The sequence below is a fragment of the Strix aluco genome, chromosome 1 (assembly GCF_031877795.1).
Source record: "Strix aluco isolate bStrAlu1 chromosome 1, bStrAlu1.hap1, whole genome shotgun sequence".
Classification (NCBI taxonomy): Eukaryota; Metazoa; Chordata; class Aves; order Strigiformes; family Strigidae; genus Strix; species Strix aluco.
Window position 1 is genome coordinate 154,943,916 of NC_133931.1, and position 144,179 is coordinate 155,088,094.

The window sequence follows — 144,179 nt, forward strand, 5'->3', positions numbered from 1 at the left end:
GTGTGTTTGCATGCATGTGTGTATAAAAAGTATCTATAAAATGCTAAAAATCAAACAGTGCTGCTGGGCATGGAAGGCGTATTTCAAACATAGCAGATGTACTTGTCTTTATCTAGCCATTTTTTCCATGCAACTGCCACATCATAACGTCACAGATAATTTCACTGATAGCGAGTAGAGCTAAGGCTCCAGAATGAGCCCCAGGGCTGCACTGCAAGGAAACTGTGGCCCACTTGTAATCCTGGGTTTCTCTGAAGGAATACTTCACAGGAAGGATGCTTTTAAAATTTACCACTTAATGAAAAGAGAAAAGGATGTCAAAGAGCGGGGAGTATGCTGTGTAGGGTGAATACTTAGGGCTGGTTTTGGGTGCAAGAACACACTGTTGGGATCATGCAGGGGAGCAGAGAAATGCAGAATGACTACCAGGAAAAGGCGATAAAGTTTTAAAAGATGTTTTCTCTTTAGAAGAGTTTCCCTTTTCGCATGTGCTGGGGCAATACTTGGAAAAATTCTACCCACTTTTCAAACAGAAGGAGCTTCATTGCCCACTAACAACTCACAGACTACCTGTACAGGTTTAAAGTAACTTCATGTTTACATGACGTATGCATATGCAGAAGTACATTTTGCAAGCAGCGTGAAACCTCTGCATTTCAGCTGTCACTATAAACCTTATTGCCAGCACTTTTAGAAAAAATGCAGAGGAAAGAATGCAAAATAAATGATGACAGTCTTAACTTTATGGTAAATTGATAAAAAAATCTCTTACATTATAGTGAAATCAGTCAACAGTGTTGTACAGCTGTGGAAAAACAAAATGTTACACTGGAGTATGTGAAAAGGAGTTTCATATCTCACTCATGAAGTCATCTATTGACTCCAGTTAGTACTGGTGAGATCTCAGTTAAAGGAATGTGTCCGATAGTGAGCACTGCACTTCAGGAAAGATGTGGACCCACTGAAGGATGAGGATTTTTCCTAATCTCCTTTATCCCTTACTGTCATTCTTATTTTACATCAGCCATGGTAGTTGCAAAGTAGATTTCCCCCCACCAAACACATACCACAGCAGAAAACCCCCTTGAAGTCTACACAAGGAGGATGTGAAAAATAACGTGGAAAAGAGTAATCAGAGTCAATGTAATATCAGTTTTCAAATAGGCAAAAGGTTGCTACAAGAAGAGACAGAAGCACTGGATAAGGAGTGAAGGGCTAAAATTACAGTCCGGGTCAGGTTAGACATTAGGGCCAATTTCTAAGGAAAGAATAGTTAAGCATCGGACTCTTTAAAGGACCTGTGGAATCTCCATTGTTGGAGGCTCTTAAAAGCAAGTAAGATAAACATCTTTCAGAGGTGGTTTAATTATAAACTGATCTTGGCTTGAGCCGAAGAGATGATCTCTGAAGATCCCTTCCTGCCCTACTTTTTATTATTATATACCAGCTAATCCCTCACTGAGTCTTTATGAAAAAATTTCATCCCAACTATCCCCTGGCCCAGCTGTGAGCTAGAGACCACCCAGCTCCTAATATACCGAGGAAAATGCTACTTTTACCCTGAGCTGCCATTCCATGGTTGTTTGTCATGAAGGTTCCATGTAATGCAGAGATTATCAGTCTTCTACAATGAAAAATATGGCAGCGCCTTCAGATTTTGCCCGCACCTGAAAGACAAACAACAGAAGAAAAAGGACTCTGGAAGCAGAAGAGTAGGACCAAACCTGTACTATTTTCTTGGGCTTTTGTTTTCAGGTGAGGGAGCAGAAGAAAGAGGAAACACTGAGTTTGCAGTTGAAAACTAGCTTGGGTCTTAAAGAGACACCTGAGTTTCACTAATGAGTCTGCCACAGATCTACTTTGTAAGTACAGTGTATGATCTAAAATGAGGCAATAACAAGGAAGGAAGGGCGTTGTGACAAGAATTGATTAGTAGCATTGAGAACAGGGACTGTGGAACAAAAATAGTATGTGGAACAAGACTGAAGAGGAGCAGGCAATAAATGAGGATGAAAATGAAAAGTCAGAGGACAAAGAAGGGAAGAGGGAGGAAATGTCATATTGGAAAATAACCTTAAATGTGCAAGTGCAACAGAGGCCTAACTCCAACAAAGTTTATGCTATTTTCAGCGTTTCGTGGGTTTTTTTAAGGAGTGCTATGGGTAGAAAGGAAATGCCTAAATGCTGGAGAGGATCTTGGTCCTAGAACCTGGATCCCCTGACCTGCTGCTTATAGTAGGCTAGAGGCCCTGAGGTCTCACATTTCTGAAACAGTACATAAAAACTTAGTCATAATTAAATTTTTCGTGTAATTTGAGATTGAGAAGACGTCCTTATATGTACATTCTCTATGCCAGGATACAATAAATGTTGCTTTCCCATGGAATGATACTCACTCTATTGCCCACATTCAAGAATGGGTCGGTCTGTCTCTCATGAGATGGATTTTTGCTGCCTTTCTGTCTTGAGCTGACTCTGGAGGTCTCTTCCTCCTCAGGGCCTTATTCCACAAATAAGTCCCAAAGGTCTCGTGGAGAAGATGTTTCTGGTCCTTTCCCATTTCACTAGGGAATCCAGGTGAAACATTCTGATCCTCCAGCAGAGACTGTATTTGTGCCTTTCAGGGGATGACTCCATTTCTCTGATTGTGTCTACTTGAATATAGAATCCAAAATCATGAAGATTAAATATGAAAATAAGTCCTTAAGCTCATGATTTTTACTCAGTTTTCTACAGAAATAAGTGTCTATACTAGTATGTGCATATACAAGTTTGTCTAATTATACCAAAATCACTTCACTATTTAGCTAATTTCAACTTAATTCAGTGGTCACACTTTACAATTGTAGGGTGTGGTTTTAAATTTGCATGGTTTCTGTACTAATAACAGTTTAGATCTATGCAGACAGTGGAAGGAAGAGAGGACAAAATGTTGACCACTGCAAGAGAATAAATCACAAGGTCTCTTTATAGCTTGCTGTCAGCATGCTGTCTGAGACTCAAAGTGAAGGTCTGCAAACATATGAAAATTATTGCCACAAAAGAAAATACATGCATCTTTATGCAAACATGCAATCTACACAGTTTTGCCCTGAGTAAGGTGTTAGGTGTGGCACACTTACCCGGTTCAGCAACAGCAAGTCCTGAACAACTACTCAGTTACACAACTCTGGTGCGGAAAGAAAGCTTTAAGTGGGTGCAGACATCTGCTTTAAGCCTTGTGAGGCTTCCTGAGCATTATAAATTGGCTTTTGTGTAAATGAAAATCAGGCTGTGTTTTTTTCTGCCTGGTATGGTGTTGAGTACATGTTCCAAAAGTATTCAAAGATAACCTCTTTGTTAAGATATGTACCGGTAAACTTGTTTTGTGTACCGGGAAGAAATTAGTAGCGTATGTGGATACGAGCTAATTATTTTCTCTTGTTCACATAGCATTTATTACAGACAACACTAATATTTGCTGAAAATAAGAGAGTAAAAAAAAAAATTATATCTTACCATCCATAATCCAAAAAGACATTACAGTTTACAACTGCCTGGATGCCATCCAACCAGTAAGTAGAAAACAAACAAAACTACTGAGATAAAAACAAACCAGAGAAAAGCCTAATCAACTTAGGAAACAGAAATAGATGGCTGATGCAGGCCAGCACCCTTTCACTCACCATGTGGAATTTTACACCTGAGGACCTGGCAGAAAATCCAAGAAGATCTACTCAAGGCAGACAGTAGGTTGCATATTGTGTAGGAAAAAAAGTGGATAATGCTGCCTGAGAAACAGTTGAGGCAGTACAACGCAATTTTGCCACAGTGACAGTAGTAGGTTACTGGGAAAAGAACTGAAACAACGCTGTTGCTGCGCGGGGCTTGAGGTCAGAGGACGGAGGCCAGCGGGAACAAGGGAATTTGGGGAATACCAGTAACAGCATCTGGGGCACATGGGCAGTTTTGGATACACCGTATCTTTTTTTTTCCTCCTTCTCATTTTTCCTGTTCCCTGTTTACTCTCCCACCTTCCCGTGCCTCCCCGAAGAGACCCCACGCGGAGCCGCTGGGCCACCCTGTGCCAGGGCAGGGGCTGCTGCTGGGGGACTGGGGGGGGCGGGGGGGTGCGAGGGGGCTTGGGGATTTGGGGGGGTGCGGGGGGGGACTGCAGTGTCCCGGCGGAGGGGCGCTGCGCCGCCGGCAGAGGGCACAGGGCGCCTGCGAAATACAGCGGCTGCAATCCCCTACTTGAGAGCTTTTTCCCTTCCAGGTGGCATTTTTCTTACAGCTGTATCCAAGTACAGGAGGGGAAGGATCGGATGGTATCCCAGAGACCATTAGCTTCTGTTTAGAAACAAAGATGGGAATTGTTCCTGTGTCTAAGTAGCTTCAGGCTAGGATGAGTGTTAGGGCACACGTTAGGAAAAAGAGAAGCTCACTGATGCCTGACAAGAAATTATGAAGGTGACGGCCCTCCGTTTAGCGCAGCACACTCCATCCTCCCCTGCAGTGGCTGCCTCGGTGAGTCACCCCCTGTGAAAAAGTTCCCCGATGGTGGTACCTGAGCTGGAAGCATTTCCCTGAGCTTTGAAGTTTCACGTCCAGGTTGCGCTCTGCCAGGAATCGTGTGCGTGCACACATGGACGTCAGCACGGACATCAGGTGGGCTCGGTACAACGCAGAGCTCCCAAGCCCTGCAGCATGGCAGAGAAACAGGCTCGGGGCACGGAGCGGTGTGAGCTGTTGACCCCAAGTAGAGCACGCAAGAGGGAACCGAGTCCCTACCTGTAAAGGGAGGTTGGTGGAAAAGGGCAGGGCTGCAGCAGCCCGGCCATGTAGGGCCCCTCCATCCTCCAGAGTCAGCGCTCCACAATGCTAGACCCTGCGGCATGCGGGGTGGTGGGGAAGGAGCAGCAGCCCTCAAAGCACTGACCTGGTGTGTGCAAATAAGGGTCTAAAGCTATTGCAGCACCCCAAGCTGCAGAAGGGGGTGTGAAATGACATCCCGTCTCAGCCTTTACAGTAGTCAGGCTGCAATTTTATGTTAGAGTGCAGGGGTTTTTTGTTGGGATTTTTTTTGGCATCTAACAATAAAAAAGTATAATGGCATGGCAGTGTATAATAATGTAAAGATTAGATATTTAAATGAAGGAGTGTGACTTAGGACTCCACATGGTCAACAAGTTCAGTGATGAGTGAATTTGTCAAAAGAAAGACCTGCTTCCTTGAAACTGAAATGAGTTTCTAATTCATACCAAATGATTTTCAGCTGGAAATAAAAAGACAGAACTATATTACAAGTTAAAAAAAAGTTCTTTTGATAGGTGATACAATGTTTTAATATTTCATTTTGAAATCGATGTAAATAAATAAGGATAAGTGGTAACTAACCTGAGGACAGTCAGATATTTTCAGCGAACACAACATTGTGCATTTACTCAAAATGCATGGCTCCTCTTGTTCTTCTTTTAAATCAGCCCTTTATACTCCTCCAAATTCAATTTTTGCATTTTCAATTCATTCTGAATTAATTTTCCCCTATTTTTCCACTTCATCAGCCAACCAGAAAACATTCACAAGCCCATTATTTTAGATTCCTAAGTAGAGCTGCGTAAAAAGTGACAGTGAAAGGTCACTTTGCCATTGTTGTTTATTTTGGTTATGAAACTGGAATAAATTATGTTAGAAGTAAACGTATTTGCTGGCATAGCAACAACAGCAAAAGGTATTCTGCTGTTTCCAGACTCAAATATTTAAAAAAAAAAAAAAAAAAAAAAGTAATGACCTAACAAGGATCATTAGGTATTTTAGATATTATTAACCTGAATTTTGGAGCAGATTTAAATTTTCAAAAGAAAAATCAGAGGGTCTCTTGTGGGAAAAAAAGGGTGCCCTAGTGCTGAAGTATTTTAGTCTTAAAATTAATTTATGGGGATTGCAGCCATCCCACATTCAAATTTAAAATTAGTCTTGTACCTTACAGCTCTACATCTGGATATCTGATACATGTGAGGTTGGGTGGAGCAAAGTAAAACAACTAGTTTATAATGTCTTGTAGGTATAAATAAGGAAATCCAGTAAAAATAGCTGAAACCACATTTGTGTTTCATGAACAAGCTCCCTGCTACGGTCCCTTCCATCACAGAGATACATAGCACTTACAGAATCAGATTTATGCCTGAACTTTATCATGTTTAAGAATCATTGCTTTCTTTACTATCAAAAGTGCAGACCATCACATAACATTTCTGCAAAGGCTTGCATTTTTTTAAAACTTGTGATTTCCTCACTAGCTTAAAACACTTCTTGCAAGCGCTACTTTCCAAAGCGACTTCACATGGAGAAATCTATTTTAAGGCATTTGTTAATTCAACATCAGTGAAGTGTGGAGCGAAACAAAAATGAAGTCATTGTTCGTTTTAAGATTATTTATGTCATATTCAATGGTGGGGGAAATTTTGCAGAGCTCTGTTTCTTTTCCCAAATTTATTCCAACAGCTTGGTGCAGTTATTAATTCTTATGGATTTCATTATTTAAATGAAGATGATATACAGTTCTCTGTTTCCTTTTCTGGGGTCTTTTTCGTCTTCTCTGAATAATTTCTCCATCTGGATGCACACTCAGCCCTTGTCATGAATCACAGATAAAGCAGAAATCCATTATTGTTGTCCCATTTGTTGTCTTTTTGTGTTTGAATAACTGGTTTAGCCCCAGCCATGCAACTAATTTTATGTGGACATACTCCAGAACCAAAGTAGTAAACAGGGAATTAGCAGTGAATTCTAACACAAAAATTAGGATAAGCATTCATTTTTCCTGTGCTTAGGCATGCTTATACAGATGATTTTTAACATTTTCGTCAATCAGGATCTGGTATAGTTGAAACTTGGATGTATGATCTGGTTTTCCTTCAGGTTACATGATTATAGAGACCTCCTTCCTAAGCTAGAGTTGTCTTTAACCATACTGCAGTTTTGTTTATGATCATATCGCACATGTAACTTTCAATATTCTTTTTTTGTGGTTTGCAATTTCTCATGCAATTTTAGGTTTTAAAATGTCTCCCCTAGTCTCCTGTTATCATACAGTGCCTAGTCAGTGCAAAGTTTTATGCTTGGCACATAGAGCAATTCATCTCAAAATTACATGTTATTTGCTTAATTTGGTATTTCTATTTACACTAACTCTAAATACCCACTTGGATCTTATGATCAGCTTCCAATTTATTTCTACTGTAGCATCCGGACAGTTGCTATTTATGTCTTTCTAGTTTTTCCAGTGTGTTCATTCTGGTGAAAGTGTCCATCTCATCACAGCTGCATTGCAGATTCACATTTCCAGAATAATACAAGTGTTAAAAATATTTTAAGTCATAAGATTTTGTACATGTGAGAGAGACTTGAACATTGCAGATCTTGGTTTCTAGTCTCCTAGATCACTAGGGGAATCCATAGCCTTGAGGGGCTCTAGGCACAAGCTGACAAGGCACTTCCTCAACATCAGATAGTCTGTGTGTCTTTATGTTTGTGGACAAGGTGGGGACAGACCGGTCCCAAACCTGCTGCCTGCTCTTCTGCCTGTACCAAAGCCCTGAAGAGCAAAATGTATTGCTTTTGCTGTGGGGGGAACTTGAACACGCTGGGCAGCAGCAGCAGCTGCTCAGGAGCAGGGCTGGAGGCATTGCTTGCTGGCTGCGGTAAAAGCGTGCTGATTCTACGCTTCTCCATGTAATTTTACATTCTGACATCTCCCAGTTTCTTTTGTGGCAAGGCAGCTCTAGCCCATCCCCCATATTCTGGACATTAAAATTCAGTTTTGCCTATGTTGCCTAGATGACTGCTCTGCCTTTGAGACAGGTATATAGACTATTCTTCTGCAAAGCGTAAGGAGAACTAAGCTTCCAAGAAGAGGATCCACAAAAGCACATGTGTCCCAAACCCCACAAATTTAAAAAAAAAAAAGATAAATTAACCTCTGCAACTTAGATGAGTGCTCTTATCATTGAGGTAGCAAGTAAAAAGGAAGCATCCATGTGTTCTGTAACAGTTTGGCCAAGGTTGAAAGAATAGGAGAACAAAGGCATGATATTATGGCATGGAGCAAAAGAAGCTTTAAAATACTGTTTCAGGAAGGGATGATAAAACGTTTAGGCTGGTCTCTCAAAAAAACGTAAACTTTCCAAAATAGCAAACACTATAGTGAAGACATCCAAACCAGGACTTGGAAGCATGATTCTTCCTAGAATTAGTGGTATCTGTGCATCTACATCCGTAATGGCTTTGAAATCTCAGCCTATAATATTCCTTGTTAGTCTTTTCCCTCATCAGGTATGTAAGAAGGAAAATATTTTCTGTGACTGAAAACACAAGTAGTTGTCAGTCCAGAACTACTGGAAACCATGCCAAGTTGTCTTAAGTGTTAGGCAGGCTATACAGTACCTACTAATTCATTTTAAAACAACTGGAAAATGTTTAAATCCTTGTAAAAGAAATTAGGGAGCACAAGTATTAGACTTTTATATGTTCATACAAAAATGCACGTGGTTCCTAGTGCATTGTAAAATGAAGGACCAAAGAAGGCCAAAGTCTTTAACCATCTGAAACAATCTAATCATCCTCTGGAAATGCACTGTTTGGGGTGACTATGTTGACTGAAAATGGAGTGATTAAATAAAGTCAGGCTGATAAATCTCCTGAGTACTACTAACTTATTTGTAATATCATTGAAGATGAGTAGTATGACTGGTGTCTCAAGTCTAAAAGCTATGACATTCAGAGGAAAGTAATTGAAGCCTGCCATTCCAAAGCCCTGGGTACATGTTCAGATACTATCAATGCAAATTTTACAGCCAACGATTTGCATCAAGATAAAAATTAATTCTTCTTTTGGCTGCCTTGGGATCAGTCCATGAGAGAGCACAGGAAGGAATAATAATAGATTTGTAAGTGACTATGTATCAGCGTGACTTTAAGACAGGGAGTAAGATAAACAGAAGAAAAACCTGCTCTCTCCCACACTCAGCTTCCACACCAGAGAACACTAGTGAAGACCAACAGACTTTTTGTCTCATAAAAGCATACAAAAATGCAGGTGCAGACAGAACAGGAGGGGTGATTTTCAATAGAAAGACCCCTGATTGAAGGCAGTCCAATTCCAGCAGCCCCTATTAAGCACAGACTACCAGTTTAAGAATCACAACTTATTCCAGCTCTGTGAGAACTCAAAGAGCGTGGACTCTGATGACACCAAATACCCAAATGATTTACTATTTTATAGTTAAAATTATGGTATGCGTTGCCCCTAGATGCTGATTGGAAGACAGCGCAGACTATAAGTAAAGACATCATGAACTTCTCCGATGCCATATTATTGCTTTCAGGACATTTTAAGATGCCTTAAGACAAAGACCCAGGTAAAAAGCACACTAATAATTCTGGTTTGAGGCAACAAAGACACATGAATGCATTGCCTCAGAAAGAGTAGATAACAGACTTCTGACACATGTAAAAGACACGGATTTTTTGCTATGTACTTCACCCCTTCTATAAGCCTCTCAGAACAACTGACCAGAAGTCAAGCATCTAAACAGAGAAAAGCTGCGGCTCTTCAAGGAACTATATCACCTCTATCTTTTGGGGGCTTATTTATTCTAAATATTATCAATTACAGATTCAGTTGCAAGCGTTTACCCTTCTTTAGTTCATCTTACTGTTTGAGCTATTCCCCTGCAATGGTTGGCTGAATTAAAACAAAGAGCTATCTGAGTGCCCCTTGCATACCTGAAGGATGATAATTAATCTCATCACCATTTCCGCTAACCACCCTTCTCCAAACACAGGAGAGCGCAGAACTTTGAAACAGTCAATGAAAACATAACTCAAAACCAGGAGATTCTCTAGGTCACAGAAACCTGAAGCAAATCAAAAATTATTGCATATATTCCTGGTAGGCTTCACAATAAGAATAAAAACAAATCAAAGTCAACTATTAGACAAAAATAATTCAGCCTTGTTGTTTGATTTTAACTCAACAAATTAGTTAGTCAATGCAGTCCCTGTATTAAGCCTGTTTTCCAATTGAAAAAAGCCTTAAAAATATTAGATTTTGCTGGATTTGCTTGTAAAACTGTATTTTATATTAACAGAGGTAAAAGTGCTGCAGTGGTGAATTATCTAATACTGTCTCCATTGGGAGACATTATCATCTTACTCTTAAAAAAAATCCCTCTCTGGCAAAGTTTTCTGGTAGGCATCCCCATAGGTTTTTCTTACTCCCCCTGGGTATTACTCTGGAGAACAAGGACCAGCTTCTGTAGTTCCACAAAGGACTCTGAAGCCTCACTGACCACCCTGATGTCAATGACTAATAAGGATCTTGAGCATTAGACCACTGACAGTTTAATTCTTTATACTTAGCATTATCATTTCTGATTATTGTTAGTTTATATATAGTTTGAACTGATGGTGTATAATTTAAATATTTTATGTGTATTTGAAATGGACTTTTTACTCATGATTGAAAATATCATTTGTTGCTCTGTATTTCTAGCATACCAGTAAATCAGTGCATTCATCGTGCTTCTGCACAGGAAGTTTGGAAAGTATCACTCGCCAAATAATTTGTTTTCTGCACTGCTTATCTCTAAGATAGATAATTTGGATACAAATCTGTTTTCTAAATGTGAAACACAAGGCAGCCTACAGTCATCATGACTATTCAGCAGTCTCTTCAGAGTAACCCTACCGAGAGGCAGCTCAGAATCTTCACTTTATTTAAACCCCTGGTTTCTCTTTGGACAATAGCAAATAAAAACTTCAATTATGCAGGTGTTTGTTACAACTTGTCCCAAATGTCTTGATTCTACAAAGCAAAAGGAGCTTTACAGTTGCAGAACCACTGAAATACTTAAGCACTGATTTACTTTAAGCAAGCAAGCCTACTTATTTCAGTGAGACCATTGGCATAACTGTATCTTGAACCAGCATACAGCCAATATTTCTGATTCAGGAAAGTGCCAATGCACACTCTTAGTTTTACATTTAATCAAGAAAGCCCCCTAGCCCGATGTTAAGCAAAAGACTTTGACAGCACTGAATATCCATGAGAGAATACACGCTTTTTGCTACCAAGATGACATAAAAATATAATAGACAACTCAGTAAACTGTCCTCATTTTCATGTATTCCAAATGTAAAAGAGATATATTAACACACGGTTGCAACTCAGCATAGTTAAAAGTGGATTTGAATTACCTCAGGCTGTTCTCTTCTTGCTTACATTCACAGACAAAACCAAATTAGAGCAATGCTACTACTGTTCATTAGGACTTTGCAGCTCTCCTATCACATAGAGTTTCTTTGTAAGCCAGGGACTCTTGTGAACTAGCTGCAAAAGACCCAGCAGCTGATCTCAATTTGAGGACAAGCTGGGCTGCAAGTGTGTAGGTTTTTGTCAGAAGCTGCTTTAAGGGATGGCTCTCACAGAAAGCTTGGAAGCACCTCAAGAGATCATCTGGTTGTCCCAAGGCAAGATTAGCTCAAATCACATCATTCTTGACTAATGCGTGTTCAACCTGTTCTTAAAGACTTCCAGTGATAGAGATTGCTCCTTATCTTCTCCAGGCGATCCAGTGCTGTGCTTCACTATCCCTCTTCTTTGAATATCTTAGATGTCTCGGGTAAATCTCCCTTGCTTTAATATATGCTATTAAAATAGAAATAAAATCCTATTAAATAAAAGCCCACAGCAGATACTGAGAGGAATTTATTCCTTGCTTCTTTACATTCTTCATACATTTGAAAGCTTTATTGTAACTTTCCACAATCTTCAGTTCTCCAGACTAAACAGACCTAATTCCTTTCCACTTTCTTCTTAAGCTGTTTCCTAGGTGTCTGTTTACTAACTTGGGGACCCTGGAACCCCGTATTTTAGCCACTTTATTTGGACTCTGGTGGCAAAACCAGCAATTTTTCTGAATATGATTGCAAGGCACTTTGAAAAAAATCATTTGTGTAACTATATGCAAACTACAATTGTATTTAACTATAGTACAACTATCACTCCATACAGATCCAACATATAGACTTTTTTTTGCAGATGAGCAGCCCTACTGGATTCTGTGAGCTCTCAGAAAAATCCGTCTCTGGTTCCACTGCACTCAGTGACTTGCTTAGAGGATAAACAACAGAAGCAGAAAGATTTGGCTAAATAAGAATGATATATCAAAACACCCAATATTTTAATGAAAGAAACTGAATATCCACACATTTGCACTTCTGTACAATTTTTGTGATATATATATATAATTTTAAGCTGTTTACAAATAACATTTAATGCTTCAAATATTACATAATGTTGATATTATATTTCTAGCAGAAATAAATATATTGCACTTAAAAAGAAACTTTTCATTAGATGTTGCTTCATAGTTTATGTTCATAACTTCTTTTTCCATAAAAAGATTTCCCCCTACCCCCACCCCATACACACAAACACACACTGCAGTACATGGTGAATGTGCTCACGCAATGCATTATAAACAACAAAGTCAACACAGCAAACAGCAGAACTGTGGTACATTCTGTTAAAGAGGTTACATCCAGTTTTCTACCTTCCTTATTTTGAAACCAAAACTTTCCTCATGTTTCTGAAGGTACATTTAAAAAAAAAAAAAAAAAAAAAAGAAAGAAAGAAAAGATTGTTTAAATGTGCTAAAGGTAAAATACAGCAAACTGTATTTTTTGTCCTTAAACTATCATAAAAAGTTACTTCAGAGTTTACTTAAATCACTGCTTAGTTTTCTTTTAAAAAGATAAAATAAAGAAAAAGAAGTTGTCATTTGATATACTAGAGACTATATGCAAGGACAGTTTATTACAGAATAATACATAAATCCTCTGGCCGGCAAGTAAGTGGTTAGTAAAGAAACCACATCTCCTGCAGCAAAAAATGCTCTGTAAGGAATAGTGAGAATAAGATCTCACTAAAACCAAAATTAATCTTGCCTTGAGTGAATGTCATCCCTCTGCAGATGATGAGTGTGAGCACTGTGGCCATAGCTCTCTCCCAGATAAGGATCCCTAAGTGTTACATTGATCTCACTGTTGATTTTATCCCTTATCTAGGGGTAAATTACCACAATTTGTATTAACTTACAGTTTTGGAAAGCTCCCCAGGTTTTTGCAATAATTTTCATTGATATTTCTGTTTCCCTATAGTACACGCACATAAAGAGGCTGTAGTGCATAATCAAGTTGCCAGCCCAAATGTTTTCAGTTTAAAAGAGGCTCATTTTCAAATGCTGGTTGGTGCTTGCTGGATGTTGGAAGCAGCAACATCTTCTTATGCGTACACACTCATGCAGTGTCCTGGCCTCCATGGATAAAGCCTTCTGGGAAAAAATTTGCAATTGCATTTTGTAGGTTGTACTACCAAGTATGTTAGCTATCCTACAACTTACCATCTCTGAACTCATGAAGAAGCATTTCCATTAGAAACTCTGTACCTTTATCCACTTGGTGTATGCTTGTTTGTCAGTTTATATCTAGAAGAGTACCACTGAAACCCAGTGGCATTGAATTTCTGTCTTTGACAGTGCTTCAGGCTGTATAAAGCAACACTGCAAACCAAACAGCCAAATTCAAAATGTTTTTCATGTCTAGTTTCTCAGAGCTCCAAAAGTAGTACTAAAAAAAAATAATCAGACAAATGCATCTAAATCAGCTTTGTTAGTCTTTGGGATGCCTTTGTTGGATAAAAGACCTGAGGCTGTTGTCTATCTATGGATAAAATGGTAATCCAGAAAACACCTAAAAGTACTTGTAACACTTTAGAGGATAATCTTATTCTCTTTGAAAAGCATATTCAGGCACGTTCTCTCCACCTTTCTTTTAAAAAACCCAACAACATAAACCAGTACCAGTTTGCTCAGCCAAGAGAGCTCATAAAGGTGAAGAGTACTTCTCATGGGATATAAAAATGTGAATTATACTGGAAAATAAACTCTAGATTATATTTGGCATTCCTAGACCATCTACCAGCAACAGATGTTCTGTCCTGAAAGTGATATAGCTTTGACAGCAGTACAGCAACTCCTTAAATAAATTATATTGAGTTATTCTCAGAGTAGTACAGATAATTTTTTTTAAGGAAAAGCAATTTTACTCTTTAACTGATTAATTATGAATTTACATTAATTTTCTTCCAATTGTGAAATCAGTGCTAAAGCTGATTTGTAGTGGGGTTTTAGTCTTTTCTGTAGAGTTCCTATATTGTTGCTGTTGCTACAGTCACTGTTCTTACAGTTAGACTTTATTTTTAGGTGAGAATGTTGAATGAAATCCTGTCTCCACTGCAGTCAAGAAATTCGCATCTGACTTCAGTAGGGCAGGAATTTTATCCCTGGAATCACTTCCATGCTGCCCCTGCCCACAGGAAGGTGAGAGAGACATGGAGAAGAAACCTTGTGAGGTGGAAAGACCTCTTTGCTGGGTGGCCTGCAGTCTCTGTGAACTTAATCCCCTCAACCTCAACTCTACACAACAGGTTTTGGAGGTAGGATTTTGAGGGCAAAGAAGAGGAGGTGACAACTGGATATACCTATTGACCTTATTCCTGGGGAAGGCTCTCACAAGCTGCCTTTGTTCCCTTGCTTGGAATCTGCCCATGATTCTGCATTAGTGGGGAACCCAGTGGGTTTCTGATGCAAAGGAATTAAACAGTTGAAGAGCAGCATATGCCAGAGAGAAGTGCCGGCAGGTATGAGCACACTGAGACTTGATCTGACTGGAAAAATCTAGCTGTGGATTTTGACAGATAGTTCTGCATCATCTACAGTATGAGGCTTCTCACAAAGAATTTGGATAAGGAATTGGCCTTATCACATTTTTATACAGGGACAGTCTCCTGCCATAGTTTTTCAGATATGAATCACATTTTATTTGTAGTGAAAAACACGTATCTGTCATTTAATATTTTTTGTCAACGATGTTGTCGAAATCCAGTTTCATTCTTCAAGAAGGCCCTGGAGAATTTTTTCTGAAACAGTATCAGGGGCATTTCTGCATGCCAAATAATGGTGTTTTCAGAACAGGGACTGGGACTGGACTAAAGAGATTGTACAGTTTATTTCTCTGAATTTGGTTCATGAAGGAAGGACAGGTCAATGTACGATCAGGCTTTATGTGACTTGAAAGCATGCCTAAATCAGCCTACCTGTTCCGAACTTATTTGTGCAGTCGTGTAAAAGCTGCCTACTTACTTGACCATTTCCCAATGGAAATATCAACATTAAAGCCACTGGCTTGAATTCTGAACCTAACCATATCCCCTGCAACTCTAGATAAGTTAACGAAGCTGCAGAGGGAAATAGATAAAAGAATTTCCCCACACGCTTTAGTGCATGTCATCATAGGGCTTTCATACAACTCTAAGAGAAGTCAAGCAACTGAAGGAGAGGGATTAAAATTTTCTTCCAAATCTGCCCTGAAATTCTCATTTCTGTGGAATCATATATGTACTTGAAGAGTTATGATGTTGTGAGGCCAGAATCATTTAATTTCCTGAAAAATAGAGCATTTATATCAAAACAAGTCATAAGTAGACACAACCTTACAACATGCACTTGTCAGGTGAATCTAATAACCTGGAGCAAAATCTAATATTTGGGTACATCAAGCCAACTTCAGTGTCTGATTCTAAGCCATTTAAATACTGCAGAGCTTGGCCTATTATATTCATTTATGGAACTCCTTGTAGTAGCTCTGAACTCAGAAACTGTAAATAAAAGTTCATTTTCATTCAGCACAGAAGTTGCAAAATGCCTCAGGTCATTTTTTTATCAGCAGGTCCAACAGTGAATAAAGGGAAATTAGAATGATACTGCAGATAGCTGAGGTGATTTAAATGGCCAATTTGACAAGATTTTAAATTCAGCTACTGGGAAATACATAAAGATGGCCCTTATCTGTGGAATGCAAGTACTGGCCTACAGTAGAAACTGGGAAAAGCCTGGGAGGTTGTCACTGCTCTGTGTGATGGGGCATGTAAGATGAGGCAATGAGACAAAAAAAGGCAGGTCACTTGCCTTGCACTTCACAGAGATGGGAAGTATGTGACTCAGTGTACTGCACTCTACTTCTTACCATACGATACCAACACACACTGGTCAAAAGTAGAGGAGAATAGTGCCAAAGAAGTCTGTATTCCACTCTGTGTTCCAGCTCCACACAAATCTTTAATATATGAGATTGGATTGCTAGTTCCTTTTTATCAGTAAATGTGTTATCATCTATAACTTGGATGCAACTCTACACAGAAACTCTGTGTTGACTTCTTATTTACAGTGAAATCCCAGCTCCTGCCACACAGAAAACCAGCATCACACTGGTAGTCTTTTCAGCAGTGCAAAGGACTCATGCTAGCTCTCTGCAGAGAGGTCATTTTTTCTTATACCTCTTCAGTTCCTCTGTTGCATCAGACATATCATACTAGAAAAAGTGGACAGTACTTTGAATAAAATCCCTAATTAATAACTGAAAAAAGGCAGATATGAACTAAAAAAAGTCATATGTGAAGTTTTTCACTGGCATTTTCCCAAGGAAACTCCACCATTCTACAGGGACATGGAAAAACAGACAGTACAACCCTCATTTTCCTGGCAAAAGAGCTTGTATAACAACAGCCATGACCAAACCCGAGAAAATCAGACGAACACTCCAATGCCACTCATCTTATACCAGTCCATTGATTATAGTTTGATCTGGAGAGTCTATAGACTGATCTAGCCTGAAATTCAGTTAACTCGATACACATTTGCAGCTAGAAGCAGGTCTTCAGTGTCAAGTGCAGCAGCAAAGAAGAATTGATTTAAAGATTTGATATCTTGGGTTTCTAAGTTTAAGTAACAGATTTTCCCAAATCAACATTTTCCTTCATCATACCTTAATAGACAGTTAAATTGCTCCTCCTAGGATATAGGACAAACTCATTTTCACACTGAAGGACAGAATACATCATTACTGCTACAGTCCTGTAACACAGTTCTTTTTTGGAACTGATAAGTGTTTTGTGAAAGAAACAAAGAAAGAAAGATTTGTTAATAATTTTCTCTTTGGAATTATAGTAGCAACTAAGAAATACTGCTTTTGGTGAATATAAGCCAGTCTTTTAAAAAGGACAGTGGTCTTCTCCACTTTGTCCCATTCCCAGCAAATGTGTGCTGAGATAGCCTAAAACATGCTCAGAGTTATAGCAATACATTTTTTCTGTTTAGATGCTCATCGGTCACAAGAAGAGATGAAGATGAGTAAGAGTATTGCCTTTTTCAGAATTTTTCTAGCATATGAAAAAAGACCTATACACAATTAATTTGTACACTGCTGCATAAACGTAATCTCTTTCCCCTAGGTATAATGCACCTTTGGAACAAGCCATACGTGACCAAAAATCCTGGGAACTTTGGGATCCATTTCAGCTGTGTTACAGATAGATCTGTGAGCAGCTCCAAGCTGCATGCTCTCTTCTTGTGATCCCTCAACAGAGGAATCTATATCCATAATGCATTTTCTTAGCTGGTTTGTTATGAGTTCAGAACTCCTGCCACAGGCCTTTTGGGAAGGTCCCTTGTTTTTTTCATACCAAACTTGCACATTTAAAATCTCGTGTTTCTCTTGTCTTACGTCACTCATACAAACGGTGTCATCACTGCGGAGGAGTGACGCAGTCCCTGGATAGCTGCATAAGGACCCTGCTGAAAATAATGGTGGTACCTAGGCATGTGGAAGGAAGGGAAAGTGGGGCCACTACCTTGCATGGAGCTGGCTATAGCAGAGGGTGTAAGAGGCATTCCCAGGCGGCTGTACGGAGGCAGAGATCCTTGGATTGGATGAGGAATGGGTGTAGCTATGGATGCAGTGCTGGTACCCAGGGCACTCAAAGACTGTGGATGCTGAAATCCAGGAAAACTGGTTGAGGAGGATACCCAGGAACTGAGGGACAGGTTATCAGATGTTGTAAAGGCTGATCCTGCAAGCAAAGAGAAAGAACGCCTGATGTTTGCACTGCAACACACAAAGCTGGTAAAATAGCAAAAAGGAAGAAATAGTGTCTTTCACAGCAAGACAGATTTTAATGACAAGTTGTCATTGGAAATACTTCCCAAATACTTCTCTCTCATCTTTCTTCATATTATTATTTGCCAGTTGCTGTCCTTTATCACTACATCTTAGACAAATTTCCATTTTAAGAAGCTGGTTGTAGTAGCTTGAACAGTAAAATCAGCTTTGCACGTTGGATATTTTTGGTATTAAACACCGAAGAACCTTGTAATGCTGCCACTAAACACTGAAGCATCTACTCTGACGTGGAATCTAACTGCATTACACCCCTCTTTTGAAGGCATGTTTGTAGATTTTTACATCAGATCCTCAGTAGAACTGGTTATTTTTTGCTAAAATTTCAGTCTGGCTAAAATGCAGGAAAAAGTAATTTGCACTACAAGTTCCCTCCCCCCCCCTTTTTTTTTTTACCCCAGTAAAAGTTGTCAACACTGCATCTATTCACTCAATCTCACTTTTTCAAAAATATAGAACAAAATTCTAAAATGTCAAAACATTTGTTATTTTTCCAACTGTGTACAGTGCTCTAAGAAAAAACACTAAAGTTAAATCATAGTAAGAGATGCAGGGTTTTAAGTGAAATGCACAAAAATATTAAAAACTTTCTCTCAGGGCAATTATCTACCTTTGATCAAATGGAAGTGTTTTCTTTGGTGTTTTTTTAATCTGAAAAGTTCAAAAAATTATTTTCACAAACCTTCCACCTCTAAAACACTTTTTCTCTGACAACTGCAGAATCATAAAAAAAAAGGAAAAATGACTTCTTAAATTTGAACTACTTATTTTATTTTGACAGTAAAATTTTGGGGAAACATTGAATAATTTGTTTGTATAATTATACATGGTCATTTTCAAATAATCTGGTGACAATGTTGCCCTTCACCTCTGCAGTTCCTCTATGCATCTGGTCATCATCAGGTGTCTGATTTCTAGAAATGGGAAATCCAATAAAATCCTATAAATAAACTCTTAATTTTTATTCCTATTCAAACAATAATGCAGCTCATGTTCCTTCTGTATTTTCTTTCTTGTTCAACTTCATCCATTGAGAAAATGTCTCTTACTTTAAGAAATAAATCTACAGGCAAGAATATTTGACAAAATACAATTTCAAGCCAATATTGCAAAACATTCTGAAACAACAAATTTTACAACAGGTATTAGTTTTGTAAATCTGATTCTAGAAGATATGTTCATCCAAACTGTGAAAAGAAAAAATATAAAGACATCTATCTGTCAAGGTAAACTTATTGTATACTAACCAATCATAGCCACATATTCAAAACAAAGCTATAAGCAAACAATTCAAAACAAAGCTATAAGCAAACAACAATAGAAAGAAAAAACACAAACTATTATTTTTTAAAAATCATAAATCTCTCTAGGGATATATTCTCAAAACAGAGCTACTCATGATTAATTCCTCCTCTGCTTAATGAAACAAGGAAAATGGCCTAGTAACAGGAAAGAGAAATTGTGTCAATTCAGCACTAGAAACAGACTTGAACCCAATTCTGGCCCTACCATTGAACCAAATCCTAACTGCTGGGAAGTTAGGATCCAGAGCCAAACTATAAGGATAACACTATACTGACAGACCAGAGCAAAACCCATTACGAAGCAGGGGATATCTGAGCATTATTGCACTACAGGGAAAGCGGGATGCAAATCTGGATTTGCCTAGAAGGTTTACATTTGGCTCCATTCCAGGTGTCTACTATGAATCCTGTGTGTGGATACTGGAGCAGAGGCACCCAGACATTATGCATTAAAGAGTTTTAATTGGATTTATATATTTCATATCTGTTAATTCCTTTGAAAATAGACTGCTTGTGATAAATATACTACTGAAGGCTAGCCACTTCCATCTTTAGATGGCTGAAATTGCCTGAGCTGAGAATGCTCTGGGTGGGTGCTGAAGTAATTAGAGATAAATAGCAGTGATAGACTTTCTTTGTTCTAAACAGAATAAAGTATATGATTCCTTCTCATGATCAGAGGTATGGAACACCTCTCCTATGAAGAAAGGCTGAGAGAGTTGGGATTGTTCAGCCTGGAGAAGAGAAAGATTCGGGGAGACCTGATAGCAGCCTTCCAGTACCTAAAGGGGGCCTATAAGAAAGATGGGGACAAACTTTTTAGCAGGACCTGTTGCAACAGGACAAGGGGCAATGGTTTTAAACTAAAAGAGGGTAGATTTAGACTAGCTATAAGGAAGAAATTTTTTACAATGAGGGTGGTGAAACACTGGAACAGGTTTCCCAGAGAGGTGGTAGATGCCCCATCCCTGGACACATTCAAGGTCAGGTTGGATGGGGCTCTGAGCAACCTGATCTAGTTGAAGATGTCCCTGTCATTGCAGGGGGGTTGGACTAGATGACCTTTAAAGATCCCTTCCAACACAAACTATTCTATGATTCTGTAATTCTCATGAGGAACATCCATAAGCAGCCTTTCCTCCAACTGCAGTGGTCTCTAATTGCAACTTAGTACTCCGAAAAGTCTCACATACCACATTTGCCAGCACCAAAGAAATGTGCCATAGCAATTCTGAGGCAGCCAAGGCCTCAGAGAGCCTGCAACACACACCACCCAGCAACATGTATGTATTTGGCTGTCAGCTCTCATACGTATGGAAGGGCATCCCTCAATTTTTCATGCAAGGTAGTTTTAAAATGCATCAGAAGAAATTAAAACATCTGAGAGTTTCAGTAAGATCATTATTTCTCTCCTCATATCTTGGAGGACTTTTCCTTATTTAAGGACACCAGACCTAAACAGAGAGTGAAGGCAGTACCAGTTATTCATCTGCAAGAGCAGTGTGTTTTACCCTCTGTGCATGCCTCTGGTTGCCCAGAACAATCACATCCTATGCTAGCATATGGCTCCCAGATCAGAAAAAAGTTGGTTGCCACAACTCATCATCTTCTTCACTTACTCATTTGCCATATTGTGAGCAAATGCAGAACTGTACATGAAGAACTGTATATATTTTACATAAAATTAATTGTAATAAACTATTCTTTCCTCCTATGACACCTTCCTAGGGATTCTCTTCAAAAGAGAAAGACTTTAATGGCCATCTCTCATACTGAGGTTCACCTCATTCACTTTGTCACTCCCAAAGGAGGACATCATACCAGGGAGAAATTTAGTTCTTGGAGAGAGAGAGTGCCTTGCTCCAAGCACTTCTGACAAGGTAAAATTTAACACTGTCTTCAACAATAACTGGCCTAGGATCTAAACTGACATGAAGCAAGGTAATCCCTCAGAAGTCTGTGAAAAGATGCCATCGTACCAGCTGAGGAGCTGCTTTAGAAACTCCACAATCTAAGGAACTGGTCTTAGAATAGAGATGTATGAACAAGCTCACCTAATCACATTTTGTTGAAGAGCAACTTGTGGTTAAAAATAAGTGTGTTTTCCCTGCACAAGTCCAAAGAGCTTATGACCAGAAATAATGCTCTTATCTTAGCAACACTGTATGAAGTTAGAGGACAAGACAAGGGCACTGCCAGTCGGAAGGCAGATAGAACTGCTTTACCTCAAGTGGCTGTTGCATATCAGGCAGGTCACAAAGTCAACATGCAAAGTATAATGCAACACAAGTTTATGCTAGTCAACGATCCCACAGGATGGATTTGAGATCTATTTCCAGTGGCAAATTATGACAGATGCAATTTGTCCAGCAAGTATACCCACAAAGAACAACTCTGTCTTGCTACTACTTTTGAGACTGCTAAAGTAGACAAATTTGAGGTGAATTGCCTCAGCAGGAAAAGCACCTTTTAGAGACCAAGAGATAGCAATTAAACATCAGTTTTCCAGGGAGCCATGGACTTTTCTTCCTGTAGAGGCAAAGCAGGTTAACCACAGCATGGTTGAAGATGGTCAGAACAAAGTCCTCTGTTCACAGAAGGCTGGAGGGGCAGCAAATGGCACATCTACACAGTACTTTACAAATGGTGCTGAGGCCCAGCTAATAAGTCCTGCCCAGGGTTGAGGAGTGTTAGCTTGTTCTCAGCACCACATTAATGAAGTTGCCTGGTTTTCAGCCATCTTGAAAAGGAAGCAGAGATAGTTCTGTTCTGATGGCAAAGGCTGTATAGGCATCTCTAGAGCTCCCTCCTGAACTCTCCACCCACATCAGTGCCATGGGCATATCAGATATCCAGAAGAGCCGTAAGGTAACAAGTATTCTTCTTCATGATAGGACTTCATGGCAGAGAGGCACAGCAGAGAAATGCTTCAGAGTACCACAGTACTGACTGTGGTCCTCCTTTTCTCAAGCATAATTAGGTCACCGCAATTTATCTCATGAGCAAATTTTCCTACCTCTACTTTGTGTTGCCTGGCTGTCTTCTCCAAGATCATCTTCTCCTCCATAGGTTCGAATGGGGGATCGGGCATAGGAATGCTTTTGGATAAGGCTCTCCACGCTTTCTCTGTGAAAGGAAACAACCTACTGTATCAATAACATTCAAAAGAGCCTCCTAATTCATTAGGTTAAATACAATGAACATGCTGCCTTTTCCCTGTTCAGACCACAGCTTTCTCACACAGAATCTCCCAAATTACTTAACAAAATGGTTACCTCATAGCATGTCACTGGAAATGCCGAACTTGGCCTGTGGTGTTTTAACATTGCTGATCACCTCTTACCTGCGTGGTACTGCTTCTTCAGCAAAATAGCGTGAACTTCCCACTGCATTTCCTGGTCTCAGGATAGTGAATATAAGACCAGCACTCTTCATAAATTTGAAAACATAAGCTCTGGGGTTATTTGTGCTTAGTGATCAGTCTGGGTTCAAAGAGGCACCTGTGGTCCACCTCCTTTCAAACAAACTTTCACACCACACATGACCACCTCATTTAGCCCTCTCCAATTTTTTTGAAATCAGGGGCAAGAGATAGATGTGTCCAGAAACAGCTCAGCTCTAACCATGCTCTCTCAGCATCAGAGTTGAGGCCAGTTCATAGCAGGAAGTCTACAGATACTACCAATCTCGTGCCACGTCTATTCTGGGAGGTTAGACGTGTCTGCCAGGACCCCGCCTTGCTGGTGGCACAAAGCACTGAAGTCACCCAAACAATTTTTAAATAGAAGGAAGGCATATCTGCATGATAAGCCATAGCAGTTTGTAAGGAAGATCCAACCTTACACATTCCCAGCGTGTTTCCATGTAAGTAGGTGGCATTATACCAAAGATGAATACGACCGAGGCACATTTCCAAAATGGCTTTGACCTTCTGTTCTCGTTTAAGAAATCTAGGCATTGAGAGCTGTTTAAATCTGCTGCTTGGTGAAGGTTTGGTCTGAATTTACCATTTTGCCATTCATACTTGCTAATGCCCTTTGCTCAGAGAGCGTGGCTGTTGCAGAAATTCCAAGGAAAAATATTTTCCAAGTAACACAATAAATCACAATGGCACATGTTTTCCTTTCCTACAGAAAGCCCATTATGGTCATTTTGTCCTTGGTCTATCACTGGCATCATTACTTATGCTAGTCTCCTCAGAAAAAAATAAATAAAAAGGGGATCTTATCAAAGTGATTTACTTGTGTCAGGCTTGGAAGTGGACTGAAAGCAATGGCAGTTCCTACATAGAGGATGATATAATTGAATTACTGCCTTTTAAGTGATTGAAAACAGTAGGCATATCGGGACTATCTCGAAGAAGATTTTACAAAGAAAAAGACAGATGGCATTGTTTACATTATGTGCTGAATGCCTCTTGAAACTTTTTTTTCTGAAGCAGAATGTGAAATGCAAAGAATTTTACTTAGCCAGAAAGATTATCTCAGATGCGTACAGAATAACAGAATAATGAATTAGACCAGTGTTGTCTGAGTGATTTAGATACCAGTTTATAAACATATTCATAACCAAAGAATTAATAATCTTTAGAGGTCTGAAACATAAATATGATTCAGGTGATTGTCTGTATTGTCTCTATTGACTTTATTTCTAGTAAAGGTTTGCTTATAACAATGGACATTACAGCATGTAATAAGATCCTGATGCAACAGAAACAATGCAGGCTCTAGTTTTAGTGCAGTGGGCCAAATTCATCTCTAAAACATTGGATCCAATGGTGGTTTGGGGATAAACTCACCCCAATAAATTTACATTTGAATTACCTAGAGGGATTTAAAGCTAAATCAAATGCCCACAATTATTGCAGACTAAATTCTTTCCAGATGGGTTTGTATGCTAGACAGAGAACTCTATTATTCTATATGGTTGTCTTCTTTTAAAGGAAAAAGAGATGACTTTTTAGTGAACCCTGAATCTGCAAAGTTTGAAACCAGGGAACTATGTGGTAGGTTTATTTATTTATTTTTAATGTTGTAATGTTGCAGGTAATATGTTAAAGGTTTTAGAAGATTAATCTCATTCATTGGCACAAGAAGCAAAGTTTTTTATGGCAGAAGGAACAGTCTAACAAGGAAATCTGGATCAGGGAAAACAACTAATTTCACAGAAGCAGTTCCTTTTGTGCAGCTGGGATTTAACATTCAAAACTGTATATGCTTATCTTGCCTAACCCTGTTGGTGGTTTATGCTATAATCACAACACGCCTACTAAATTTTTCATTTTAGAGGTTGTGGCTATGATTCACATCATGAGCGCAAAGCATTGAGATTCGCACCAGAATTTAGGCACCTGGCCCCCACAGCCTTCAGGTGGACACTCTTCTTTCTACATACCACACACGCTGCATATAAACCTCCAAACAGACCTATGAAATGCAAAGGCTAAGCAGGAAACCACATAAGCATGCAAAAGGAAACAAAGAAAAACAAGAAGTGGTATATTTTCTCCACTCATGAAGTATATCTCTGAGTTATCCCACCATGCACTGTTTCTTCCACCTAGAAAAACAAGAGCTAAAGTCTGCACTCAGGTCTCCCCCATCCTGGACCCAAGTTAAGTGATAATCTATCCTTCCCTTTGTGTTTCAAGGGAAAGGGATGGTGGTCTCTGCATCATGCTCAAATATTTCATGCTCAGAGAACACCACCCAGACATCAGATCTTCTTGGAGAAAAAAGGAGTTAAAACTCATCTAATCTATGGAAACATGTGGAGTTTCCCACATAGATTGGGAAGAGGAGGCCAATCTCCTCCACCCTTTAAAGACCCTTTAAAGAGGTAGGTGCTTTAGGACTTTCTCCAAGGTAGATGTATAAAAGGAAGCAAAACTTAAACAACAAGATTTCAGTGCCTGTGATATCTAGTTCAAAATGCAGGAACAAAGCTGGAAATCTGGAACACAGGATCCTGCTTATACTCTTTTTTCAACGAGGGCCAAAAGGATTTAAATCTCAAAATCTTAAAATTCTGTTTATGGAAGTGTGAACTCTTTAGGATATCCAGAATATGGTGCTCTGTAGAGTGGACCAATAAACTAAATTTTTTTAAATTCCAAAACATTATAATAATAATACTGCTACTAAGAGGGAAAGATATTATTTTAAACCTCTGGCTTTATAGTTCTGTATGCAACATCTTCAGATATCTCAAGATATCTCAAGGTTCAGAGAATTTATGGAAATACTTTTTAAAATCACTGAATGGTGAATCAATAGTTGCTATTTTATGATTCTACTCAATAAGAAAAACTATCAAGTGAAGGGTACGGTGGAGTTGTTTTAAAGCTTTCCTTAGTATTTTTCAGAGCTCATCCACACTAAACTGGCTGAAGAACAAAGTGACTTCAAGTTACTCAATGTTCAGCTTCTGTACTTATGTTACGTTGTGATCAGACACTTGTTGTCTAATACTTGAACCTAACAATTTTTACCTTTTAATGTATCTTAGAACTCCATAGTTTTTTCTATTAGCAATAAATTAACAATAAGCTTCGTTTTGAGAGGTCACAAGCTGCCAGCTGGATAAAGGAAAGATGTCTTCTTTCTGTCAAACTCTTTTGTGTGGTCTACCAATAATTTTCAGTCTTCCAGACTGCTCTTCAACACACAGATATCTTGTAAATACCCAGAGGAGGGGAAAAACACATGCACAGGCATCATATATTACTATGATTAAGCTGTGCTATGTGTACAACTGGATAATAGTAGCAGATGACAGGCTGGAGCAGAGCAAGTTAAGGGCTGAAGCTGTTTGAGAAAATGAAGGAGGAACCATGTGCCAAATGGAGACGAAAAACCTAAGCTTGTATTGGCTAGCACACCCACAGAGAAGATGCTGAGGCAGGACAAATGTGAGGAGAGGTAACAGGGAAAAGGAGCTCAGGCTGATCCAAATGATCTGCATTCTGACAGAAGCACCCCTTGAGCCCAGACCTGTCAATAAACCTCTGCTTATTATGAATGAAGCACTTCTCTCCTTTGGGCAGGAAATAGAACAGCAGATTTTGAACCAGGAATCAAAGGAAGTGAAAGGTTGGTAGAATTTATCAATTAGCAAAGTTTTAGGGTGCACAGGGAGCATCTTGCCATTCTGCAGGTTTTAACCTCTTGACTGAACATTTCACTCTTGTCCCTGCTGGCGACTGATTCCAAAAACTAAACTTCCAGCTACGGATACTTTGTGTCTTGCAGCTACAAACTGAGTCTTTGGCCTTGCTTAGTTAACAGTGCCCTGTACATAGAGAGTAGTCCCAGAGGATCAAAAGTAGATAGGAAAATCCTGATGTAGCTGACAAATGATTCACTAACACTCTACAGACTAAACCCAAGATCTAGCCATGGATATGAACTGGGAGATGGCAGAAAACAAAGCTGACTTGGGAAGCAGCTGAGGAGCGAGGCCCTGCGTGAGGATGCTCACTTCCTTTTGCTGTCAACCCAGATTACAGAAATTCTCTTGGGAGACGGTAAAGTCCCAGATTACCCTGAGCAGGATCTTTAATCAAGATGAAAGAACAGTGCTTCTTTGTAGGTGAAAGCAGGCATCTCTTTGATGCTTCTTTGTGTCATTTTTTTCTGCTCCTTTTGCTGTTACTCTGCTTCAGCTGTGCATTCACAGCAGCCTGATGATCCCCATGATCCTGATTCTGAAGTGCATGACCACAAACCCTGTTGATATGGAAGAGGGCTCACCTGGCCAGAGGGCACTGTCATCACTGATGCTGCTATGTGGCTGCATGCACCTGAAGCTATGGGTTTTCCTGGATCTGGCAGAGAGCACACCCAGGGGATGGAGACAGGAAGCCTGTCTTCTCCATTTGGGATGAGGAGGCTTCAGGCAATATATCTGGTTTTGGCAGAAGGTGTTAGAAAAGCTAACCCAGAACTAGCCTGCTGGAGCCAGGCCTGGGTTAGTATCCATCTTAGATCGATACTACAGCTCCAAAGAGGATGAAGTTGATGGCAGCCACTCATTCCACTGGAAACCAGGTTCAACCTCCTTTGAAGACAATGTGCAAAAGCCAGTCTGCAGTGAGAAAGAGCAGTGGCAGATCCAAGCACTCTGAACTCATATCTTCTGCAGAAGTTACTGTCTCGGGAATGGCTACAAGAGGTACAAATTTCAGAGCAGAGTTAAGCAACCTGTTAGTGTTTTCTCTTTTTGCCCTTATTATCCAAGTGCTAGGTAAGCAAAAAGGTAAGGATATCCTCAGAATCCGTGTCCAGTTCCTGGTGTCATGGGGTTTGTTATTTTGGTTTTTGTCTTTTTCTTTACAAGAAAAAGGCAATGTTAATTAAAAAAAAATAACAGAAAGAAAATAATAAAATAATAAGACTGACAACCATTATTTTGCTTGGCCATTCAATTTAACACAAAGAAAAATACAGAACAGGATATAAAGTGTATGAATTATCAGTTTGCAGCCTGAATGACTTCTTTAGTTCTGCATTTCAAAGGTTTCCTTTTTTTGTAGCTGCCAGTTAGTATGTTTGGAAGAAAGCCCAGATAACAGAAGACATCAGAAGTGAGGTGAGGTGAAGACAGATGGAATAAATGGGCTGAGAAGGCACAAAAATAAACTTGTCGGAAGTTGCACTGTAGTAGAATTTTTTTTAAGGGAAAAGATGACTAATTTGTCTAAGACACAAGTGCTAAAAACAAGTCTGTAAAAAAACCCAAAACAACAAAAAACAAATAAAAAACACACCCCCAACACGTCAGGAAGAACAACTACAGTTCCATAACAGCAGCTAAGAGTGAACAACAAACACTGTCAGAACCACTGTTCAGATATCACTCAGCCTTCATGTTCCTGTGGCTTTTAGTCACTATTTTACACATGCATAAACATACAGACATATTAATTTGCTACATATAGCTGCTTTTATACTGATAGATGAATATTACAGGCTGACCATAGGAACCTAATTCAGCTCTGACATGGTACAGATCAAATATTTGACCAGAACCAAGTAGCTACGTTCCACTACTGTCGTAGTTTAACCCCAGGCGGCAACCAAGCCCCATACAGCTGCTCGCTCACTCCCCCCACAGTGGGATAGGGGAGAGAATGAGAAGAATAAAAGTGAAAAAAATCATGGGTTGAAACAAAGACAGTTTAATAAGTAAAACAAAAGCCATGCATGCAAGCAAAGCAAAACAAGGAATTCATTCACCACTTCCCATAGGCAGGCAGGTGCTCAGCCATCCCCAGTGCTCCATCACACGTAACGGTTAGTTGGGAAGACAAATGCCACCATTCCAAATGTCCCCCCCTTCCTTCTTCCTCCTGCTTTCATTGCTGAGCATGACATCACATGGTATGGAGTATCCTTTGGTCAGTTGGGGTCAGCTCTCCTGGCTCTGTCCCCTCCTAACTTTTTGTGCATCCCCAGCCTACTCGCTGGTGGGGTGGTATGAGGAGCAGAAAAGGCCTCAACTCTGCATAAGCACTGCTCAGCAATAACTAAAACATCCCTGAATTATTAACACTGTTTCTAGCACAAATCCAAACCATAGCCCCATACCAGCTACTATAAAGAAAATTAACTCTACCCCAGCCAAAACCAGTACAACTGCTTAGACTAAAACTGAACCAGTTCCGATGAGGGAAGAATCAGGGCCCATCAGACTACATTGGCTCACATGAGCTGAAGTTTAATTTGGCCCAAAAGTTAATACAGAGCCACCAAACACTTTCACACAAATTCAAAACTATTGGTCAAATGTTGGATGGATGCAATACTCCAAGAATACATATGATTTTAAGAAAGAAGGAAAATGAGAATTAAATTATGAAAAAACTAGGTTTTGATGATTGCAGAGGAAAGAATAAACGTATCTCCAAAGCGGTGTTTACTGGTACCCTCGCAATAAACATCTGGCTACTGATGGCAATTCTGCAAGAGCTATAATATGCAGGGAGGTGACGTAGACTGGCTGAAGCCATGACGTGGGAAAAGTCATGACACTTATGAAGGAGCATGAGTTTATTAAATATACCCACCCCACTTCTCTCAACTGTAAATAAAAATGAGAAAAACAGCTATCTTTATACAGGGAAAGGAAAAAAACCCCAAACAAACAAACAACAAAAAAAGACAAAATTACATTTCTCTTCTCTGCCTTGGAAAATAGCACACGCAAAGTATGTCAAAGCTTTTTCTCTCTATCTTTTTTCACCAAATCCAGTGACACACTTAACTCTAACATAGCCAACCCCACAGATATCCATCCAGTGACTGCAACCATTTCTTTCTGACTGCCAGACAAAGGTGAGGACAAGCAGTACTGTGAAACTGGGATTGGGGGAAGACCCTGGAAAACTTCTTCTGGGGTGGAACCCATGGGTCTGATCTGACGTCATCCCCTCCCCTTACGCACACAATACACCTGCACCAGGTGAGTGGAAAACACTAGCAAAATAAAACTTTTTTATACTGTTTTGCACAAGTGAAAACATAGATAACAGAATACCTAAGTGGAAAATGAGCCAGGGTATGAGTGCTTAAAAGCCTGGGAACTGAAAAAGTTTCATGGAGGGTTTTCTGCTGGGAAAACGGAACAGTTGCCTGGCTACCAGTATGCAGAGTTGGAGGAACTAGATTTGAAGGGAATGCTTCAGGTGTCTAAATGTAGACAGGTAGGGCTTTCTAGATGTCCTAAGATATCCAACCCCTCTGCAGTGGTCTGGAAGGGATGATGCAAAAAATACAAACAATCCGTCTACCCCTCTGGAGCAGCAGCTGGAGGCTGAAGTAACCTCAGCACATCTGGAATGGCATCAGATACCAGGAATTTAGGCACCAGAGTCCCTGGTGTTCCTTTCTAAATTCAGGACTTCACTTCTGCCAACCTAAACATCAGAGATGACCTCCCATGGCTGGTTGCTGACATTGGCAGACTGAGAACTAGCTGAGGATAAAAGATCATCTGGGGAGTTTGACTTGTTGGAGAATTATGACAAAGCCCTACTTAACCATGGACATGGGAGTAAGTCATAGAGGGTATATATTTCTGGCTGTTGGGGGCTTTCAAGAGTCAGGGAAGTTCTTCTAGACCAGCAGTAAGCAGTGGGAATCAGGCAAAAGACATCTCTGTGGGATGAGTAGGGATGAAAGAGAGGTCTGCTGCAGACAGCACATCATTAAGCATGGCTTTGACTGCTACTTCAACAAAGCAATGCCCACATCCGAGCATCAGCATCCATTTTGCTTACAGCCTTGTAAGCTGGTAGAACGTATTTCCACGTCTCAGACATGAAGTTCCTCGGGGGAAAATTCAGAATCTGATTACCATGCAAATCCAGCTGGGATGCTGGGATACAGCTCTCTTGCTTCTCCCATCCCCCAATCCTTCCTTTCTCTGCCTAAAATTTACTTGGGTGTGCAGCCATACTTTGCCTCTTGAATTGTCTCTTTTCCATATTGTCTATCTACTTCCCAGAAGCGTTACTGGACTTGTGCAGATGGGTTTACTCGCTTAGGTCTCTTTAATAGTTACGAGTCCACACTGTGAACTTGCCTATCTCATACTGAATCAAATAGACAAGCAACGTTCAGATCATGATTATGATCTGTCATTTCTTGTTTGATCATTATTTTACAGTTCAGTAGTTCTGTTTGGCTCACACTCTTGAAATGATCACCTTTTTCACTGGATTGTTTGCATGATATTTAATTGCAATGGTTTTATTTATTTATCTATTTATTTTTAAATGGCTAATTCTTCACGACAACTGAAAAGATAATTTCAGGCTCAAGACAAAAAAATAAATCTGCTGGGTTCTGATTTTGCAGCCTTTATGGCTTTGGAAGTTTTTTCTTAAGCAGAAGCATAAAGATATTCCCTTAAAGCCTATCTTCAGAGTGAACTGCTCATTATAAAACCTGCATTAGTCTTCTTTACAAAGGTTACCATTAAAAAAGATCACGTTCATCCACATTACTGCATTTGGCATCCCATAGTCAACATCACAGTAGGTTAAGCTCCACATTCTGACAATTGCTGCTAAATAAACGTTCAGTTTTTCAATCACAACCATTGTGGGAGCCTTTTTATAATAGAGGAAATGTAAATACCACGTAAAAAGATCAAAAGGTGAATCAGCAACTTATCTTAATCACAGTAGCCCCAGATAAAGTCTGCCCTGTTGCCATAAATAGATTACCAGAAGTAATGTATGGAAAGAGTTGATGGTAGAAGGAATCTCACATCCTACTGAAAATTCTATATATACCAAACTCACCAGAGATTTTTTTCAGTAGTTAAAAAGCTTTGCATATATGTAGCTATGAGTACAAGGAAATCATTGTAAGGTATTTAGACAGGAACAAAAGAAAATACAGGCACTTCAATAGCTTTGCTGTTGCCTACCTCCTCTACCATTCGGCAAATTTCACTACCTTTACATATATTATTTTAACTCCAACACATATAATGCAAACAGATTTAATCCTAAAGGCATTTGCAGCTTGAATTTCCTACATAAGGATCGTAAATCTAGAGTGGGAAGCCTGAAATCATTAAAGCCACATATATATAAAATCATATTCAATTAGGTTAAAAAAGTGCAATTTCTGTCATCATGTCATAAAAAGATGTGTTTTTCTCTCAGATCTACTATAAAGAAAAGCTGCCTATATTGTTACAGATAGAGGCTGTTTTCAATCAGTTACAAGGAGCAATCCAATTACTGGATGGTTTAGTGCAGTAACTGACTCCAGACTAATTTAATTTCTTTAGGTCTCTAAAGATCAATTGATCTGATTTGTTTCCCTCCCCAAAGGCTGTTTAGGAAAAAGCAGGCTTAAATACCTGGAAATGAAATACAAAGCTCTGTACACTTTCACACTACTTAGGTCATTCGGAAAAGCTGGAGCTCACAATAAATGAGTGCTCTCTTGGCCCTAACATCACAGGATGCTTTACAGGAGACCATTAGGATCACGGCACAGCACCGCAGATTATGCATGCACGTGCTGTGTGCAGGCCTGCTGAGGAAGCAGTGCACGGAAGGCATTTTTCACAGCTTCTGGATAACCATTCAATTTCCAAGAGATGTGCAAATGTGCATTTGGCCTGCATAGTCTTTTCCCTGGCAAATAAATGTTTTTCTCAGACACCAATCTTCTAGAAATAGCTACGTTTCCAACTAGACCGAGCAAGAGTCATGCTGTACTATTCAACGTATCACCTACATCTTGTAATGCATGTCGTGATGGACATCAAGCAGGAAATTCTTCCCGTTGTCATATCTCACTTTGCTATTTCTTTTGCTTTATATCAGATTTCTTTAAGCAATTTTGCTGGAGCTAAGATGAAATCTATAGAATCGGGGGGCACTTAGAGAATGACATTCTCATCTACCTGAATATTTTAATGCTGGAACTGAATAAAATCCTTGGTATTTCTGGGCCATATCAGATAACTTAAGAAATTCTAAAACTGTCTCTTACCAGCCCTCTTGTGTGTTACGTTTTTACTATCTCATTACTTGATGTGTTGTGCAGCAGGTTGTTTTTTTAAATACTGTTGTTCTCTAATCGGGGCGAAGCTTTCCAATTTAAGTCAAAATAAGACCTTAACCAAACTCGGACTCTCAAATCCAAAGTTTTAATGTCATTTCAATACTTTTCACATTCTGTTTCTTGTATTTATTGTAGGTTTCACATTTGGCTACCTTATCTTTCATGGCAACGTTCATGCCTGGTCTAGGCTGTCTGTCTCAGGCTCTATTCTTACACTTATCAATAAACAAAAGGGCACTGCGGTTTATGGTCAGCATTTCTGACTCCATGCCATGTGCTGTTATAATAAGATGTCCTCTGGAAAAATTCCCTTCATATCCAGCACCACGATAGTCGGTTCATCTGCACAGAGGTAACTAAGTTTTTCTCCTAGCTTATCTGTTCAGACGCTCTCAGCCCTTGCAAATCTGTCATTAGATGTCGCCTGTCTGTAAAACAAGGAAACTGAAATGCAAAAAATCAAAGTCTCCTCTCTTCCTACACGTCCTTTCTTGACTATTTATTGCATGCAAACCTGAGATTTGGATGTTGTTTACCTTAGTCCTCTGTCAATACAGCAGGCGTTTCATTTTAATGAAATCTGTTTTGGATTTTTTTTTTTTTCCATTTTCAACAAAGACTTTCACTTAGGAAGCAATTTTTAACAACTTTGCAAGTATGCGCTGCAGTCTAGAAGATTGTTTTCCCCAAATTACTGTTCTTCTACCTAGTTACTCAACAGATCACTAATGTTCTAGTCACTAATAAAGGAAAAAATGTACCACTACTTCCCATCCATGGCCCTGCTTAGATTGATGTACTTTTGAAATGCTGTAAAGACTTGCCCTAGCTGTATGGATATGACTTCACTGAGCAGTTTGTCCCCTATATGCACCCGTGAAAGATGATTTACAGATACATCTGGGTATTCCCACATAGGAACCTGAAGGGTTTTGGCCTCTCCAAAATTTCTTTCATGATTATGTGCTCATAGGAAAATTTGGACGTGCTATATCCATCTCCATTGAGTTCTCCTCCAGCCTAAAGGACACAGGCAGCTTAATTTGCTTCATTTGCCAAACTATTTGACACGATATCATAAAAATGTGATGCTCTGGAGAGCTACCAAGAGATTGAAGATTATTTCCTACTCAACTGTGGGTTAATGCTTCTGTCCCTATGGCAGCAGTTGCTTACACTGAGCTGTACACACACAAAACTCAACAGTTTCCAGATAAAGCTTTCCCCTAATGCAGCCTACAGTACAATTTTGGTGAAACAAAAATGGCATCTTTGTCGCCAGAGTGGGAGTTATGGGATTCGTCCTGATGGCAATAATTGCTGACTTCAGTGTCTGGGACTGCTGAAGTGTATTTTGGGAAGCTCCCCTCTCTCTTTTCCACTGTGTGGAGCAGTGGGGAGCTATAAAGATGTTTTTCACAGGACCACTGCCCTTGTTTCCCATTGACCCAATTCACAGCCCTCAATAGGATTAAATGGCATGATAAGAAAAAAGCTTTTCATTCTGAAGTTGTAAAACTGACCCTCTCCCCCCTTCAAGAAGCCCCCTGAGGAAGATGAATATATTGGTCCCAACTGGAACAGATGTCAAAACTCAAACCAGCTCTTTCTTCATAAAGTTTATAAGTATTTTTAAAGGAGGTGGAGGAGGCTTACTATATGCAACAAGATAACGTTAAAATGCACAGCTTCTCAGGAGTTGAAAGGATGCTTTTCCTACAAACTCTCTCTTCTCTTTATCTTATCTGCATGGAAAGTAAACAGAAAGTCCCCATTACCTCTCGATATCAGTGAGTCTGGAAGAGTCCCGGAATCCTTTAGCAAAAGGGTTGCTGTCAATTTTCAACTTGGTTATCTGGAAACACAGAAAAGAGCAATGCAACATGAATATAGTGTTAAGGTATTGCAGCGTACAAAGTGTTAATCAATCCATCCTCCTGACTTCACTGCTAATTTTATCCATGCTCCTTGTCTGTGTGCATGTGTGCTACTCTTGAGATGCTGCAAAGCTGGGGAAGCAAACCAGCATGTATTATACATGCAGCAATGGAAAGAACGAAGGGCACAGTGGGCTCAGCCTTCATGTTACCCAGAGCAGGAAGAAACCACCCACATACAGCATTACTGCTTCTAAATACTTTAACAGCATAAATCAGGATGTCTTTTCCATGAGCAATGCACAGCACCCTGCTAACATCTGAGCCTTGCTGGTGGAGCTGCACATCAACTAATATGAGTCCAAACTAGAAGCCACTGCTTGCAGACTTAAAGAGGTTGCTTTAGTTCAGCACCACTTTTTCCTTTTTTTAACTGGGATGCAAATGTTCTCAGCCAGACCTGCCACATCACATAGGGGCAGTTTAACTGTTTTTGCATGGAAAGAAGCTGAGGAAGGGAAGGAGAGAGGAAAAGTGTGGGGAGAACTCAGATTTAAGGTGACAAAGCCTGGGTCAAAGGAGTAACCCCATTAAAACTATCACAGTCCTGGAAAACTAGGGATCTTACAACAAAAGACTCTCCTCCCTTCTTCAAATGTCGCTACAAACCTGCCCAGTGCATCCTGTCAGCCTTTCCATTCTGCCAGAGTAACCCACTGATCAGGAGTCCCTCTGCCCCAAAGCATCAGGCCTCCCTTTAACTTTGCAGTGAAACTTTTCAGGCATAGGTGGTAGCATAGGTTCAGGCACTGTGTTTTTCTGGGAGCAGGAAACAAATCCTCTATTGCCCTTGTGAAATTTTCTAGCTGTCCAACCAAATGAGATTTAGTGAATAAAACTTGAGACATCATCACAATATTCAGAGCTTCCAGCCATACTTTTTCCAATAATTAAAAATAAAACTGTAAGTGGGAGTTAGAGCTTGACGAGGGACAACACAGGACCTGTCCTGCAAGGCAGTGAATACCACCAGCTCTAGTTGAAGTCCATGAAAATCAACAGCTCTCAGCATTTCATACCGAGCGGCTATGTCAGCCTGGTTTTCCTCAAAAAAAAAGCCTGTATTGAATAGGCCACAACCTCATTTTTACTAGCTGGTCCTCGAGACTTGGAAAGAAAACGGATCTTTTCCAAATCCTCAAACAATCAAATGTATTTCAAAATGAGGTGGCTTTTCCTCCAAAATTTAAAAAAAAAAAAAAAAGGAAAAAAAAAAAGAAAAAGAAAAAAAAAAAGAGGACAACTGAACCCAACTTTTCATTCTGAGAAAGAAGTCTTCTGGGAGAGACACACAGAGAGAGAAGGACAGGCTTACAAACACAAAACCTGAGTATTTAATTACTGGTCTGCAGCATATGAACGATGCGCTGAGCAGCTGCCACCCACCTGCTCTGCAACCCTGGGCAACATGCTGTACCCCTGGGCTGCTGCCTTCCCTGCCCGGCATTTCGGGTCCATACAGGGGCAAGCTCTCTGGGGAAGGTCCTTGCTTTGAGGCACTACGCAGGAGGTGCTGCAGCTCACCAGTTGTTCCTGTGGGCTGGTCACACAACATGGGACCTCAGTGCTGGCTGAGGGTTTGAGGCTGTCTCATCGTGCAGGTATGACTGGTGGAAACTACCCTGAACCCTAGCCTTGTCACAGGACCTTGCAACAGCGCAGCAAGGTAGTTGTAGTCTTGTTCTACTCCCAAGATACCCATAAGCCCTTGACTCATGGTGATGTTGCAAAGAGTGATGGGTTAGTGCCTCACGTACAGCGAACATTTTTATGGCAGCATTCTGAGAACTACCTTGAAAAAAGGCAAGCTCTAACTAGTTCCATTGACTTAGATCACCAACACACCGAGCCAACTGCACTGCAGAATAATAAGGAGGTCTATTCATCTCTTGAGCGTATTTTCACCAATCAAACTTCCATTTTCCTAATATTAAAGATTTGGTATGACATCACAAGAGAAACTTTTTGTATCCACCGAAGCCAGATGAGACTCACAATCATTTATGACCATATTTTTCCTGAGAGACTGTCTCACAAACAATCAGAGAACATCTGCTAGAAAGCATTTTAAAATGAAATCTGACCTACAATTCAACTCTGTGGCAGTGGTTTGGCTGTTTAAATAAATGCATGCCCTTTAAATCTTAAATTATGAGATAGTTTGTTGAAAGTGTAATGTATTTAGCTTTTATCTAATAACCTCCAGAAATGTAATCAATCCCTCCTTAAAACAGTTCTGAAAGAAATGGCAAAAATGAAAAAAGGCTCCATTTTCATTAGTCATAAATAAAATGACAGCATCAACCTCTAGGGGTTCCGGAGATGTTCCATTGAGAAATTTTCCAGGACTCAATGTATGTGCTTTGAGAAGGTTAGTTTAGAAACATCTCTGGTGTAAATATCGTCGGCAAACACAAATCCATCCTACCGAAATAAATTCCAGGTTTAGCTGGTTTTGTGCCTGTTACTATTTTGCTGGTTTCTACAGAAAGTTACGTGGAAAAATCTAACTCCCTGTCCAAACATTATTCTTGAGATTGCCAGGTGCTGAATGCATTTTCTGCAGCATTCAGATACAAACCTGAGTTTAAAATCAATACATTCTGATATTAAAGCCTTAAAGCGGGATGCGGGGTCTGTCATAAGGACCAACTTAATACTACTACTATTATCTTCAGAGCTTCTTTGGCTCCCTAAGCAGTAGTTTAATTTTATTCATAGCATTTAGAAACTAATTACTTTTGCTTCATATTAAGAAATGCAGACTTCTTTAAATAATCCAGCAGGTACATTGACTCTGTGATGCTGCCTGCCCACATGTTTGGACAGTACTTATATTTTTCTTAACTTGGGGGAATTAGAGAGGGAAAGAGGTATTTTTCTGAAGTGCCATAGTCATTAAGCCCTTAAAGCACACTCTGAAATGCACTGAAGCCAACAACATATTTCCACTGACTTAAATATTAAAGCCCTATCCACTGTCAAGCAGAGCCTCTGCTCTCTGACTGTTTATGTACTTCCTAAAATTACTCATTAGCAATCCATTGTTATGATCTCCTCCATTTTGTATATATTATTCACTGGCATGCAAATTGAAATTCAAACATCTGGATGTAATCTGGGCAGCCTCTGAAAAGCATATCTCTGAGTGATTTCCCTTATGTTTGAGCCTTACAGCTTAATTAGTCAACTTTTTAAACCCATGAAATCATCATGTGCAAACCAGAATATCTCTCAGCTAATAGCTTGTGGCATGAAAGATCACTGCAAATAAGAACAGTTCCTTAATGAGCTATAATTAGAAAAGGACTAAAATATAATATGCAAACAGCTTTGTATAGACAGAAGGGAAGACAAATGAAAGCCTCTTTCATGTCATCTTTACTCCCATGAATAATCCTTATGGCTCTTTAAAGTTAGTAGTACTACCCGTATACGTAAGAATTACTCCTGAATATGAATTAGATTGGGCACAGTCACTAGAGACATTGGCATGGAAGGGTAGGTTATATCAGAAGGTTTCCTAGCTTAGATGGGGGGAAAGGGTGTTTTCAGCCAGGTGGGATTTAGTTAAATCCGCGGAAATTAACAACTATACTCACCAATTGATTCTGGTAGGCGGTAACAGCAGTAAAAACTGTCTCTGGAAAGATAAATGTCCTGAATTCTTCCGATTTCAGATTTAGCAAAGAAGCTGTATGATCCTTCTTCTTAATAATGTGGACTCTTGGCTGGTACTTGTGCATGGAGTTCAAAATGATCTGCAAGAAAGAGCAACAAGGCACTGTCCTGAGAGGAAGGTTAACAGGAACCTCAAAGGCTGTAAAACCATAGGGGAAAAAAAGATCTAATTAACACTGCAGGGGAGACATCTGAGATCTAACTAGCCAGGGGCTGATTTTCAGAGCAAACTCTCCAACTCCTTTGGGCAGTTTCAGGAAATGAAGGTGGAAAAGCAGGCATTCTGGGAGCTAGTTTCTTCTCACTCCTACGCCACTGGTGAGCACATGTTTTTTTGAAGCATAGATACCTGTTCCTACAGGTGAGGTGTTCTACATACAGAATTCGTTATTGCTAGTGTGTGCCACAGTTTGCAGGTGTCAGCTGCAAGTGTAAACATCTAACTCTTGAAAGATCATGACAGAGAATCCACACTTGCAAAACTGTGCAGGTGCAGAATGAAAACAGCCAAGAACCCCTCAAAAAAAAAAAGAGAAAATAAAACCCAACCAAAAAACCACCACAACCAGCAGCACAAACCAGCTGACCAAAAATAAAACTCCCCAGATCCTTTTACTATGGCAAACCTTTAAAGCAAAATACTTCATAGATGCTCTTCACCGCAGACTACCAAAAATGAGAGCAAGAAGGGAAACCAGACCGGAACCCCAAAATGACCAGGTTTTGCCATTTTATCCTCATTAATAATTGTTTACGAGCTCCCAAAACAATTCTAAACCTAATGTAGCAACTAACCAATTTCAACATTCACTGGCGTCAAACCGAGAGTCCCACTTGCTTCAGTTACCACTGGCTGGAGGCCTGTTTGGCTGCCTCTAACCACAGTATTACAATATAAGAATTAAATACAGAGCTCGGCTCGCACCAGTCCTTGTTTTGGATATAATCACAGTCACAAGTCAAAATTGGCAATGGTGTGGGTGGTTCTATTTTGCAGGGGCCATAACGACATTACAGTCAGCTCTGTACATCTGGAATAGCTAATGTGCATTCCTCAGGAAGCGTTAACTTCGGCTGAAACACAGTAGAAATGGTGCAGTATTTCATGCTAACTCAGTCGATGAGAAAGCTTGCACGCTGCATTGGAGTGGAGAGCTTAGAGACAGCTCTAGAGTCATGCCTAAAATCTCCATCAGCATTTTCTTCGCTTCTCCTTTGGGGCCAAATATTGCTAAGACTCGCACTGTGACTTTGTGGGGGGCACACAGTGAGAAGAAGGTCATTACAGGGATGGGAACCATTGTCCTGAAAGTGTTGCATGTCTGCTTTTACCAACTCAGGTCCTTTCTCAAATCACTTCACCATTTTATATATGGACACACAGAACGGCCATTAATATCCTCATCATTTTTCCCTCTCTTTGTGAAATTTTGTCTTACTAGCCTAGTCACTTGGGCTGTTCTAAGCAGCTGGAAAAGACTTTTAAAGGACAGTGTGTGGATGGTGGTGAGCTTACTGAGGGCTTAGCCCACAGAGCTCGACACTTCCCGTTGCCTTTCATGGCTGCTGTATCCACACCAAGGCATTACATCTGAGCAGCAGCCGAGCGGAAGGAGGAAAAAGCTGTGACAGAGCAGCTCCCACACATGCCCCTTCCTTTCACTTCTCTGTGAATGCAAATTGTGATGAAGAAACTCCATTTCTCAAACAAGACCATGTAATCATTTACGAAAGTTTTCCAAAACCAAAAGCGCACGTGGATAACATCCCCTGCCATGATGCTCTACCCTGCATGTTCCCACCAGAGGCAGGTTGGGTCTTTCAGGTATAAAGCAAGTAGCGAATGTAGCCGGGAGGTCACAAAAGACCCATGGCCAAGGTTAAGGTCACTATTTCCTTTTCGTGAGAGTCTGTGTATCTAGTGCTCCATCTGCATCCCCACACAGGCTGCCAATATCGCAGTACTCGCTGATATTAAAGTCAGCAGGATATTGCGCAAAGTATATCTGTGCATCTTCTTACGTTAGGACCATCAAAACAGCCTAAAAGAGTTACATACACAGGGTGCATCTTACAGAGTAGCCTCCAAGGGTGGTCTCAAAGTCCAAGCAGCCCCCTGCCTGCATGGTGTAGCTATCAGAAAATCCCTGATGAGCTCTGTGATACTCTGGCTGGTGTGTCTGGAGAGAAACACCAGGTGCACATATACTTACGGCAGCCCCCCAGCACATGCTTACTGGCAGTACAGTGTGGTCACAGGCCCCCAGCCGTTCCATCTGCCTTCGTGCTGACAGCCTGCAGCAGGGAAGATGACCAGGATCCGTCCTTACAGGATCCTGTTTGCTGTAAGGTCAGGCAGGTTTGTAGGCATCTGGCTCCCACTGGCTACAGACTGGTCACCAGAGGCAATCTGGATGCCAGCTGCAAAATCCCTGAGGTGGCTTTTAATTCAGGAACTATGCTGTGAATGCAGCTTCCTTATTCACCGAAGAAGAGTGTTACCAGGAAAAGTTTGCTCTCTAAAAGCATGGAGGTTCCTAACTTCTGCCAGGTTGGCTTTAAAAAAACCCCTGGGCATAACTCCTTGTGGCTATTCTGAAACGTCTGCTTTCACAGTTACTTGTTGGCCATGTTCACACCTTTGTGTTTACTTCTGCAAACATTCATGTGTTTGAGTTTTGCTATCATAAAATCCAGAGAAGCAATTACAATAATGTATACACTCATGGTTCACCTCACCATAAATGATGCCATGCCAGCTAAGTGCCACCAAAAGTTCTAAAAGAAGCAGTCTGTGTGAAAAACATCACCAGAAATCTGGAAAAAAAAAATCACGTTCATAAATGTTCCACAACCAGAAAAATGGGAATTATTCACTCATCTGTAAAAATCCAGAGACAGAAGCCATTTCCTTCCTCTGGTAAGGATATCTGAAAGTGTTTCCATGGAGCAAGCTGTATGTCATGCACACAGAGATAAGACTTCTGCCTTGATGCTTGGGGAGAATACGTACATAGCTATGGGGTTATGCATGCTGCTGAAGAGATGCTTGCCAACTCCAAAAGTCTCGGAATAAGAGAAAACAAACAAATGCTAGAACAAACAAATGCCTCTCTTCTCTCCAGATTCTTTTTCAGGAAATGAACCACCCTACAAATAAAACACTGCAATTACCTTAACAACCAAACCTGTCTTCTGGAGGATGGAGAAAGCAAGTAACTAGAACAAACTGGAATCAGGTTGGATGCAGCTTCTCTACCTATAATGGTATTTAAAGCCGTCTTTTAGGTCATTAAAACTTCCTCAGGAGCCACATACCTTATCAAACATAATTGAGATTTTTAGCAGGTCAGTTAAGATCTCGTGAGTGAAGAAGGGCTCCTTCAGGCATTTCAATTCTCCCCTTCTCTTAGTACATAGGAGCTCAGAAATGCCATTGGGTCAGCACAGTGAGCCTTCCTTAAATGCTCCAGAGCATGAATTTCTTCCTTAATTCTACTGAGCATCCAATGATGGTATTTACATAGTTTCAATAAGGCAGCACATAAAACTTAATTTAGAACACAAAACCCCACAAAATATCAAAAAGAGTGCTCTGCAGAGGTGCAACACCTGTCACGCAAATCTCAACATGGGATCAAGCCTTTGGGGTTTATTCTTAACTGGACATGCAAGACTTTCCATTGACTTCGGCTGTCCAAAGCCTTCGTGTAAAGAATGGCATCCACCTCTGCTGCTTCTTTGAAAGTTGATTGGGAGGCCGCATCTCAAACACTACAGATCATTTTCTCCCACTGCTTGTATCTGAGACGATTACATCTTCTTGCTCTGTCACATGTCTCTGTTCCCGACAGCTTCTCAGACCTTCTTCTTTTTTATACTCGTCTGGGCTTCTGGGAACTGCACCACTCCTAACTAGTTTGCAATATACTGCTGCGAGCCCTTTATTAGAGGCACACATGGCCCCTGTTATGATGAAAAATGCTTCTTTTTAAATGCGCACGTATACTGCTCTATCATCACTCAGTGATAGAGCCCACAAATCTTCAGCTTTGCCCTTCTACAGATTATGAAATAAAAGAGAGAGGGGAAAAAAAAAAAAAAAAAAGACATTCTCCACTAGTCAGGAAAGGAACAACAGCGGAAAAACCGGATTCAAGAAAAATATACGCACAGATGGATCTTTACAAAAGAAGACGACAGAGGCATCTATCTGGGCTTTCTTTTGGTTTGGTTTGGGTTTTTTTAACTACTTTTGGTGTTGTTGTTTCCAGCATGTATTTTAAATGATCATGACTGTGGTTTAATTCTTAGGTCTTGAAATGAGCAAAAATTCTCTTTCAGATGAGAAGCATTTGCACAGAAGACAGCTCAGACAAACGGCCACTGTCTCACACAGTCCGAAAACACAATAAATACCACACTAGGGGAAGGATTTTTGATACCGTATATGCCACAATTATTCAGCTTTACAGGCTAGTTACCCCTACACATGCTTCAGAGTTCAAAATCACTCATTTCTTCCCGACAGCTCTTTTACTAACACTGACTTTACGCTTGTTCTTAACTGCCCCGTTCTCAGCCAGCAACCCTTTCAAATCCATCCCCCTGCTCCTTCAGCCTTCCCCTGGGGAGCCACCAAGCCCAGAGGCAACACTTTTAGCTCTTCCTTTGCAATTTGGAGGTGCTACCAAGCCATTTCCGCACTTTACAGGCACTTTTGGAGAGGGGACAGGACAGACAACACTCTTTCTTACCACCCATGGAGCCCAGGGCCAGCAGCTCTGTGTCCTATTTATCAGATATCAGCCTCAGGGCTTGTGACAGCAAATTGGTACTGATCAGAGCAGGGACCTGTTTCCTTTAGAGGCCCAAGCCCACTCTGTGGCACGTTGACTTGCAGGTAGCCTAAGTTATTTCAAGGGCAACTGAGGCACACTTATTTTTATGATTCAACAGCCCTTGTTTTGGTGTCACACCAGTATTTTCTGCTGACTCTGTGCCCATGCTATGTTGAGTCTGGAAGTAGAAGAGCCCTTATTGATGGACCCAACCCTAACAGTTTGCCTATAATGAGAAAGAGCTTCCAAGCACACATGGAAAAGCATGTGAACTTGCTAACCAGTGCACGTGGCAGAGCATACTGCCATGTCACAGCAAAATGTGTGCAGAAGCATGATAAAAAGCTCACGTGCCTCCTTTTTCTCCCTTACTTTGATGCTTGACTCCACTCTGAACTTATGTCCAGTGGATGTTCTGCCTCTAACAGCAGTACCAACATAATTTGAATTCTTGTGTTGACCTGGGTTCTACTTTATGGAAGGTAAAAAAACTCATTTCTGAAGTCACCTGTTTCTCAACAACAGAGATTAAAACCCAACATGTTTAAGCTTCATGCAGCATCTTTCTCTACTGTGGTACAAAGGGCCAGCCAAGAGAGGTCCACAGAGAGCCATGGCAGTCTTTCCCCATCACAATCTCTCTCCTGCAAGCTTAGCCCTGTGGCTCAAGTGAGCAATTCCCTTATGACAGTTCCTTTACCCTTTCCCACCAGGAGGGCTACTCACATGGCCGTGCTGATCCAGCTCGTTGTTGGTGAGTTTGACTTTTTCAAAGGACACCATCTGCTTCAGCAGTTGCTCTCCTGTGAATGGGGAGTCAGGGTGCACGTACAACCTGGAAAACACAGGGAAAATGCCTGCTCATAAAAAAATCTCACCTCTTGTCTTGCGTGTGGGCACCACTTCAGTATGAAATTTTAAAAAGCCTGTAATATCTTAATTTTGGAATATGCGGTGGTTTCATGGACATGGATTTCCTGAGAGCTTAGGGTTATACAGATCAGCTACTCAAACAAAACACAATCTTCCCCAAACTAATGAATGCCTGAAATACAACCATTAATGACAGACAGTAAAGCGATGACTTGAGTTGTTTAGTTCACTGGAATGTAATGAAGAATCCCATGTCTGAGTGCTAGATTGGTCTCTAACCATACCTATTATTTTATCTAGTTATCTAAAATGGAGACATTAACTAACATTCACTGTTGTGTCTTTTCCCAAATGAAAAATTGATCATGTCTTTCCCCACAGCTGTACTAACAAGCACTTAAAATAACAATGACTACAGCTACGAGAGAAAAAACATGTTGTCATTAGAGAGATAATGGGGGAATGTAGATAAAAATGCATTTTTCTTTATATGTAACATTAAGTCATGATAATGATTTTAACCTGCACTCGATCACACGTTAGCTGTGGTGACGTCTGTTTATAAGAGGTTGAAGGCTGCAGTCCAGCACAGTGGTCTGACATGAAAAATTAATTGCATCTCTGTAATTAACAATCCACCACTTGGGAAATTAAGCAGAAGAAAAGGAAGCACAGAAGACGTGTAAATACAATGATATATACATTATGACCAGACTAATTACAAGTGCCAGGCTATCTAAAAACAATCATTTTATAGGAATAATGTATCGCTGAAAATTAACTCAAATGTTCTTCTGTAATAGTGAATGAAGAGCTGAACTAGACATTCAGCTAGCGTTCTGCTTCTGTCAGTGTTGGTTGTCACTCGCTAAGGGCCTGACTCTCATTTTGGGTGATGTCTTTGACCACATGGATGGATTTCTTCCATTAGGTGGGTGGGGCAGTGCTGAGATGACGGGTTAGAAAGATAAACATTTTTGTCGCTGTTGAGCTACGATTTTGGTTAGGCAAGAGCAGAATGGAAAAACCACCAAACGATGGGGCGTAACTTTCTGATAGACTACACTGATCCCTAATCAAGGAATGCCTGTAGTAAAGACTCCAGGGAGCACAGCTCTGTTACTCAAAGAGGAAGGAGATTTGATCCTGCACTCTCCACTTTTGCCAGCAGAATCCCCAAGACACAGTGAAACTAAAGTTTTACCAGCGCAGCTCGCTTCAGATGTACAGGATGTTTTCCTTACACTGATCCAAAGCACAGCTTGGCTGGTATAGCTAAGTCCACGGGAGGGATGCTGAGCCAGGGTTCCTGTCACAATAAAATATTCCTAGCATACAGGCGTCCTCATAGCTATCGACTCTGCTGATTGCACTGCAAGGCTCATGAAAAATTATGAAGTATCTGAAAAACCAAGACCTGGAATCCTGTTATGTCAAAATAATCCTACCTCTCATGAAAATTAACTTTGCTTTCCTGTAAAAAACAAAAATCTCAATCTTTAGAGCCCTGAATTAGAGAAAGCAAAACAGAAAGAGTCCCAAACATGACCTGCAACTTTTCAGCCAGTCTTGTGATATTTTTTTTGGAGCCTGACTTCTAACTTTGAATGTCTGGATAGCTAATAATGTTTACTGTGATCACAGAGTGTCAGGCTCAGCAAGGTTTGGCTAATTGGGACCAAAAAAGCAAACTATTTCAAATATGTGCTGGGGAATGAGTAAAGATCTTGATGTGTCTAAAAACTGAGCACAACTGTTTTACACGATAGGCAGTTAATGCTTGGCACTGCTTTCAAACTACGACGTGCCTGGATGATAGCAGAGTGCTAACAGGAAAATCACTGAAGGATGGTCACCTGAATGTCAGTTAAGTAATGTATTAATAGACCTTCTTTTTCTTTACTGATTTGCTAGATGCCATTGATTGCACTGCAACATCTGGTTCCACCTGGTGAACTACATCTATCTGCACACTTCTCCTACGGTCTGAGCTTGCACGCCTTGGAGGGGTGAAAACTAGATGAATTGCCCACTGAACTAGAAGTCACCAATAGGACTGTGTGTGCGCACGAGGAAACAGGTTAGAGAAATAAATGTGCACATTCTGGTGCAGCACACGAAGCTCCCCCAGAAGTTCACGCAGGCTCTGCTGCCTAAGGCCAGCCAGATGCGAGGGGCTGCTCGCTTCAATTCACAAAGGCTTTAGAAGCCATATTTGGATATGAGTTTGCTCCACGGTATATAGTTTCATGATATATGCAAGGCTTGGGTACTGCTTCCTTCTTGAATATTTTGGAATGCTCTCCTTCTGTTTAGTTTAACAGTTGGTCTGGTCCTGCAAGCCCCATGCACATGGCTTTTAATTACCTTAATGTCTCAAATAATTTGCAAACCTTTTAAAGGTTTCCTACCTAGGGTCCTCTGTAAGTGTGTAAACACTATAACTTCATTAAACAAATTATTGTAGCCAAATACAGTAAAAAAAAAAAAGTAAACCAAGACAGATTTCTGAGTGAAAGAAAGGAGGTGAAAAAAGAAGAAGAGCAAATAAAGGTACATGCTGAAACTTATTAAACTGATGTTTCACACAGTCTTAGCAATTTGGAAGAACAAACACAAAATATCACATAGGTATTCTATCCCCAGATAGCACTTTAGAAGATTTACAAAAGACTCTCTGAAAAGTATTTTTATTTAAGTGTTCGTTGCCACATAAACTTGTCTTAAACGTTGACAGCAGGAAGACAGGGATAAAACCAGTTTTTATAGAAAGTTCCCTGAAGGGCTAATCTTTCAAACAGAATCACAGAATACTTATTAATTTGGAAAAAAAAAATAGCTGTCTCAGCATTGAAAGTTATTTTTATAATGGAAAGAGCAAAACACCTAACGGGTCCGATCCTGCAAAGTCTCACACCTATGCACAATGTGACTCCTGAATAATTCCCCTGATGCCGATGTGCCCCTGCAGATGCAGGCAGTGACGTGGATGGGGAGTTAACACCTTGGTACCAGCGCCCAGGCGCTAAGCACATATACACCCCGCGCTGACACTCCTCAAGTAAGGAGAGCTAAGACCACGTGTTTGGAGAAGAAGAAATCAAAACTTCATTAAGGGCTCCTGTTACTGGAGCAGGACCAAACCCGTTTCAAGATGGGAGGAGTATTACTTTTAATTTGAGCAAGACTGAGGCCTCCTACCTCAAAAGATGCATTAACACTCCAGAAAAAGCACTAGCAATGCAAACATTGGCACGCTGAACCTCTTGACATCTTTTTTCTCGCCAAACAGGAGCATAAGAAGGAGAAAGTGCATAATTGTATATCTAAGTACCATTCATACAAAGAAAAAGTAATCTCTGCCTGTGTTGTGATCCAAAAGATCATTGTGTTTTGGCTAAGCATCCTGAAAATGAAGCAGTAAAGATATACATTTACACACAGAGGCACTGATCCAATCGGGACCTTAAAGAGCTACCACAGTATGATGATAATAAATATTAAACTCCAAGGAGGTTTGACCCCAGCTCTAAAACACTCAGTAGGGCAGTTGCTAATTATTCCAAGGATCAAACTCTTGTCTTATATTCTTTTATTTCCTCATTGAGCTAGTCTATGCCAGACAGAGTGTGAATTAGCAATTGATTTAAAGGTATCCCAGAAGGTACTTAAATGGGAAAATAAGAAGGGGAGAACCCTGCCTTAAAACTGTGTCTGTCCTTCCCCTAATTCTTCTTTTGATGCTGACTCCTTTGGAGTAGGATCCCTGGTTTTTCTTTGGGTTTTGATCAGTGCTCATTACAATACGTCAAACGAGGCCCTCGGACGTTAACCACATTGCAAGAAGGAGTTTTTGGCCATGAAAACAAAGCCGACATAACTCCTAGGTTGCTGTCTTTAATCACAGCTTCTCTGCATGCGCTTTTTGTTTGTTTACTTCCCTGAGCCGCCTTCCAGAGATCAGCAGTCAGCAAGCTTTCAGCTGAACTATTTATATGAGGAAAGTGTGCAGGATTTGGTCCTTATACTCACACACACAAAAATATGCTTCCATTTCTTGTGTTTCACTTCTAATTTCTTTCTCTGTAACAAGCAAGTTCTTAACCCCGGGCTAAGCCACCTGGAGCGGATCTGTGTGTCTGCACAGAGCCCTCCACAAAAAGTTTCTTTGAAGCCAGAGAGGAATCCACGTTATTTCCATATCTCCAGCTCTGACTCAGCAAAGCCGTTCGACATGTGCTTCAGTCTTACTGGACTTGGGGACTTAAGTACGTACTGAAGTGCTGGGCTGAATACGATGAAGTGTGGGTCTCCCCTGAAGCGCCGTCCTACTGTACAGCCTAGTGCTGCAGCCTCAGTTGGAATGATTTTAGAAATTTATTTTCTACAGCATTTTGTTTCTGTATAGAAAACGGGGGGAATTTACTTGATTTTTTTCCTAACATCTCAGAAAATGTCATGGTTTCTTAAAAAAATATATAAATCTCTGTGCTGTAGAACTGATCCATACTTCGCCTGCTGTCTAAGAGGTGAGTAAAAGCAAGAATAAAATTATCGTTTAGCAAACGCTGGATGTATTATCAAGAAATAATATCATTTCAAGCATAAACAGCACTGAACTGTAATGTAGTATTTCTACTTGGACTTGGCTGGTGGTGCCTGGGTTGCTTTAAATTATGAGGTCAAATGCCAGGGAGGAGGCAAACCCAAAAGACAAATCAGGTTGGTTCTTTTTTTAAAGCTTTCTTATCTGAATCAAGGCAAACTTCATTTTTTAATATATATATATATAAAAATAAAAGACCCTTCAACCAAATCCTGCATGCCTTGGAACATTCAGTATAAATCAAGCCTTCAAGTCTCAAGCAGAGGTTTGAGGCCCGATTCTGTATCATAGAAATTAATGAATTTTGCAATCAACTTTGTTGAGCACAGCCTCAACGTCTCAGAGCACTCTTTGCAAACAGCATGGAAAGATTAATAGCAGGTATTTCTTGAAGGGAAAAAGAAAAGAAAAGAAAAAAGGTAAAGAAAATAAAAGAAAGATCAGCAGTAAAATTTACAAACCTTGCAGGGAGCGGAGGATCAGCTTTTCCAGCCACTAACCAGGAAGACCTGTGGTAGGCATATCTATATCTTTTATTGTCCACAGGAACTATATCCATTAACACAATGTACTTGGCTTCAGGATCCACTCCTGAGAAGGAAACCCTGATTGTAGGAAACATTCTCCTGAAATAAATGCAAATCAGAAAATAAATAGGTGGATGGAGAACAGAAATAAGAGAGCTTCTGAGAAACTCCTAAAAGTAAGAATTATATTTTAACCACCTGAAAAAAAAAAAAAATAAAGCATCTATTGATTCTGCTACAGTGTGATAGAAGTTAAATCCTGTGTATCTCTAATATGCACAGAAAGAGCAGCTTGAAACCAGAACGATTTTTTGAAAGCAAAAAGAAAAAAATGGTAAAAGTGAAAAAGTTAAGGAGAAATGTACTTTTTGCCCGTTAGTTAAAAGCACACAACGATTTCAGAAAATAGGTGTACCTAAGGTACAGAAGTCTTAAGAAAAATGGAATTTTTTTTTATGGGATCCATACTAGTGTTAGGGAAATATTGCAGAAATTATATCCGTTAATATTCTCACATATTTTCGACGCATGTTCTTTTAAGCCTGCTCACGATATTTCTGAGAGGAATTTTCAAAACTAAACTTTCCTTTCTTCACTTAATTTTTGACAAAATGCAATCTTTAAATGTAAGGTTATGCCATAGACCAGAAATAAAGTTAAATAACTTTAAACAGTTTAAAATTTTCAACTTCAAATTGCAGATTTTATACGTAATTTTTTTTTTTTTTTTTAAACACATACTGGTAGAGCTCGCCAGTTAGGGGGAAAAAAAATCGTCAGGGAACTTCATTAGTAAAAAGCGACTTTGGGGGATTACAAAACCCGACAAGACATTTGGCCCCTCCGGACTGCCTTTGAGTGACCCAAACCCCAAAAGCTTTACTGAAGAAACGGCAAGGTTGAGGCGATAAGAAAGCCTGGGATTCTTTTGCACATTTTTGCAACCGAGAGAAAAGAGAACCAAACCAAACCAAACCAAACCAAGCGCTGACTGAATTATTTCCCCCCCACTCCTCGTTTCCCTGTGTCTCTACCACCCAGCCCCGCAAAAATCGCTGCACGAAGGAGCTTTCAGCCACAGAACAAAATTTTAGGGAAACGACATTTCTACCCAGCCGCCGGGACCCTCCCGGCTGGATTTCAGCCGGCCGCGCCGCACCGCACCCCGCTGCCGCCCCGGGGCTCCGCGCACCGCACCGCACCGCGCAGCGCCCGGCTGAGCCCGCCGAGGGGCTGCTGCCCAGCGCGGCGGCAATTAAGGGGCTTCACTATCCTCCTCCTCCTCCCCTTACCCCATCCGTGCTGCTCTCCCAAAATAAAAACTGCGGGGTTTTGTTTGTTTTGCCCCTTTCCCCCCCGTCCCCCCACCCCAAGCCGCCTCTGTGCGCCGGGGCTGCGCAGCCTTACCTCCCGGATTTGGTGATGATCATCTCGGTACCCAGCTCGTGAAACTTGTCCCAGAGCTCTTTGGTCTCCAGGCTGCAGGAAATTTTGGCCATCTCCTCGCTGGGGATGATGGGGGTGGTGGGGATGAGGGGCTCGGTGCACAAGGACGAAGGGCTGGTGCTAAAATCCCCGTGAGGGTCCAGGCTGGATAAATCACTCAAAGGCTGGGCGCAAGAGGATTTCTCAACGAATTGTTCTGCAGGGTTTGGGGAGGGGGGGGGGAACAAAGAAAGAGAGAGGGGATTCAGCCAGGACGGGGCGAGCGCCGAGAAAAAATACTTATTTTCAAAAAAAAAAAAAAAAAAAAAAAGGGCATTTGTGGTTCAGCTGCCCCCCCGATGCAGCACCCCGCGAGGTCAGGGATGGTGATTTTTCGGGGGTCGTTTTCCGGAGGCGCACGGCGAGGGGTGCTCGGGGGGGCGGCGGGGAGCGGCGCGGCCGATACCCGCTCCGCGGGGCGCGGAGGGGCAGGGCGGGCCCTGCGCGCTGCCTCCCTGCTTAACCGAGGGCTTCCATGGAAGGGTCACTTAATTCTCATTAAAACGGGAGCGCTCGGCTCCGAGGGGGTGCTGAGGGCCGGGGTCATGCGGGGGGGCGCGGGCGGCTGCTCCTCAGTTGCGCCGCTGGTAAAGGGCGTAACACAGAAGGAGGCCGAGCGCGGCCGCGCAGGCTCCGCGCTTCCTCCGCGGGAAAGCGAGCTCCTAAGACTAACTCAACCGGGTCTGCTCTGCCTCCAGCCGGTTTGCGGAGCCTGAGCACACTTCCCTTGGAGGAACAGGCTCCGGGGGAGCTGCATGCAGCCGCGCAACCTGCGCGGAGGCGCTGGTTCCCCCCGGCTCTCCCCCCCGGGAGGCTGAGGGGCTGAGTTTCAGCCGAAGGAGAGGAGGGGAGGGGAGGGAGCCGGGCTGCGGGGGTCTCTGCCCCGGCCCCGGGATGCGGCGCCAAGAAACGGGAGGAGCACAGATGCGCCCTGCCCCTACAGAGAAAGATTTCGCCCAAATCTCCGGTTAATAAAAGCCGAGTTACAGGCAGTCTTTTCCCCTCGATTTCTAATTGAATGGCGTGGGGGAATGAGTGAAAAAAAAAATTGAAAAATAAATTGAACGAGCGGTTTCGGGGAAAAAAAAAAAAAAAAAGAAAGAAGAAGAAAACTAGCTACGTCTAACGCAAGACTATGTAAATATGTCAGACGGGAATACTACAACATTCTCGGCCTACGTTATCCCCTAGACTAAAAAATAAAGTTTGCAATGAATCCCTGGAGTACGAGAAATCTATTGAGACAGTTGATGAGACGGAGCAGCCGCCGAGAGCGCTGCCTTTTCTAAATTCTTGTAAGACTGAATGTAATCTTGTTCATTGGCGCCCTGAAAGCTTAACATATTTTTTCGCAGTTTTCTGCGAACTCTTGGATACATGCAAGGACCACAAGCCGCAGAAATTGGAAAGGGGAGGAGGGGAAGATGCTGCTATTTTTTAAAAGCCTTCGGGAATCTGAATCGAGGCGACAGAATAGAAGCGAAATCCCTTACCCGAAAATCGCGCTGAATTACTATAAAAATCCTCCCGGTCGTTGTAAAGTGACACGGTCTAGATGAGCCTACATCTAGTAGCTGTGGAGCGAAGGGATCTTCAGGTACAAGTTTTACTACCGCTTGTGAGCCTAGGCACGATACCGGAGATTCTCTTATTTGACTTCAAAAGCAGATATGATTTGTAATATATATTGGAGAGGTTCATGTCACACCAGCGAAGAGCAATGTTAACTACCTTAGGGTGTGAGATTATTCTACGAACGGCGAGGCTGGATAAATAAACGTCGTGATTTAAACTGGAGGAATTCAGCGAGTAGTTTCTGCTGTAAAGAGCCTCGCCTGGAAACGACGGTGAGTGTCGGGGAGACTTGAACCGGCTTTGGCGGCGCGGCTTTTCCTTCTGCAGGGAAAACCTGTGGGCAGGGGGAACCCGCCGCTGCCTGAGCCGGCTACCGGAGCTTTGGGGAGGGGGACCCTGAGCGGAAAGCGGGCTCCGCCGGGGACGGACAGACAGACGGACGGACAGACGGACGGGCGGGCGGGCGGACGGGAGCTCCGCGCCCCGCGGACACCGGCGGTCCCCCCCGTCCCCACTCACCCAGCGGCTTGATGGTGCTCTCGGGGGACTCCTTGTCCTTGGAGCTGCCGCTCGACATGAGGGCGGCGATGGAGAAGGCGTTGGCCCGGGAGGAGAGCTGCGGCTTGGGGGGCGGCGTGTACTCCATGGCCACCCCGGCGGCGCGGCGGGGCTCGGCGCTGCCCGGACGGGGCGGTCGGTCGGTCGGTCGGTCGGTCGGTCGCACCGCGGGGAGCAGCGCGGGGGTAGCGGCCGGGCGGGAGCAGCTCTGCGCCCGGCGCTGCGCGCTCCCCCGCCTTAACGCGGGGCCGCGGAGATCCTATCGGCCGGCGGCCAATCGGCGGCGGGACACGTCAAGGGCCCCGGCCCGGCCGCGGAGGAGGAGGAGGAGGGGGAGGAGGCGGGCAGGAGGAGGAGGAGGAGGAGGAGGAGGAGGAGGAAGGAGGGGAGGGCTCTGCCCGCCCGCGGGGTGGGCAGGGGGCGGCCGGCCCTCGGGCGGGCTCCCCGCTGCCGCTCCCCCCTCCGGGCAGCCCAGCCCCGCTCCCCGTCGAGGCCCCCGCTGCGGGTCGGGGTGCGCCCCCCGCTCCTCTCAGCTCGGGGAGTGGGGGGGAGGGGGCAGGCCACACGGCCGAGGATGCTCCCGAGAAGGTCCCTGGGCTATTCGCTTTGTCGAGGCAAGAATCAGGGAGAGATGGTTGAAAAGAGGAAAAGAAATTGTTGTTTTTTCTCGTGCGTGCGTGAGCCAGTTTTCTGTTTTAAATTCAAATTTTAAAAGACCACAACTTCTAAAGCAGCCGTTTTCGTCGCTCTGTGCCTGCTGCTGGGACAGAAGGTTCCTTAAGGCTGATCGTGCGCTCGGTTTTCTGGCACCGGATCCCAAATATTGTCATCCCAGTCAGATGTACTCGCCCCCACCGACTCCAGGTGAGCCCCTGGCTGGGTTCCCGTCCCAGCCAACCCAGTGCGTGGGCCACTGATCGCACAGTTTTCTTCAACACCGTTTCATCGGCTCCACCAAACTAGATGGTGTTGATCAAGCACGTAAACCAGAGAGAAAACCAGGACGGGCTGATGGTGCCGACGAGCAGATTATTCCCAGGCAGTGATTTAAGTAAGTTGCTCGCCAGAACTCTTTTAAACACATCCTCCCATAAATAAAAAAGAGGGGAATTTGACTGGAGTTCTTTAAATAAAAAGAGGACTGAAAATATTCCCTCGCTAAAACGACTCAAGAGGACACGCAAATTTGCCACTAAAGTTCCAACTTCTAAACCTAGAACCGAATCCGAGGGGCTTTTAATACGCAGGCTTGTGCCAAGAGACATGCTGCTGGAACAGATCAGTGCCACTCCTATTCCTGCCGAACTTAATCATTTAATTAGGAGAAACAATTATTCAGGTCACCCTTCACAGCCCGTGAAGCAGACAACACGAAATAGTGCTTTATCGCTTTGAAATGAGCGAGAACCGACCGCGGTTTGCCCTCTTATTACCTGAATTTGCGAATGGATAGAATAAAATAGATACATATTCCATCGCAAACAGGACGTGACTGAAGCGTTTGGCAGAGGGCTAAGGATTTCAGCGTGGCCCACAGTGGTCTGGGGGCCCGGTCTCGCCTAAGGCTAAGCCGGGGAAGAGGGGGGCAGCGGGAGAGGCCGGGCAGCCCCCGAGTCGGGCAGCCGGGAGAGCCTGCAGCGGCCAGGGCAGCTCACGAAGCATCTTCTCTTGCCTCGGCGAGAACGAGACGAACGATTCTCCCCACACCAATCCCAAGAAAACAAACAAACAAAAAGTCCCTAAACCGCTTTACCGCTTTACTCCGAGGGACATCCCTCTATTTAACAGCCCGGATTCCCTGCGGGACAGCCCCGCTCCCGGCGTGCGAGGGGCGGCGGCGGCGGGACGGGGGTCCGGCCCTGCGCTCCCTTGGCTCTACCTGAAGAGCAGGGTCCGGCCTGCCAGAAAAGAAAGACAGGGAGGGAACAAATAGCCTGAGGAATTATTCTCTTCACCCTTCATGTGGTGGTGGGGATGCCTAAGTCCCCTTTGGTTTCCTGCCTCCTCTATGCGCGGCGCAAATAAGGATAATAAAAAAGCCAAGCTCCCGTCAAAGTAAGAGCGCAGATCCTGGGAAGAAAAAAAAAAAAAAAGGCAAAAAAAGAGAGCTCTCCCTTTCCCCCTGCTTATCTCCGTCCCCGAGCAGCCAGGTCGTACCATACCTGTCCCTAGCAGGGACGACCCCGGCGTGCCCAGCCCGTCGGGGCTCAGGGGAGGGGGCGGCCGTGAATATTTCGGTGCTGAGGGCGCCTGGCTGGAAAACCCCGACATGCGGGAGTCGGCTCAGCCCCGGGAGCTGCGGCAAAGCCCAGACCCCTTTCTGCTTTGCCGCGCCGCGGGATTTCCAGCCCCGCGGGGGGACCGGTCGCTGCCTTTGGCTGGGGGAGAAGGACCCAGCCCCGGCGGGGGGAAGCGCTGCGCGGTGAGAGGGGCACGGCGCGGCCGGGCGCGGAGAGGAGCGGAGAGGAGCGGAGCGGCCGGGCGAGGGGGAGACCGAGGCCGCGGCGCGGCCCTGGAGCGGGGAAGGGGCTGGCGATCGCCTCCGGGCAAGGGGTTGCTCCCCTGGGAGAGGGACCGGCTTTAGGGGCTTGCGGGTCTCTGCTCGCACCCTGGAGAACAAAAACCCGGGGTGGAAAGAAACCAGGAGCTTCGTTTTATTTTATTTTAAACGGGACCGTCCACACGGGATGGCTTTTCTTTGCTCAGTTAAGCCCTGCAATTTTTCGCTCTATCCCACGAGAATCTTTATTTTCTTAGTTTTTCCCTCGCTCCGCCTCCGATAAGGAAATGAGCCTTGTCTAGACGCCCAGAGCACCCCCTCCTCCCCCGCGGGCAATGAATGGGGCTCCGCTCCGGCCGCCTAATCCTCGCTGTGGCTCCCTCCCCCGCCGGGGCCGAGCCGAGGAGACACGCGGATCCGCGGACCCGTGTGGGGAAGGGGAGAGAGACCGGCTCCCCCGGGCTGCGCTGCCGCCCCTGCCCACGGCCCTCTCCAGGGCTAGGGGGGCCTTCAGAGACGAGGGAGGGGAGTGTCGGGGTCACACACCACTACCCCAGCGCTCTTGGTCCCCCTCTGCTTTCCCAGCCAAGGGGATGTAATTAATACGTCATTAATAAACCCCTGCGCGCCCTCCCCGGGGGACGCGAACGGGAGCAGCCTGTCCCCGCCGTCCTCCCCAGCGCCCGTCCCCGTGGCAGCAGGGCGGCTGTCACCGCTGCACCGGCCCCGCTCCCGAGAGCGGAGTTACGAACCCTGCTGCACCCCAGCAGGACGGCTGCCTTGTACGAACCCGTTTAAATTTAATCCTTCGTTATTTCTTTCACCGTATATAAAGAACACGCCATCTGCACCGCAGAGTTTGTTTTCTATCTAGCAAATCCGCGTGTTTGTCGCTAGTGTCAGCCTGGTATGGCAGAGTCATTTCAGTAGGCTTCATTATGCTTTCAAAGTACCTTTTTTTTTTTTTTTTTTTTTTCCATCCTCCTGTGCGCAAAAAGCTCCTTGCTGTCTTGTGCTCTGGCAAAAACCAGCGTGCGGGGAAGCGCTGCGGGTCGTGGCTGCGCACCTCGCTGCGCTCGTTCAGTCACCACCTTTAACCAGGATTCGATCTCATTTTCACCGACAGGTTTCTGACAGGGAGCTTGCGGCTCCCCCCCCTCCAAAACGTCTCTCTGCTCCCTGCAAAGCAAAGACGAGAAGCTGATCCCGAGAAGACGATGAACACCGACCGCTTCTTCCCGGCCCTTTTCTCACCTAGACGCAATCACGACGGGAACGAGACACGAGGGGCAGAAACCTGCACAAACCCGCCAGGAAACCCGGCGTCCTGCCCGGCAGGAGGGATGATTTCAGGTGCGCCTTTGCTTGGGTGACGGGAGCTCCGACCCTGCTCGCTTTTGCGCGGCCGCGCAGCCCCACCGGCGGGCGGGGTGTGCGGGAAGGGGCGCACACCGGGCGGAGGACCGCGCTCAGGTTCTTTAGCGACTGTTTCGCGCAGTGATGGAGTGGCCACCGCTCTTTTTTTTTTTTTCTCTCGCAAAAGCCCCCGCGCCGCGCACTTCACGCCGCAGAGCCAAATCCGTGCGCAGCCCCGCGGCGGCCCCCGGGGGGCTGTGCCCCGAAACCGGCCCCGGCTGCGGTTTCCCCGCAGAGCACCGAGCTGAGATGATACCCGCTCCGCTCCCGGCCGCCCCTTGGGATAACCTGGCGCCCCATCCCTCCTCCCCCACCCCCCCGTTATTTCCCCGTCTCCCCCCCGAAGCCCTCTCCCGTGCAGAGGGCAAGACCCCCAGCACCCCTTTAATTAGAGAGGAGCCTAAGGGTGCGGAGTGCGTCTGCCGAGACCCCCACCGCCGCCTTCCCACCCTAACCGCTCCTCGCCCGGAGCCGGTGCCCGACCCTTCAGCCCGCTCCCCCCGCCGCAAGGTGCCCCGCGGTGCTGCTCTCGGCTTCGACCCGTTCCCGCCTCGGGAGGGGAGGAGTTAAAATCTCCTTCTTTTTCTTATTGCCCCCCACAACCTGTAGAGGAAAACAGTTTGTCCTGCGTAAAGAATCGTCTCTATTCGCCCGGGCAGGGGGGCAAGAGCGGTCGGTCGTGTCCTGCGAGGCATCGCTACTGTACACAGCGATGACTACAGGGCTCTCCGGCTCTGCTCTTCTGCAAGTTTATGCGATGATCAGCTCTGAATGATCAGCTCTGCTTTCAGGCTTTTTTTTTTTTTTTTTCCTTTCTCCTTTTTTTTTTTTTTTTTTTTCTTTCTCCTCTGCTGCACATAATTATGTTGCTCTCTCCCCCTGATTGACCCGCTCTTTGCGCTCCCCGGTTTCGCAGCAACCCCCGCTCCCAGCGCTGTTTCTGCGGCGGGGGCATCTCCCCTTCGCGAAAAGAGCCGCGCCAGCAAGGCACAAGCCCAGGTACCAATTTCACAACAAAAACATCTCAATGTCACCTACACCGAGAAGGTGGCTTATTGGAGCAAAATGCGAGGCATTTTAAACCCATTAGGCATCTCCCAGATGCAAATCCAATGGTGGAAGGAGAAAGGCTCTATTAAGACCCGAGGGCTGACAATTAGATTATAGTCCAATTGCCAGTGGATAATGTGCTAAAAGCTTTCCCACTTAGTGTAACTCCTCACTGAAAATTATTCACACTTTGCAGGCTGCTGCACTCCAGAACCGGGAGGCGTCTTTGTCTACGGAGAGCGCGAACGGCCGGGCATACGGACCCACGGACAGACACACACGCAGGAGGTCTCGCAGCTAAGAGGATAATTAAACACATCTATCCCGATCCAAAGCCATACAGCAAAGCTGCTTCTGGTGCAAGTTTACGACCGCAGGCACACACGCCGCAAACGTGCGGGTATAGGTGCATCCACAGGCGCACGAACACCTCTTCAGACGTGCGATCTTGGGCACACACACATCGGCACGTCAGCTGGATACGATTAGACTTCTGCGCCCCTTTCATGTGCAGAAAATGCATCGTATTTTCCATATAAACCTAAAGTTTACTCTTAATGGAAGCGATGACATTTTTATTAAAAAAAAAAAAAAAACCGAGTTTGGGTACTCCACAGATTTCTTTTCGGTTTAAAACACTCACTAAAAGCTGACGAAATTTTCACTAAGGGGTTGTACTCCTAAGGCTCTCTGGCTATAATTTGAAGCACCACCAAGCAGTGGCAAGACGCCGGACGCGATCATTCAATTAAAATATTGCAAAAACCTCTTCAGGTTTTAAGATTAGCCATCGAGAAAGCTGCAACGAAGGCACGAAATGCTATTTTTCTGGCCTGAGCTTATTAGCAGCCCGACTAGCCACGAAGGTCGTTATCCAAGGCAATTACTTCTCCCTGTGGCAGGCAGTGCGTTTGAGCCAGCCGGGCTGGATTTCCCCGAGCGCAGGCAGCAAACAGGCAGGGGATGAGGGGACTGCGGCCGCCGATGCTGCGCCTGCCCCCACCGGGGGGAGGTTCTGCCCCGGGGATGGAAGCCTCCCTCCCCCCGGCGGGGGCAGGCGCTTGTACCCCGGGAAGAGAATGCTCCACGGCGGCCGGCGAGCACCCCATCCCGCCCCAGTGGGTGAGGGGGGGCTGCCCTGGACCGGAGAGGGGTCCAGGGTAAGGCTGGGCTCCCCATGGCGAGAGGGGGTAGGGAGATGCAGCAGGGCCGGCCTGCCTGCCTCCGTGCAGTGAGGGACCTCTGCCCCCTTTCACATCACATGTACCAGAAGTCATGAGCCTTTTCTTTTTCTAGGCTTTTTTTTTTTTTTTTTAAAAAAAATAAATTAATTAACATGCAAATTTGTCTTAATCAGCTTTCTCAACATCATTTAATTGAAAACCAAAGCAAAACAAGTCATCCCAAGCAGCACCCAGAACAGCAAAGACCTAGGCAACACACCACGCGCCTGCAGTGACCAAGCACCCGCTTTGGATTTTGGGGTTTAAAATAACAGTCAGCGGTGTTACAAAAAGCCACGTGATCTTTAACAGCTCTATTTTTATACATCCATTTCACGCTCAATTTCAAACCAAGGTCCTTAAGAGCCCTTCCACCTGTTTTGCAGAGTTAGAGGAAATATGCACTGAATTAACTGACAGTACTAAGCAGAAAGGATGGGTTGTTGGAGGGATAGATAGGTTCAGAAAAGCTCCTTCACAGGTCTTAAAAACAAAATCAGAGAATATAAAGTTTTCTATTCACAGTCCGGTCACTTTGTCGGAGGGGACTGCATTTCAATGGCTTGCAAAAGGATCTGCTTGCCTGATTTCTTTACACAAAAAGTATTTTTAATTTCTTTACACATAAAGCATTTCAGAACACTCTTCAAAATTTTATAAATCATAAAACGTGACTTGCTCACTTAGCGGACTGGAATATTATTCAACATGAAAAATAACTGTGTGCAGGTATACATAGCTATACACATACATCTGCAGTACCATACATTTGAACTTGCCCAGTGGTGCTTTTCTTGGTTGCCTTCCATGAATCAATACAAGCAACCCGCAATCTGCCACAGTGCAAGATTTACTGTAAGCTGAAACCACTGCTTTGGACCAGAATTTTAGTGGAAAACAAGACTTCTGTAGTTCAGTGCTCATTTTAAAGATGCAAAAATGTACGTCAGTGATGTGAAAGCTGTTTGCTGGAGCATCTGAAAAATCTCTTCTAGTTCATGACTTCTGAAGTCTCACTGAAGTTATCATGTCCTGACAGGCATATGTACATCTGTCTATTTGTCTGTCCTAGAGGTAGGACCGAGCTCGTTCTTGACTTTCAACTTGAGAACAGAAATCAAGATGCAATTCCTGTCAGAGTGCAAGACTCTGATGGCTCCCTGTCCTTTGATCAGATACAGCGGTCCTTCTGAAATTTTGGGCTTGCAGTTTCCAGGAGAGCTGTCCCTGCAATTGTTTGTTGAAGCAAATCTCTGGCTACTGAGTGATGTGACTGTGCAGTGGGACTGCTTGGAAAGTGTAGTCGAGCTCCTGAAACAATATGAATTTGTTTCTTTTTTTCTGTATCTGTGACAGATGTTTTAAGTGAACCTGTTATAATTTAATTTTCTTTCAGGCCTTCTTGACTTTTTCCATATTTCATATTTATTTTTCAAAAAATTAATAAATTGGCACTTTTGAGCTTTATTAAGCCACTGGAATTTCAGTAGGTCTTTTGTTTGCTGTTTAAATAATTTTGAAAATTGCATGTTTAAAATACATTAATAAACAATACATTGCCAATTAAAAGTATTTAGAACAAATTCAGCTAAATAAAAAAGTCTCAAGGAGCATTTTTTGGTTTAAAAAAAATAATCACACTTTACACAGCACTCAATCTTAAGATGATCACACGCACATTATGAGAAAAGGCAACTTTTTCCCTCAACTTTTGCAGGCTTTGGATTGGAAGGAGAATTTCAGAGTTGCCTGTAATGGCAATATGAAAATAGGAATAGCGGGAAGTGTGGGGAAGGATAGAAACCTCAAGAACTAAGAAAAAACATTTTCTGGCAAATGCTAAAACTTTTTTTTTTTTTTTTTAAATAGAAGAGTCTCTGGTTTTGAGTCTCCGGTTTGAGATGTCTTGGGTGTTACTTACTTCATCTAGATTTATAGTTCCTTGACACTTCTTTTGTTGTGTCCAAAGTTTTGTCCCAAAATATCCAAAGCTAAGAACCTAAAATTAGAGACTGCCTTTGAAACTGCTGACCTCTGCATATTTTCCCTCTGTGAACATACAGCAGTAGGAATACGCCCAAAGACAACGAGTTTTGCTTTGAGGGCCGGCGGTAGGAAGAATTAAAAAAAGACTATCAACCATTCTCCAGAAACTTCAGTAGCGGATGCTTTTCCATTTTTGCTCAGTGATGCATCTACATTTTGTGTCCCACGTCTCTCCTGACAGATGTAAAGGAATATGGTAGTTAAAAGAAAAAAATAAAAAGAAAAAAGTTAGAAAACAAGGAGATATAAGGCAAGTGCAGAACAAAGATTTAATTTCTGGCCTAGCGAGCTTGAAAAGTGAGAAGAAGAGTTGTGATTTACAACTCTCCCAGATCATACAGAGCAGCTTGTAATAAAGCGTGTTATATGGTCTGGGAGCAGCATTGCTGTCACCAAGAAACTGCTCTAGCAGCCTTCTGCTGCCTGAAGCCTTACAGTCATGATCGCAGAAACCTAGTGCGCGCAGATAGGGCCGTGCTGCCAGACCCATCAGGCACCGCAGACGGGGCTGCCAGATATTTCTGGCTTATTTCCACACTGTAAGGATGGAGGGAGAAGCATTCCCACACCGTGGCGTGGTGAAAGGCATCGCTTTTGCTTATTTTAACAGTATGGGGAACAGGATTGGGGGTGTTCTGGCATGAAAGGGAATATTTTTTTTTTTTTTTTTTTAAGCCTGCAATTTCAAAAGTATTCAGGATTAGGGCTTGGAAAACATATTTCAGTACCCATAACATACTGCTGATTTATCTGGCAACAACTAGGCTTGCAGAGGGAAACTAAGCTCATTTGAAATAATGTGGTCGTAAATAACATTGGGGGAAAGCAGTTCACAAGTTTGTGTAATTCTCGGCATACACTTTGCTGGAAGGCTGGCACCGAAAGGGTTTTCATTTCAGCGGTGTGAAGACAACTGTACGAGTTAAGCCCTTCCTGCCCTGCCGGTGCAGGTTTGCAGAGGAAGCCAGCTTGCATCCATTAGTTATATCAAAGCGAGGAAACCAATCAACCTGGAATCTGCACCATAAAACGTGGCTAAAAGCCAGGTAGGTTGCCATCAGCTTTCAGGCCATCAGAGGTGAAAATCTGGCCCCTTTATAGTTAACAGTTCATTTAGCATGGATCAGAGAAGAACTTGAACCAATACTTCAGTTCAACCTTACCAAGCCTCTCGGGGATTTTTAGGCTGGTTTCAGAGCTTAACTTGTTGACTGTAGTACAGTATTCATGGTTGATCTTAAAGCTTTCAGCAATAATGACTGTGGTAATGAAAATACAGATCAATTAGGCTTCTGGGTGACATAGAAAATAACATTTCCCTATGACAGACAGGAGACTATAATGGTTTATATTTAATATAAAGTGTAGTTTTTGCTAATGAAGAACATTTATAATCTTGCAGTGCTCGAATTTGTTAGTTTAAAATATGGCTAAACGAGAGTAAATAAGGTGTTAGTTCCAAGCGTTCTTGCAGGATACAAAGTTGGGCTGGGTTTTTTGAGATATAGGAAAAGTTTACAAAATTTGACAAAATTGTGACTGTTGTTACTGTGAAACAGAAATGAAGCAAGCATAACTAATAGAATAATACCTCACTGTAAATGCTGAGTAAATAACCAATACATTTAATCAAAGATATAGTTTCTAAATGTAAGTCATGTAAATTTGATATCGTAGAGATAAAAACAATGGGAAGGCATGAAAATAACTCCTTTCCAATAAAAAAGACACCACTTGTCATGCATCTTATTTTTGCCATGGCAGAGAAATCACTATTCCTAGGCTTTTATTTTGACGATTCTTTGTTACACAAGGATTTAACTACATTTGCAGTCCATTGTGCTCTTTTGGCCCAGCATTAGGAACATAAATGGGGAGCTTATTAAATACTGTCAGGCGAGAGCAATTCCTCTTGTGCAAGGCGACCATCAGGGGAGGAAGGCAGCATACCCTACCCTCCATCCACCACTGGCCTGCTCCTGCCTCCAACGAGGCTGCAAGGACTTCAGAGCAGGAATTGGCCTTTCTGTATGTCTACAGTTACCCAATACAGCTGAATCCCACCACTACATAGTTGATGATTAGTAGCAAGGGCAGCCCTGAGCTACACTAGTAGTTGATTAGCTTCCTAATCTTCACCCCTAGCCACTGCTGAGGTCGGGGCTAAGCCTAGCCCAGTTAAACCAACGACTTACTTTGCCTCCATGGTAACCTCTTAAATTTAGGGTTAAACACTTTCTCCTTTCCTCTTTAAGAAATCTTTCGTTGGTGAAGGGATTGATGAAAATCAGCCTGAAGCCACAGGCTGTAATCCCATCCGTATGTGGAGTCAAAGTAAAAAAATATTTGTCAAATAATAAATCTCTTTCATTAATGGAAATTATTGAAATTATTATTTAAAATATGCTAGAATAATATATTTCAAGTTAAAAACATATTTTACATTGTGACTTTTTGGCAAGTTAAGGATTTGACCAAGAGCTTAGGTCTCACACAAGTTGAAATAAGTGGGTTCTCTTTAAAGTCCATGGCATAGCCCCTTTTTATATACCTAAGTTTATATTCCTCTTTCTTTTACAGAAACTCTTGAGCAAGTATGGAGTACAGAACCTTGTTGTGCATCTTTCAATTTCAAAAACAGCTGCTAAAGTACAGTACAAGAAGCAATGGTTTAATAAACTTTCCTTTCCAGCACCAGGAATACTATGAGAGCTGGTGCTAAGACAAACCTTGTCTCTCAGGTTTGAAACATTTAGATGTAAATGATCCCGTGGAAAGTGATTATTTACCTTTATACAGTACACAAAATACTAAAACTGTTCACTGATTAGTGTGGATACCCTAAAAAAGCCTAGAACAGATAAGACTCAAAAAGAAAATTCTCTTTAGCATACCAGAATGAATTATATGGATTTACTAAGCAGATAGTAAAACCGAGGCTGGCACTGTGAAAGAAAGATAATGGCGTACAGTAGGCATTAGCAGACATAAGGAGGGGAAAGCCTGGACATAATTTAGTGAGTGATTTGAAACAGATATTTTGTATCAAAAAGGGAAAACCAAGGTTAATTCTGGCAAAATAAACAGACATATCTGGCAGTTTGTAATGGAAAGAAAATTAAGACCAAAGGGTTGAGAGAGAGAGAAGATTTGGTGCTAAGTCCCAGGAATGGAAATACTTGCTTGGAAAAGAGAGTGGCTTAAGTGCGGCTAAACTTTTACGGCAGTAATGACAGCTTTGTACCCCAGGTGATGCCTCTACCCTTCCTTGGCAATGCTGCATTTGCTCTCAATCAGTACAAGATGGTAACTAGAACATGAGACTGGAATTTACTAGTCTTAGACTCTAGCCCAGAATTGCAACTGCGCCATGTTCCTGCTTTGGTTTGCCCAAAACCAAGCACAATGATACCAGCCTGCCACATAAGAGGCTTTGAAGTATGCTGATTAAAAGCACCATATAGAGAGCCGGTATTAGTACTGCTTATAAAACAGGGCATTTGGAAGACAGATTGATTTGTAGACTCCGTCTGAGCTTTCACAAAGAAGAAGATAGAGTCTATTCTTAAAGCTGGCGTTGCTGCTCACTAACAGCCGACGACACTATCGCATTCAATTAGGTCAAATTTCGGAGTGCTTTTTAAATATTTTTGTTATCAAAGCAACCAATATTTGAACCCTTTCTTTCCTAAGTTCAGTTTCAGGGGGTTGTGAGCCTTTTACACCAACGTGCTCGTAGGGATTGGAAAATTCTGTGTTTAACACACACTCATGTTTTCAGCAAAAGAAAGGCTGTATGAAATCTGTCACTTAATATTTGCAACCCACATGGCATCCTTTTCTTCAGTTTGACAGGGGAGATTATGCCCACAAATAAACATTCTCAATAGTATATTTGGGCTCTTACCACTTGGCATCTGTCAAACAACTTGCCATCAGCTTTCTAAAATTGACAGTTTCAGTAGATTTCTGCTAAATGTTGAAAAATAGTTTTGCTGACCTCTTCTCTATTGAAGATTCAGACACCAGCTGAGGCAGCTGTCCAGTTTGCAGTATGATATAAGAGAAGAGGAATTAACCCAACAGCAATTGAATTTGGAAATGTCTTTAGAGAAGCCACTGACTGCTGCAGGAAAGGGAGTATTACTTAGTTCTGCTGTCACTAAAATGGATGACATGTGCTAATCTACAGTGACTGATCCCTCTCTAATGTGTGACCTGAGCACTGGAAGACAGAATGGATACAGACTGCAGTCACAAGCACAATACAATGGTCACCATTATTTTGCTGATCTTCTCCACTAAAACCTGAGTATATAGAGTTTTGAACAACATGTTAACCTTGGTATTTCTTGTCTGTCTCTCAACTGTGCTCTTTTGCCTGAAAATTTGTGTCTGTTGTGCTTTCAATGGTGGTCATGGTGGAATTACAGGAGCAGTATGCACTTGTCCCACTGACAGTGGTGTGGATGGTAGTGATGGGGGCTGGAGAAGCAGACACTGCAAAGAGAGGGGGGATTTCTAATGTATCCCTGTCATTTACCCTGTTTTTATTCTGTTGACACAAGGGTGCGTTCTTAAAGCTGCATCATGCTGAAGTCTAGAGAGCCAACTGTCATGGGAATGAGAGGGCTTTCACACAAAGTCAGGAACGAAAAAGAACCAACTTTTGAGTGCATGTGAAGTTCATAACTGAGAACTGCACGGGCCACAGGGATAGAGAAGGGAGGTTGTACACGCAGAGGAAGAAAGGAAGGGTTAGCCCCTTTGCAAGCCATCTTTTCTCTTTCCTGTTTTCTTTTAAAGGAAAGAATTTTCAGTTTATTCAAGCACTGCCTAGGTCATCTGAATGCTATCTCATGACCATCACTGGCAGCCTACAGTCCTCGACATCTGTAACTCACTTTGGTTCTCATTTTACTTTTAAATTCGTTTTTAAAGAAAAGCAATTTCTGCTGTGAAATGTCAGCTCTCTCTCAGAGCACATAAGCTTTGAGGTAAAGCTGAAACATCGTCACATTCAGCCTCACATCCAGAGGAGTTAATAAACAGTGATTGTTCTGCAATGTTCTTCCTGTGGTGTGTCACCGTTTTATATTCTTAAGCTGCTGTTTAGCTGGAGCTTTGCTAACACCTGGAGTTACTGGTGAACTTAGCTCAGCTATCCACAGGAAACATGCCATACACGATCTAGTAAAGATGGGGTCATTTCAGCCGTTAACCATATTCCTGAAGTGAGTTCTTGGTATCTTAAAATAACCTCTCCTCAGAGCCATAAATCAAGGGGGAAGGACTGCATCAAACTCTTGCAGCCAAACTAAGAGTGAATTATACTAAGAGGCTGTCCATAACCCAGTCACACTTTCTTCGTTGACTCATATGATTGACACCAGAAGCTGCAGTTCCTCACTGAACTCTTTACCTAGGTCCTTGCAATATTCCTATCATTCTTATCCCTGAGCCTCTGTTTAGTAACAGGTAGTGGCGACATGAAACCTACTTATCATCATCTGTCTCTAGTAAAGAAGGGACAGGCCTGACCAAAGAACTGGTACTTTGAATCTCCTGGAGGGGAAGGAAGGGACACAAGAGACATAACAGAGCTGATGAAACTTGAGGACACTGGTGCAGGCTTTTCCTGTGAAAGGAAAGACTTCATAACTGACTCTGCATATGGAACCCAGATTTTACAAAAGCTGGGTTCCCTTCTTAAGAAGAAAGACAGAAACCAGATTTACTATCTGTTCAGCAGACTTTATATCAACATGCCATGCTGATACCAAATAGCTTTAGATGGGTTTAGGTGTGGTCCTGTTTGAAGGCTCATGGTGAAGCTCCTAACAAGCTTGTTTAGTCATCCAAGTGCCAGAGACTGGAAGAGATTTAAACTATTATACATGAGATAGTAGCACATGCAACACAGCTAAAATTAATTTTACCCCCTCCGGTATAATTTGAATTTACTAAATTTTTATTTTTTTTTTTTAACAGAAGCTTATAAAAAATTAATCACATAAACCTGTGTAATCAAAGCAAGGAAGAACATGTCAGATCTCACAAAAACTCTGTGTTGGGAAACCAGACTCCCAGACTCACTCTGTAGGCTTGAGGAACAAGCCTTTTAACACATCTACCCCAGACTGAGTTTACTGAGGACCAGGCCATTCCTTTATGATGCAGTGGAGTATGCAGTGTGTACAAATTTAGGCACAATTTCTCAAGAGCATGTATTGAAGGAGGCATAAAAAAGAAATACTTGACATAAAGTAGCAGAATCTATGAAGGCTGGTCACTCATGAATTTATGTCTTGTGATAAAGTTTGCTATGTGAATAATTATCTAATCAGAAAGTGAACCAAGTCATGTTGTAATTCTTCCATCAATGGAAGCATAAAGAAAAGCACTGCCTCCTATATTAGTCTGTCTACATTCACAAAGTAAGTATACATTTAATATCATTGACATCCTGTCCTCATTTTTAAGTGAAATTGAAATTGGGCAAGTAGTTCAGAAGTTTTGTTGGAGGAGGGGTGGAATGGACAGACAGAATTGTTTCAGCCTTTTTTCCTTAAGGAAGCCAGTTTTAAGAAACAGGCAACCAGCATAGTTTCCCTCTTGGTAATATCACAACAACGAAGTGTATCTGTTTTGTGTTATATAAACAAAGACAGTACTTTGGGGTCAAAAAACTCTGGAAGAGACATTAAGATATCTTGCAAACTGCCTATCTATTCAGTGTTGAAGATGAAGGTCCTGCAGGTGGCTCGTTACATTAGACCTCCCTCAATTAAAAAAGATACTGAAAGCAAATTGCATAGTGTTCACGTCAGGTGAGGGTAAGAAGAAGCAAAAAGCAAAAAGACCCCTAAGGCAGGCCAGGTGGAGAAATCCTGGCTGCTACTTCCCCATTGTTTCATATCCTACACTTCTGGGGAGGAAAACAGGCAGCATTAATAAGGTAAGATCACAGTACTTCAGGAACTTTCCCTGCTTTTTGCAGCTTGACCAGCATCTGGTAAAAAAAAAAAAAAAAAAAAAAGAAAGAAAAGATAATGAAATACTGTAGAAGTGGGAATATTTTGCCCTTGGCAGCAGTGAAGAAACCCATATAACTTATCTAATATGTCAGCAGATTGTTAGCAACAGACATGACCCCAGTTGGGTGGGTACTGCGTCTATGCAGAAGTATAATGGTACAGAGAAGAACATAATGAGAACCAGGCTGAGCTGCAGCATGGCTCACATGGAGAAAGGCTTTCTTTCCAATCACTGTGATGTGTCAAGGAAGTGGAGCCTTTTGTGAGCAGCATCGCTAGTGTTCCCTCTGAGGGACACTGCTGAAATGGCTAACAGACCTGAACCAGAGCTCTAAAGGATGAAAAAGACACTATTATATCATCTGAAACCTTCCCATGCGACTGATGGGAAGGCTTGACTCGCTTTCTGGTTTCAAATGGAGCTTTAGAGCATTTGGGAACCGAATCTGCTGTTTCTTTTCCTCCTCACAGAAGTCCTCAGAGCTTTGCAGAGCAGCAAATTGCTGTAATATAGCAAGTAAGAAGAGTGAGCAGAAAAGTAAAGACGGCTTTGGACAGCTAGCCTGTTTATTAAAGTACTGCTTGCAGGGCTGGGGAAACTGCAGGAAAAGCTCCAGGGAAGCAGTTACCAGTTCATCATCATATGACACACATCTCTGACATGTAACACGCTACTGCCCTGCTGCTCTCTTCCCCCCTCCCCCTCAGTTCTCGTCCATGGCTAAGCATATGAAAGACTTGACACTGTGGCCATTTGTCTACATTTGTGAACTAAAAGCAGTAGATTTTGTCAAAGTTCATTAGTGCTGGTTCATTAGTGGGCCCTGTGCAGTCCATTGCATTGTTGAAGTGCCCGCTAGTAGAAGCAGCATGAAAAAAAAAGATGATCAGAGCTCTAAGTTGAACAGACATTGGGTACTGCCCATACTTTTTCCTCCAACCTCTTCAACCTCTTTTTCAACCAACAGCTTCAACCAGCAGAGGAAGGCAACAAAGCACCATGCATAACTGTAAAATTTCAGGGCAATGTACACACAATTCTTTTAATGACTCATTAATGCAGATTCACAGGGAGATGATGCCGGTGTTAGCCAGCACATGCCTCTGAACTCTGCTGGAAGGAAATGTAAGCTTTATGGTTGAGCAATAGTATTAGGCAGGTAATTGTATAACAAGGGCAGCAGGGTAAATACTGTTCATGAGCCATGAGTATCCATCTGAAGAAAAAAAATCATAAAGCACTTTATCTTGCTACTTGTACAAATATTTTTTTTTTTTTAACATGGTGAGATTCTTCCTTATGTGTGAGTATAGCAGAAATATGTATCACCTGGACTAGCTAATGCAAAAGCTAATGGTGTTTTGCAGAGTATATTCAAATACTGAATAATAGTGTGCCTTCTAGAAAGCAGCCATCCAGGAGCAGAAAGCAGTGCCCAAGAAGCTCATGAGAGAAGGACTTCGTGTTTCCAGCATCCCCAGAATACAGTGAAATTCAGATGAGCTTGGACCACACAAATGGTCACTGCAGAATACTGTAGCTGTCGATTCTCTTTTCTTTCTCAGGAGCTGCAGAGAGATCTGTGGGGAAGCGTTTTGGTTGTTTCTTAACAGCAGCTGCCCGTGCTCTGCAGGTAAGCTGCAAAAGCCAGAAGACAAGGCTGGCAGCCTGTAAGAACACACCATGCCAAGGACAAGGGGAGATAACAAAAAGGCACTCTAGCAAAACAGCTACATTATGCCTCAGCACTCTCCAGAGAAAGTGTGCCACCAAGTGTCTATTCAAACACAAGCTGCTAAAAGCACCAAGCATCTGATTTCAGTTCATTAATACGTGGAGAATCTGCATGAAGGAAGCAGAGAGTACTCATCTGAATACTAGTGAGATGCAGTTTCATTGGCAAGCATGATGGCATTGCTTCTGTATCACTCATTGTATCAGAGGAATCATTCTTTTTAACCCATCTTTGATACTTAAGGAAACAAAGAGCTCAGCTGCAGAGTCCCAGTTCCTGGGCATTTCTGCCGAGGTGCAGTGATGTTCCTAGGGACCCCATGCTTAGCTCAAGCTACAGTTACCAGTGCTTCTGCATTAAGAGTAATAAGTAATGATGAAAAGGCCTTTTATCACACTTTTCAGTGGTACAACTCAAGTGCTTTGCAAATAAGTGTATTATTGTGACAGGTAGGAAAGAAGAACTACACAAATTGTTTCAGCTTTGTCCTCCAAACTACCAGAAGGTAAATGCTATGGTAGGAAACACATGCATGTCTCCTGAGACTCAGCCCAGCACTATATCAAATAGAAAACATCCATGCTCCTTTTTGGTATATAAACAAAGGAGCCACCTGAATACAGATGCTTGGACTGGTAATGAAATTCTTCTGCCATGCCAGGAATCCACATCCAGAGATGCAGCTGTCAGTCTCCTGTCAGAAACAAGCAGCCTGAGGTACCTTGCAGGAGCAAAGCCTCTCTCATGGCTGTTTGGCAGTCCCTACAGAAGGAACAGAGTTTCTGTCTGACAGGACAGTCGTGTCAACGAAACCAAGGCATACAGCACTTCGGCTACAGAAAGAAGGAAAAAAAAAAAAAAAAAGGGGCCATCTAGGCTATGATCTCTACAGAAACCAGTGCCCAGGGACTTGTTGCAACATGTCACCATCATGAAGACCCAGCAGATGCACTGATAAAACTGTGGCAGTGGTGGGGGTGGGTTTTTTTCTTTACATATTATATTCATGCAGCCCCTATACAAATGTTTCTTTACCTCCATGCAAAAGCCCATTATGTCTGAGTAGTTTATTCCTTTTTCCTTCCAGAAATAAGCCATGCCAGTATAAAACATACCTTATGTTCAAAAACAAAATGAAAATTCAGAATTGCTAGCATGCCACATATATTCTGCAGCCCACAGCAGAAAAGTTCCAGGACACGTTTAAAGTAGCTTTTATTTCATCTCATTTGCTTTGCTTCCAAAGTAAATTCAGCAAAATCAGATTAAGGACTTTTAAACTCTGAATTAGGAGTTTGACTTAGGAATTTAAATGGAGTTTAATCATAAAATATACACTTTTAGTTCATTTGGCTTGTTTTTTCTGTATGTCCCTGTATAGACAAGCTATTAGACTGCACAAGCTTTGATGGTCGTCTTCATTCACAGAATGAATGCAACAGGATCTTAATTTCAGCTCAAGCTGTTAGCCTCTATCCAGACACTATGGCAAAATTAACAGTAATCACAAAGTTTTACTGCTACTTACTTTGTCTTGCAGATTGTAGGAGATAGATGCATGTTTTGGTTCATAAAGCAAAAAAAAAAAAAAAGATACATGGAGTCTTTCAACCAGCACAATTCTCTGAGATTAGGAGACTGTCATTCAGCTTTCATCTCTCATTTTTCCCTTTGCTCATTTTTCCATCTAAACAAGTAGTAGTATTAAATCGAGAAGATTAGCAACAAGATCAACACACACACACACACACCCCCCGAAGTTTTGTAAGGAAAGAAACATCCTGCAATGGCTTGCAAAGCACATGGTCATAAGCACGCTGCAACTGTAGATATGGGTGTGCAAGTAGATGTTGCAGCTCAGCCTCCCATTGCTCAAACAAGCGATTCAGCTAGGGCTACCTGTTCTCAGGCTCATTCAGTATTATGTTAGGGAGAGAAGTCTCGTTGTATCAGATCTGACAGGCATGTGTTCCCGAGGAAGTGGAGGGGAAGCCCTCCGTTCATATGACTAATTAGACAGGCTTCACGCTGGGTTGCTCTTTTTTGATGCTGATCCCTGTACTAATTGTCAGTTTGTTCCTTGGGAAAGCAAGGTTGAGTTCAAATGCTGCAGCGCCTTGTTCCCCGTTAGCTTTCCTGACCTTAAACTGATGCGAATTGACAAGGAACAGACTGGGAGAGAGGGAGCGTGGTGCATTCCGCTTGCGGAGAGCACATTTTGGAGTTGCAGGAAGAAAAGCAGGAGCACAATTAACAGGGAGCAGTTAGATAAAACGGGTGGTCGTACCCCTGAAGCAACAGCATGAAGAGTTTGAGGAGGAATAGGCAACATGATCAATAAGCAGCCACTTCTAGCTGAGATTCTGCAGCTCCCTTAGGAAAGTGTAGATGGTTTAATTTTTAACCAGATCTCTGTTCAGATTTTTTTCCTCTGCTTTTCTTCTGGATAGATCTGCAACAATTTAAGACCAAGCTACCGCAGCTGAGCCAGGCTCATTTCCCACCAGCTGCCTTTTTTTTTTTTTGCTGAGGCTGTTTTAGCTCTGGTCAGGCTTTCATGGTAAGAGGAGGGGGGCAGGGAAGAAAGGGGGAGCATTTAATCAAATCTGACATTCAGGAGCTCAATCCTGCAAGGTACTGAGCTCATTGACCTCAGTCCAGCAAAACAATATACATAGGACTTCAAAGGGGATACTCACATGCTTAAAGTTAAGCAGATGTCTAAGTGGTGCATTGGATTTGGGCCAGAGAAAGCAGGGCCTTCCAAAAAGCTAAGGCGCTCCGGCGTGCTCAGGTCTGCAAACTGCTACCTTTATCGACTCAGCTCTCAGTGTAGCTCCAGAGCAGGTGTTACAATTATAGTAGGGTCTAAGATGAAAGGGGCCCAAGGGCTTGGCTGCAAAGGCAGGAGAAAACTGGCAGTTTTCTGGGCCATGGTCCCCATTCTGGTCCTGGCAAAATAAATGCTCTCTTATGCAATTTCTGATTTAGCATGAAATAAGGCAGCCAAATGCTCCATTCCCCTCTAAAGTCCTAAAATTCTAATTTACAGTCGAGGCATGACAGCTCTGCAAAAGAGGGAAGAAATATTTCAAATTTTGTTCGTTGGGCTTTTTTCCCTTTCTTTCTGATGCTTTTAATTTTAGTAAAAGTTCAGGAATGCAAAGCTATAGCTTTCTGATTTCAGAGGAAGACAGCTTGGAAATCACTGTGTGTATATAAGCATCCTCAGAACCTGACTTGAGAAAGTTGGTGTTGTGCAACATTAGCTATCAGAGTTTCCTCCACACTGTGCATAGACACCTGAGGGAAACAGGAGAGTTTTCAGCCAAGTGAGGACTCTCTTGGTCTGATTTCAGACACTACGGTCTCAGGAGGATTTCAACTATCCAACATGTCTTGGAGGCAATGAGCAAACAAGACCTGACTCTGATGTTAACAGCAAGAAGAAAAGAAACCCCAAGCAATGATCTCTACTGGAAAAAGTAGTGATTTTTGTCCAACATCCTTCAGTGAAATATGTTCTACATAGGTACATATGCACACACCTATATATCTTCCAGTTCTTAATTTGCTGCCCAGTAGCATTTAGACAACTGGAAAGCTTATTTCTGGACACAGCACAGATAGTATTTCTGTCCCCCTTAAAGCATGGAAGTATAAGCTTGTGGGAGGGATCCAGTTAGAATGTTACAACCTCCAAAGAAATTAATTCTGCAGAAGTTCAACTGGCTGGACAAGAACTAAGCAATTATTGAAGATCTATGAAATTCCAGCCTTTGAAATGTCTTTGAGATACGCTAAGAACATGTACTAATCGGTATAGTATGCTAAACGTCAGCTTTCTGATAAAAGTCCCTACTAAATTACAAGGGGTTTAGGGCTCACTCATAATGTGATTTTTAAATTTCCTTTCAAGATATGACATTTAAAAAATTTTCTGGTTAGGATATGCTTCCTTTTTCAGTGAGACTGTCCAAGTAAGGAAGAGAGAGCATGCACTCCACAAACAGGTGGGAGAAGACGGTGAAAGGAGAGAGAGTCCAGACAAGCAAAGCACTGTCACGGGTCCAACCCAATTTAAAATCTGTGATATAGATAGAAGCTAATGTATATTAAAACAAACCCCAACCTTTCTTAATAATTCTTTAAAACAATTCAAAAGAATTTTTCATTGCTGTTTTAATAGCCTACCAGTGTGGGTAAGAGAGTGGCTGCTCCAGCCCTGCTCTCTTGTGACCCCTCAAGAGAAAAATGTCATCTTGGTCTTTCAACATTTGGGGGTTCAAAGGCTGGCTCTTTCAAACCTGCTACAAGTGTATATATTATATATATAACAGACCATGCAATCTTTCTCCTGCTACCATCTCTAGCTCTGGTGTCTGGTCTGGAACAAAAGGAATAGCACAAGCGAAAATTCACCTCAGGCGCCTTTCTCTCATGACACTGGAAGTAACAAAACATCCTTGCTCTCATACTTTGACAGCACAGGGTTTCTATTTTAGCACATGAGAAGAAAAACAGCTTCGTTGTCACTGACTGCATCTGTAGTAGGCCCTATTTTCATTTAAATGATGGGTTTTCAACCTTCCGTGGTCTAGACTTTGTCTAAATAGAGGAATATTATCTCATCAACACCTTCCTCCACATTCACATCAGCCCAGGCTTGCAAGAGACGTTCCTGCAGAACTTTATCAATAGCTGTATTAGCAATATATTTCAGAAAACTCTTTAAAGAAAATTAATAGGGGTATAAGAGAGAGGTCACAAAGTGTCATGTCTGATGTACCCATTCCCTCTGAGCATGCAGTCTTTCAAAACTAAAGCAGCAGGCTCCCGTGCGCAGCCATGACCTCTGTCCCTACATGTCCTCAGAAAGTGCTTGCTAATGAAAGAGGGGACTTGCAGAATGCTAGAAGGCACTGTCTTATGTCAAGTCTGCATTCAGATTGAAGACCTTATTCCAAATCCTGTCTAGAAAGCCCTTACAAAGCCTTGAATCAGGTGTGTATCTTAGACCTTCAACTTTTCCTTTTAAATTCAGAAAACTAAGAAAAGCCATTATTTTGTAACAGTTTTAAGAGTCAGTGGTAATCTCCTATTAATCTGTGAAAGAACCACTTCTCTGCATCCTATTCCCTTTTGTTTGGATAATGTTCCAACAGCATGTGTTGAGTAGTATGGCTAACTTGAGTGCAGCCACAATCGTGTGGTTGTAAAAGCTCCTGTTGCATCAAGTGATCAGAAACACTGGATGCTGATATCCTCCTGTTCTAGAGTTTGTACATCTGTAATAACAGCTCTCCATTGCCAGAGTTCAAGATAACAGTTACAATAAAAACACCAGAGTATAGATGGCATGGTATCTTTCCCCCCCTCTTCTTCCTCTTTCACATACCTGAAACAAAACAAAGCAAGGGGAAATAAAGTGTAGTTATGACACACCTTTGAGAAGAACAGTTTAAGTCCCATCATTAGGGCTTCATCAGAACACACACAACAATCAAGGTTTCCTGGAGATCACTGTGGAGGGAATCTATTTCAAGTCATGCATGTGCTATGTAGACCATCTAAGGCACAAAAGAACAGCAGGATACCTTTGCTGCAGTTCGAGGTCATTTGCAAATGTCTGTTGAAATGAGTCTCATGAAAACAGAGCTCTTGATAATGCAGAGGTCATCATCAACAATAATTATTCCACAATAACAAGCTTAGCTGCAACAATAGGAACAGAGCATCGGGGCAGTAGAGTCTCCAACCTGCAATTTTCAACTTCAGCCTCCCTATTCAGAGTGGAAACAGCAGTGTGTGTGGCATGCCCTCTGACTGATGTACAAGGTCACTGAAAGCAAAAGTGTAGCACTTGGTGAAATAAAAGTTTAGACTAAACACTGGGTGATATTGTCAGGACTTGACCATGTGAAGGAAGCTTTCATCACCAAATCACATTTTACCAGATGTTCATGAGTACACACCCTCAAACTCACAACCTCTTGTCTATTAGGAGGAAATTCATGCCATTTTCATTTGTTCATTAGAATAGGGTCCTTTTTGGACTAGGTTTATAGAAACATTTCAACGTATAATAGCTCCCATTGTAGACAGCTGGGAGTGAACACTTGAAAACCTAGTCATCAGATATCATCACCGTTGGAGAGAGAGGAAGAAGCTAGGAGAGCTCACTAAACACAGTGCTACCAACGATGTTATTCAAAGGTTGCCACAATACTAAATGAGTAAGGTGAGGAAAGAGAGTTGGAAGGATTGAGGGGACTTTGGGGTAGATGGTGATAAAAGGTCATAGTTCTGAGGGAAGGAACAGAAAACTCTGGGTGGGAGAAGTCTGGGAATGGGGAAAGAACTTGAAGAATGAGAGTGATGTGCTAGAAAAGCATCAGAGAACTTAGAAGCACTGGGGGTACTTGAACTCTAGGACAGGAGGGTTGAGAAGTAGATTATGAGTTCCTATCACCCAGATTCTCACGCTAAATCAGGAGGAGATGGGATTATCTTTAGCTAGAGATAAGCAGACCCTCATTAGGAGTCCAGGACACACAGAACTCCATCTAGTTTTTTTCTTGCACTGGACTACCAGGACATTCTCCCTCTCTAACAAGCTGGAAGTATTCTAGCCTTTCCAGCTTCTCTTAGCCATAGATTAGATGTGTCAGAATTTCCTAAACAGTTTCAGGTATCTTTCATGTTGTGCTCTGTCTCGTAAAAAAACTTCTTCCCATTATCCAAGAAGTTCTAACATATCATCATTTACCAGTCTGAGATGATGCATGTGTTTCAATTATAGCAAAACAACAGTTTGCAAAAAAATGAAACAAATAACCATTTCCCCCTTGACCCCAACTGGTCTTAACTAATACTCAAAGAAAACCAACATGTTATGGTGTTCACAACAAACACCCCTGCCTTGACCCTGATAATTGGAAAGTGCAATCTGGGTTGTGAGTATATCTCTATGCTTAGATCCTTTCAAAATGGTGTAAAAGCAGTGAGTAGACTCTTTGTATGTGAATGTCTACAAAGAACATTTCCTAAAAGTTAACATTTCTTTTAACAAAGGGATCTCAATGAAAGTTTGACAATTTCATATTAAGGAATAATGAATTAATCCTGAAAACAGTGATGGTTATCACTAAATTTTTTTTTTTTTTTTTGAGATTTTGTTTAGCTTTCTGCTTGTTTGTTTCTTTTGGCCCTCACACTCCGCTAGCACAAACAACTCCTGGGGCATTGGAAAAGCCAGTCTCCATTTCCTACTTTGATACACTTAAGGCCCTAAAGATCTTCTGAACATCTCCATGGAGGAAAAGGCAAAGTAGTTCATCAAAGTACAAAACCACTTATTGTAAAGGTGATTTCTGCCATCCTTACATTGTAAAGAATAGCTTAAACTAAGTGTGAGAACCAATTTTTTTAACTTTAAAACCCCCCTTTTTAAACCCTTAGAAATGGTTTTCAGATGCTGGTGACAAAGCAAGTGCTGATGAACTCTCATTTTCACCTGATCCCATCCCTTGCAGTCTCAAGGAGCCATCCCACAGCCCCAGGCCCATCCTGGGGCTCACTGATCTCACCCATTGCAACTAGTTGAGGAAAGGGGATTAACATGATCTGTGCTAACTAACAGCTGTGGGTTAATTTAAGCCATGACTGGCTTTGGAAAGGGTTCTGGGGCAGGTGGAGGGACACCTAGTGCAGAGATAGCAGAGGAGGATCAGAGAGGTAGAGCTTTGTTCACTGTTCACCTTTAAACCCAGCACCACAGTGTTATGAGAGACATGACAATTGGTCCAACCAAGCTCTTGAAAAAGACTTTATTTGAGCTACAACTCACCATGTACCTCCTGAATGTGTTGCTGCCCCACAGAAGTACCAGGTGGAAAATATGTGTTCATTCAATATCATTTATGATGGGGACCAAGTAAGGAACAAGTGAAATAATTTGCATAGAGGTAGCTAAGATATTTCACCTTTGTAAGTTCAAAAACTTAGTTTCATTAGTTTTCATAGATTTTTTTCCCCCAAAGATAAAGCACTGGGAGCTAACTTACTTACTTCTATGATCTACGATAGCTTAACTTTCAGCCTTAGTTAGTCAGACCTCTCATGGATATAAAGTAGTATCTTAAGGCAAATGACACTGTCTCCATCACAAAATTGTCTTATTTTTCACAAGTGTGAAACGTTAATACAAAAATAAGTTTCAAAAAAAGCGTAAGGTAGAAGAGCACAGCATCAACAGAAAACTGAGTAAAATAATAAGTGGCATTGGAGACAAACCAGACAAAATTTAATTGAAAAACTACTGTCACAATTTGACTTTAAGCATATATAAAGACAGGTAAAACTAAGTCCTATTAAACTACTCATCGGAGATGCATCAGAAAAAGTTTTCTCAATAAAACAGGAATTTTAAATAATATTTAAGAACAATGTGCCTAAAAATATGGGATGTCACAGCTAAAACAAGTGGGTGATGGTATTTACTTCTCACAAAACAATCGAAGAGACACCTGATGAAATTACCCTGCAGCAAGCTTAGAAGTAAAGGAAGTACTTTTCCATACACATAGTTAAAGTCTATGACTTAGTGCCAAGGAAGGCTGTGAAGGCCAGGAGTATAAAGAGAGGTTCAGAGATGAATTAGGCAAATCTGTAGAGGATAAATCCATCAGTGCATATTCAAGAAACAACAGTACTTAAATCACTGATGTTTGTAAGTTGGGAAAATATGCCAGAAAAAGGATCCCTCTCTATTTGTCCAGGCAGCTTGTAGCAGAACAGCTAACCGAGTATTGGCCTATATTGATCTTCGGGTCTGTTTCACTGTAGCAGTACTTATGCTTATGGGAGTAAGAAAAAAAAATAAATCTTTTATACCCCTTATTCACCAACATATTTTTTCCATTTTATCCCCACCTAGCTGTTTAAACGTGATGCTATAAAAGCCTGTTATTAGTGTCCTACTGCCTATATTAATAATTACTAAATGCACAAAAAACAGGTATAAAACTGATTGTAAGCAGAGCCATCATCATAATGTTTAAAATTAGGCATATATTATAATTTTATAGCATATCAGTTCAGCCGCAGTCCTTTAAAGTTTGCCATTATCTCTTTTAATACTCTAGTTTGAAAGTAATCCTAATAGTAGTTTTATGTTTTAAATTTAAATTAAGACTTAGCAACTAAAAAAAACTCAGATCAAACCCAAAGAGTAACCTCTTTTTAAAATTATCTTCAGCAGCATTTCTTTCACCCAAAAACATACCCCAAAAAATATACAAAGAAGGAATGTGGGAGATGAGTAGGTTGGATGAGACCAACACCCTGACTAGAAAACAAGCACCTCAAATGGTGCATGACTTTATCATTATAATACAATTAGAGTTCTAACTCCAAGGTCCAGAAAATTGATTATTTTCCAGTTAATGACAATTCTTTCCTAAACCTCCATGCTGCACTCAGTTCAATTTAATTAACTGGAGACTATGTTAAAACATACAGCATCAACTTGAGTCTTAAACATTTCTCAGGAGCACTAGACAGCCTGTTAACCACAGCTGTAGAAAGTATAACATCATTGCTTGCAAGCAGTTTGTGTGATAAAAGGACAGTTTTAGAAAGGGAGAATCAACATAGCACCAGCTTGAAAAAACAGCATAGCAAGGAAGGGTTACCTGCATATAACTGTCCTTGAGATGCTCTGTGTGTACACTTGGCATTGCAGCAGTATCTGGTACCTGTTGCATACAAGAGGCGTGAATGTAGAAGTAGATGACTGCTCACAGTAAAGTTAGATATTTCACTGAGTTATTAGTACTACACTCCCCCCACCCTTCCCTGTTATTCCAGTAATCTCCTTGCTTCTCCATTCACCAGTGCAAGCTCCAACAAGCAAGTGGTGGTTTTCCATCACCCTTCCCTCTTTGGTACCACTAATCCCACAGGCAACACAAACGTTTCTCAGACCTCTGGATAAACAGGAGCAAAACAGGCCACTCACTAACCAGGAAATAGTCACATCACTCAACTGCTTTACTCTTCCATGTTGATTTTAGCAAGGTCAACACCTGCCCAAGTGTACCTAGAAAGAAACCAGAAACACCTGAGAGCTCTGAGTAGATTCCTCACTCTGGATATGCTCTCCTATGCAGGGAGGTATGCCTTTATATACAGGTGTGGTAGCTCCATGCCTGGTGGAGGGATGCTAGGTACTGATTTTAAGCTCTGTGTAGGTGCTATTTGTGAATGGTGGCAGACAGCTTTACCATGTTCACTTATCCAGAAGAGCTGAAGCAGTATGCAGCAGTTCTTCTGTATATTCATTAGTGGTGGAGAAGAAACCTTTGTGCCACCTAGAACTGGATGACTTGAATGGCAAACTGTGGTCTAGATTGAGACCACCCAATGGATTTTGCTTGCTGAAACCCTCACCAGTAGTGCCTGCATCTTGGTAGAAATGGAGAATGTGTTTCTCATAGCTTTCCTGCTGTCTTAGGAGGCTGTTGTGAAGCCATCACATACAATGACCAGTGGCCTAGGACCTGAGTACTTCTTCTGGCTGACCATAGCTCAGTAAAACTGCCTGGAAGACTTCAGTAAACATTAATTTAGTAGCTGTGTCCTCAAGCTTTACCTTTCAGGAGTTAAACATCCCCAGAGATAAGAAGTTATTTTGTAATCGCCACAAACAACGAATTTATATAACCCAATATGCTACGTGACACCTTCTTAGCAACCAGTTCAGCATCAGCTGTTCTCACTTCATTAAATTAAAGCCTTTTAAAGGCCTGTCTAGACCTGGCTAAGAAAGGTATTTCTCATTCTTTCTACCCTATGCTTCCTCAGATGTTTTTGTGTTTTAACAAAAAGTCTCCACTAATAACATCAGTGAATTTTTGAAAATAAATAATAATTTAAAAAATCTGTTTGGGAAATGAGAAGCCCACAAAACTGAACTAACCAAAGCACTGCACATCAGCATCCATTACTTTGAAAAGACATTTTCAAAGCAGATACTTTTTTTGCAGTAGTTGGTTTTATTATGCTACCAACTCTAGATCAGCACATAGAACAATACATAGTTTAATTAAAATTTGAACAGCATTTGGGGTGGGATTAGTGCATTAGAAGATTAGGCACATCCCTCTTAGTGGGGACAATATCCACTCCTCTCTACCATGGCATCACTTGCTGCTTGTTTTCTTTAAGACAGCCAGTTACTGTTAGAGAGAGAAATAAGAGATTTCAGAGAAAAACAAAATCAAGGCCTTGATAAACTGACAGTGATTTCTTCCTTTATGGTAAACAAGTTCTTCTGTTCTCTCAGAGTGGTATCCAAAACCTGCTGAAGGTTATGGAGCCTCCCTATTGATTTAAATGGGCTTTAGGTCTTCTCTAATTCCCTCCTCACAGTTTTATCTTATTTCTAAAAGGCCAGATGCTGGGTCCATATCTGCTCAAATCTATATTTTGCTAATGGAGCTCAGGTTTCCATAGAAAGAAATGTAACCGAGTTCCTCTAATACCCATTGCTGGGTGACTCTAAAGGAGAGACTTAGTCCATCCTGTGGTGGAGAGATAAGAATCATATTTTAAACCAACCTACTTTAAATGAAATTAGATAGCTGTCAGTGTTAATTGAGGACACTTGTCTGTGGAACCAAAAAATCTGACTTTATTTCTTCCTTCTAAAAGAGCTGCACTTATTTCACCTCTCCAAATGGTGAGATAGGGATGACCTCCCAGGAAACTGAGGAGATAGACGTTTGTGCAAGCTGCTTTTAGGGAGAGAGGGAATCTTCTCTAAGTTTCTGTATAATTTGTGTTTCACTCACCCTTAGATAAAATGACAAATAATGTATACTTGGACATTTTAATAATGACTTTTGGCTGTTTGTGAGTGATGAAGTATCTTACCTGTCGTATCCAAATTCAAAAAAGATAATTATAGATAGGGCATGCGAAAAAAATGCTGCAGCTGAGTGCCCTGTGCCACAAACGATCTCATGCACGTGACATGGCATTTAACATGCTGGACAATAGTCTGGGCTGAAGCAAGGTCACAGAGCAGCAAAAGGGCTGTTCTGTGGTTTTATCTATAGGTGGTATTATAGACCACTGTATTCTTTGATGTCCTTTCTTTAAAACATCATTCAGATTAATAGAGAAATAAATCCAAATGAAACAAATATGGAAGAAAACAGTTAAGTTTTGCCCCAAATTTATAATTTCCTTCAAAATACCCGTCCTTTAAAAAGAATAATAATCTAACAACCTTTTGTGTTGCTGCATTTATTTCCAGAAGGTTATTTCTCTCAGTTAGCACAAAGTCCTTTGCCAGTGTTTGATATTCAGTGTCTGAACTGTACTAATTTGGCAATCTTTGTAGGAGGAGATACTAGACTTTATCAGACCAACAAATGTAAGTGGAAGAAATTATAAGCTTCTGGGTTAATTTGTTCAGACAAGCCACACGGTATCATCTCTGCTTATTAGAACAATGAATGCAAGCATCTCTAGCTTTTCCTAAAGGGATTTTCCCTTTAGTCATGTCAAAGTCTAAATTGCCTCCTTTGAATTGCCTCCTAAATTGCCTCCTTTGAATATGCATACCAGTAAAACTCTATCACTCAAAAATTTGCAAGAAGCTATTCGGAAAACACCTAACATGGCAGGAGAGAATTCACTCAGAGAAACTCACCAAAGCATAAAATCTCTTTTTGCACTCACTGTGTCTGATGAAAGCTGCAGAGTCTAATTGCTGAGATACTACATGCAAATTGTCTCATCTGCTATCCTTAAGACTGCAAAAATCATCCCCAGCAAAATGTTTTCCTCTTAGTTTGGAGCTTATCCCTTTTTGCTTGAGCTAGCTAGTGAAATGCATCCTTCCATATGTGTTGCACTCTAGCTGGCGGAGCTAACTCTGAAGCAGTGGTCCAAATGCTGCAGCTGTCGTGCTAGGAAAGTTCAGAACTTTTTATACAGCTGTTAATTAAAATAATACCTTCACTAGCTGCTAAAGTATATCCCTTTAAACATATCAAAACAGATCAAGAGTCAAAGGTTTATATGATGATCAAAACTGAATGGCCAAATTGTCTACAACTAAACAGAGGTATAAATTAACCTGGGTACAAGCAAAAAATTCAGTGAAAGAGAAATAAACCCTGAATGATGTCTTTCCATTATATTTAAAGGAGTCAAACCCATTTTGTCCACTGATACTTTGGGGAACAGGAGAACTGCATTTTGTTTTCACACATGGAATGAAATGCAGAATGTGCTCCATAAAGGATGAATACTCAGGGGAGTTCTTCATTTTCCAGCGTGGTGTCTGCTTTTTCCTGTGTTTTTCCCACCTCTTCTTGTCCACCCCCAGTGCTTTTATTCAGAAAAACACAGCATGAATAAATAAGACCACCAATAAGAATGTGAAGTATTAGTGAAGGAATCTTGTCATATTTCTTTACTGCGGCCACATATAGAACTTGATTAAAAACTAATACACAGCACATTACACATTAGACTTTATTAACACCCTCCTCCCACTTTTAGTTTTTCCATTTGATTTTCTCAATTCCAGGCTTTTATCACCAGAGTGGTTTGATAAAAGTCTGGCTTACTTGTGTGACACTGCAAAAAGGATTGTACTCTCAAAAACATTCTCACCATTTCTCAAGTATCCAATTTTTGTCTCACTTGTACTGAAGAATACTTGCCCCTTGGGGTGTTTTCAACTCCACTTGAGTGCTGCAGTTTTTACATTTATACGCTTATTCCAACTATGTCATTAAGTTAATATTTAATGGATGGCATTTTCCCCTACCTGACTGGGGTTAAGGTTAGATGAAGTCCTGCCTGAGCACCACCGATGAACACTGAAGTTGTTCCTATTGATTGCTATCACTGAGGAACATGAATACCTGAATGATTTATAGTACTGAGAGTACTCTCCAGGGTTTAGGACTGCAAACACCTGTCCACAACTTTAAAGGGTGAATGTATCCATGCTAGGGCCCTGGGTGGATTGCTCCATCCTGGCGGTCTGGCCCTGAGAAGCCTCCGCAGGTCTCCTCTTCCCTCCTGAGCTGCCCAGAGGCTCAGGATCCCAGCCCTGGTCTCTGCCTGAGCTACGCCACTGGTATGTTCATGCTTGGACTCATACATCCCTGTCTCCGACTCCTGGACTAGAAGTCCTGTCTTGGCTGTGGATCTGCCTCATCACCATGAACTCATCTAGTGACTTGGGCTCTTGGCTCAGCCTGGTGACCATCCCCAGACTTGCTGTGTTTGTTGTGCTTGGATACCATGAGACAGACCCCAAAAGGTTTATTAATTAAGGGCTTAGAGGTATTTTTTAGAATAAGAAACGAGCCATGGCACTCATCCTGTGCTTTGTGGAGAGGATTTCTGCAAGCGCGAATCTCTAGCCCATCTGGAGATCCAAATTCTGATAAGCAAAGAAGAGCATGGAAATATTTCAAGACTTAGCTGTATTATAAGAAATCTTCAGTTTGGCTTCATCTAGGACCTTCAGATGGAACACTTGAGGGGGGGAAAAACTCCTCTTTCCTCCTCAGAATATTTGGGGTTGACTAATTTCTATCAGATCAGAAAAAAATGCTGAGCAAGGCACTAGTGGGGAGAAGTCTTTGCCAAGAAAAATGCTTGTGCCACAAAAGGCAATGTTTTCATGAAAAAGAAGATATTTATAAAAACATGTGATTGTTTTGTGGCAAATGAGTACCAGTTTCAAAACCTGCATTAAACTTTCCTATTCTTTGTTTTTCTTGTCGTTTCTTCTGTTGCTGGTAGATAAACCATTTGCTGCTGGTTACAGTTTTCACACAGGCTAAACTAACCTGACTCTGTTTGGAATATGAAAAAAGCCCATTTGGACCCAAGAGGACCATTTTCATAAAAGCTCAGGCAAGTACTGAAACTGGTGACTGCAACGGCAGCAGGAAATGACTGTCAGGGAGAAGACCACCATTTTATCTCTTTCCATTAAGACCTTCTGGGTTTTGGAGAACAGACTGCCAGTGGGGTGTCCCTTTTCCCTTCTTTTTCCTGCCCTCTACCTTCTCTCTTCCTCTCCATCGCAGAATGATGAGGCTCTGACAGGAGTATCCCTGTGGCCTGGCTCCCGTCCTTGCTGGGTATGGGAAGCAGCCAAAGGGGATTAAGGGAGAGAGAGAACCATGCTAAGGCACAGGCTGAGTTAGCTCAGATTGGTGCCTGTTGGTGGCTCCAGCCTGATGCCCAGAGCCAGTCTTGGAGAAAGGAGGAGGAGAGCAACATGCAAAAACCAGGAGACACAGACATGAGTGACCCACATTTTCTACCAGCACTGAATTTTGTGGGGTTTTGAACCTGAAGTGCTTTACAGCACTGCTGCATTAAGAGCGGCAGGATGAGGAGACTTCAATTCATCAAAGCCACAAAACAAATCCTGACTTAAGCCATCAGATTTCACATGAAAAAAAAAAAAAAGAGAAAACAGAAGCCAAAAACGTTCAATAAAACCACAGAGACAATAAATCAGCCCAGTTTCATGCAGAAAAGTTACCTTTGAAACATCCTCTGACAAACCTGCTGAGAGCTTCAGGTCCATAATGAAACCCGAAACCTGTGGGCTTGTGTTTTGGCTGTTAACTCAGCACAAGTAAGGGAAAGAACTACCCCCACAACTCGAGGAAAAAAAAACCTTAAAACATCTCTGCCGCTTCTTTCTTCCCTAGGCATTCCTGTATTCTGGTGCCTCCAGGAGGAGACGAACCCGGCAGATTCATTGGGAACTGGTGGAAGAGAGATGCTGCCTAGGTTTCTGAGAGCTTTTGGGTCAGGCTTTGGTGCTCTGTGCCTGAGATGATGCCCAGCCCTAGAAATGAGAGGAGTGGTACCCTCTAACACCCAGTCCTTAACTATCAGCACACACAGGCAAAGCACGGGGAGCATTTCCCCACAGCTCCTCAGTAAGTGATACAGGGATTTCCTCTTCAGACACATTCAACACCATTTCTACTTCTTTTCCATCTACTTATTACTATTCTTATGGCGGAGAGTTTAGCAAGCCAAGAGAAAGTGCCAAAATCGCTACTTTCCTAGGGACAGTGGGTAAAGGGCAAGACTGCCCTGAAATTAGCAGATAAGAGTAGACCTTAACTGAAGCTTTTATCGGTTGTTTGTGTTCACCGAGGCCAGATGATTTTCAAGGAGCCGCTTAGAGATTTAAAGCGCTGATGTGACAGGAACTCTTTGATTTTAATGTTCCTGCCCTCTTCTTGCAGCCAGTGTTTATGTAAACTTGAGAAAAACTGCCACTACTGTTCATCTCCCTCATTTTTCAACCTTAATGGTAATTACATTCCACGCATGACAGGAGACTCAGCATTGCATTCAAGACTGGGGCTGTAACACTGCCTTTGACATGCCATTACTATGCATTAAGTCCCAGTTTCAGAGAGGGGGAAAAATAACATGTTGCAAAAGTGTGGGCTTAATGAGCATTGCAAAAACATATTGCTGATGTGTGTAAGAGGTTTCAATGAAACACTGTGGCTTGAAGTTTCCAGCGGCATCCAACTGATGGAGACACGACAACCCTATTGGAATTTAATCAAAGCAAAGCTTCCAGTTTCCCTGGGCTTGTTTGAAATCCCAGCCTATAAGCCTTACATTTAAAGGGTTGTAGATTTTCTTCCTGATCTTCTGGAAGACAGCAAGGCAGTCCTCTACGTGCGTAAGGGGGTTATGAGGTGGGAGACACGTGTAATGTGGGCGTGTGTCTATATAGTTCTGCCCAACCAAATGATCCTTGTTTCTAAGCCTTTCTTTCTGCATAAGTACCTCAAGTTTTATACCTAATGCTTTTGTGTCAAAGCTTCCTTTAGTACTATTTTTTCAATCTTTTTTAGGGACAAAATTTCTGTTTGTCTGTGCAAGATCCCCACTATACCCTTTTTTGCTCTTGGCTTTTCTCTCTCAGCTGATAAGCACTCTTTTTTCTCTGTGCCTTGGAAAAATCCCATGCTACCAAATGTTTGTTACATCTGCCCAGTCCTGCTTGAACTACAAATCTTAACAAAGGTTGCCTTTTGTTTACTGTAATGAGAAAAGTGGTTATTTTAACGTGATGCTTACTTAGCAAGGAATTCCCTCCCTCTCCTTGATTTCATCTGCTTGAGGCTTGCTGTTCCACATACGATCTGGTCAGCTGATAGTGTGAAGGGAGGAAAAATAAGTAACGGTTGATAGTTTTCTCCTCCAGATACAATGCTGTCTGCATGGCCACCTGACTGATGGACGCATATATCACATTTCTGAGAAAACAAAGCAAGCTGCATCGTTAACAAACTCTTACAAGATACAGCTTATGACTGCTTTCTGTGTGACATGCAGTTAGAGCATTGCAATGTACACGACCATCATCTGAGACATCTCATAGCTGCGAGCAACAGGCAGCAGAGCACAGAGAAGACATTTCAGTCTGGAAGCAAAGTTCATCCTCAAGCTCCCAAATATCATTACCCATCTGAACCGTGCTCCTCCCAGCCACAGGCTAAAATAAATGGACCACAGTGAGTGATTTCAAGCAAGTCTTGACATAAAAGCATCTTTGAGTCACAGTTTCAACTCTGAAACAAAGCCAACTGCTCTGGGCAAGGATTATTTCTGTAGCACTTCAGTTTCAGCCTTGGCTCCAAGCTCCTGGAGAGGAAAAACGTGATTTTACCTTGAGCAGCAGCCAGGTTATTCCCCCACCCCCAGCTCACACGGACTCTCCTGCCAGCAGCCCCTCCAGGACAAGCCCCCAGCTGCTTCGACAGCCCCAGGCGTTGCACATCACCTCTTCCCCTCACAGTCCCTACCCTCGCCTTGCTCAGGCAGACTCCAGCTGAGGCCAGGCCAGGCTGGTGGTCACAGCACAGAGGTCTGCTCTTAGTTAATCATCTGCTGGGCTGATTTACCTACTTGCAAGGGTCAGTAGTTGCAGGTGTTGGCAAAGGAGTACTGTGGGGCATCGAGGGGATCATGCCAGCCAGCTGTGCCAGGGTGGCCAGCTGGTACTCCAGCCCACATCACTTGGAAGCAGCAAGGTGCCACAACTTCTCAAACAGGTAGGCAGCTTCAAGATTATAGTAGTTTTAAAACTACCTCTGTTGAACAAGCAACGTTTTCTCTCCATCCTGGAGAACAAAATATACGTGTGTATGTAACAGGCCAAAAGCTGCATCTGTTACTCTGCAAATGCAGATTCTCTAGAGAGGAGAAATACAAAAAGAAGAAAATAATTCACCTGTGTGTTTGATCTAGTCTATGCTGAGAGGAAACAACTCGGCAGTATCCTCCTTCTAATGGAAATGGACTGTACACTGATTATACTAGTTTTCATTTTTTAAATTACAGATTAGATTTTTAAATTCCACACCACTTGCAAAGACCTTTTTAAAGGCCTTTTTCAGGGTTTTATGTCATGGCCCTTACAGAACTTGCTTTAGATGACACAGACAAAAAAATAAAAGAAAAAGAAAAGAAAAAAACTTAAACCCCAATCGATTGTTCTGGTAATGGAAATGGAAACCCTGCTTGTCCTTATTATCATGAGCCTTATTACCCTTGTCATCACCACCACCATTATGCCATGAGGCTTTTATTCTCCAGGCATTGTAAGGAGGTTCAGCGGCAGAAGGGGCAAGCACCCAAATCTCTTCCTGCTCAGAGCTGCAGAGCCACGCTCCCATCTGTCAGTCCTTCCTTTAAGTGGAGCTTTATCTTCTCTGCCTAACGACTTACACTTTATTGTATCTGTCTCACAGTAATGCCCCAAGTTCTCTGCTAAAATCAGGGATCCTCTCCAATTACAGTTTGTGCATACTTACATAAAAAATAGTCCTTGCATCACAGAACTTGCAATTTAAACCATTGGGGCTTTCCAGGCTGGATCCCTGGTCTCTCGTGATGTACAGAGACTGGCCTATGAAGCAGGGTATGCAGGGCACTGAGCAGTAACAAACCAGTAAGTTTCACTTGAAATATTCACTTTCACCATCCTATTCAGGAAAAATGATTACCCTGAAGTAGTACACAGAAGACCAGATTTCCTATAGATGCAGAGGGTCAAATTCCATTATTCAGCATAGATGCAAGTCCAGGTCAGCTCTAGCAACATAAATAGAAATTACCAGATTTTTAGGAGGATTAGTGAGAGCAGGGTATAGCCCACAGCAAATACTTTTAAAAAATGTCATGTTAGTGGCTTTTCTGCAGGCAGAAAAAACACACAAAAAGCAGGTAAGGGAATTGTAGAGGGGCATGTCGGTAACCTCATAATTTCAGTAGAATTATGCAACTGTGATTGTGTATTTCTGTAGACTAAGATGGAATAATAGACATTTTTCTCCTGAGTGACATACAACAAACTGGAATTGGAGTGATTGTGCAGGAAGTATAAGGCATGACTGTGGCAATAGGATTAGACCAAAATATTTCCCCTCATCTAGAAATCCTGGCAATATGAACAGTCCCCTCAGGTTCTCCAAATGATGTTTTGCACCAAGATCTATAGATTTAATAGAGAAAAACTCCTCAAAAAGTTTATTTCAGAAACAGTTTTTTTCCAGCCTGGGGAATATCAGTGCTACTGATACTAAAATGCTGCGGGACACAAGTCTCCAAGCGAACACCACATCTCTTGAAGGTTCTGGAATGGGCTCCCATAAAACATACCACTTTCCTAATATATCCCCAAAACACCTGAGTCCAGATCTCCCTATGGTATCGATCCTTGGGTGCCTCCAGTGCACATGGAAAAGAGCACTACTATTTTTTGTGGGAGAGCTGCCGGCAAAGGACCTCTGCCTTCTCCAGGGTGGAGCAGTGGGGTCAGGCAGGGCACTGCCATCACCCAGCCACTGTCATTTCAGGACCAGAGCTGGCACCTCTGCCTCATGCTGTGCTGTGCCACAGGGACTGTGCCCACTGCTGAGCACCGCTGCAAGGATGCTGTGTTGCAAAGTAGAAATGTACTTGAAGGCCTTTGAAGAGAAGGCTGTAGAAGCAGAGGGAGTTGAACCTTTATTTGAGCTCTGTGCTTGTGTTCTGGGCTCCAGATCCTTACTTCATCTTCAGCTGGCAACCAGACCATCTAGAAACTCTCACATCTCTCTCCCCTCTTTGCCTTGTGCACCACTCAGTCTAATTAGCTGTTCCTATTATTGCTACCTTTCTCCCATGATTGCCTTGTTCACTCCTAACAATGAGGAATTCGACTCCCTGGCAGTTATCAGCTAATTGGGGCTGAATAAGGTCACTGGCTAGGCATTATCCTGACCAAACCAAAATGTGCATTGACATTCAGTGCAAACATTATCCTCTGTTTGAAATATCCCAGCTTTAACCAGAAGCATGCTTTCCAAATTTGGCTGAAGCTGCTCTGCAAAAGCTCTGCTGTGGTTCTGTCAGATCCATGGGGATAAGCTGCAAGAAAGAGCCCACAGATGGAAACGGTGCTCTACGTACTGTGTAAGCAAGTTTTCTGGCAGCCTTATTCTCCGAGGCATCCAGTGGAGTGACTGTGGTTGAAAGTAGGATCATCAGTGGGCACAGTAATCACAGAAATGAACTTCTGCATTCAGTGAATCTCACACGGCTACACATCACAAGAGTGGTCCCAGAGAGTCTTGTTTCATGTTGGGAGTTGATGTTTCTTTTCCACAGTCTGTTTGACCAGGTTGCAAACCCTTGCTTTCAAGCATTCATTTGATTCCTGAGTGGCTGTCCTCTTTAACCTTTTTGGCATCCTGCTTTTATTTGCTAATGGTCTGTTTACACCATCAAAGTTTTGTTGATATGAGTATTTGAGACATGTCTATTAATCATCCTAATGCCCATATTCATTTGCCTGTTCGTGCATCACCATACCTTTTTTGTTATTCTTGATTCACTTTATAAATCGTTCAGTCATTCAATTAGAAAACTGAAATAATACCTTGTGACTGAGGTGCCAGTCAGACAGCATGCTTAAGTCACAAAGTGGCTTGCTAAGAGATCTGATGGACAAGAAGGCATGAAGTCTGATATGAGAAGAAAACATCTTTGTAATTCATGGAGTATCAGTTTTCCTGCTGTTGGGAAGCAAGACCCACAACATGGGCAGGTGTCTGCTATGGTTACGTTCTCTGGGAGGCAATCTGGGTGTCCTGTGTGGATTGTTTTGAGGACGGGTGAAGCATTAGCTGGTGCAAGGCGGGCAGGGAGGAGTCTTTCACCTTGTAGATCCACAGTGCAACTCCTAGGACAGTTGCAGCAGTGGCTTCACCGTCTAAGGAGGACAGCTCTTAACCACGAGAGTGGCCAGTCACCTAGGAGCCAAAACCAGGTCCTATTCATAAAAGACCAGGATTTAGCCTTTGGTGAAACGGTAAATTCTGTCAATGATATACAAATAAGAGCTGGAATTGCCTTTGGCTTTTGGGATTAAAGGCTTTTCTCCTCATAGCACCATTTTCATTTAACAAGGATGTCAGATTCTCAGGGCTGATACCTTCATACACCCAAGGGAGTCTGTAGTTTTCCTGGCCAGTACTACTTAATATAGGTGAATAATAAGGAGTACCTGAGTAAAAAACCTTGTTGAGCTGGGGGCTGAGTGATAGAAGGATATACCTGCAGCTCAGGCCGGTTGTACAGTCAGCAAACAGTGGAGTGTAAATAATAGAGAGGATGCTCCCTCCCTTCAGCAGTAGAGGAAAAGGGGGGCACTCTTCTCTGCCAGAAAATCTTCATGTGCTGATCGTTGACACTCAGATTTTAGATCTTCTGACAGAAAGCAAAGACTTAACCAATCAAGAAGATTAACAGTGATGAGGTTGAGGTTTAGCTCTGATATGAAGTGATTTAACACTTGGCTGTGCAAGCACTGAACAAGAGAGTTTCCTTGTGCCTTCAACCAAGCAGAAAATCTCTGTGAAATTAACTAAAATAACGGTATCCTTTATGAGCTTTCATCCCCACATCATATGGTTTCAGCCGGATGAGGTTATTTCCATGCAGTACCCTGCACTTGGTGCACACGTGCGTACAGAGCAGTATGTCAACCGTCCACCTTTCGTACGCAGGAGGCCACTGTTTGGGCACTCACAAATTTCAACGGACTGAAATTTTCCAGGTCAAATTTCTAGTTCAGGATGATTCTTTAAGTTTCATTGACAGTCATGTAGAAAGTCTGCTTCAATTGAGAGGCAATTTAATTGAATGGGAGTTTATAACTTCAGTGTTCTTTAGCCTGGGCTTTCAGTGAATGAAAGTGACTTCAGGTTTACTTCAATGTCATTTACAATTCTTATTCATTCAAAAATGAAGAGGATGGTGATCCCTATCTGCCAGTTACCCTTTCACTAGCCTCCCTGCTTTCTCCGTTCCTGTTGCCTACACAAAATGAAATGTGCTTGCTTTTGTATCTAGAAGAAGTTGATTAAAAATATACCACGCTTCACTGAAATTCAGGAAGGGACATTCTGTCTTTCCACATTTTCCCTTTAATTCCATGGACTCGGCAATGATTATTTTTTGATTGTATGTGTTGCCTGAGAGCTGCCAGAAGCAGAGGTTGACCTGGGCAGTAGGGCTCCTTGCCATGGCCTGGTGGAACCAAAAAGCAAAGCTTTCAGCCGTAAAAAAGGATTGGGCAGTATGCTTGAAGATGTGTCTGTTAAATTAACTAATCAATACTACACACAATTTGTTACTTAATTCAATACATTCTTACTGTATTTCCTTTTTGGAATCCAGCATGTTACTAGCTCGGATTTAGGCTATATGGATACCTACTGTTTTTATTCCTTAGGAATAAGTTTGGCTATGCAACCTTATCAATTTCCTCTGGTAGTGCAGATGAGCTGCCTCATGCAGCTGTCATCTCCCTCTTGCCCAGTCGCAGGATAGAGTGACCCATTTCTTGCAGGACTGTTACGAAGTCTGGCCAAACATCTCTTATCAGCAAAGCATTGAGGGTAACACATTACATTATGCAAGAAGCCAGGAAGTGGGCTGGCTCTTCCTATACTACAAATATTTCGTGGAACAAAGATGACAAAACAATATAAAAACTATCTGGCTTTTAACAACTGAGACACTACTGTCATTATTCATTTCCCTCAGCATACACTTTTAACAAAAACCGCCATGTCCTGTCTTTTCACTAAGGCCACATTGGCCTCAATTAAAAAAAAAAAAGTCAAGATAAAAGGAATTATCGCGAGTATGTATTATTTTGTAAGGCAATGAGCATAACAGATATGAGAATCCAGTAGAGACAGGCATTACATGTCCTGCTACTGTCAGCAAATGTTTTTTATAAAAACAAAAACAAACTCAAACTCAGCTGAGTTCCTTCTTTCCTACCTGTTCTCAAGGGATATCCATTTGCTACAGAAAGTTGTTCCATTTCCATTTATTTCCATTTTGGCCACACACAGTTGCTCCCCATCTGCTGACACCACATTTGCCACACCATAATGATGCATTGATAAGCCAAGCTGAAGTTTGGGCAGGGGGCCAGGATGCCTTGCTCCATCCTGCCATCCCTCCCCTGCCAGCAGTGGGCTCTGGGCAAGATACATGGGTGTGATGTGACATCCCACCAGCCCCACAGCTCCTGTGGGAATGTGGTAGCAGTGGTTTGGACTCTCTGCTCGGGCCCTCACAGCATCAGGAGATGGTGTGTGAATTTAGGAATGGCTCATGTCCCTCTGATGACTACAATTGGAGCTGCAGCCTGGTCTTGGTGTCCTCTCCCTCCCCAAAACCCAGTTGGGCTGCTAAGCAATGTCACTGCCCTTTGCCACTGCTCACATCCCCTAGCAGCCAGTGGAGTCAGGAGATACTTGCCCCCATTTCATTCCGCCCGGCGAGCAGTGACCCCAGCAACTATCTTCCTTGCAGCACTGAGACTGCGGTTTGGCTCGCAGTGCCAAAAAGCTACAGTCCCCAGATGTCTTTCTCTGTTTACATTTCCCCCTATCAAGGCTTTTTTCTAACACCCCCAGTATCAGGGTCTGGGGGGGGCAGGGTGATGTCCTGGGACTACCTCAGATATCCATTTTCCAGCAGAAGGGCTGGGGCCTTTCGATGTTAGACAGCCCTGTAGGATGTGGAAGTGATTTTCTCTCTGAATGTGCTCTCCCCATGTCTCCGGTTCGATATCTCAAACTCAGCACCAAACTCTTTCCCTGATAACTGTAACTAATGGCTTTTGGGATCCAGGGGGATGTTTTGGAAAGGACAGAGCATAGTATCTCACCCGGTCACGGACCACAGAGAGTTTTAGTGATTCAGGGTTGGATCTCCTCCGGTCTGCACCCCCCGTGTGCTGCTTACACCCCTGCTAACACATCCCGTGAGGCTGAGCATACTGCCCTTTCTGAAGGAGGCCATGAGATAAGGGTGAAGAGGAGTGGGGGAAGAAGACAACCAAAAGGTGGTGGGTGGGAGAAGAGATGGAGGGAGATAGCGCCATTGCTCAGGTGTGAGAAGAGGACCCCTTGTGATTCCTTCTTCCTTTGTAGTCCAAGAGTTTCTTCTAATAAATTCAGTGAAAAGCCCTCTGCTCTAACGAGATCTCCCAAGAGATTAATTGGAAAACTACCTACTGACCCTTAGGACCCAAATGAGTCCGTGTGTCTGCACTGTAGCATCATACTTGGGGGTGACAGGGATGACTGGAAATCACGTAGGCACTTCTGAATTTACAGCCCATTTTCAAAAGTGATACAGGTTCTTGGAAACAGAGTTCAGCAAGAAAAAAAGTACCAGAAGAAAAACATCTGGGTAAATGACAACAATTCTGAAATTGGTATTAGTTTCTAAGTGGTTTAGAAAACAGAATACTAAATGTATATGTTTTGTTCTGACACTTTGGGCTACCTTTTCTTTGCTAAATTTAAACAAAACATATGAAAATGAAATGTCAGGTTTCAGGTTAACCTAAAAACACTCTGTTCACTAGTTCAATCCAAAGCATCTTTTCTCAGTTGTTCATTAGTCAGTAAACAACATAATTTTGTGCTGATACAGATTAAATCCTTTCTAAACCAAGAGACATAAAAACGCCCAAAATAATCATACATTCTTGCTGCTCAACTTAGAGCTGCCATGGAAGGTCGATGAACTTGGGCTTCCCCATCCTGCTGGTATTCTTGAATATTTAACACACATGACAATATTTCCTTACAGTTCCTGAGTTCCCAAATCCACAGTGACAATTTCAAATAAACTAGCTTCATTTGCAGAGGGCATGTGTGTCCCCTAAGTTACTGAAACTACCACTTAACCTTCTGGGCTACTGCAATACCTTGTCATCTTTGAAAAAAAAAGTCAAATCAAGTGTATTTAGGGTATATAGATGGCTTTCGAGACAGTTTTAAACACTGCCTTTAGGGCACGAAATTTCAAACTTTAATCCAACTTTAATATATTTGCTTACTCTGTGTGCTGAAATACGTTAGTGGAAAGGGGTTGAAAGAAGGTTGGTTCAAAGCAACTTGTCTTATTCTGTTACCTCCCCTCATCCACCAAGTTGGAATGAGGGTTTCAGTTTATAACAAGCTGCACGTGTTTTGATCAGCCAAAGATTTTCCACAGCCAGAAACTGCCTTCATCATTTACTGCATAAACTGTGGCTTGAGTTTGAAATTGAAACTCCTTGGCTAAAAACTGTTATAGATAGCACTCAGTTCACTGGGTGGAAGGTGTTACCATGTACAACCTGAACAACACTAAAGAGATTGATATCCTGTATTACAAATAGAATTATTTTAATGTAATGAGTTAATTTTATCTGGAAGATTCTTCTAGTATTTCAAACCGTAAAGGTTTTGTTGGAAGAGTAGAACATCGACACAACTGATTACAGTGTGAATATTTCCAAATAGTCCTAAATAAGATCTTATGCATCTTCAAATTTTTCAACCCAGCAACAAAAAGAAACAACTTTGCACCTCGAGAAACATATGGGCCATTTACAATTCAAAATATTTTCCTTGCCTTCCAGTATGACTGGAAGGAACGTAATAGCAGATTTGATTTTTTCTTTAAACCTGTTGAGAAATTGAATCAGCTCTGACATCTCTGCTTTTTTTTTCCAAAAAGAGAAATCTTTGAATAAATTTTTAATAAGATTGTAATTGACAAATCCATTGGAACATTAGTGAACATTTAAATACTAATTAGCTAAACCACTGCTAATCTCTCCTCAGCAGAGCTCACAGACACAAATGTCAATTAAACCTGAGTTTGTCCCCAAGGAAAGAAAGGTCAGAGGGTAGTGTTCAGTCAGCTGTGAGATTATGTTAACGCAGCGTTAGGAGTAATAATGTCTGGAAAAAAAAAAAGCTAAACTTTCTTTTACTTTTTTTTTTTTTAATAATTACATTAACTATAGTGTGGAGAGAGGAGAAACAAGAGAATTACAAGAAGTGAATGAACAACTGTTGCCTCTTTAGCAAAAAAACAACCATCAATCCTTTGCCTAAGGAGTTAGGAGGCAGCTCATTCCCTTCTTGCAACTAAATCATTGAGTATTTCAGGCAAACTCCTCTTTGTTTTCACCATGTTAAGATTTAGGTTTTTATTTACTCCTGAAATTGCTGTAAAGTGTTTACATTTGAGGGTTTTTTCTCCTCCTCTAACAGCTCCCCTCCTTTCCAAAACAAAAGCATACCTCAAGGCCTCACACTCCTCCATCCTTCCCAAGTCCCGTGGATCTATTTGCTGTGACTAGCAAATACAGGACAACAAAATAAGTGGTGTATGCTCACCACACTTTCCCAGCTTTCTTCCTTTCCATTTGCTTTTCAAAGCACTTTATTTCAGTTCTGCACTTAGGAGGCGGATGGTTTTGAGTACACAAACAACCCCATTAAAGTCAAGGGACTTCTCCTGCACTTCGAATTACACAGCTCCTTAAGTGCTTCAGTAGACTGAAGCCGTAACTCATTAGGACTGGCAGCACAGGGGTATGTTTAAGTATATGCTGCAATGTTTCTGCAGATCATTTATTTATGCTGTATTGATGGACTTCAGCACCTGTTTAAAGTTAAGCACTTGCTTCCTCAACAAGGGACTGAAATACCTTCTTTTTTAGTTATATCTAGCATCCCTTCTTCCCCACACAATCTTCCAAGGAAATGCTGCCATGGAGAGTAGCTCCCGAGACACAGAGTCTCAGAAGTGCAGCTCTACTGATAATGCAAAGTCAATCATTCCAAATGAGGAGGGAAAGCACGCGATAGATGATTCCTGACCCCAGCCGCTGTTGTGAGAAGTATGTTAATTAACAGCTCCCTCTTATCAGAATATGGTTCTTGTATCAGCCTGCTTTGTCAAAATCTTATGTTTTATAAAATTTGTGATAGAGTTTGAGCTGCCTACAGCATGGTAAAGTTGAAGTTAGAGTCAATATAGAGGCACGTGGAAATTGCAAACTGCTACAAGAAGTGTTTTGAAAAGCCAAACAAGCTGAAGTGACATAGCTTGGTGAGACCTAACGTGCAACATATGAATTCTCCCTGCTCTTGGAAAGCTTTAGCATTAGAGCCTCTTAACTGTGCTTAAAAAGAAAAAAAAAAAAAAGAACTCTTATAAACCATTCTTCCAAAAAACAAGATTAAAAAATCCCCAACATATCTTAAAAAAATTTTTTTAAATCTGTTCATGTACCATGCTAGTTATCAAGCTAAGTATAAGTTGATTTATTTAGGAGCTTTGGAGAAATCTCAGCAGAGAAAAATATTACAGCTTGCTGTCATAATTTCCTAAAATTTAAGTGTTCATAGATTTGTAATGCTCCAAGCTAGGAGGGGCCACTCTGTCATCCAGTCTGACCTGTTGTATATCACAGGTCATTACATTTCACCAAGTTACCTTTGCATCGAGTCCAATAAATTGTGTTTTGCGAAAGACTATCTCCAGAAAGGCATCTGTCTGGATGTAAAGACTTTAGGAGCCAAAGAATCCACCCTCCCCGCCCCCTAGTGTGTTCCAGTGATTAGGCTTACTCTAATAAAAACACGTGTTATTTTCAGCTTAATTTGTCCAGCTTCAGCTTCCAGCCACAGGTTCAGGTTATGCTTCGCTTCACTGGACTGTAAAGCCCTTTGGTGTTCAGGCTTCTCTTCCTGCAAAGACACCTCTCTGGAGGACCTTTATGGAGGATAAACATGCATAAGAAGCTCCAAGTCATTGCTCTCCAACCCTTGATTTTGTTTTACAGCTGTCTCTGTGCTCTCTGGGTATACACCTTACAAGCAGAACTTGCTGAACCTGCAGTGTTTCAGTATCATTCTCACCAGTCCCAACCACAGACGAGTTCAGAGCTCAGTAACATCTTTATTGATGCAGATGTTACTGGAGTATTATACTGCAATCCCCTGCTTTCCTTCTGGTCCAATATAACCAGTAGAGCCTTTTGTTTTCAACAATAGGGCCTTCTTCCTTGTAGATGAGGACTGTGGTTTTTATTCTAAGGTATACAAACTGGTATTTTAACTGTACCACTTCATTTCATCGGGCTATGCTTACCAAGTCATTCAGACCAGTTTATATCACTGCTCAGTCTTCCTGACTTTTACGATTCAGACCGTTTTTGTCTTATCTCCAGATTATGATTTTACTTCAACTCACAGATAAAGATGTTTAACTGCCAGGTCAAATACAAATTTCTGCTGAACCAAACCAGAAAAATCCACATTCAATTAAAATTCCTCATTTACCTACAGCTTCTTCAAGGTTTAGTCCACCTAATATATACCTTATTAACAATGCATAATGCTAATTTAGTTCTGATAAATGGAATACAGAAGGTAGTGTGATAGATACCTTACAAAATTGTATTACCTCTTTTAGCAATAAATTTCATAATTCCAGCAGAGGAGGACACCAGCTTTGATCTAAGGACTGATATTAATTCTGTTCCTGTCCTTGAATACTTCTTTAATAGATCCTTGCAGAAATCAGTTCATTATTTGGCTAAGCCTGATGTTTGCTTAACTGGTTTGTTACTCTTACTCTTTGTGGCTACCGACTGTCTATTTAATATGTAAATATTGGTAGTTTTACAGAGTGTCTCAGCTCTTCTGTGGTCTAAAATTCAGACAAGATGAGCCTAAACTCACATATTTATGGTCTGAAGATGCCTATTTTACAACCGCTTTAGCATGCAAAGAACCACATTCATGTGACCTTACTTAAGTAATTTATGGGGTTTTCACAAGAAAGGTCTTGAAACACGCTCTTTTAAAGCCACAGGAACCCAAACCAACGGACTTTGAAAGGAGTAAGGTGGTGCTGCATGGTTAGTACCAGTGTAGATTATCCTCGCTTGAGAACACTTACATCCTTCAGCCATTTTACATGAGAAACAGCCACTGAGTAAATGTGACTGCACTTGTTCCTGAAGATGCTACTTGAGCCTTGGAGTTTGTAGATCTAAAGAAACCCTAATAACTTTATCCCAAATAAATTAAATCCACTGTGGGGTATCTCCAGGCCAGGAAGACACGTGCACGTGCCAATATGTTTATTTTGCCATTTGTTCTGATGCTGGCAGCCCTGAGTGGTGGAGCTGTAGTGGACTTATCAGCTCTTCTCCCACTTGAATGCTGGCAGGGAGCGTGTCTGCATCCCCATCCCGTACAGCTGCCTGTCACCCCACGGTATCTTGTTGGGTTCCAGGCCTTTTCTTTACAATTATCACGTTCCACTTCCAGTCACCACCGGTCTGAGTCATGCTCGCCAAAACTGATAGAGTTGCAATTTTGACATGTTAAAATCATTACACAAGCAGAAATCTCCTTATCCCCAATGGCTTCCCCTCCAGCATGGACAATGTTGTCCAATAAAGCCTACATTTGCTCCAGAACTAAAATTATGCAAGATGTATTTTATACTGTGCGAGAAAGAATACAGCTGTAAGAGTTGCACAAAAATCCTGAATTTAGCTCTAATCTTCAGATAACCCCTGCTATGTAATTTGCTCAGCACCAGGGGAAATATCAAAAGATGCTTCCAAATAATATTTTCACATAAAAACTTGCTAAATGGCAGACCAAATCCTCAGCTAGCCTGCATCAGTGAAGCCGCGGAAGTTTATCTCACCAGGAATCTGGTTCAGCATGATGTACATAGAATTAATGTGGCTTTGCTTGCCACTAACAAGTAACGAAATAAAAATAAAATTCACAGGGCTATAGAAATGAGATTGGGGATTTACCTGAAGCATGCACTGATCTTTTAACTTGTGCAGAAACTGTGGCCTGAGATGATGGCCTCAGTGTGGAAACGTAGATTGATTAGATACCTAATCTGCAGCATGTCTTTCATCCCGGAGTGGTTTCCAAACATTATTGTCACAGCTTGCTTTCTCTGATAGCTCCCCTGGTATGTGATTACCCTGTTTCCTAGAAGCCTGGGCTACAGTTCAGCACGGCTGGTTACAAATGCGCGTTGGGGCCATCACTTCAGCATCAGGGCTAAAGTTGGAGCTCTTTTACATTTCCTAAGCACATACATTACTGGATCTGCAAACTTTTGGGGCTTTGTAAGCCAGGATGACCCAGAACACTGAGACTTCAAGCACCGGGAACTGTCACTTTCCCTGTCTGTGAGAAGTTTGGAGGAGGGGGAAGCGCAAGGAAGTTGATGCCCAAGGACCAGCAGTCTCTGCTGGACCCCTCCATGGGCAGTGGGGATGGGTGAGCTAGACTGCAAGCCCTGGGCTACTCCGGGCTCCCTCCATACTGCCTGGCACATCATATATAACAGATGCTAGCGTGGACACCACCAGACAGGTCTCTCCCCTCTGCAGTGAGCATCCTCATTATCAGCTGTGCTCTCCTTACAGCACAATCAATGTGTATTACATGACACAAGACAGACTAGGTGCCCAAAACAGGGCATGGGTTCTGCTTAGCTGGGCAGCATCCATATGCCTTTAATAACATAAATCAAGACACCTTGCAGATCCCAAACTTTTCATCCCAGACAGTAGTCCAGTGGAACCTAGACAGCACCAAGTATATTTTGAATATTTGCCCGATATGCTAGGAATGCATTAGCTTGGGGGTTTGTGTGAATGAAGCTGATTTTATAGTTGGAATTTGGACACTTGCCACCACTCCTTTCTTTCTGCTGTCCGTCCTTCCCCTCACTCCTGTTTGACCTTTGCTACTGCCCCCATTGATCCCTTCTGTGATGAGCCCTGGGCACCCAGCAATCAGCCCCACAGTCTCCAACCAAAGCCAGAGGAGCCCCCCTCCTTGATGAGACAGATGCTGGGCAAGGGCAGCTCCGGACCCTCCATCAGCTCCCCATGGTACCAGGGCCATGGACTGCCTTTTCTCTGCAGAGGGGACGAAGAACCACTGCTATGGGACCCACAGAAATCTCTTTTCGTGCATTATTACTGCGCTAGCAAGCTGCAGCCTGCAGCAGTTCCAAATCCTGGATAAAACTCCCTCCCTCCTCTGATTACTGCTAACTCATACTTTCCAGAGCTGATTTATCCCAGGCCTCATAAAAATGCTTCAGAGCAGCCAAAGCATGTTGCCTTCAGAGCACACCAGATTCCTTCCAGCACCAGGTATTTTAAAAAGATGTATCCTTGAGGAGGATGCCTCTCCCAGTCCAACCCCTACGTATAAAGGCTTCACACTTACCTTAAATCACACAGGGTGTCAGCTGGGCTGAACTATCATTACTACTGTTATTATTAACACTGGTAGTGTCAAGACTTGCTCATTCTAGTCCCTGCCTCTTGCTCTGAATGGGCAAAAAAGAAAGAGAGGGTAGGAGGAGGGAGGAAACAGCTGAGCTGCTCACAGGACCATGGCAGGAGAGAGGCAGCAGCTGGAGTAAAATGTTGGACTTCCTTAAATCTCTGCCCAGTACCCTGTGCATTTCGTCACTGACTTGCTCTATATCTCCACAGATGTCCTGCTCTTACTCTGCATCTACTTTCCAGGAGCCATAGGTGCTTCAGCGAGGTGCAAGTCACTCTAGGGGACTACAGTGCAGCTAGGCTGTCATTAGCCAAACCCATCTCTGATGACTAGATACGTTCACCTCAGTAGGCCAGGGGCAGGCAGAGGAGGTCACCTGCCCATGCTCAGCTAGGATGAGGATGCATTTACTCCTAAGATTGTGCCTCCAGCCCTGTGTTCTTCTTGGAAGCAATGATGCCAAAAAAATTGGGTTCACCACTCACCCCAACCAACTACTTTTACTCTGTCCATTACCAGACTGTTTTTAGGTGTTCTCTGTTTATTGTAACACACTAAAAAATGGACCATTGTCTTTCACTGGCATTACTCTACAGAAGAAAAACATACAGAGGTAGCAGTATGCTCAAGCAGAGCCAAGCAGCAGTAAAACATCACCCTGTTGCACCCCAGGGAAAGGGTCTACTAAGAGGCAGCAAGCTGACACTCACCCAGCTTCTCTGAATCCCCCCAAAACCTTGTCCTGTTCTTTCAAAGACTCCATATTTTGTCTGGAGAAACAGAGAGGACAAACAACCTTAAACGCTCCCACATGTAAACACGCTCCCATAACAATGAAAAATGGAATATACCCAGCAATCAAAGCCCTTGACTTTCTCTAACTTGGCTGGTGGGAAAACAGACAGGCGATGAAAGAAGAGTAGAATACAGACCCTTGGTTTTCTTGTTTCCTACAGCCCAACCAGCACATCCATTCCACCCCCGGCAGAGTAGTATCACGTATGCCTGCAACCATCATGCAAGAGGCTGTGCAGACACATAGGAGAGGACTAGTCTCTGCTCTGGCCATTTTATGAACTAAGTACAGTTTAGACATTAAAGTTACTTATTCCTATTATTGCACCTGCTTTTGAGGAGTAATGGAGATGTCCATGCCCTTTTGCTTCACTTTATATCATGTAGGCACATGTTAGTCTCACACAAATACAGCAATGCATACACTAATTTAAGTAGGAAGAGTCATCTACTTCAAAGGACATTAAATACAATCCTCTGAATATGATTAAAACCAGTGGGACTATTCAGTGGAATCTGGATAAAGCCCTGCTTTACGGGGTTTCTATGCTGACAGATCAGTCCAACTTCAGCAGTGCTTTTCTCCCTGAAACTGTAGATCCCCATCATTCTTGACACCAGGCAGGACACTATAGCAAACAATCAGATGTCTGCAGTGAACAACGTCTCTCCTTTGCCAAAAAAACATCCCACAGACTTAACATAATAAGTTATTGTCTTCTTAAAAAGCAGCACACACACTGATCACCCTCATTAAGGAAGCCGGACAATTTTCTCCTATAAAACTCCAGCCTTCATAAATGTTGTAACTGGTCCAAAGGGAGAAGTGGAGTAGTTTAGTAGCCAGAGGAAAAATTCACAGCTTCCCCATATGCTGTTGCTCAACTGGGGGAAAAATGAAAGGGGAGGGGGGAATTTGCAGTGTTGAGCTGCTTTTTTTCTTTTCTTTTTCTTGTTTTCCTTTTAAGAGCACCACTCTCGCTGTGGGGCAGTGGGTCACTGGAGGGATGGTTTTCTTCCCAGCAGCCAGACCGCATCCATCAGTTCAGCTTGCTTTCCAGGCTCGTGGCAAAACATCCTCAGCCAAGGCCCTCGGCGTTAAAAATTCACTGCCCCTAAAAATCTGCCAGGGCCCTCGCTTGGCAAGCTGCAACCTATATTATAAGGCTTTTTGGCTTAATATGCTTTTTAATTATTTTATATTTTTATTTTCTTGCCATGAGAGCAGGCAAGTGCTTAATGGGAATTGGTTCAATGGGGCTGTCTCTGAGAGTGAGTCGGATATGTTTGTTTATATTGAATGGCAATTTGCTTCCCTACATCTGCGAGAAGTACAGCTCTAAATAGGTGCATTAACAAATAACCTCCAAGCTACCTGGCAGCCCAAATTGTTTTCCCTGCTTTGTAATTTTACATGCATAAAGTAGACCACAGAGATGCTAGTTGGGGCCAGGTAGGGGATGAATAGGAGAAAAAATGAGCAGAGATGCAAAGCCAGAGCTTTTCAAGATAGGGTAAAACAGGGGAAAATGACCTTAAAACACCACCAGACAATTCCTCTAGCATTAAAGCCAGCAAAATGTTTGCTGGAGAATTGCACATGACCCTAATTAGCACAGCAAGTCCTGGAGGAAGGTTCATACATCTGTGGCAGTCAGGATCCAAACCACTTTGTCTACCTGCATCAAACCACAGCACAACCACGTGCCCACATAGTATGTATGGTGTGCACTGCAGGGTGAGCAGCTCCCTCGCTCAGGAGGGGACAGGAGCACGGGAGGTTCTTCAAGAGAGAGAGAGAGTTTCCTCAGGCCCAAGAGGATGGAGGGACCACACATTTTTAGGAAATGGTGTTTGCCAGTGGGCATCCACCAAGACTTTGGGTTACTGAGCACTCCAGCAGCAAGCTGTCTTTACAACACTCGAGCATAGACTGTGTCTTTCTCCCAGTGCTTTCCCAAAGGTTTCTGGTGAGACTCCAACCTAATAAATGTTATGGTGAAAGGACTGAACCCAAATTCCCACCACCATGTAATTCCAGAGTGTAACAGATGCTCTCGGGTAGTTTTTGTGGTGACCAAGGAAAATGAATGCACTGTTGAAAAGGTGGAGACAAGGGTTAACTTTTGATCCTTTGGCAACTAGAAAATTTGTGTATGGTGATTATTTAACATGGGATTAAAAGATATTCCTTGTTCTACCCTCATTCAGCTTGTTTTGGCTATCGCTGAGATATCACTGTATGACTAATTTTGTCATTTGAAGGAATGGATGCATGCTAGGATGCCAAGCCTTATTCTGAATTAAATCTACTAAAATCCATATAGAATAAAGATGTTCAGAGGGACATTATTTTACATTAATTCCATACAGGAACACCTGTACGCTGAGAAAGTTAGGGAGATCTTGAGCTATTTAAAAAAAAAAAAAAATCACACTAAAAAGCCAACATGTCCATAAGCAACAGCTGTTATTCTGCTTTTTTATACAGACAAAACAACCCAAATTATTTCTAAAAGTACTAAAAAGATCACCTGTTAAAAATGACCACCCTAATTTGTAATATAAACACATTATATCCCTTTTGCGCATAATACAGAAGTACACATCCATTCACTTCAGTTTAACCTTTCACTTGCTTCTTCAATCTCCTTCTTATTTCTTATGATTGCACTTCATTTAAATACATATATATATACACGTGTTAACTTCTGTTACAGTGGGAGCATAACCACTTTTTACTAAAATTTCACCATCTTCCTAACAGCAAGGGTTTCTGGGAGACAGTAGCAGCAGTTTTGCAAAACCACCTTGAAGTGTCCTAATGGTACCACTGCAGATCCATTTTATCCAGCAATTACATTGTGTTTCCTTCAGCTTTTTTAGTACACGTCCTGTTGGAGAAATAGATTGCCATTTACATTTGAATCCCTTTTACCGGTGGTTTTAAAGCAAAAACCTCAAACCAGAAAAGGATCAACACATACTCTACTTACCTGAGCCATACGAAAATTGCTGGCATTGCAATATCAGCAATAACCAGCAATTCTGTGTCCTTTTTCTTTACAGTGTTATTGTTGGTGCACAAAGACTGTTGGCTTTGAGACTAAACTTTGGCCAATAGGGTTTCCATCTCACATAATGATCTTCTGTTCCCTTTTTCCATATTTTTTGTTCTCTTCATTAACAACTAATCATGCCTGGTATCTGCAGTCTCTCAAGCACAGAAATACTTGTATTTTGGCACAAAGTCATGTACCTGGTTATTCCAGCTGGCATTTTCTGGATCTGAATGCATAAAACTTCTGAGGTCTGATGCTTTGCGGTTGCAATGGCAATCTAACATTGAAAATGCCCTATGGGGAACTTATGTCTTTTACTGTGTCTTTGTTTACTTGTTTATTGAACAGAATTGATTTAATTGTTAGCTATTCAGATTTATAAGTTACACTGATCTAAATAATTTCCTAGCCAAATGGCAGACAGAAACCCTGAGGCTCTGGGCTTTGGTGAGATTAAATCAGTTGTATATTAACGATGTTTTAAAGCATTTGATCAAAGTGCATTCAACAGACTACCCCAAAGACATCCAGCCCTCTTGCTCACCAGTCTGCTGCAGTTTTCTATGGGAGCAGTGGTCACATATATCTACGATAACTTAAAGTTGTCCACTAAGTGTAACCGTGTAAGCCTTTTGCATGAAGAGAACCTTGGTCTAAAAGTGGTAACTCCAAAGACTGGGCATATAAAGTGCTGGCAAAGCTACAGAGCTGCTTTATAGCTCACTTTAAGTTTCAGCATGACCAAATCAAGCCTTCTCTTACAGAATTACTCTTCAAAATATAAATCAGAACCTCAGCAAGTGTATTGCCTTTTTACTGTCTTCTTGCATCCCTCTGCTCCTTTCACATAACATCACATTTTTATCTGCTTTTTGCCAGCTTGCTATACAACTGCTTTCCCCAAACTGGGAAGGCATGTTCCACTGAAAAGCAGCTCTCCGAGGTGCAACTTTTCTGCTTTTACAGAAATTAGATCAGAAAAAGAAACCTGGGCAATGGCTTATCCCACTTTCCCTGGCCCAGTTTAAAATAAGTTAGACTTTTTGAAGAACTTCTAGGCATCAGTTTGTTTGTGGGTATTCTTTTCTTTCCCACAATGTGCACTCCCCCAATTCTTCTATTCCTACTACTATTTTAGTGGCAATGTGAATTTTTGCAATTTTGTACTAGGACCAGGGAACTAGAAGGAGAATTATCTTTAAATGCCTCTATCCAACTTTATAAAACTTGCTACAAAGACCTACTGCATTTACATTCACATGAAACAGGAGCAGCATCCCTGAAATGACAGAAAAAGCAAGGGAAAATCAGATGTATGGCATTAAATATTGACTGCAGTCATGTATATGTGTGTGTATACAAATCTGCCCAGCTAGAGCTTCTGTGGTATTTGAAAGGACAGTAAACCCTGAAGAGCTTGAATGTTCAGAGGGGAGCTTATCAGTTGTTGATGAGGCCCTGTCCAGCCTTACAGACAGACAGTTTCCTTCTGCACCAAGGCACTAGTTTGCTGTGGAGCCAGCAGAAAGGTGATAAGCTGCGGAGAAGATTTTTTAGGAGTCTTGCCTATCTTTCACACCAAGTGGCCAGAGCACATTTTCCACAGTTGCCACTTACAGATAGGCTGGCTGCTCTTGGATAAGGTCAAGAAAGAAATAGGAAAATGGGTTCCAGTTTGCTTCCTCTCACAGCCCCAGAGGACTCTGAGGTTAGGCCAGACTTTTTTCTTTTTTTTCCCCTTTTTAAATATATAAACCTCCCAGAGCTTATAACTGCACCAGACAAGGTAGCTCGGGAGTTGACTCAGAGCGAGAGACAGATTTCAGACTGGCTATCAGCAATTCCCTGTCTGCAACTGCCAGGCAGGAAAAGGCTGCAAGTTCTGCCAGTTGATAGCAAAAGCCTTGGTTAAACTGAGCAGCAGAACTTCTTCAACCCTCTCAGAGGAAAGAGGGTCTTGCAAAGTTCACCTTTTGCCAAACCCTGAGCGACTCTTTTTGGGTCAGGCACTGAGGTAAGGGTGATGCAGAGCAGGATGGGTTTGCTGCTTCACTGGAAAGCAGCACGCGATGTCCAACTCCGTGGCAGAGCAGCCTCATCCCTTGCTACCCAGGCTGCTTCTCTAGATACCGTGGGAAAGGCAAATATGGGTGGCTGAGGTTAAAATTCAGAGGAGATAACATTAGGGAACTCCATGGGGGGGCTTAAGCTGATGTCTGAGGTTGTTGTATCTTCATCTTTGAATCTTGCTCTGAATGTTTGACCCCCTTGCAATTGCTAGAAGTGTACCAGAGTGTTATCCTGGTCACTGCTTTCTAGGGTTGCAAACTTACACTTATAGGTTAAAATATTTAACCCTCAACTTCTAATGATAAGAGTCACCTCAAGTTACCTGCATATATTTTTGTTTAACACTCCCATTGGGATAATGCTATTAGTACATAACAATACACAATCACTATAAATCTGATGTCCTGTAGGACTGTGGTGGTATTGCATTGACCAGGCAATTTTCTTTTACAGCAGAAACTCTGCCAACTGCAACGTTGCATCAGCTCCTCTCAGCATCTAAGCGAGACATCCTTGTTATTGCCTTCCACCAAAGAGCCTCCCAACAGAAGAAAGAGATTCAAGCAAAAGGCTACACGATGCTTCAAAGGCTTAGCTCAATCTTTGCTGCTCTAAGGCATAAATTTCAAATAATAGAGTCCTGTGTTTGAGAGCTGCTGTGCCAGCCCTTTTGAGTATTGCCAGTATTTTGGGGTCAATGTGTTAATGAAGAAATGGCTGAAGGGGAAAAAAAGATTTTAAAAGTCTCATTCCCAGTTCAAACTATCTCTGGAGTCCAAGGCCTGCGTTTTCAAGCTGCCCATGTGCGGCTGTCTCTTCTGTTTCATGAAGGCATTGATATCTTCCACTTCTTGCCGGCACAAATCAAATGCCTCTCAGCCAAGCTCCTCTTCCTGCAAGCTACTGTGACAATTTTGTCCTGCTGATATGCAGAGGTTGTCCCCAAAATGTGTTCACACCTGGCTCATGCAGCGCCAGGCACAAGGCAGCCTCGATGAGTACCAGAAAGCAGCTTGCCTGCCTCTAACCTGCAAAGGGAGTGGAAAAGGGGCTTACTTTGAATTTCTTGTGGTTTCCACGTGGCCTTACAGCCCCAGATGGGGCTTCTCCCATCCATGCAAGTGCAGCAGGGCACTGTCAGCATCCTCTGTGGCTGGCACCCACTGCAGCCCCGGTGGGTTCACCCTGCAGCATGCCAGACACTTCACAGCCTCAGGCCTCTCCTTTGCAAAGCGATAATGCTTCTAATCAGCACCGAGACTTCCAAAAAGGGGAGCAGAGGGAGGATCAGGGGACACAGAGGTGGCTTGGCCAGGACCGCCCCACTCCTAGCAGTAATGAGGCACTGGGGCTGGAACAAGGAGAAACTGGGAGATAAGGGAGGGCAAGAGGGGAATATTTTGCTGACAGAAAATAAATATACTTGGGACTAACGTCTAGTGCCAGTGATATTTTAATCTCATTGGCAGGGAGCTGTTCTTCCAGGCAGGCAGAATTAATTTGGTGGTTTTGGTGTCCTCCCATGGGTGGATGGGCAGACAGAGGGACACGCTCCCTTGAACACACACCACCCTGGCACGGGGGGTGGAAAATATTCCCACACCTAGCAATCAAGAATTCATTAAAGAAAAATAAACTGGAGGCCTGATTTTCCCTTGGGGCAACTGTTATGTTGGTGTCACCAGTAACCGCAGTGAAGTGGCCCCTGGCCTGTGTCATGCAAAGAAGGGAAGAGCCAAGTCTGCAGACTCTCAGACCCCCAATCCTATCTAGCAGTGGCAATTAATGAGGCACCGCTATGGCTGAATTTCTCACTGCAAGACCACCTCCGTGACCCCTATGTCTGTCAGCAGCAACAGGAGCACTGACCTAGCCAAAACATTCTTGGTGCTACCAAGAAAGCTCAACACAGGGGTGTAAATCCATCGTTCAGAAGAGCCCAACACCAGAAGATGGTATTCCTGTTTTATGGTCTGCAACCAAAAAGGCACCATGTGCAGGATAGAAGAGATTTTTTTGCCTCTTTGCTCCTACAGATACTAAATGGAGTCACACACATGCACAAGGACATCCCTCGTAGAAGCATACATTTCACAAGGACATTGTACCATCACAGCCACAGCAGTGTTTTTCTACATCCCCATTTGCAAAACACTTGTTCCTTGCTATACCTTGATGTTGTCCTTGTGCAGCATTTCCCAGTGACGCAGAGATAAGAGATTGGCACCAGCTTCGCCTACAATAGACCCATAAACTCCTTCCCCAGCACAAAAACATGTTATCTTACAAGCCAGTTTTCTAACAGGGAGATTTTACTAATTCCTATCTTATACCTCATAATGAAATAGCTCAAAATATAGGACGTAGGAAAGAGGAAGCTTTTGACTGAACTCATAGTACTTTCTACAGTAAGTAATTTGATGATTATCAATTAAAAAAAGTAGTTGAATAAATTATTTGGGCAGGCTGTTTGTGATAGCTGCCTGAGTTAGACCTGGGACTATTAAATCATCTCAGTTCACCTGGGGTGATAAGAACAATTCAGACCACCTCTTCTACATAGGTGGATCAGTCTCAGTGCCTGCTGCTGGCACCCAGTTTAGTCTTTATGCCTAACAACTGCAACATTCACCCAGCACAGCTAGATGAATTCTTATTATGGATGGACAAGGAAGGAAATACATGATTTTGCTCTAGTTTGATTTCTGGAACATCAAAGGGTGATCCAAGGGAAGAAAAAAAATAATGTTCAGTTTACTCTTTGCAAGGTAGGGAAACTAGGCTTGGAGACATGCTACTTTAATCAACCAGATGATCAGGCCCAGTCAGCATGGGTTTATGAAAGGCAGTCCTGCTTGACAAACCTGATCTCCTTCTACGACAGGGTGACCTGCTTATTGGATGAGGGAAAGGCTGTGGATGTTGTCTACCTTGACTTCAGTAAGGCCTTTGACACCGTTTCCCACAGCATTCTCCTGGCAAAACTGGCCGCTCACAGCTTGGATGGGCACACGCTTTGCTGGGTAAAAAACTGGCTGGATGGCCGGGCCCAAAGAGTTGTGGTGAACTGAGTTAAATCCAGTTGGCAGCCGGTCATGAGTGGTGTCCCCAGGGCTCGGTTTTGGGGCCACTCCTGTTTAACATCTTCATTGATGATCTAGACAAGGGGATTGAGTGCACCCTCAATAAGTTTGCAGATGACACCCAGTTGGGTGGGAGTGTTGATTGGCTCAAGGGTAGGGAGGCTCTGCAGAGAGATCTGGACAGCCTGGAGCGATGGGCTGAGGCCAACTGTAGGAGTTTCAATAAGGCCAAATGCCGGGTGCTGCACTTGGGCCACAACAACCCCCAGCAGCGCTACAGGCTTGGGGAGGAGTGGCTGGAGAGCTGCCAGTCAGAGAAGGACCTGGGGGTGTTGATTGACAGCTGGCTGAACATGAGCCAGCAGTGTGCCCAGGTGGCCAAGAAGGCCAGTGGCATCCTGGCTTGTATCAGAAATGGTGTGGCCAGCAGGGACAGGGAAGGGATCTTACCCCTGTACTCGGCACTGGTGAGGCCGCACCTTGATTCCTGTGTTCAGTTTTGGGCCCCTCACTACAAAAAGGACATTGAATGACTCGAGCGTGTCCAGAGAAGGGCAACGAAGCTGGTGAAGGGTCTGGAGCACATGTCGTACGAGGAGCGGCTGAGGGAACTGGGGCTGTTTAGTCTGGAGAAGAGGAGGCTGAGGGGAGACCTCATCGCCCTCTACAACTACCTGAAAGGAGGGTGCAGAGAGCTGGGGATGAGTCTCTTTAGCCAAGTAACAAGCGACAGGACAAGAGGGAATGGCCTCAAGTTGTGCCAGGGAAGGTTTAGACTAGGTATTAGGAAGTATTTCTTTCCAGAAGGGGTTGTTGGGTGTTGGAATGGGCTGCCCAGGGAGGTGGTGGAGTCCCCATCCCTGGAGGGGTTTAAGAGTTGGGTTGACATAGCGCTGAGGGATATGGTGTAGTTGGGATCTGTCAGTGCTAGCTTAACAGTTGGACTAGATGATCTTCAAGGTCCTTTCCAACCTAGATGATTCTGTGATTCTGTGATTCTGTAATTTGTTAGTGTATTGCATGCTACTACTGAGAGCTTTGACTGTAAAGAGCCTCCAGTGTGGTCCAAAACAATAACAGGGTATTTGTCAGGCAGGAAGAAAATGCACAGAAGTTCATTATGCTGAGGGACACCAAAAACTGGAGAACAGACACTGGAAAAAACATATTACTGCAGCCTGGGAGCAGAGGTCTGCCAAATCCAGAGAGTGAAAAACAAAAGGGCTGTAACCTATACTGGATAATATCAGACTACAGCAAAAAGGTTGAAAGAAATAATCCCTTTCTACCACATGTTTATTGCCTGCCTTTGTTCAGACTTACAAGCCTGAAGGCTCATTTTTCCCTCTTGATTGCTAGTTTTGGGGATTTTTTGTCATCATTTTGTACAAGATGTTGCTTCTCTTCAAAGAGCTCACATAGACTTCAGTGAAGAATTAGGACACTGGTCACTCCAGGATAGGAAACACCAAACAAGTATACAAACAGGCGGAGAAAAAAACATCCCAAAAGAGACCAATCTAGCAAGAAACATGCACAGGCTTTCTTGTAAAATGTGACAATCAATATAACAAAAAGAAATTAAATTCCTGCCAACCCTCTGATAGACATGTGCATGCTGGGCCTGGATATTTCCTCCTCTTCCTCTCTGCCTTAAAAAGGAACATCATTTGAGCCAAACATGAAGCTAAGCCTGTCAAAGATTTACTGGCTTGCTGACAAAGTCAACCAGTTGCTGGCAGCACCATCATGGAGAGACTCAGCGAAGGCAGGAGCACAAGAGTTGCTCAAGAAAGCATCACTCAGACTGATGGGGGCTAACCATTGTGTATGTTTGCCTAAACTACCAGCTAATTGAGGTGGGAAATGATTTCTCAAGAAGACGAACACTCCTCCTGATCTTGATTAACTCCCTTTGTATTGTGGTTTACAGAAATATGTCAGCGTTCTCCATCAATCTGCCAGCAAGTCTTTTCTCTAACATATTTCAGCTTGCCACTTGGCCTTTCACTGCGGATAGGTGCTGCCAAAGCTGATATAGCTCCTGCATGACATCAAGGAGTAGCGCTACCTCTTCCCACTGGTGCTGACCTTCCCCATCACAATAAAAATGAAGCAAGTCAGCAGTTTAAAAAAAAAAAAAAAAAGGTGTCCTGGAGTAGTTGTAGTTGTGGTTTTGGAAGTGAATGCTTCTCAGGTGTCTTTTCAAATCCTCCCTAAGACTGAGAATAACTATAAAAAGTAAGTGTTGGGGATGATGCCATTGAAGAGTATTGGTGCTGCTTCGAATACATATCTATTGGTATCACTTTCCAAGTACAATTATAATATTTTAACTCTTAAAAATATTGTTTTTCTTGAAATCAATAGGGTTATGACATCTCAGTAGGGCAATTTTCATTGCAGTCAGGAAGAACTGAAGTTGCAAATGCAGGTTGGGAAACACCTGCAAGGGCAGCCTGATGGGAAAGAAAGTGGGGCTTACAGCTGACCATGACTACTCAGAAAGCCGCAACGCGTGCCTCTGTAGACTGTTTGGCACATCACTGTGCCCTCTCTACCCCTAATAGTGCTCCACTGGAGTACTGCATTAGGTATCAGGTGCAGTACTTCAGGCAAAAATAAAGATTTCTCAGCAAGATGCATTTACAGTTACAAAACAGCTTGAGGAAAGGAGAAAAGGGACCCAGGATGGGGAAAGTTGGGCTGAAAGTCATTCTCTTAAAACCCTCTTCTGCCTATAGACCCTTTCACCCATCCTCTTTTCCTAGGCTACCTTCCTCTTTCTGGACCACCATGTTCTTCTGCTACCGCAGGAGCAATCTGTATGGGGGCTAGCAGTCTGCTGCTAGAGGAGACTAGGGAGTCTAGAAGAGGGCATAAAGGGAGCAAGCGGAGACTAGAAAATATGCCTTTGAAGGAGAGGTCAAAAGAATCAAAATACCTGCTGTGTTAGTTTAAAGAGACATGGGGAAAGGATATTTAATTTGCTTATTGCCTATCAGAAATGACACAATATATAAAAAACAAAAAAGGAGAATAGTAACCAAGTACATACATCACTCAGATGTCTAATAACCTTGTGATTTATCCATTTCAGGTTGGGTTGTCAGAGGAATGGCTCCTTGGGGATGTTCTGTATTGCTACTTTGGGAAAGACCTCCTTTTACTGTGTCTCTATAGAGCACCTAATTCAGTAAGGCCCTGCTCCAAAATGAAAGTCTACAGGCAACAATACAGAAGTCCACTTAATAAAAGCTAGCTAGTTTTAAATAGCTGGAGTAATTGGCAGGGAATATTCTATTTGCTTAATATGTCATTTGGTTATTAATAAATCTACATAATATTCAAGATCCAAAAGAAAAGCAGCCTCAAAATCCACATTTGATTTTTTCCATTACCTGGAATTTGGGTGGTTGACATTTGAACTTCATACATATATATATGCCAGATCATTAAAAGAAATAAAACCCAAGAAAGCCTCACTTAATATGTAGAGTACTAGTAAGCTAAAATTTTTGCTATGTTTATTTTTTAAGTTCATGAAAAAAAAATCTTACTCATTCCTAAATGTAGCTATATAGCTAAATGAATCATTTATCATCTTCACTACTGCAGAGTCTGTGTGTTTTTCAGCTGTGCCGTGAAAGGTCCAACTACCTTTTCTCCTCCCTTCCCTAAGGGAGGATGTGCATGAAAACTGAGTCTTCATGAAAGATGCCTGCTGCAGTGCTCCACGTGCTAACATTACTGTGAAGGAGGAGCGTGCAGAGAAAGGTGAGCACAAAAACGATACATGAAAACCAAATGGGAAGGTTTCTAAGCTAGACGTTTTATAATACATCTTCCTATTGGGTAATTAACAAGTCAGTTTCTCTAAACTTCTCAGAGTAATTTTGTTCCTTCATACCTTAGGTGGGATGTTTTTTAAAATGCAAGTATTCCTGAATGGTTTGCTTTCTTGTAGGTGACAGAGCCAAAGGACTTAAATAATAATTTTCAATCATCTTACAACCTTGTTGATCTGCAGCAACAGAGAGATATTTTCTCATTTAGGAGGAGGAAGCAACCAACTTGAATCGATTGTGGACCAGCCTGTGAATGCCGCCTCCTTTTTTTTTTTTTTTTTTTCTTAAGATAGGATGGGTTAATTTCCCAGTTCTACACAATTTATCTGTGCTGAGCTGGAAGAGTGTTGAGTGGGAAAGGGTTTCATTGTCCACTAGGGCCTTATGGCTCTTCAACACCCACCACTTCTGCCTCATGTCAAAGAAAAGCAAATAGGTTTATTAAATAGCTGTCAGGCCGAATGAAGCTGTACAGAGAACAAACAGAAGGGAAATTGGATTAGAGGCAGAGTACATGCCACACTAAACAAGGGTACAGATTTACGGCTTTCTCTGCGCAACTGGACAAAGGACTTTGAAGATGAGTTTTGGGGAGGGGGGAGCCGAAGTCTGGGGAAGAAGGGGCAGGCAACCCACACAGCCCCAGCAGGGCGGCAGTCATCCTCCTCAATAGCTGGGACACAGAGGTGAAGATACCCTTCCTGGCTGTATTTCTCCAGCACATCCTTTCACTGTGTGAATATAAAACATACCCAGGCTGTCCTCTGCCCACCTCCCTCACGGAAGATGCCTTCACCCACTTTCCCAGGCGTCAGTCCTAAATCACACCATCTAGCCCAGCACAGGCAACAAGAGGGAAGAGGAGTCATGGCAGAGCTACAGAGAATTAAACCTTCCTCAATAAAAGCTTTGGCTCACAGGCAGGATCAGAGAGGCTGGGCACTTTTACAAGTGGCTGATAGTTATTCCCAGAGAGACCCCAGCCAAATTCTCACTGTGGAGGAAGAAGTGCCAAAATATTTTCAAGTTGTTTTTAGCTGGAAGTAAAAGGATGAAAAACGCAGACATACTCACCAAAGGGACTGCAGGGGCTGGTAAGGTCAAAAGGATTGTAATGCACCAAGCGATATAAGGAGCTATGTGTTTGGGGCTGGAAAGCTGCAGACCTTAGCTAGTTACATGTACAGTAACTGGAACTGACCCCTACCTGTGTTGCTATAGCAGCCTGAACTTTTCTTTTACTAAGGAAACTATACCACATCCCCCAGAGCACAGTAACTGCTCCACCATAAGAAGAAGCAGGTCTTGAACTGTTACCCTTGCATCCACCTTTAAAACCTGTATTTTTGTCTCCTACAGCCAAGCTGCAAAGCAAACAGCTAGATCCTAGGTGCTCCTACACACTTAGGTCCAAGACCAAGCACCTCTCTGGGCCTTTGCCTCAGCAACCCACATCCAAACCCCACCAGGCAGGTTGGGTTTCCTTTACACCTCCAACCCAGCACAGCAGCACCATCATCTTGAGAGCACAGGATTTCAGGAGGGCAGAACCCCTCCTATGTCTTCATCACTGTTACAGCTTAAGTCCTGTCTTTGTAACAGTGCGGGTAAATGCGCTTCTCGGCTGTGCGTTGACCTGCATATTTGCATCAATGGAGTGCTTATAACCGATGTTTCCTGTAGTTTGAATTGACTGGCACTGGGATTTCTCCTGATTTGCTAGCATCTGCTAGTAGAGTTTGTCCAACCCCCCGGAAAGGCAAGAAAACACGGGAGAGTGGATGCATAGGGTGAATTTTTCTATAATTAATTGTTAGATTTTAGTTTTATGTTTGAAATCATTGCTTCTTAGCCAAAAGAACATTCCTACCTCTTTCCAGCAGAAATGTGCAATAAAAGCGTAAGCAGGTACAACCCTGCACTTTCCTACAAATTTCCAAGTTACCATTCTCCTAGTGACAACGTATCTTTCCATGTCTTCACTCATTTAACTTGACTTTGCATATCATCCTCTGAGTTATTTAAGCACATGGTGACTGTTGCGTTTTCTTCAGTGCTTGACTGTATCACATGCTGTGATACTTATCTCTCACCCAGTAATTTCAAGGATCATTTGTCTTCAGACCAGGGTGCATTTGGACTTACTCTTGATTACTTACATGGCAGGAATTTTACTCTGAAAAGCAGTTGTGAAGGTTGACATGGGGCATCGAATACATTGTCTGTAATGGTGCAAAGACACCTTGACATGATGTTGCAAAAAGAAGGGTCTTCACTCTGTGCACAGTCCTTGTGCCATATTCTGCAACTCAAGCTCATCTAACAAGGTCTCATAATATAGCATCCAAGACGTTAGACAATCCATTTTTTTGTCACCTGCATACAGCATCCAAGATATAAACCTTGGCTCTTCCGTACTCCAGCAAAAATCTTCAAGTCTAACAAATGAACCAGTGAAATTCTTTGAACAGCTACTGTATTAGCATCTGTAAGAAGATGGTTGAGAACATGAGGAAGCATTCACATATTCTGGCAAATAGAATGAGACAGAGAAAATTAAAGAGTTTGGGTTTGGGTTTTTTTAGAGAGGGAAAGTGCAATCAGGATAGCCTGTGTCACACTGGCACTAAAATCTGATATCTCAAGGTCTTAGCCTGAAAACATCAATAATCCTTTTACCATTAGGGGATGGATCAAGACCTGTAATTCCAGCTGACCAAAACATGAACTAGCTTAGGACCTTAGGCAAGCACAATGTGTTGTCAAACTAATAAGGTCAGTATAAAGATAACCAGGTCTTGAGGGATCCTGCCAGTAAGAGCAACAATGTGGGTCTGAGCGGGACTACCCAAACAAGTTGACAATGTTTTTCCCTTTGCCTGGAAGGAGGAGGGGAATGCCCCAGTCATCTGATCCCACAGTAGAGCTTGGCAGCCTCCCTTCACGGCTGTGCTGGAGGAGACTGGTCTGAGACACACCATATGCCCAGCCCCCTGGGCGCCGCTAGCTCAGAGCGGGGACAGCGAGCTGTCATCCCCAACATGTTATCTGTCCTCCGAGTGACAGGTGCCTGTCATCAACAGCCAGGCAGACCCATCACAAGTGCTGATCCTCCTGGTCTAGGGACGGCTCATCCCAAGGCACTGATCAGCTTTGGCTCACTGTGGAGGCCAAGAAATTAGCCACTTGCGCTTCAGGTGTAAGTCGGTGCCTCTCTGAGCTTAGTAGGTGTTGTCATAAACCACAAAATTTAGTGTTATGGTGGAAAGTGCTTTGCACAGCAGTCACGCAGCAGCATGTGGTAAGGACAGTGAACTACAATGGCAGGAGAGCCCAGGCAAAATCTGTCCCGGGACAGCTCAGGGATCAAGAGCTAATTTATCTTACAAGAAGACATGTTTCTTTTGTCTCAACACTGAAAACGCAAAGGCTTCCTCTCCTTCTCCCCACCAGTTTGTCAGGAGCCAACACTGTTGTTACCAGAGAGCAACTGAAATTTTTCCTGATGTACCGCAGGAATTGGAAGCGAAAGGCTGGTTTTGAATGCATTTTTTGCAGTGATTCAGTTGGTCTGGTTTGGGATGCTGTGGTTGTGCTTAATTTTATGGTCCTATTACATGCTGATGGATCTTACTTTCTTTAAATTTCACTAACAGAAAGCACCAGTATCTTGCTCATGAATTATCTATACAGTTTCAGCTCTCTCTATAATGAAACATAGATCAGAGGACAAGTTGATTAGTAGCATGCTTGTAAAATATTGCACATACACAAGCACTGGCAAAAGAGCATTCAAGCCAAATGTTGTAGGTTTTAGATTGTTTGCTTGAAATAAAACAGCTAGAACTACGTACATGTTGAGTGTTAATTACGTGTACCACAGCAGCGCACACAGGTAGTAGCTACAAAGTAGGTCAATACAGGGATAGAAGGCTGGCTGGACTTTATTTGGGGCTGAGAACAGGATGAATCTAAATTTATAATGAGAAAGATTTTGAGGAAGTGATGACTGTTGGTAAGACTCTTTTCTCACATCAGTGGTGAGACTCATCCACTTTATTAAGAGCAGATTTAAGTCTACATGAACTTTAACAGAAAAAGGGTTAACAGTGGTTCCTACTGAAAATCCCAGCCATTATGCATACACCAGTACTGAATTAGCAAGCAACACAATAAAATCACAATAAATCAAATAATGATGTAAACACAGCAATAAATCCTATGTTACACATCATTATAAGTCTGGCATTAAGCAGAAAATGTATTTAATTGAGATCACAGAAGAGCTTTCCTCAGAAGCCACAGAACTGATAGTACTAGTGTTATAAAACCAGGCTGTGTGTAAGAGCCACCAGGCCTTGCTTTTTCTATATGAACTAAAAAAAAATCAGCAGCTAAATGTACCATTAAGTTGCTTTGTGGCCTTGCCTGACCAGAGATTTTGCCTTGAGCAAGTTTCCTGCACAATCAGGCACATGATAGGCCTGCAGACAAAAATGTTGTGCTAGATACGGAGAGCAGATTTGACTGATTAACATATACTACAATATAGGAGCAGCTGTTAAAGTGTTTGGAATGTGGTAGAAGCAACAGATTGATAAGCTTCCAAAACAAGCTGTAGATGTTGTCCTGTCTCTGGTAAAAGAATGGTAAAAAACCCCAGCCAAACCCCAGAAGCCACTGAAAGCCTAAACCAACTAACCAAAAAGCTGGTCAAGTTTCAATGATCTGTGAAATTACTGAAGCAATAAAATGGAAGCAAGTGAAAAGAACATGCACCACAAGTTAAAATCTTAGAGAAAATTAAGGCCAGGTCTGCATCAGCAAGCAGTAACTCTGCAGTAGGAGGGGATCTGTAGAGCAAAGCGAGTGGTGGCAAGAACCCAGCTTCCACATGCATGCAGCTTAGGGGGTGCTTCAGCCTGGCTCTTGCCCGGTTCCCCCAGACTTAGTACTCTTCTCTGGAGCACATCAGGCACATATCTGCTTTTAGTCCTTCCAGAAGAAACACCATTTGCAACCTCCAGGACTGCCCTGCAGCACAAACCAAAGCATACTAGGTGGGGACGTACGGGAGATGGACTTCAAAAGCGCTCCTGCCCTACACTGATATGCTGCAGATGCACTGTAGGTGCCACCTAGCTTATCTAAAAGGGTACTTGCATTGGAGAAATCTGTTCAAACTTCGCAATGTGATGTTTTTCATTCTGCAGTGGAGCTTCTTTTAGAAAGTGTATTGATTGCAGTATTCTTCAGTAACTAGTACCGAAAAAAATTATCTTCACGTTAGACATCGTGACATATGCTTTGACTTTTTGTAAGCCCTGAAGTAGTCAGGCAGTTGGACTGGATGATCATCGTAGGTCCCTTCCAACTGAAAGTACTCTGTTCTAGACTTCACGAACATCCCCAGGTCTAACAAGCTGGAGAGAGCAGATTTTTATAATTATGTCTCTTTCAGAAAAAAAACACCAAAACACTTGATTTCAGCATGTATGGGAGCTGGACTGGTGCATGAACAAGGCAGGAAAAAGTAAGTTGCTGCAACACTGTGCTGACTATAGCATCATGGGTGCATCTGTCTGAGATTTATCACTCAGAGAGGTTAGAGAATTCTTCCTACTGGCAAACACAGGGAAGTTTGCTCATCATGCTAACCAGACTGCTCATGCTGGTTTATCATTTTTGTGGCATCTTTGAATTAGCACATAAAGAAATAATCTAGGGCCAGTAACAGGAAATATCTGTGACCACCTCCTGGTAAGTAAAATTGTTCCACTCTCCACCAGCAGTTCCCCCCTCTGCCTTTTTCTAAGGAGGGACTGTTCCTTTTGAGCAAGAAGTAGATACCAAGATGCACTGGGCCAAGTTTATCCTTGCAGCCCACGGGTTCATACAGTGGGTTTGTAGACAATCATTACAACCTGTTGCTCCACACCAGCTTCTATGTTTCAGGTAGATGCTATCAAAAAAGGCAGCTGGTCACACCATTTTCTCTAAGCAGCCAGACTGTGACCACATCAAGAAGTCTAAACCCATAACCATGAATTTCTGAAAATGAGACCATGCACATTACACTTAGCTCTCTTACAAGTTTTAGAGCAATTTGCTCACCCCATGGCATTGAAAAGACATAATGCTGAACTAAACTCTTGGAATGTCTGTAAGGTGGTACTCTGTCATGCAGACAGGCACTACTTGCCTGTCATCCTTGGGGGGAGTTCTATGGTTCATGAAGGATGGATAGGTCTTGATACTGGACTGCTCTGAAACCTCATTGAAACCAATACAATGATGGAGGAAAGTTGGTTAATGACAAAGGAAGACTTTCTTTAGTAGTATGGTTCTTTTTTTTACATGGATCTCACTTCAACTTTCCTATGTCAAAAAAGTAAACACGCTTTTGAATAATCACCACCAGCTCACTGGTCAAGGACGAAGTGAACCTCCCAAGTTAATTTAGCATAATTCTGTTTGATTTGAAGTTTATCTACTATTTGATAAATCATGCCTGTCATGCTTCAGGGGTGGTTACAAGAAAAAGAGGTCCTGAGTGACAGATAATGTCCCCCGTCCTTCACCTTCTCACCTTCCAGGCTCTTTGGACCTTGAATTTTGATTTTAGTTCCTTCCCAGCTGCAATCAAAAAGACAAAAGGTTTTTTCTCAGACTTGATAGGCAAAGTCCCAGAAAAGTAGTACATTAAACACTAACCTGTAGCTCCAGAAAAAAACAGGACTGGTAGTTGTTTGTAAAAGCCTGAATTAGAGACTAGCGACTTGAGATAAGATAGGCAATCAGTTCTGACTCTGCCACTGCAGACTTCTGGTCTACTTGCAAGAGAAGACGTGTCATCATTTCTCTTGACAGTGCCCAGGATTTCAGGGAGCTTGCCTAGCAGTCGCAGGAGAAAGGGGGAAATGAAAACAGGACTCTTAAGGAAGAATGAAGGACTTTAGTAGAGAAGGTCTTAACTTTATTTTTAACAGAGAGTCTACACCAGCTCTGAGTAAGGTTAGATATGGTTACATATGTCATCTCCAGATCATTGGCAGGGAAACTGTGACTATTGATGTAACACAGATTTTGCTGTTGCAAGAATCCTTTTCATAAGGGTCACAGTGACAAAAGAAGCCTGAATAGAAAGGAAGGTCAGTTTATTTTTTGTACTGTGCAGTAGTTACTTGAATAACATCCTTTTTTTAATCAGAATTTCTTCCTAATCTGCCTAAGCCTCATGTGCAAATACATTGGCGATCTTACCACTGGAAATGCATTTTCCTAGATACTTTATATAGAAAAAAGGTCACGTACTACATTAAATCCACAGCTTCTGTATCACAAAGTAAATCTTTCAGCTGTATGTTCAACTTGGTATTCAAACACTGAAGTAATAGGACTGAGTTGGTCAGTCCACAGGGCTGGTTTGCTAGGCATGCTTGTGAGGCTCACATTAACCTCTCTGACAGATCGGCAGAACCCTGGATAGCAAGTGCCAAACGTGAGCCACTAGCATTGCAGCTATGCAGCAGCTCCTTTAAATGTCAACTGTGGCAGGCTCTATTGCTGATGGCTAGCTGCATGGAGGATGAGAGGATAGGTGCTAGTCCATGAACGGTTGTAAGCTGAGGAAAATTTCACTTGATATTATTTCTTTTCTGCAGCGGAAATTCATGTACAAGCAGATGTCATTAAAAAATAAGTTTTCCACTACGCTTTCTCAGGAGGCTACAAAATTACTTTGTGCCCACATCTAGTAATTAGAGATGGTACCTTATTCCACTGTGGAGGAAAATATGCTTTAGTTAAGATCTTCTAGCACAGAAGTTTCACTTGCCCAGTTGTTCTTGACTGGTTGAGGTGTTCACTGTTCTCAAAAACATGCATCTACTGTCAGGGCTACCCACAGAAATAAAATACTGCTCATTCATAGCCAGACCATTCCCTGGATTGGTACCAAAAGAAGCAGAAGAAAGTGTTTATGAATCACAAGAGAGTTTAGGGGAGATGGAAAAAGGCAGAAAGGCTGTTGGAGGGACTTTCCCCCTTTATGGTGCACAGTTGCCGTCACACAGAGCACACAGGTTTCTACCTGGCTGTGTGGCTCTCCAACACTGATACTTAGAAGTTGGAGGCAACTACACTATCACTGAGTGCACCATTGCTTTCTCTCCTCAGTACTCATGATACCAGGCATATAGTTGTAAACCTTCCTAGCCCAAATCTGGGCTGCTTCTATCACCTCTATTGACCTGAGGGCTCTAGCTGAGCCATTTGTCACCAAACCCACTGCACCTGTCCCCAGGCTTCTTAGTACCTTACTCAGCAAACACTAATTGAACTGGAAATTATTCACAGGAGGGTTGTCCTTTTCTCCCCTTTCTTCCCCAAAGGAAACATCTCCTCCTGCTATACGCTCTCTTTAATCTTGACACTATTCAGAATACAAACATAGGAAGAGAGTTATTGCAGCAGAGCCTTTCTTCTTTCCAGAAACAAATAAAATGAAAAGTTCAAAAGTCTCATGCTTTTGGTCACAACCTTCAGGCCAGTTTACCAGGAGGTAATATATGTACATTTTTATTTTATACAGCCTTTCTTCTTCCTTCCCTCAAAGCAGTCCTCTAAAGACCACACAGTATGCAGCATTTGGAATTTTTCTTTCCTTCTTTTTTTTTCCTCTGGAGCTCATTCTAAAGTGCTTCCACAGATATTTTTCTTGCTTTGTGCTGCATTTCCTCTGTAATCCTTAAAAGACTTGGCAACACAACTTCCCTGGTTGGTATAAAAACAGCCATAGATATTTTTAAAATCACAAAAGCAAACCTTTCTACTCCCCCTCCCTCCTCTCCAAAACCCATATCATGCAAGCATCTCTCTCCTCCTTCTGATGGAAGTAATTTCATTATTTTAAAAGCACTTTTGCAACCAACAGAGGCGACACCCTGTGCATGTGCATACACAAGCCTCCTCAGGAGTCAATACGATTGTGCCCTCTCCCTACTTTCTCCTTTCTCTATCCTTCATCAATATTCATAATTTTCTTTTGCATTTTAACTAGGTGCAGGTTGATATCCACTATATCTATCTTAAACATGAGCTTCCAATGTACAGTGTTAAACCCAAGCAGGTTGCTCCCTTCGGTGGAAAAGGCAGAGAATGCCCTTTTGATGACTTATACAAGTCTGGCTTCATCATAGAAGTTGTTTCCTTTTAACAGAGCAATGATACCCCAACCTCTGGATTAACTCTGCACATCCCCAGCCCCTGTATATGCTTAGGGAATCTTAATTTATTGCAGTGGTTCCCCTTACTCTGTAGCATATTAACTGCAGTATCACTTCTTCCCAGTGTTTGGAAAAGATGTTAGCTGATTTTTGGTTTGAGACTGTTTTTGTGTGGGGATAAGAAGGGGTGTGGGGTTTTTTTTGTTTTGCGTTATCTTTTATTTGTTTGGTTGGTTTTTTTTCCCCTTTCTTCAATTAGAGGTCAATTACGCTGGCCATTTCTTAGGTTTGAATTCAGAACCCCTCACATAACATTACTTCCTACTGAAGGTATCTATATTCTTGTCCATTAATTACTTTTTCTGAAATCTAGTTCTACTAATACACTTCCAACTAACAAAAGCAGTTATCCACATTATATATGCCCTGAAAGACAGCATAATAAGCAGCTAGAGAAAATGTTGACATAAAAAAAGTGAAACACCCCCCCATCACTGAGCCAAGGCAGTCTACCAGAAAGACTGGACTGAGAGTGTCATTCCAGATAACTGACTATTGAAATGGGAGTGCTGTACTTCAGACAATCCATTTTCCCTCCCATCTCCTGAAAAGTTAAACATCCCAAGGTAGGAGATGCTCTGAGGTTTTTTGGCCCTTCTCAGTGACTTCTGTCAATCAACAAACAATCCCAACTTTAGGAAGGTAATTTTTTGTACAGTCTTTCTTTTGCTATAAACAGTTCTACTTATATGTACAGGCTTAACAGGAATAGTGTGACAGGCAGAAAGGGGAACTGTGTTATTCAGCAATTCCACCTTTGTCTGGTGGGCTATGAGGAGGAAGAACTCTGCTGTCCTCCCCCTCTCTCCAGATATCAACATCTCCTGATCAAAACTCCTGACATCCCTGCAGAGCAGAAAGATCTTGGCACATGGTGACAACATTCAAAGAGAGCAAAGAGCTGTGCACTCTATGTCTTAACATCCAAAGATATTTGAGCTTCTTCAGAATGAGAAAATATAAAGATAGCCTGAAAATGCCAAAGATACAAAATTAAGATTATTTTGGGATGTTAGAGCTTCTTGTAATTTATTTTTAAAAGAGGAAAAATGTTTCTCTTAAGTATACTGATTCCTCGTGCAATTCCTGCTCTCAGGTATATTTAGAAGCAGGTTGCTAGAAGGGCTCTGTAGAAGCCCCTAAGAACAAATCCCTCCTCCCTGTTTTGCTTTGTTTTGCAGCCCTGCACTGCATAGTGTGTGCAATCCCCACCAAGGGAGCTGAGCGATGTTCCTCCAAGAGCAAGGGACTTGGACTAGTTGGTAGTTCCAGTAATCTTAGGTGTGAGAAAAGAGTCAGTGACACAACGGTCATTCTGCACACCCTAACATACATGCTCCCTTCCTGGTCTCATTACACACGTTAATGTCCATTAAATGATAGCGAGTCCTGTTGCACTCTGCTTTGCCAGTCTCAGAGTTTCTACTTCAACAAGACCTCCCCAGTACTGGTGTTAGTTGTCTACTTGTATCCCTAAGAATTTTATTTATTCAGTTTCTTTACTTGTTTTTACCTGACCCAAGCAATGCTTTCCATTGTTAGAGTAAATTCAGTATTCGGGTTATCATACAAATATTACAGAAAACACCTGTAGATTCTATAGTAACACCTTATTTTTCCAGACCCTTGTAGTGTCCAACAATATTTCTTTGTTTATACATTTGGTCAAATGTACACAAAGTAACACCGAAAAGACAAGAACAAATAGATGAGCAAATATTACAGTAAGCAATTGTCAGCATGAGGCAAACTCCATTTGGAGAAACATCAACAGAAGTTCTGTGATGGGTCTGCAGAGAAATAAACCTGTAGTAGATATCAAAGAGCACAGACCTTTACCAGGACTTCCATAAAGGCAGCGTGAATACTGTGCTACTCCATGAGCAAAATCCTTTAAGGAAAATGAGCAGTACTGTGCTATTTGCTCATTTTCCAAAGGCAGGCTTGGCAAGAGAAGACTAACTGTGGAATAGATGTCAAGAAGAGTAAGAGCTGGAGAAGCAATGGCAAAACAAACATGAAGAACTGCCTCCAGATGTTTGGGCAGATCCTCTTTTCCTCTAATAAGAGTCATGGAACAAAACGGCAGCTGCTCGTGTCTGTTCAAGATTTATATTAAAAATGAAAGCATCAGCATTTGCCTGTCCTCCTTTGGGGTGTGCTAGAGTCACCCAGGCTCCAGCAGTACATAATCTGCACGTGAAGGTTAACATGGTTGAATCAATCTGATCAAGGATGAAGATTCAGCTGCTATCGATTCCCCGCTTACACTGATTGCCCTTCCCGGGTCAGAATGGAGACCCATCCCATTGTTCAGTGAATACAGTATTCTGTTCACTACATCAATTACCCTGACCCCAGGGGGTCCAAAAGCCTCCCTGCTCACCCATTTACAGTGACAGCTGTCATGCTAATGAATCCACATTGACATTATAATTAAACCATTACACAAAGTGAGGCCTCACTCTCAGCTGTACCACAAACACACACAAGGCCACTTTAGAGAGGCTGTGCCTATTAGAAATGTAGTATAATAAGATGAGGTATCCCTCAAGTTTTAAAAGATGAAAAATGAAGGCAGAAGATGCAAACTTAAAGAGGGATTAGAAAACAAGGACAGCCCTTGAAGAAGTGACTTTTGGTTTCCTCTTTAGAGTAACTTTTGCTGAAGAGGTAGTTTCATGACAGATTACCTTCCTGACAAGTCTCTTTTTGAAGTAGATCTTAGAGAAGAAGGAGCACTTCAGGACAACAAGCAGTTCCACAAGCAGAGTCAGAAGCACAAAAATCCCCAAACCCTCTGCACTCACCTCACCTGAGCTAGAGATCACAACCAGTCCAAAGAAAAAAAAAAAAAAACAACCCAAATATACACCAGCTGATGTATACGTATGTCAGTTGGCCAAGAGGAACCGTATTTGCATTCTGCTTAGCAGAAGCCTTTTGCTCCACAGGGGCATGCAACTGCACCCAAGCCATAATCCTCCCAGGGTTCCTTTACATCCATGCACCCTTTTAAAGTTTGGTCATTACTGACCAACCACCTTAGAAAGTGGTTAGGGTTTTTTTGTGGCAGGGATGGATTGGGTGGGTAGAGAGCTTCATATCATTCAAAGGGCCTCTGCTCTTTGCAGGCCTAAATGTAGGAGGCTGAAGAAGGTTGAAAAGGAAAAATATTGATGTTGAAGAAAAAGATGCTCTTTTGCTCTACCCTGTGAGTACTGATCTTCCCACACAATATTTTGCAGTTATATGGCAGCCTATTACATAAAACCTTATTAGTGACTGAAAGATTTTCTTCTAAGGAAGTACAAATTACTTTGTGCAATAGATAAACAGTGCTCATCTAGATGTAGAGTGCATTCTACAGAAGGTAGTGTTACAGGGAGCATGGAGGTAGGCAATTTGGTAGTTTGAAGTCACACAGTCTGGCCTCAACAGCACAAAAGTGTACTCTAACAATATTTAGTTTATCAGAAGTCTTTTATTTGAGTCTGATCACCAGAGGATTTAAAAAGCTGTATTTTATTCCTTTTTATTTCTTTTTTTTTTTTTTTTTTAATACAGTGCTATATCTTAGGATTGCAAGTTTGATAAACTTAAGGACATGGCTGTCCTTCACCAGAAAGGATTACCCGAACATACTTTGAGACCTTTGTGGTCATCCTGAAGTGATTTCAGATCTATCAGAATAAAGAGGAATCTGAGTTTCTGGGACTATCTAGAGACTTCTGTGTCTATACCGAAGATGTTTAGCAGAATTCAGTTTCCTCAGCTCTGAAGACTTGACTTCACTGCTCTGACATTAAAAGCTGCTGGAAATGCTCCTTGTTGGTTTCTACTACTGATGAAGGTCATATGGCTTCTGCATAGGTACCACGTTAAAGATATTTCCCCCAACGAAAAACCCATTGCAAAGAGCCATGGTTTTCCACACCATCCCTGCCAAAAAAAAAAAAAGCTGGTCTTTATGTTCTTAATTATCCCACCAGAGAATAAATTCAAAATTTAAAATACAATAAAAATCTAACCAGAAACCTTTACTTAGAATATTTAGAAGTTCTACAATAGATGGAGATGTTCCAGAAAGATTCATTTTCCCTACAGAGAGAGAGCAAACTTCAGCACTTCCAGTTGTTTTTAGAGTTACCTACTTCAACTGATAGCCACCACGCTTCTTTCCACCCTTCAGCCCCTCACTATGACAGATTACCCTGTATCCTAAAGTAAAAAATAGAAAGGAACAGACTTATAAGGAGGATCATGGAGTTAAGCATTCACAAGTTGGGAAGTGCCAGAACCACATCTAGTCTACGACCCTTAGATCAGCCTATGGCTGTGAATACGTTACATCATCTTTAACTCTGTGCAGTTGCACAGAGCCCATTCAGTACACAGAGTATACACCCTGAGTTCACACAGAGTATGCAGGGTATATGCTGTGAGTTTACATCAACTTACAGAGCCCATTCTGTACACAGGGTGTATGCCCAGCTATGTACCAGCCATCAGTAGAAGAACATTGCTAAATTCTTATAAATCACAGGGAGAGCGGAGGAAGTGCACACCGGGAATATCATGTGGCATCACGCAGTCTTCCACACAGATGATCAGAAGAACTTAAAGTCTTAGATCCCCCATTATCATATTAGGGCAGGCCAAAGCAAACATTTAGTACTGGAAGGGGATATAACCTGGCAAAGTTATGGGCAACTGAGAGTTGGACCTTGGTCAACAATTTCAGCAATACATTACATTTCTGGTCCTACTTATAATACTGCTGCCACATGAACAGAACAAGATCTTAGAATTTTTTTTAATTTTTTTTTTTTCAATCAGCATAGTTCCTTTGCCTTCCCTAGGGCTATGCAAGTCTACAGAAGCTGAGGACTGCCTGTAATGTATGTTGTGTTATTCTGGTTTCCTAAACTGTACTTTGAATGATGAATGGGAGGCTGAAGCAGCTGATAACAATGCTAAATGGTGAGAGACCAAATATGCACCAGTAGCTCGGCTGAAATTGCGTAGCTGGCATAGAGCTGGGCTTGAGCTGAGAAACAGATGAAGTGTTCTGAGAGTGTGTCAGCCCTGGAGTCCTAGAAACAGAGTTTTCTTTTGCAAAACATCTTTCTCTTGGGGGATGGGACAGAGGGAAAGAGAGGGACTTTTTAAAAGCTATGAACATTATGACTTTTAACCAAGCATACAATTAATATATCAATAACTGAAGTGATATCAAACAGATCAAAGGTACCTGCAATCAGACCAGCCTGCTCCTCTGTGGAAGAGGAAACTGCACAGACAGGGAGGGCATCTGCTTCCACGTTTTGTGCCACTTAGTTGTGCCCAGGGCAGGTCCACCTATATGTTTGAGCAGGAATTTAGATCTTTTTAAAAAGATCTGACATTTTTACAATGGGATTCTTCTCTTCCATGCTCTGCATGCTGCACCTAGGTGAAAAAAGGCTCAGGAGTCCAGTTAGGTCCAGATTTACTCTTCTGAAGTCAGTCTTGCTTTCTCAGGGCTTGAATAAGATGTCCCAGAGACTCCTTTATAAAAGCCTGTTTGCTGCAACCAGTGGAGCTCAGTGCTAACTGATAACTTCAGTGTATGTATTTCACTGGCATATCTACAGGAGCTGTGGTGTCTATCCTCTGGTGGAACAATTTGCTAAAAGCACCCCAAATCCGTAAGTATTGACAAACCAGAACATTAACGCTTTCCCTGGAACCTCTTTGCATGTGGATAAAACCCAAAACATTCTTACCAAGCTAAGTCATTACAAGTGCTGGAACACTGGCTAAAAAGAGTTTCCCTCTGCCTTGGTATATTTAGTAAATTGTGATGGTAGGAGAGACATCAGTGACCAAGACAACACAGTTTTGCTGGGAGATAGTTGGTCCCAGCTGAAGCAAGATGACTTGAACTGGAAGGCTAAGTTATATGGAGGGAAGAGTTAGTGGGACTCCAGGATAAGATACTCCATCAAATAAATCCAAACATGAGTTTGTAGGCTTGCTTTTTGGTTCTTAATATTTTAAGAACTAACATTCAAACATAACATTTACTAATTCAGCATGTTTACACAACACCCGAGGCCTCTGGACACTTCTGAACTACAACCAACCAATGATATTTGGATTTAGGCATTCAGTCAAGACAGAGGCAGAGAAGGGGGCAAAGAAGTCACAACACTGAAAACCACATTTTTGCATTTAAATATTTTTCCTCTATTAATCTGTGCCAGTCTTAACAATGAAGAGACCTGTTTTTCAGTGCCCTGTCCCTTTTTACAGATCGGTCCTAAAATTCCCCCCAGTGTAATCCCCACTGCCTGAAATTTTGCAAGATCCCTACAGCTCTTCAATTACCTTCGTTGGCCTGTCAGGACTCCAGCATCTCAAATTCAGTTAGCTGGTGTTTGGACCTCTGCCAAGGGCCAGCCTTTGCTCCTAATGACAGCCAGCTGAGGGGACACTGAGAGGGGCTGAATTCAATTTGCAGGCCCTCTAATCTGATTAGGGGAGCAGGGTTTTTATTTTCTCCAAAGTTTGCAGTAGCCAGGATGAGTGATGGCCAAAGGATGAGCTGTCAACATCAACAAAGGCTTGGAGACAAACGAAAAAAAATGAGGGGATATAAAAAATTTTTTTTTAGAAGAGAAATGAGTCTGCTCTGATTGACAGCACAGAGAGCTGTTGAGTGAATTGTTCAGGTGACAATGTTGTGTTTGCAGAGTGTCACTCTGTGTGGGCTGTTAAAGCAGGAATGGATCCAGCTACCAGGCAGATGTCAAACAAATTCCAAGGAGAGCTTTGTTTTTTTTTTTTTCTAAATAGATCCAGTGTCCAGTCTCTAATAAATATCTTACTATTCTCCCATCCTGGTCTAAAATATGCAACAACTTCTCCATTTTCTACTTCATGATATTCTATTACAACTACTCAGCCACAACAAAAACTTATTATATAGCCACACACTCTTAATTTTTCATTCTTGCACATTTGACAGTTTTATCTTACTAAGCAGACTTGAGTGAGTTTTATTTGCTTCACTTTGTAATAGAGTTATGACAAAGTCTAACACCACTTCCTCACTATGGTTTTCTCAGTGTTTGAACACCTCGCTTTTTATAGTTGCCCACTCAGTCTTTAATGATATAATTTTTGTATCACAAGAACATGAGCCTGGAGAAAGATGGTGGAGCTATGGCATTCTGTAGGTTCTGCTCTTCCTCTTGCGATACCCAGCAGGGCACATTCAGCACAGCTATGGGTTCCCCTACTAACTCTGCACATGTTTATTTCTACTCAGTACAGATCCTGGGGACAACTATTTAAATAAAAAGCCTTCACTGATGAACGGGCATGGAGCCAGCTCAGACACCAATCCAGTAAAAAAGGCTCCATAACACAACATAAGAGATAATTCATATTCTCAGGATTTCCATTCAGAAAGTTTTTGTGGTTTAGAATCCATCCCGTAAGCCACAAGCAAAGTGAGCAGATTTGAAGAAAGAGATGCCAGTGGGAAAATCCTGGTTCCAGGTCTGACCCTGCAGTGTCACAGCTTCCTTGACTTGGGTATTTGAGTGACACCAATATGATTCACAGCCCTGCAAAGACCATGATGACTTTAGCTATCCATGGGAATCCCTTAGAAGGCTACATTTTTCACAGTCGGGGCTTCTGAAACTCCCAGCCGGGAAGGTAAGAGTCTGCCAGCCCCTCAGAGTACCTCCAAGGCAACATATTGGTTAGCAAAAGGCCCAGCTCAGATGGCACATACCACCACCTTTTCTCATTACCCTGTAATATCCACCACAAAAAGTCACTCTCTCATCCTGTGAGCGCATCAACTGGCAGAGCAGCATAAACAGACAATTTTGGCTATCAGACTTGAGCAGAGAGCCTGAAGGAACAGCAAGGTAGAACTCAAGACACCACCACCACAGCTGCTTCACCTGAGAGCAGGAAGACAGGCATGGGCTCAGAGACAACCAAGCAGGCGCTGGTCACATCTCAAGAGCCACAGGCCAGCCACAGGAGACAGGGAGCCCAGCATCCTTCAGGCAAGCAGCACCATAGTCTTGTGAAGGAGCACAAAGCAGTTGCATCATTGCCTTAGTGTCTGAAGGCCTGAAACTGGGGGACTGACATTAAGATATGTTAGAAACAAGCTTAAAAAAAAGAAACAAGCAGAAAAACCAAGGAGCGTGTATGATGGAGAAAGGACTGTTGCTGTAGCCACAAAGAGGCAGAGAGAATTAAAACAAAACCAGTAATAACTCTCCTGCTGTTCTCCTGTATGCAATATCAGAACATGTGCATAAGCTGTCTTTTCTAGCAGGAGGCTCACTTTGCTAGCAGTTCTGACTCATTTGTCATCCTGAAGTATTTCTGGGCACTAACCTCGGGTAAGACTTCCCTTAACTTTGTAATTTGGTGATGGAGAGCTGGTGAGGGGGTATCTCTCAGACACACGCAGAGCTCTGAGGTCTCCTGTGCTTGAGAGTAGAGGCTTAGCATTTGGGAAGTAGCTTGTTGTCTCATCAAGGATGTGCTTTCTGCCTCTGTACATATTCAGAGCCTCTGCAAAAATAAATTAGCCTTCACAAATGCTCAGCTGGAACCTATTAGCTTGTCTGCAAAGATCCGTGATGGTCCCATGCTCTAACCTCCCTCAGTTCTTGCGTTCAACCGGATTAGGCTGTCTCCACAGAACATCCCAGGGCTAAAGGGCCAAGTAAAATGTTTCTTGCAATCACTCTTCCTGCAGTCTTTTCTCCTGTCTATCTGGGGCCTCTGTGGAGCCAGACAGGAGAGCTGACAAGGGGGAAGCTGCCTGTGTTGTGCCCTCCACTTCCCTTGCTAATGCTCTGGCAGAGAAGAATGAGAGCAGCCTGACAAAGCTGCAGAGGGATGAATAAGCAGAGAGGAGGAAGGAGAGGAAAAGATGAAACTCAGATGAATGAGGAAAGCACATAGGAAAGGAGATATAAGAAAGATAGGAGCAGACGTGGACACATAGGCAGGAAGGGCAGCAGCTGTGAGGAACAATTTTGGAACAGGAAGGGTAAAGAGAAGGCCCACTGGCCTGTTGGAGCCTGGGGTCAACACCCCGAAGTACTGACTTTCCTCCCTTGTCACAAAATGCCCGAGAACATCTTACTGCTCTTAGCAGCATAATACCAATAATAGAGCTCTGAGCTCTTATAAGTTATATCATGAGCTCAGCTAGTGCAAGAACCATTGGACAGACTTACAGATCCCACTCCTGTTGTGGGGTCTAGGCAGGGAAATCAGTGTAATGGTACATGATCACAGTATGCTTTAAATGCTATATGGGTAGGAAATTACGACCCAAATTACATGGTGGAAAGGAAAGGCTGCAAAGCCAAATACCCTAGTGTTAGAAAGTGGCAGAATTAGTCACTCATGTTTATGATATGATATGACCCAAGCTCTCTCAATCTGAAAAAGTCATCATATTTTCAAGAACGCAATATCCTTTATGTTGAGATAGTACTATATAATGGCAAAATAGGGAATACCTTTCATGCCTTGCTGAAGTCTTTTGATCTAAGCCTGAAAATAACCTCTGCAATGAAACCATCACCTGTGCTTGTTCATTGCTTTGCATCTTTGTTTAGAATAAACTGACCAGTAATGCCTTTGTATTGGCATCCAACCATTCAAAAACATTAAAAAATTACAGAACAGCCCATCAGTAATGCTACAAGTTAGATGCTAAGTGGCCATTCCATATTCTAGATCTACCTTTGGAGTCTAATAAGACTCCAAAAAGCCAAGCCAACTCCACCAGATAACAAATGCAGATGGAAAAGGCAAAAGCACTGAACATCCTAAAAAGCCTATGGATGACAAAACTTCAAAAGATACTGCATATGTTTACATCTTGTTTGAGGCCATTAATGCAGTTACACCATGGGAACATTTGGCCCATTATTCATAATATCCAGAAGATGAAGAAGAGTAACACACTTAATTGAAACCCTTGTCAAAATGAAAAATTAATTATCCTCCAAAGATTCTCTGTCAAACTGTCTCTTTCTATTTGCTACACAGGGACAATACCAGCAAAATAGCTCTGCAAGTCCCCTCTACCAGCAAGTATATTATATTACGTACAAGTAATGAATGCAGAAGGAGCCAAGTCAGGAATTCTGCAATGAGGAACTCTTTCATCAGAAAATGCCTACTCTGAAACCAAGCCTGGTTTAGGAGGGTATGGGAAAAGCTTCAGGCATTGCATTTTGAGCATGCCTATCTCTACTCAAAAGGGAAGTTTCTGAGAGGCAGGAAGGGTCATCACAGAACTACAAGACAGTCCAACAGCACGTGCACTGTCCTGGCCCGGGAAAGACTAGGCTCTGCTTTGAGTAAAAGCAACAAAAATCTATGCTGAAAGGAAGGACCGTGGGGTCATTGACTGTTTGGGCTTCCTGATGCCTCTGCAAACAGTCCTGAGACCTTCCAGGGGAACAGAAACCAAGGAGAGTGACTTTCACATCTCAGGAACTACTGATGGATGGTACAATCATTTTGTGTCCATCCCTTTTCTTAACCAGGAAAGCAACAGCAGCTCAGGCAGGGCTCGCACCCCTCCAACTCTGTGACCCCTTTTCCACAGGCATAGATGAGGAAAACTAAACAGAGCACTTTGATAGCAGGCACAGATGACTCAAGACAGTGGCCGTCTGCCCAGACCCAACCAGAAATATTAATTCAGTTTCTAAATCTTCCTTGAGCAAAGGCCTACAGTTTCCAATCACCCAAGTATTTGCTTTCTCTCCTGCCAAGCACTAGACCCAAGACAGAGAAAGAGTAAAGTCCCAAGTGCCTGTTAAAGGCCCCAGTCTACCAAACCTAGAGCATAGCTAGAGTGGAGAAAGACCCCTGGCTTTTTTCACTTGCGCCACATTATCACAGAAAGGTGGATTAGAAGTTATCTCAGCTCTGCTTTCTTTCAGAGCTCCTTGGCAACACAGCCACCAAGATATAAATATGCACACACAAAAATTTGCAGCAGGCATATGTGCACGCACACACACAAGCCAACAGGCAAAAGCATTTCAAGGCATGGGGCAGATATGGCCAGGAAGGCAAAGGGTTTCTGGAAATTCTGGGAAGAGGAGGAAAATAAAGGAGACTTTTTTTATCCTCTTCTTGAAATTTAGCTTTTTTAACAGTTAAAAAAAACTCACCTTGGAAAATAAATAACTTCACAGCTGCTCTACCTACCACCAGCAAGCTTCACACAAATTGCTACAGTTTCAGTCCTGCATAGTGTAAAATATAATTTAAATGAAGAAGACCTAATTCTGACTGAAATAAAGCTGACAAAGGATGAACTTAACCCAAGCGCTCAACAGTACACTGATTAAAGGACTGTAGACAAGAGAGCCCCCCATCCCTGAAGGTAGCAGGCAAGTAGCGTTTCATGGACCATTTATTACTTTTCTATACCGTAGGTGGCCATTAGCACTCGCACCAAAATTAGGGCCAAGGATAACACATTGGCATTACCTTTCGTGTTCAGCCACAGTAACAGCAAGTAGAACAATATACACCAGGCATACATACAATATACCTGAGGTGCCCTGTGCAGTAAGGAGAGCAACACACTTCTGTCACTCATGCTCAGACCAAAAAGTGGCAAATGAACCCACTACACCAAGTCCCCGTACACAGCAAGTGACAGCCCTCACCGCAGTATCTAGCTCCCTAAAGTCCTAAAAGCTTTTCTCAGCAAAGGCCAAAATAAAAGCTAGTCACCCCAAGCTTCTTATGGCTTTGCTTTCTTCCTGGCCAGCTTTGGGCAGGGAGGGGCCCTCCCTCCTCTTTGGGTAGGAAGTTTTCCTACATGGTATGGATGTTGATACAATCAGACACCTGGAGCAGATGCTCTTTCTCCTGGATTAGGTGGGATGGGGATTTAGCACGGCATTTTGGTATCTCCTGTCTCACAGTTCTTGTCCCCAGACACAGGGGAATATGTATCTGATTCCTAATGAGCAGCACCAGGTTGGGAGAAGGAGCAAACATATCAGGAAAGCAGTGCTGGGAAAGTCTTTGGGTTTGTGTAAGCTCTTCCCTTGCAGTGGGTAGGAAGGGATTGTTTATCAGTTGCTCTTATAGCTCTTTTTTTATGTACGTGCAAATTGTTTACATATTGAATTTTGTGCAGTAAGATGAAGAAATATTTACTCTGAGATGTCTATATTAACTATTCTTAAACCAAGAATTCAGCTAATTAGAAACCCTTCTGTGGCTCAGCTTTATTATTGTGAGCAGTGTTTCTGAAGTCTACGTGGCTCCTGTGGTCTTCGAGGAAAGAACAAATGTAAGAGTCTGCAGTGGAACATGAGAGTCCTGCAAGTATAACACATTCATCAGGAAACTCAGGCTCCAGGAGGGCTGAGAGAGGGAAAATCTTACTGATTCTGGTTTACTGACAGGCCTTTTTAGAGGAAGGTATCAAACAGAAATTTACTGTGAAGCAGAGACTCTTGGTCCATCGTTTGGAAAAACGTACAAATTCCTTAATTTCCCTGCCTTATGAGAAATCTTCATCACTTACACTCATTCCAAGTTTTGAACCTAGTATTTGAAGCCAGGTATCAATACTGACTGTGAATTTGATAGGACAGTCGGCAATTCTTTGGGAAAAAATCATCGCCATATTCTCCTCAGCTCACTTCCTTTCCCTGTCCACGCAGCCATGACAGGGTCAAATGTATCTACTCTTGGATGTTTTTCAGGCAGTCTTTCAGACCACCATCCATCTCTTCTGAGATACCTCATGAACTGCCATTTCCAAATGTTATTACTGCCCTCTAACACGTCTCTTTCTGGTCCTGCTGGTCCCCGGGGTCTCAGTCAACATCTGGCTGGGTGAGCTGCTCTGCAGTCTCTTTCAGTTTGTTTTGTAGGAGCTGATACCCTGCAGAGTTGATACTTCAGCATGAAAGAAGATCAGACTCTTCCCTTAACATGAGTCTTCATTAGTGAATTGCTGTATCATGGTCCTTTTATGTTTAATCTCCTCAATTAGTTCAAATAATGAATTTACTGCCTGTAAAGTTTACAAAAGCAGATCATTTTAAATAAATACTCACTAAGTAAGTAGTCACTAAGTGCACTCAAAACCTGCATGTGCTCACCCCAGCAGGCAAAGAGCTATGCAGGGGGGTGGCTGCAGCTGCTGCCACTATTTCTGTGTTAGACAAGGGAAAGGAGGGCTCCAAGCTTTGGGAAATACCTGCTTGTTATTTGGGGGTGCTCTGCTTTAGTCCCAGCTACTTTTTGGTATCAATATCCAGGCATTTGTAAAGATCTATTAATAACTGATTCCTAGGAGAGCTGCAGGTTAGGTATTACTTGTGTACACTACCTGCCAATTTAAATCTCATCTTCCTTAAATCTCTCACAAAAAGCAGAATACATTTACACAATCATTTACAATGGCAGAATGATTTGGATAAACTAGGTACTACCGTTTTGTCTTAAACTAGCAATTACTGACAAAGCAGTGCATTTTATTTCTGTGTTTTGTGCACAGACCTTGGAGGTAAGCCATTTTCAATGGCATGCTTTCCTTACAAATCTGGCTTAAGTGACAATGAATTCTTTCAGGAAATATTCTTTGTTCAGTTAAACAGTTCATCTTCCAAAAGCTCTGAAATTACTTGGTATTTTGGAAGATGTTCATTCCACACTATTGATGGCACGCTCAGATTTCTGAAGGTTTTTCCTCTGATTATATTCTTTTCATCTAGAAAAGCAGATAATTACACAAATTTTTAATGTCAGTTTTTAACAAAGAGACTAATATTTCCGGTTTAAACATCTTGTTTGAACAGTTAAAACATTTTCTCTTCAAGGAATAAGAATTAATACCTTGAGACTTCTTTCAAGCAAGAAAAGAACAACAGAATAAAATGAAATAGAGAAAAAATATTTTTTGTACTTCTTTACTCTTGTCTGCTAGGCTAATGCTGGAAAACCACAAGAAGGTAAGGGAAAGAACTTTCCACAGTCTAAATTGTCTTAATTTTCCTATGGGGGCCAAAGAGAAAACAACCTATTTTTCAAATGTTCTAAATGGGGATTTTTGTAATGAAAACTCCTATTTGCCCAGTAAGCTCTACTTGGTCTTGTTCAGGGTAGGGTCCCTATAACTTGTTATGGTTTTGAATATTGAGTCTCTTCACTAATGTCCCAGGGGGTAGCTTTCTACATGTTTCAAGACCTCCCTAATCGCTGTAGGAAGTTTGAATGTCTTCACGTTTTGGACCCACTTACAGGTTTGACATATTCTTTTCAAATAGAATTAACTTTTTTCTAAGGCATTTTTAGAAATATATTTTAAATACCATGGAGCAACACAGAGCACTGAGGCCTTGACCCTATGAAGCTCTCCATGGGAGAGGACATAGAGTCCCCGATACCTTGGTGGGACACCCAGGTGCTTTGGAAGGACCCTGGTCAGGCGTCCGCACGTAAGAGCAAGACTCGAGACACAGCACTTATGTCCTGTGTCTAAAGTCTAGAAAGACGAGCGTGGATTGAGAAGCAACCCAAAATCTATGTCAGTAATACCATGGATTTTAAGGGTAGCCCTTAGCCTATGGATTTACTTAATTTTGATTGAAATTCTAATGTCAAAAATATTAGGAAACCTACTTGCTGTTTCCTAAGCACTCCTCCCAGCCTTGGAGGAAAAGTCAAGGTTATTATCCCTTGTAATCCATCATGAGGAATTTTCAGACATTCGGCAGTGACTCTTTGGTCGGTTTTTGTGTCACCTTAAGCCCTACAACTGCATATTGTTTTCCAGGCAAGGATAGCAAATAAACCCATTAGTTCAAGTACCTGCCACCTGGGTCAGGAACGTCACATCCTCCTATATACAAACATACATATATATATACATAAATAAGAGAGAGGGGGTGAGACAATTTCTCAGCAGCTCTCAGAAGAAAGCTCTTTCATGATGAAATTTTTACTGAAGAAAAGCTCCTAAATCAATTGCTCCCAGGGGAGAGGTGGGAGGAGGGAGGACAAGGAGGGCTGCATTTTCCTTGCTCAGCAGTTTCCCATCGCCCTCCCCTCCTCCCTTCCCTTCCCATCATCAGTTGCAGGCACTGCCCAGGACCAAATAAAGGGCCGACCCCATGGCAGGGCACCTCGGGGTGCTTGAATGGGCAGTGAGGGCCTTGGCTGGCAACGCTGAAACATGTAGGGCCAGGTCCCTTTCCACCACATTTCCTTCCAGCGGGGCGAGAGCAGGACTTCCCTATCAGTTTAGCATACCAGAGACTTAGAGGGGCTTACCAGGCTGCTCTGTTCAGGGGATAAAAGATGGGAGCTTGGCAGGAATAAACATGTCACTCGGGGAGCCTTGCTCCACGGGGCCTGATTTCCCTCTCATGTTGGCTCATTGCTGGCGCAGCTCCCCAGATGCCACCGCACTAATCCTGATTTATGCTGAGTTTCAGCGGGTGCAGGACCAGCCCCTGCGTGGCCCCCCAGGCATGCTGCTCCCCCTCGCCTGGGTGCTCGCTGGTGCTCAGGAGGAGGGAAAATGTGTCCTCCTCGTGCTGGCAGGAACAAAAGGCATAATTAAAGCATTTTTCTAGCTTCTTGGGTGGGAGACATAGCTTTGCATGTGTTTGTGAAGCATCAACATGTGGCAGGGAGCCTGGCAATCCCAGTGCTCACTGGGATCGGGAACCGCAGGGTTGAGCTCTGCTCCTCTGCAGCTTCCCCTGAGGTTAGGTTAGCAAAATCAGATGTGATTTTGAAGCATCCCTGGCTAGAAACATCTACAGGGCGTGCTCTTCAGTGAGCAGACACCTGGCACTTTCTGCCAGTGAGGCAGCTCATGGCAGCTCCACCGTGCCCAAGATGCACGCTGTCTTGAGAAGCAAGGGGAGGACTGCTTGCATACCTTCTGGAGGGGAGTATTGGGAGAACGAGGTCATTTATTTAGGGTGGCTCTGAGGTGCTCATAGGAGAGATAACAGGGAGTTGAGCTGGCCCTTAGCAATATGTTTGCTTTGAAATCACTAACTTTCTATTTACAAAGGGAAGACTGGCACCAATGTTTCCATGTTGTTTCTTGGTCTTTCCCTAAAGAGAACAGTGGGGGGAAACATTCCCAAGACTTTACAAAGGGTCTTAGTGGGCTTCCCAAAGATGTCTGTTTAACAGGACTAGTGGTCCTTCACCATCAGCCCGGGGTAGCCAGGCACACGTAAACAACACTTCATCCCCATCACACAGTGCACAGAGCAGTGACACCCCAGATCTCAAGGGGAAGTCCACCAAGGGCAAAGCCCTCCCGGAGTTTTTTTTGGAGGGAAGTTATCACTCTCTCCCTTCCCTTTCCCTTACCTCTGCTCAGTTGTGGCGACATGATTCGGCTTGAACCCATACTCCCTGAGAAACTGCAAGGTCCCTCACAGATGTTTGGTAACACATCAACGGCATGGCCCAACACAATGTAATGAAATTCCCCCCCAATCTCCCTCAGACGTTACCTAATTGATAAAGTTGCCGCCCCGCGCCGCAGCAGCTCCCTCCCCAGCTCGTGCGACACAGCCGGGCTCTGTTCCCTTTCGCCATGACATCATGCCGACACTCGCCGCCCATGCATCATGCTGCCTGCAAGCTTCCTCTTCCACCCCAGATAAACACGGCTGAGACAAACTCCCTCAGCACTACAAGAAAAAAAAAAAAAGAACAAAAAAACCAAACAACTTTCTGCAGCTCCTGCCCCAGCTCCTCGTTCCTGCCTGGGTTGTGGTGAAAGCTGCTGGCTGGGGGCTTGGACATGTAGCTTGTCTGCAGTGGCCTTTAGCCTCCCGCCATTTGCTGGCAAAATCCAGAGAGGGAAAAAGCTCAAAAATGCAAAGGTTTCTGCTATAACTTCCAGGCATGAATACCAAAGTTACTCTTGCTTATACAAGTGTGTACACATCAACAGAGTTTCCATGGGGTCAAGTATGAGACCAAATGAGAACATCAGGCTCAAACTGGCAAAAATCTGGCATAACTTGGTTGGCGGGGCTGTAGCTAAATTTGCCATAAATTTGGTTTACTGTGCACTGTACTTAATGCATAACTGGAAAACCAGGTTGATCACAGAGAGAAATGTGTGCAAGTAGTTTTAGCAGAAAAAGAGCTATTTTCTCATTTTCTTGTTAGTAGCTTTTGATTTGAGATTGCCTGCCAATGTTGTCCCCCCTCAATATGTAGTCTACAATGTCTTTTTGTAGTGTAATCTCCCCTGTGATTTGAATGCTGAATTCAAAGTTATCCTTCACTGTCTAGTCTATAGATCTGTCATGAAAACAATAGATGTGAATTCTCTGTCATCCTTATCTTAGTGGGTCTTTGCAAAGTTTTCACACAAATGTAATTACTGAAAGTTGCAATTATCCACTGACCAAAATTATCTGTAAAACCTTGTGGAATTTAGCAAATAAGGTCAGAAAAAATTGATCCAAATATCTGAAGTTTTCTTTTCTAAAATTATATATTTTACAAAGGGAATTTTAGTTTATAGAAAAGTTGGGTATCAATTCAAAATACCATTTTGTTTCAAAATCAAACACACTTTTTCAGTTACGAAAGAATCCCACCCCTCCAAATCATGCAATATAACCCAAAATATGTATATTCATGCATGTGCACACATGCACATATAATCATGCAGAAAGACACAGAGAAAGTGAGAGAGAACCCACAAAGAAAATTAGCTCCTTTTTATTTAAGTCCAAGCTAACCCTCAATAATTTTTTCTTTCTGGTTTCTTAGTTCAGATATCAAACAACAACAACAAAAAAGGTCAGCTATTCACTCCTAATGCTTACACACAATATCCTTTACTTCCTCCTCTGCCGAAAAAACCACAATGAACATCCAGGCTCTGAGGTCTAAATCTGTATCTATGAAACACAGGAAATAGTAAATTTTTGAGCCTAAAAGCAAAAAAAAGAATAACAGAGGTTGTCTTCTGTTAATGCTGCTCATGTAATTAATGCCCCCACATTAATTACAGGCATTAATTGCCCCGCACTTAATACAGGGTGCTGTGGGGTTTTGTGGGATGTTTAATGAAGTGGTTGCTGAGTCGTCATAACATTCCTCATCCCGCAGTTTCTCTGGCTGCAGAGTGAAGCAGTTTTGCATCCAGGACTGGGCTGCCACAGTATTTCTCCTGCCTCCTTACAAGAGTGAGAAACGGAGCCAGAGCTCGGGGTTGGGCTGCTGTAGGCAAGCTGGCAACACACACGCGAGAGGAAAAGGTTGAGCTGCGGATGCGGGTGTAGGTTGCTCCAAAGCAGGACCCGCTCACCCTCAGCCATGCCCATTGGGGCACAGGAGCCAGCCCGAAAAGCGGTGAAGCTCCTTAACATGGAGGCACCACAAAGAAGAGCACCACATCTGCTTGCATCTTAAATCCCTTGGCGTTAATCTCTCCCCACTGCAGGAACACAGGATGGATGAGATAGATACAAACAAGATTTTATTTTCCTCCTCTCTCTCACTCGAAAAGAACATGGCCATAACTCCACCAAGAATAAACAACCCCACAGCTAATCTTCCCACTCCACAGGACAGTTTGTTGAAATTAGTGAAAAGATGCAGACGTTGCACAGACTGCTTGATAAGAGTTATAAGCACTGGTTTGTTATTATTAAAGAGAGGGAGCATAACTTTGCTGTCTCCAATGATTTTAAAACACAACATTCTTGCTCACAGCTATCTCCCTACCTACTCTATTTACATTAAATAGATGCGTGAGTAAGTGTGGGGATGTGCATATGGAGGGAAAATAAATGGCTTCCAAGGGGAGGGTGTTTTGCCTATTGTATACATTTTTTGAGGATGTGGCAATATGAACCACAAAATCAAAAATGAGAACAACTCAGAAAGCACCACCACAACTCAGAAAAGCCCCAAACAAACAGCAGAGCCTGGGGGTATGGGCAGCTTATTTTCCTTGATACATCAACACAGAGGCCAATAAGGAGATACAGGTACCAGTTAACAATGTGCATCTAGGATTACCCAAGCTTGCACGTGAAGCTTCATGTAGTGAGTGGCATGAGTAGTTTTCCCTTGATCCTTCTCAGGTGCCCCAATGCTAAAATCAGGCTGCTAGTTTATTTGATAGTTTAATTCAAATACTAAATACGTTAATACTTCAATTTACTTCAAATACTAATACTTTAAAGGTAACACCAGCAGCAGAGTGTCAACAGTGCTGCTTTAGGAGTGAGAAATCAATGTCTGTTCAGGCAGGTGCCCCATTGCACCCCATTGCACCCCATTGCCTAGGGTGCTACCAATGCCAATGGTGGGTGTTGAGTATGTGAGCACTGGGGTGATCCATTTTCTCCAGCTGTCTGCGGGGTGAGGTACGTGACATGTATTTAGGCTGCAGCTGCTCTGAGGCAGACCAAGAGACTGTCTCCGTATTTTGTATCACCCCAAGCGCCGCAGGATCCCTGACTGAGGCTCCTTGAAGCTGCGGTAACAGAGATAACAGGCTGTCGTCATCTCTGTCGGCTAGAATAGATGTAAGTGGAAAAATCCTTCAGCTAACGTTGATCTGGCACTTGCTGAATGTGCAGGGAAGGTAGAAAGATGGAGGGCAGCAACAAACGACGGGGGGAGATAAATGTAGGATTTTCCATATCTGATTTCACAGACTCTTGATGGCTTTTTTCTTTCCCATTGTCTTGTCAGTGATTTAGCTACATTTATTTATACCCTAAAGAGGCAACTCTACTGCTGCCATTTGTTCTTTGACCAAACACCACCTAAAAAGGAACTTTATGCTGTTGTTAATACTACTGTTGAATTAAGCACCAATTCATTACAATGGCTTTATTAACTATGGCTATGTTTTTGGAGATAACTCTGGGCATAGATGCTTCCAATCTAGTTTTAGGCAAATTCAATGCCAATTGTAACTTCAGTACTGTTGAAGTTACAAAATTCAATCTGTAACATGAGCAAAACCGACATAATGACATTAAGTTTTAAGAAGAATGTATCTGAATGGCAGAAGATTTAGAGTGAAAACCAAGCAGAA

The 144,179-nt window shown here is 42.4% G+C and overlaps 1 protein-coding gene and 1 long non-coding RNA gene across 3 annotated transcripts; one reads left to right on the forward strand and one right to left on the reverse strand.

Moving 5' to 3' along the window:
* Positions 1 to 12,207: 12,207 nt before the first annotated feature.
* Positions 12,208 to 53,284, reverse strand: TBX20 (T-box transcription factor 20). Its single transcript, XM_074841370.1, has 8 exons — positions 53,055 to 53,284; positions 50,883 to 51,117; positions 49,410 to 49,574; positions 44,196 to 44,304; positions 38,550 to 38,708; positions 34,789 to 34,865; positions 22,438 to 22,547; positions 12,208 to 18,010 (listed from the first exon to the last, which is right to left on the reverse strand). Exons 1-8 carry the CDS (start codon positions 53,179 to 53,181, stop codon positions 17,670 to 17,672), a joined length of 1,323 nt encoding a protein of 440 aa, XP_074697471.1. The 5' UTR covers positions 53,182 to 53,284; the 3' UTR covers positions 12,208 to 17,669.
* A 2,189-nt stretch (positions 53,285 to 55,473) lies between these two features.
* Positions 55,474 to 58,658, forward strand: LOC141934417 (uncharacterized). Of its 2 annotated transcripts, XR_012626317.1 has the most exons (3): positions 55,474 to 55,515; positions 56,720 to 56,946; positions 58,256 to 58,658. It is a non-coding gene; the product is annotated as an uncharacterized LOC141934417 (long non-coding RNA). The 2 variants fall into 2 exon arrangements; XR_012626316.1 differs by lacking the exon at positions 55,474 to 55,515 and having other exon boundaries at positions 56,429 to 56,946.
* Positions 58,659 to 144,179: the final 85,521 nt, after the last annotated feature.

What these genes read in the sequence shown, in the direction of transcription:
- TBX20 (XM_074841370.1), bottom strand. Translation starts at nt 53,181, where the DNA reads ATGGAGTACACGCCGCCCCCCAAGCCGCAGCTCTCCTCCCGGGCCAAC. An exon ending in ATCATCACCAAATCCGGGAG is followed by an intron (nt 49,575 to 50,882) that starts GTAAGGCTGCGC and finishes CATTTATTTCAG; the next exon opens with GAGAATGTTTCCTACAATCA. An exon ending in CCGCCTACCAGAATCAATTG is followed by an intron (nt 34,866 to 38,549) that starts GTGAGTATAGTT and finishes CTGTGTTTCCAG; the next exon opens with ATAACCAAGTTGAAAATTGA.